This window comes from Callospermophilus lateralis, chromosome 1 (assembly GCF_048772815.1).
Source record: "Callospermophilus lateralis isolate mCalLat2 chromosome 1, mCalLat2.hap1, whole genome shotgun sequence".
NCBI classification, from domain to species: Eukaryota; Metazoa; Chordata; class Mammalia; order Rodentia; family Sciuridae; genus Callospermophilus; species Callospermophilus lateralis.
Window position 1 is genome coordinate 44,254,846 of NC_135305.1, and position 144,179 is coordinate 44,399,024.

Here is a 144,179-nt window from a genome sequence, read left to right on the forward strand (position 1 = left end):
TGCCACTCCATTTATGGCTGCCAGGAAGCAGAGAAAAGAAGGGGGAAAGGGTGGCAGGGAAGATTCATCTTTCCAGGGCATATCCCCAGTGATCCTCCTTCCCCACCCAGTCAGTCCATTTAAGCCAGCATAGACTGATTACAGCTCTGGCAATCCAGTCATTTCACCTCTGAATATTCCTGTATTAACAGGAGCTTCTTAGGGACAGCTCATATCTCAACCATAACAATGAGTTACTGACTTCAGGTTTTGATTTTTTTCTAAGATCTCTTTATGATCTATTATAAAAATTAATACGTGTCTTGAAATTTTTGTTATCTTACCCTATTGCATCCACACTTTTCTGTATATATTAATTGGCATACTTATGCCAGGGATTTTAAGTAGTGAATTGCTAATTAAGGCATCTGGATTGTTTGTGGTTGCACATTTATAAACTTTTTATTGTGACTTGCGTGTGTTTTTTATTTATTTATTTTTTAATGAGTCACATTTTTCTTCTTCTTTGCATGTCTAGTAGTTTTTGTTTGTATACTACATATCCTAGGTAATTATGTCCTGGACATCTTAGATTTATTGTTTAATCTTACTCTAAAGAGAGTTGAATTTTGTTCTAGCAAGCAATTAATTACAACTGATTAAATAGATCTCTTAAAAGTTTGTCTGTAGGCTTTTTTGTAATAGGTTTATTTCAGTTTTGTCCTTAGCTTTAGGGTACAGACATTAATTCTTATACACAGTAATCTCTCTTAAGGCATGGGTTAGTTTATATTTCTCTGAATGGTTGAGGATTTGACCAAATACCTCTAACTTGTTGGAATCTTTCATTCTAAATTGTCTCCCTCATCTCATAGTTGTTGAAATTTCTACTCACCTCTTTAAGACTTCTAGCTATTCCTTTCTGAGAGGTTTCCTCAAGTATTATCCTGAAGTCCTGATCAGTCTGATCAGTCTAGGATTCAGCCACAGTTTTAAGTTTTATGCATTCATATATTGGGAAAGCACCTGTGTTTCTCTCCATTCTCAGGAATTCCTATCAATTTCCACTGGTCTAGCATCTGCATATTCCAATCTCTGAGTCTTCATCACAATAAGTCTTACGTGTTCTATCAGAATACTTTACCCTAAACACTGTATGAACTAAGGAATTTCCTCAGTGAAAAAACGCATGGATACATACATTTCCTGCTGTCCAGTATGATATTATTCTTTTTTCCATCTTGCCTAATTTTAGTTGCTCACTAGCATCTTCCAATGTGTACTTGTATATGTAAATGTATATACTACTTTTTAGATATACTCATATCAGAAAAAGGATTATTGGGATGTAAGCTATTTCACTGTTATCAGAAATGGAATTCTTGAAATTAAATTTTTATTTTAGTTTTTTATCATATAGAATAAAACCTTTATTATTTTTAATTTAGCAAAAAATGAGTTAATCTTCAGAGATCTGAGTGAATTATTTTTAAGCAAATAAACTAGTGAAAGTACATTAAAAATAATCAGGAAAATATAATTATTGCAAGAAATTTATTATATTAATCCTACATTTATCATTTGTGTTCAATGCCTTATATTAATGAATATATAGCTTATTTTATTTGGCTCTTCATGTAACCTTTCAGGATGTATGTTAATCTCTCTAATTTATAGATAACAAAGGAGGATCATGAAATTATTCTACTTCCCTGACATCATTGATTGGGTTGCAGAACCATGACCTCAACTTTGTTTCATAATTCCAAATCCAATTTATAATTTCTAATATCAAGAACTAAAATAAACTCTCATCAACTAGTTTGTTAACCCTATTTAAAGCAAAACAAGAACATGACTATTAAGATGGAGACAAAGACTATACTGAGTTGAAAAAAAATGGGTAAAGATGGATAAAAGCAGGGTGTATTACTTTTGTGAATTTTCTTTTCCTCTGTTCAAACAGGAAGCCTCATTTAGTCTTAAAGAACTTCAGCCTCATTCTGGACTTGATTTTTGGTTGAAGTTTTTTTCTAGATTTTGGGATATAAAGTATTTAGAGATTGAAAACGTCTTGTTCTTTTTTCTTTTCAATCTTTATGAAGCCCTAAAATCTCTCTTATTTTTAAACTTCATAAAGTTGAAAAGTATGAAAAAATTTAGGACTTTTGTGCAGATATTTTTTGTCTCTCTATCTTGAGTCCTTCCATACACTTCCATTTGTGTAGTGTTTTTCCTCATTTGTGCTGCTATAGCAAAGTACCTGAGATTAACAGAAAAAAAAATTATTGGCTCATAGTTCTGGAGGCTGGGAATTCCAGGATTAAGGAGCTGTCATCCCACAAGGGCCTTCTTGCTGTGTCCATACCATGGTAGAAGGCAGAAGGGCAAGCTGTGGCAAGGGTGGGAGTGGCAAGGGAAAGCAAGAATATACAAAATGGGCTCATACTCATCTGTTTATAAGGAACTCACTCCTGAGATAATTAAACCACTCTATTCATAATAGCATTAGTCCATTTATGATAGTGAAGCCCCCGTGACCTAATCATTCCTCATTCCTTCTAGCACATGCTTTTAGTTGCGGGGTGTGGTGGGGCACATTCCAACCGTAGCATGTAAGCAGCACTAGCCAGGGAAATCTAGGCATCCTAGAAAGATCTATGCTACTGTAGTACTTCCCTCATCAAACTAAGCTTCCACCTTCATGCAGCCCTCTAGGGAGTCAAGGACTTTTAACATGGTGCCCTCTAGTTCATTGAGATCCTTAAGTTGCCTTAGAGCATCTGTAATATAGAAATTATTTTCAAAATAACTCTGAGGAATTATATTATTTTCTTCCTCATATTCTCATTCATTAAATCGATTTACAAGAAATGTGTAACAATTGTATTCTATTTGCTATGTTTTCCGTTTTTGAAACATATTTCTTTAAAAATATGCTATAGTAGCATTTAATGGTTTTGCTGTTACTTTAAATGAAATATTTTAAATCATCAGTTTTAATTACTAACATGAAAAATATGTAGAGACATAATAATATTATGTTTAAAAAACTCACTGGCATCTCTAATAATTGTTAAGAATCAAAAGGAGGCAAAGGTTTAAGAATCACTACTCTAAACTTTAAAAATTAGAATTTACTTGCTAAAGTAAGATATAGTTTCTCTCTTCAGAAAACATGCATCGGAGAAAAGCAGACCAAGACAGAAAGAAATCTGTGGAGACCTATAATAAAAGCCCATATAAACACATACACCAACACAGAAACATTAATGAGTATAGTTTTAAAAGGCATTTCAAAACAAAACTGATTTATCAGTGTTGAAAACTATGCCTATAGGCAATGCTTCACCTCAGTTACATTCTTCAATAATCCAGGTATTATTACTGCAGTACTGAGATCTGCTGAGGCAGTCTCCCATAAATTATGTTAAACAGAGCTTAGTGCAGTTCAAATTTTTGACCAAGCCTTAATGATTTGTCATGTAATGGATTTTATATTTCCTTTTCCTCCTGTTTTGTTTTCGCATGATTTAAGGAAAGCATGTGTGACTTTAGGACTATTTACAAATTATTTTTAATGTATAAAATCTTATATTTTGAATATAAACTGACAACCATATTCTTAGATAATATGTTAAAAGCTCTAATTTCTGACCTTCTCTTATTGTTCTTCTAAAGGAGAATGATTGTTGTTTCATTGATGTGGAAGGCAGAATAGTGTTCCACTCCTCCAAAAATGTTCATCTTCTAATCCCTGAAGCCTAGGAATGTGATACCTTCTATAATAAAATGAACTTTACAAATGTGATAAGTATTAAGGAGTGTGGAAATCTGGATAATCTTTGTGGTCCCAAGGTAGTCATAGGAATCATGAAAAGTAGAAATGTTTGCTAATTGGGGGTCTGAAAAAGAGCTGTGAGAATGGATTCAGGATCAGAATGATGCTACATTGCTGAGTTTGGAGAAGAGAAAGGGAACTCTGAGTCAAGGGATGCAGTCTTTAGAATCTTCTAGGAGATTGAAAAGGCTCAAGATTCTTCCCTACAGCCTCCAAAAAGAATATGACTTGCTGACACCTTATTTTAAGTTTGTGAGACTTAGCAGACTTCAGACCAAAGAACCATAAGATGATAAATTTGTGTGTTTTTAAGCTGTTAATTCTGTGATAATTTGCTATGGCAACAGTAGAGAAATAAGTTACAAGCTCAGTATTTTCAATAAAAGCATTAGTCCAGGTGTATGTTAAAAAATTTCAAATTTATAATTGTTATTTGAAAATATAAAAGATGAATATGTATGATATGAAGGATGTTTAATAAACTTCATGTTATGTTGAAGAGAAAGAATTTGTTTAGCCATTCATTATTTTACCTTGTTTATATTAAAGAAAAAATTCTAAATTATAACATTATATTAGTACTAAGAAGTTCTTAAGACACATGTATTTCAATTTAATAATATTCTGAAAATGTGTATAGGCTTTTTAACACTGTCTTCACAGTATGCAAAAAAAATGAACACAAATAATTTCTGTAGAAGAGAACTTAATTCCAGCATAAGTGGGTCTAATTTTGATGAAAAACTTTTAGCTTTATTTAAAACAATGAAAAGGTATTGGTAATTATAACTTTGATACTCCATAGATTATTTACTTTAACATGTCTGAAGCTTAACTTATCTTTGCTATTGCAAAATATTCCGATATTTTATCAATTCTTTTTAATATATAGTATTTTCTGGATTTTGGTTACCAATGTAAAAAACCTGCACATCATTTGTAATTCTCTCTCTCTTAAATATCATTTCCAGTTAATTAATGGTCTTTTCAGTTCTATATCCTATGTATTAGTCTATAACAAACAACAATGGAACTTGTAGAGTTAAACTGTTTTAATCTAAACACAATTAAGAAAGTTAACTATTTTTCATACTTAATTCTGTAATTATAAAATTTGTGCCTCTAGAAGAATTAGGGTTTTTTGAAATATTATAGTCAGTTATTATAAATATATTTGCATACTGAATTTCTGATACTGATATGCTGATATTGTCATGCAGAGGTATTATGTTTAAAACCATAGTAACCATCCAATTTGAGGTGTCCACATATATGAGACAACAGTATTAAGTCAAGATTAAATCATGGCTATCATGATTCAAATGATGAGTCATAAAATCCAAGTGATATGAAGAAGGGGAAGAATATAGATTTTGGGCATAAGACAGATAGGAAATAAATTAGTAATTGGAATGGGGGTCCTAAAGAGATTATTGACAATGTTGTAGTGAAAGAAGTTGAACAAGTAAGCAGGAAAAATAAAAGGTAAACTCAGGAATAAATATTTCTATTTCAAAAATAGGAATGTTTGGATTAGTGATTAGGAATGTAAGTGTTTCAGGTGATGATAAAGTATTAAGTGTGACTATAAAAATGTATAAATGAGTTTGATGGGAGCAGATAGATACTTATGAGTGTGTTATATAGTGGAAGTTAGAAAATGTCAGGGAAAATTATTAAATATGTTTAACATATTTGAAACTATTTAAATTATCTATTCATCCACTGAACATTTCTCAGGTGCACAGATTCTACCTATATACATGTAGATAATTCAGCAGTTAGAATTTTAATCAGTCAATTTAGATTATCTATTATCAAGTCATATATAAAAATGACACTAAAAATAAGATTCAGCAAAGTACACTTGTGAGGAAAACATTCCTGTTCACTATTGGGCATAATCTGTTTACCTAGTTTTATTTTTGATATTTGCTTTCATCAATATCCTAAATTTGGCTTTGGCATGAATGAATTAAGGAAACATTCAAGACAACTTCAACTATTCATGTACACATTTAACACAAGTGTATTAAGCAGTTTTGATACCTCAGGCAATATACAAATAGTGTGATAAAAATAAGTTTTCATTAGGAACCTATAATTTACATCAGGTAGGAGACATCTGGCGTCTTTTGGCATACACAGATGATTGATAAATTTTGGATTTTATGTAGATGAAATATTCTAAAGAAGCACAGAAAATGGAATATATAATTGGAGATTTTAGAGCAAGTTTTAGATAATAGGTTAACATTTCATTTAACATATTTCAGTGATTGAGTAGAAAATTTACATATAGATAAAAAAGTGTTGGCAGGTAATACAACTTCATAAGAGAAAAATCAGCTTCATGCCTGTCCTGATACCCAGCATTTAGGATTTCAGATAGATGCTTCAGAGTCTCTAGGAGAAAGTCTCCATCCTAGAATAATCTGACCTTGAGTGGTCAGGATGGGCATTAGGGCTCTCCAGAGAAACAGGTTCAATAGAATGTGTGTGTGTGTGTGTGTGTGTGTGTGTGTGTGTGTATGTGTGTGTGTGAGTTTAGAGAGACAAAGTCAGACAGAGAGAGATTGATTGATTGATTTTAAGGTATTGCTTACATGATTGTGGAAGGTTTGGGATTCTGGAATCTGATGGAGTAGACCAGTAGGCTGGAAACTTGAAGTTTAAATCCAAAGGCAATTATTGGGTAGCATTCTTTCATTGCTCCTTTCTCAGTGGGTTGGGGGGCAGTTTTTGTTCTATTAAGTCCCTCAATTGATTGGGTTGGGTTTACCCATATTATATGGGGTAATCCGTTTTACTCAAAACCACCAATTTAAATGTTAATTTTACCCCCAGACAACTAGGAAACATCTGGAATGATGTAGTATGAAATATCTAGTGCCATGACCCTGACAAGTTGACATAAAATTAGCCTTCACAGGACTGAGGCTGAAAACACTGAATAAAATCACATTAAGATATCTTCATGCTAACTCAAGGTATGAATTTATCTTTCTGCTTCTTTTAACTCACCTACTAACACTCTTAAAACAGCCAAGTAAAAACCTATGGTTTTGTCCCTCTAATATACTGCGATTTTATGTGTGCATCCATGAACACTTATGTATGTATATATGTGTGTGTGTTCATGTACAGAATGTGGGTTTCTATTAGAATTGGGAATTTAGATTTTATAGCCCTCAAATTCTCCCTAGAAGGAGGGAAATGGGAATAAATAATGTAGAATATTAAATACTTTATTTTCTTAGATAAAATCTATCTGGAACTTTAGCTTTTTTTTTTTTTTTTTTGTGAAATCTGTATGAAGTTGCTAATAGGTAGGGGATGGGGCAAGTTTTAGGAAAAGAGAAGGAAAAGCAATTTATCAGCCAGACATGCTAGCCCACTCCTGTAAACCCACCAACTTGGGAAGCAGAGGAGGGAGGATGGCAAGTTTGTGGCCAGTCTTAGCAACTTAGTGAGATACTTAGCAACTTAATGAGAATGTATCTTTTTTTAAAATTAATTTTTATTGTAGGTTGTTCAAAACATTACATAGTTCTTGATATATCATAGAGAATGTATCTTGAAATAAAAAATAAAAAGGACTGGGATGTAGTTCAGTGGTAAAGCCCCCCTGGGTACAATCCCTAGTACCAAAGGCAAGAAAGAAGAAGAAGGAAAGTAATTTATCTACAAGATTGGCATTATGTTTTGTAGACAGAAATTCAGTTACTACTTATGTACCTCAGAGTTCTGCCTGATGGGTTATACCCCAAAGATCTGACCAGATAAGAAACCAATACCATTTAATTAATCATTGAAAGCATCCAATATCCCTCCTCAGATACACTGCTTCTGATGAGTGCTTTAAAAAATGTAGTTTATTTTTTTTCCTTTTTTTAATTGGTTGTTCAAAACATTGCAAAGCTCTTGACATATCATATTTCATACTTTAGATTCAAGTGGGTTATGAACTACCATTTTTAAAAAATGTAGTTTAGATTTGTGTCTGAAATAATTTTTTTTTTTAAACTCAGCTTTCAATTTGAAGAGAAGCAGACCAGACCAGGCCAGTCAGGTATGGGTTCTGACACAGGAATGGTTACAAAAGCTGAATGAAGTGAACAGGAGTCACACCATCTAAATGAGTAAGGCTGTCCACTCATTCACACAGTCATTGAAGTCTATATCTGACCAATTAGAGATTGGGGGAAAAATATGTAACTGAACAGTTGTGAGAGAGGAATTTAAGAAGAGTGAGAAATGAAGAAAGACAAGATGATTTTTTTTTCTGTGTGACATTCTAATAAGAGTGGGCATGGGATATCTGTCCATATGGACAGAAACATTGGAAATTTATGAGAGTTTTTTCCTTTTCAACCACCATTTCTTCTGAATTTTTAAGTATTTTTGGTAGCCACAAACAGCATTAAGAAAATTGTGGCTTGACAAACTTAATCTGGCCTCTTACATTATATATATGTGCATATATATATATATATATATATATATATATATATGTATATATATAATGTAATATGTAATATTGACAGTCAATTTCAAATCCCATACAGACAGGTCTCATTGAGCAATCTCCCACCCAACATTACAATGTCTTTTCTCAGAATCTCAAATTAGGATAGTAGTAGAAGAAAGCAGGAGAGGAAATCAATATAAGATGGTAATGGTTAGTGCAACTATAGCTATAGTAACAGTTATTGGTTCTGAAAGTAGGTAACTATTTATTTCCTTCTTTTAGAACTTTTAAAGCAAACAGGAAATATACACTAAAATAATTGATTACATTGATATCCTATAAATGATCACTACTGTGTTATGAGTATGAAATCAAATTCATGCTGAGTTTCACTTTATAATTCATCAAATAAAATGAGGACCTGTTCCAACTTCTCTCATCCTCCATCATGGGATTATACCAAACACAAAATCCTTCTATTCCAAATATAATTGCAAAATGAAAATGATGGAGCAACTATGTAAATGATCAAATGATATCATAGATATAATAGATTTAGAGAGGCAATCCTACTTAATGTATTTTTGTTGCATGAAAAAGTTGATAATATCTTCAATGCTTGCCTACTTTGCAGCTTGAAATTATTTGGGCTTGGCCATATAATATTATTTTAAAATCCTTAAGTAAATAATATTATTTTTAAAGTGCGTAACAGTTTACTGAGAACTAAATCATTATGTCATTTTAATTTATTCTTATGTTCCAGAACTTGCTGATTACAAATGTATACTTTTTATTAAAAGCCTGGATTTTTATATAGATTCAATGCTTCAAACATATTATATAATTAGGAGCAATGATATCCTGGTAAATTATAGAGTTAAAGCAGTAGAGAATGCTGTGTGAAGGTAGATAGCTTAGGTGGTAGGATTATCTAATAAAAAACCTACTTCATTATTAATATACAGAATATTTATAATTTGACTCTTACAACATGATAATTTCAATTATGTGAGATGAAAATGCTTCTAACATTATTCTAAATATTACATTAAAATGTAGCTTGACAAAATTGAGGGATGTTTTAAAATTAAGAAGTAGAAATTATGTTAAATAAGAATTTTTTTTCTTCAGAGTCAAATTTCTACATGCAAAATTTTAATGAGTCAAATGATCATATGCATTTATAAATAATTAATGTAGCATATTACATTTCACTACAAGTCCAGGTCACAGGGAAAAGCTGCCTTATTTCTCTTTAAATGCTTATTTTAATTTATCCCATAACTTTGGTACATGAGGAAAGACTGTCCATTCTGTCTGTCTCTCTCTCTCTATTAAATATTTTATCTCCCCTTGGCCACTTATTGAATAGTGCCATACTTTCCCATGGTCACAAGCATTATAGAAGACTTATATATTAATTGAGATCTTAATTTATTGTCTCAGGATTGACATCTTAGAAAGTGTATTTTTAAGAATATATGAATTTAGAAGTGGAAGGGCCTGTGAAATAAATGGAATACTTAGAAGAGACTTATTTACCAATGAAGCGCAAAAGACCTTGTCACTTGATTCAATGATACATTGAATCAATATAAGTGATTCTTCTATTAAACAGTTAAATTTCAAAGAATGTTGAGGTCTGTTAACAAAAATATGTAACTTATTCTGATCATTTCCCTTAAATATGCAATAATAAAATATCAAAAATAGCGATGCAAGAAATAGCCATCTAATTGACCAGTTTTTTATATTTTTAATGAAAGATAAGCTTTCATTAAAAATAACCAGAAGTCAAGCTTTCCATTTAAGTTATTACTGCAGTATTGAGTGAGGAATATGGTAACAACATTTATGTGCAGCAACATGTAATAAGTCATTTGATTTAGGGGGGAATTTTATGTAATTTAGCAAGAAAAATTTAAAAATACAGTCCTTATTAATAGGCATCACTAAAATTTACTTTTATGATATGAAATGTGTTTCCAAATACTAGGAAGTTTATTTGTAAAGGTAACTCTAAACTATTCAGATCCAAAGAGAAATAAATACGCTCAATAATACCAGACGTATTCCTATATTAAGTCAATTCCATATTTCCTTTAGAACTATTTTAATATATGGGCTCTTCTCAATACTTTATCATAATTTACAGTAGATATTACAAAGTTTTAAGTCATTACAATAGTCTCAGGGTGCTGGTGTTGTAGCTTAGTGGTAGAGTGCTTGCCTTTCATGTGTGGGGCCCTGGGTTGGATCCTCAGAACCACATACAAATAATTAAATAAATGAATAATGAAGATTTTAAAAAATTAGTCTCAGATTTTATGTATTAAAAAGCTGAGTCAAATCTAACATCAATATTTTGACTTCTCATCCACTTAATTCTTCGCCCCTAGTCTCTGTCAAACTTTCAGAGCAGCAGAGGATAAGAAGGAAAACAAAAAAGCACACTCTGATGTTTTTCTGTTCCGTTTTCTCCCCACTTTCCTCTTGCTTCACCTCTTCCTCCATTTCTCAAGTTCCTCCAGACTTGACAAGAAGAAGCAGTAAATGGTATACCAAGGCATGTGGTATTTTACCTCACCAATGTTCATTTTCTCTCTTCTGCCATATCTGTCATTCATCTCTTTTATCTGTTTAATTCAGTATGTCTAAGTGTTTTTTCTGGAAATCCTCCACTGGAAACCACACTTATTACCCCTTACACCTTCCCCTCACATCCTGTCTTCTGCCATTATACTACTGAATTTCTTCACCTTATTAATGAGATATTTTTCAACATCTCAATCACTTATATTGAGATACTTAAATGTCCCCTTGGCCTATGGAAAGGTGACCCCTTACTCTAACCGGAAATTCAATGGAAATGTGTGACTTCCTCCTATTTTGCAGCCTCTTGTTTATATCCTGTGCTTGCAGAGGCTGTCCTGGCTAGTTTTCACTTCTAGTGGTGTCAGTACCATCAGTCAGAGATCACTGATGATATGCTTATAGTTCAGTAAATTGGATGCATTACTCATTGCAGTAAGAACACTCACCCTGGAGAATAGCAGAACATGGCAGAAACATCCGTTTGACAGGACCTAATGAACTTAGGCTTTGGGTCAGTAATTTAGGAATGAGCCTAAATTTGGAGTAGTGCTAGTAGAACAGGATAGCAATTCTCTGATTCATCAATAAATCTAATCTATAGGGAGAGTAGATTAAAATGGGAGTAAAACTATAATTGCTAAAAAAGTTATAGTCACTGACTTGGATTGAGAAAGGAAGATGTTTGGTATTTTTTGCATGTTACTCAGTTATCTTGTTTTCATCTCACTTTATCAGGGTCAGAGCGAACTTGTTTCATGTGAGACTGCTCGTGTCCTATAGAAGAACAGGGCCTGGCTCTGAGTTCAGATTCTTATGTGTAACTTGCTCTGAGTATCATATCAATTTCTGGATGTCAGAGCTATTTTTTTGTTTGTTTCCTTGATTTTTTATTTCTTTCTTGGAGATTCCTATGTAAGGTTAGGCACCAGAATCTATCATTGTTCAGTCCCATTGCAGGTCCTGCATGAATGCTTACCACCATCTCGTGATAGCAGTAGAGGTATGGAGCCTCTGTTTGAGGGACATCCAGCAGCCTCTTCTCCAGTGACTGAGGAGCAAGGCCTGAGTTCTGTTCTGTATTCTGGGCCACTCAATCTCTTTTACAGAGTTATTTGGTTTTCTCTTCTGTAGAAAGAAGACAGATGGGAATTTTACAATATTTTGTCCCTATTGGCCCATCCTATAGGCATTTGTCTATCCCCTGTTTAGAAATGGGATAATCAATCATTTTTGGTTTGGAAACCTCAGTTTAGAAACTCTGAAATATAAAGCTCCTATTCAACTGTTGTATATGTGAAGTTTGCCCCCCTTTACCTAAACGCATGCATATATATATGCCGCAGTCTGGCTGGGCACAAAATCACGAGCCACTCACAGCTTTGTAGATTCAAACAGCAATTATTTATTCCCGATCTCACACCGATCCTCTACAAACACGTTCTGGGGATACACGTTCTCTGCCCAAATCCACCTCCTCTGCCTCCCAATAACTCTCTGAATCCCCGGAGAACTCAAGGGGAACTCAGGCAGCAGGATACACCCTATTCCCAGCAGAGTACACCTTACATGCAATGTCACTGCAAAATGTCTAAGGCAAGTTCATTTTACCCCATTTAAGCAACATGGGGTAGCTGGCAAGGAAATTGTCATACCTACTTGGCTAATGGCTCTCAGTATATATATATATATATATATATATATATATATATATATATATATAGTAAATTTACCTTAGAAAGCCAGCTTGTCTTTGATTTTTAAAATAGTCATTAATATTATCAAATAATATAGGAGATATTTATTTTAAGGGAAAAACATTTAGAAGATTATTTGCTATTCATACCACTAAGAATAAAAACAAGGCGGCTGCTCATTAAATATCAATGGCAGTTCTAAAATTAGTATGCAGTGCACATAGGTGCTCTTCACCTAGAAAAACTGGCAGATAGAAGTGCAATAATGATTTTTTAATGCCAATATTGCTGAGCATTTAGAAGGGGAGGAATGTGAGAATTTTTAATTCACGCTAATATTGTAATCTAAATACCTAAGCAAACCATGGTGATATTTTCACTCATATGCAGGAAAAGACTTGAGAAATGCACACTGTAATGACTACATTGTGGAACATAGAAATTCCTAAATCAATTATTTATCTCAGGATGGCCAGATCCATACAAATTGATTGAGCCATATCATTGCTTATAAATGAGGATAATAACATTGAAATATGGTGCTTTCTCTCAATATAGAAGTGAATGAAAAGCTGATTTCAAAATGAAATTGGCAGTAATAAGATGTGAAATTCAAATTGTCATTAAAATAATAATGTATCTAAAACAAGAAAAGACCAAATTTAGTCTTGTTATTTCAGTCCAGTTATTCTCTTCTGAATTTAATTAATTTGAGAAATGTTTGTCTTTATTAAAACTTGGAGGGTTTTATAACATAGTGTTCAATATGTCCACAAAGTGCTTAAATCAACTTGTAAGGGAAATTTTTTTAGTCTAGGATTATAAAACTCATTCGAAAAAAAAAAGTGCCTTATGTATACAAAGGAAGAAATTTGATTAAATCAGAAGTCAATCTCAATTTAGATTATTAATTTTTCCTTTATTAAGATAACTAACAAGTTCTAAATCTTAGTATGTGTTCCTAATAAAAGGCAACTCAGATGGATATATGTACTTGGCTTTAGGGACCTCAGTGAGCTCTCCTGGCAATACAGTGCCCCTATGATATGAAACATGGGTTAACACTGCCAGACTGCACCCACAAGCAAGGTACAGGGTTGAGATTCATTTTTAGATTCTTCCCAAACAATTGAGAATCTTTTGCCTTTTCTCCATTTTACATTGGAGTCAGCTCTAGGGGTATATCAAAGCCTTTTATAAAGGCCTATGATCTAGAATCTAACACTCTGTGTTTCCCTTTGTTTTATCTATTTTATAAATGAATCCAGGGAAATCCCATTTCCTCTAGGATAAGAAAACAAATTATGACTAATAAACTAATAGGTGACTTCAATATCTATTTCTGCCTTTTCTTTATTATAAAATTCCCTGAATTTCAACTGGGCATGTTGTCATCAGGAAAAAGAAAGACTATGTTTTGGGGTCTCTTTGGAGTCACTATTTTACCAAGTTATGACCAAAGATACATGAATAGATGTGATGTGAAAAACTTGCATATTGTACCATTAGAAGGAAGGCTTTGCCCTCGATAAAGTACAATTTTCAGAAAGATAAAATATCATAGCACTCAAGCAACTAGAAAATGAACACATGCCAAAAAAATGTTTAACATATTAATTAATAAGGGAATAAGCAAGATGTTATGACAGGTTCAAAGACCATCTGAAAATTAAGTATTTCATAGGTAATTTAACAAAGAAAATGTTAGAATGAGATTACAGGGTTAGACATAAAAGAGTATGATCGCTAACAGGAATGTACATTAGCAAATTAGCAAGCACCTTCACTAAGTCTGGGACTGTTGAATTAATAATAGTGGTGAGGTTAAATAAGTAAATTCTCCAATGCTTGCATAGATTTTGCCACCCTATGACATGGAATAGATTTGATGTCCAAATTTTTTCTCTGTTACTGTTTCAGGTAATTATTCTGTCATATTCTAGTTCTCTTTTTATGAAATGTGCTTATTATACCAGGTACTGAAACAAACATCTTGACCCTTTAGCTATGCCTTAACAATGACAGAAAAAAATGAGTTCCAGAGGGCTGTGTGTTCTCAGGATCAATAAGCATATATAATTTCTTGAAAGACCCTATAGCATTTTATGAAGATAAGGCAGTGGTGTGTTTTGAGTGTTCAGAGTTATTTTCAGCTAAATCTGTATCCTAACTAGCAGAATTTTCTACCACAAGTCTACGCTAAGAAAATTCTAACTTTTTTTTGCTTAACAGTTGACCAAGAGGCATCAAGAAAACATATGTTGTGTCCTAGAAAGTTCGCAACTCTTGTTCCATTGTGATGTTAGACTGCTGCTTGAGATACTTTGGAAGACAGGCCATAGGCTAACTGAATTCATGAAACTTGGGTTGTTTTAAAATGTAATAGTATTGGTTTAGGCCAGTTTCTCCTTTCACAAAAGACCTGCAATTTAGAGAGGAGACTGTTGAACCACCACACAAAGAAAAGACCACCGACTCCAACTTTAAATCAAATTAAAGCAAACCTGTAATGTGTACACAAAGCAAGCTGGTCACCAGCGACTGTCTCTCCGGAACCCAGGCTAGAGATCAGTACCCCAGCTCTCCAGTAACAAGGTTTTGTAGCAAAAAAAAGTTTCAAAGGGGGGATGTCTTGAGAACTTACAGATAACAGGATTTTTTAAAAAAATATATTTATTTTTCAGTTGAACACAATATCTTCATTTTATTTATTTTGACAAGCATAATACAAAGGCAGACATTAATGATCTACATGGCATGATATTTCAAGGAAGGGAATAAATTTAGATCCCAATATCAGAATTTATGAGGCACCGTTGAGGTTTCAGAGAAGGTTGTCATCTGGTCAGGGGGAGCCAGGATGTTTGAGGCACCACAAGGTTTTAGAAAGGGTTGTTATCTGGTCAAAGAGAGCCAGGCATGGGTGAGTTCAGAGCATGGGCAGAATTTCCAAACAAGTTTAGAAATCTCAGTAATTTATAGTAAAACTGAAATTCATAGGTAATTTAACAAAGAAAATGCCAGAATGAGATAATGGAGAAACTGGCATAAACCAATACTATTATATTTTAAAACAACCTAAGTTTCATGAATTCAGTTAACTTGTGACCTGTCTTGCAAAGTATCTCAAGCAGCAGTCAAATATCACAATCATGACTTTGTGATGAGATGGCTGCCAATCTTAAAATGGAATTAGGCTGGGTTCATAAGAAACCAAGCCAGAGTTACCTACCTTGAAAATACAGAAGGAAAGGAATACAGTTTTGCCATAGGAGGCTATTGCCGCCCACAGCCTGCCATCAGTTTAAGGGATAAAACCAGAAGTTGGGGTCCCTGAAAGGTGAAAATTATGAAGAAAAATTAGAAACAAATGAAATTAAAATAGCAATACAAAGAGGCTCTGAAAGAGTCAAGACCTGACCATTGCCAATCCTCCATACTAGACTAGAGGGCAGCTTCAGATTCTTACGTGAGAGGGGAATACATGTTTATCTTGTTTAAACCCCTATATTTTGTGGTATCTTTCTTTTTTAAGATAATCCCAATTCTACCTAAATAATGCAAATATTCTTTCAAATATGGTGTGTATTCCCCAAGTCCTTCAGGTTTTCAACTTATTATCCAAAAGTTTGGAGTCCTGAAAATCAAAAACATTAATGCCCTAGAGAAAAGTAGGGCTTTAATTTTGCTGTCTCCCTCAGGCAAGGAGTGCTGCCAGTTCTTTGAAGAAAGGGTGTTAGGAACTGTGTATGTGTGTATATGCATGTTTGCTTCAATAAATATCCCAGAATAATATTCTGCCTTAGAGAAAAGTCTTTTCAAACTTCTTTAAATTCAATTCTGAGAGCAATCTGCCTTATTGTTTTGCCTCTTCTACATAGAATGCTATATCATAAATGGAACATTTCTCTTAACTGCTTTATTTACTTTCACCATATCCCAAGCATGCATCTTGTTGGTTCAAATATTCCCCAATTTTATTACATTGCTCTGGCATTTCAAACTTTCATTCTTGTAAAACTCTTTTGTACCCCTTTTCAATATCTTTAAGCATCCCATGCCTCTCTTCTTCACGTGCACTTCATGAAGAACATTTAAGTATAGTAGATATGATTCTCACTACCCTATTCATAACCTGCCATGAGTAAGCTATGCTATTAAGGGACCAAATATATTCGTGACTTTCCACAATGTCAGAATTTATTAAATAATAAGAAATTTGTGGGCAACTCTATTTGGTACTGTGGCATTTTACTGAATATTCACAGGTTACCTGATAGGCTTTAGCAGGGCAATCTGAAGTTCTTTTATTCCAATCATAATTTCTAATATCTATAACACTCAAGTCACACATCAGAGTTCACACAATGATATATAAAGACTACGAAAGGGTTAACATCAAGGTATAGGATGCTGAGCCAAGAGCACAGGCAGAGAGATATGAATGCAGAGTCACAGAGTCACTGTAGATGGTCAGATAAGAATTTTAACAAAACAGTTCTGCAAGATTTGTAACTATTGACCAGGTGACAGGGTCAAGTGCTGCCATGCCTAGTCTTGTGTGTGGGGGTCCTCCTTTTATGGGTCTTAGGTGAGGGGGGTTGCATCTGGTGAGGTTGATAAACTCCTGTGTCTGTTATCCCTGATATGATTTGGAATGTTCACGGTGTCCAGGTTGACTCCTTGGCACTTGTCCTTAAAATGGAGTAACTCATGGAAAGATACAGCTGTACAAAATGGAATAACTCAGATTTGGGCATAGCCTGAAAACTGCTGTCCTATATACATCATGGAGTAACTCTGAGCAGGGCACAACCTCCTCCCAATCATCTTTAACACATCTGAAATATCAACCAGCCTTTTATAGATTGGTTTCCTTAGTAAAGGTATACCTTCCCTTAGCCAAATCAAAGTAAGTATCCATGATTTAAATATAAATTCTTCTCACTTTCCCTGAACAATGTCCATCAGTTATTCCTTCTTTACAATATCCACTATTTTTAATTAGATTAATTTTAACTATTTAAGTATGACTTTTAAAAAAATCCTCCTGTAATGCCACATTTCCTTCTACCAACGAACTTAATTCTTGTTTTCCAACAGCACAAATTCCAAAACTGCAGGATGCATTTGTTCACTTGGCATACACTCATCATCCTACTGTGTCTTGAAGCAGTGTTTCTGAATTGCTATATCTCCTGGGTATGCCTCAAGTGACCCACCTCCTCCAGTCAAAATAAAATAAAAATGAAAGTTCTCATCTTTCATTTTCATTCCTAAAACACTCTCATTGGTTTTTTTTGAATATTTATTTTTTAGTTGTAATTGGACACAATAACTTTATTTATTTGTTTATTTTTATGTGGCACTGAGGATCAAACCCAGGCCCTCGCACGTGCTAGGTGAGTGCTCTACTGCCGAGTCACAACCTCAGCCCCTCTTGTGGGCTTTTTTTTTTTTTTTAATTTTATTTTTTGTAGTTGTACAGAATGACTTTATTTGTTTATTTTTATGTGATGCTGAGGATCAAACCCAGTGCCTCATGCATTCTAGGCAGGCACTCTACCACTGAGCAACAGCCCCAGCCCCCTCTTGTTGACTTTTATAGTTGTGCTTTCACTTGTTGTTTTCCTCTGAAAGCTTTCATTTTTTTTCTTCTCAGTCCCTTTTCTGTGGATGGGAATAGGGAATTTCCTCAAAGTTCTTATAACCTCTCTCTATTGACTCTTTGTCATGAGCCATTTCTACAGACTTAGTCTGAAGCACAGTCAGACTTAATCAAATCTTTTGATAATGCTCATCACACTTAAGACACATGTACTAATTCTATGTCCTGAGTCTACACCCAAGGGTTCCAGATGCTCACCCATGACATGTCTTAAGACTGAGTCACTGGAACTTGATCCGGGCCAGAGGAGTCTGGTAAAGGGGGTGCAACAGTGGCAGAGGTCTCCATCTATCTTTCTGGATCCTGTTAATCCTACCAGCCCCCAAAAGTTTGGGCTTTTAAGTCCCAGTTCAATTGTGCTTGCAGCTGATAACTTGGGTGAGCCCTGGGGTATACACCTGTGTGTGGACTCTTACGTCACTAACTTAAGTCTAGCTAAGTTCTGCAGTTTATCTAACTTTGCAGTTAATATTACATTATGGGCATATTACTTATAGTCTTTTATCCAACACACACACTAATTGATATAATCAAGTCAATAATCCTATGATATTTCTGGTACTCATGTCACTCTTTATAGGTGTTATGTATATAAATCATCTAAGTTCTATTATTGTTAGTTGACTCTCCATTCCACTCCTATGAGCTCCTGTCCATCTGCCTAATCAATATACCTAGGAGACCTTATAGACGTCTAAATTTAACAAGAATAGTACAATAGACAGATGATTCCTTGTAAATTTTGCATGGACCAAACATATTAGTCAATTATATTTATCTGAATCAGAACTAAAAATAAGTCTGCTTGGCATTTACTTTTGTTTGAATATGAGGTATCCCCCAAAAGCTTCTATTAATGCAGGAACATTTAGGAGTGCAATGATTAGATTGGGAAAACTAGAACCTAATCAGTCCATTCAACTTTAAATGGACTGCCTGGGTTGTAACTGTAGATAGGTAGGGCATGGCTGGAGGAGGTGGTTCACTCATGGCATGACCTTGAAGGATTGTTTTTCTTGTGGTCCCTTCCTCCATTTCTTTGCTTACTAACTCCACCTTGAGCCGAGCAGTTTTTCACTGCTGTATTTTCAACGTGATGTGCTGCCTCACCTTGCACTCAAAGCAAGGGAATAAGCTGTGTATAGACTGACCCCTTTGAAACCATGAGCCCCAAACAACCTTTTTCTCCTCCAACTTGTCTTTTTCTGGTGTTTTGGTCACAGTGATAAAAAAAAATGTGACTCAAAAAGAAACTGATAGTAAGAACTGGGATCACCGGTATGACTAATCTGATCATGTGGTTCAGAAGACTTTGGAACTTGTTTTGAAAAGTTTAGAGATGCATGAAAAGTTTTAGAATATTGTAAGCAGAGTTTAATAGGCAACTCGGGTGAGAGCTTAGAAAACCAGAATGCCCATAGGAATGTACACTATGCTTATGAGGTTTCAGAAAGAACTGAGGACTCTACTGGGAATTAGACTAGACACCTTTGTGATATATTCTGGAAACATTTTGCCCATGTCTGAGATTTTATGTGAGACTGAATTTAAAAGTGATGGACTAATTAATCTGCTGGAGGAAATTTTAAGGTACATATCATTCAGTCAGTTGCATGGATATTGTTGACAGCTTTTAGCCAGGTTTACTGTGAGTATCGAGATGAAAAAACAGAGCTAAAGAATTTAAAGAATTTACAGTTTGTTCAGCTTGAGGAGATTTTAGTCCATAAAGAAATGTTAAATCCTTTGCCCAGCGATAATAGGAAAGATTGCCCAAGGGCATCTCATAGATTTGGAAGACTACAGGCTCCAGGAGAAGAGATGTGGGCAATCCTGCTCACACAGGAGGCCTAGAAAGTTATTTCACCACACGGAGGCAGGCATTCAGAAGCTGCTGCTGCCATGATTTCAAGGGGGTCACCTACTGTTTAAGCTGGCAACGCACCTTGGCATCTTCCATATGGTGCTTATTCTGCATGAAAACAGGATGTTAAAGTGAAGGGGTCATGGAGGCTTCCACTGAAATTTCAAAGGAAGGATTGAGAGGCCAGGCAAAATGTATCAGGGTTAGAGTCCCTATAGCCTGTCCCCCAAAAGGGCAATGTATGAAGCTCTGAAAGTAAATCCCAAGCTGGGATAGAGACCCAAGAAATTAAAAGATGCAATTGTATCCACTGCTGTGAAAAGCAGAGTCAGCCAGGCTAAAAGGGAGCACAGCCACACAGCAACCAGCAAGATCAAAGGGGAGGGGCTTTGCAAATTCTTTGGAAATCATATCTAGTCACCAAGTGCGCTAGATACTGTATGTGGAGTTGTGGGACCTGTTTTTTCAGCTGGGGTTTGGTCTTGCTTTCATCCCATCCCTTTTTCCTATTCCCTTATTTCTCCCTTTTTGGGATGAACTAAATGGAGTTTGCATTGTAAAATGGGTATGAGCTTTTCGTGGTGAGGAATGGAATGTTGTGGTTTGAATATGAGGTGTGTCCCCAAAGCTCCTATCAATGCAGAGATATTTAGAAGTGAAATGATTAGATTATGAGAGCTGTAACCTAATCTGTCCACCCTGGTTTGAATTGACTGACTGGATGGTAACTCTAGGCAGAAGGGACATGGGGTGGAGAAAGTGGATCATTGGGATCATGTCCTGGAAGTGTGCATCTTCCCTGTTAAACTTTCCTCACTCTTTCCCTCAGCTTTCTGACCTAGCCAAGAGCTGAGTAGCTTTCTTCCCCTCACCCTTCCCCCATGATGTGTTGGACTCCGAGCAATGGAGTTGGCTGCCTATGGGTTGAGACCTCTGAAATTACGAGCCTCCCTTACCCACCCCACCCCACCCCCCAAAAAAACCCTTTTACTCCTCTATGTTATTTTTATTGGGTATTTTGGTCACAGCAATGCAGAAGCTCACTAAAACAACATTCTACTTATTCAAACCAATAATTTATTAACAATTTGAATTTGTGGAATGTCATCAAAACAACATAAATTCAACAGAAAAAATATAATGTTTTTCTTTAGCCATGGAATATTCAACTGGTCCAAAAAACTTTATGCATCTCTACATTTGACAGATTTCTGGTTTGACGGATTTTCACATACAATTCTACCGGAAAGGGTGTTGAAAGAAACTACTTTTCCTTGAAAAGAAACAGAATGTAGAGAACTTTATCTGTCCCACTGTTAACAGAGCTTTACAAGGGAAATTTTTCCATTTCACTGTTTGAAGAGCTTATTGGGTTTCTTACTTTAGATAATTACTCCTTCAAATAAATTTTGCCCACTAATTTCCTTTGGGACTGAACTTGCCCACTTGTCATTCAGTGTACTCCTGGAGAGTAACTTGTTTTGTGTTTTCTGACATTGATTGCAGTTGTTAGGTCTGAAATGAAATAAAGATAGGCTTTCCCTAGAGATTTCATTTATTTAAATTCCCACTATTGGCATTTTTACTCCTTTAGTAATCTGGCCACATTTTCATACATTTAGTTGTTTTCTAAATTACTATAACTTGTTCTCTGCTAAATTTTAGAAACTTTTTTTATGGTTGTTTAGAAAAGGAGCATCATTTTTAAAATTCACTCTCCTAAATAGAAATTATTATTTCTCAATGGTGTCTTTTCTAGCGTATTTCAGAGATTTAGGCTATTTGTTCATATGTAGTTGAAGAATACTTGCCTTCTTTTGTTTATTTTATAATTAAAACAGTCTCAATTTTAAAAAAAAAAACTTGCAGTGATACCATTAACGTGTGACTTTATTTAAAAGGCTATAAATTGATGTCGTTTAGATATGAACAAAAAAGGCCTATTGAACAAAATATAATTTGCAAATTTTATGATGTAAATAATTAAATACTTTAGACATTTAAAAAACAACAAAACTGCTAAAATGATATTCGTTTTATAAGCAGTGATATAACTGACTATAAATACATTAAAATAAGCTCAAGCAGAGAATGTGATAAGTACTTTAATGTGAGTAGTATTCTTCTGCATTAGCACTTTTTCCTGGTAACAAACCATAGGTCCTGGCTTGGAAACTTAGGTATTTTATCCTTAAAAAATATGATGTACACACATACATGTGAATAGTCTGACAGAAGCTAGATCAGGACCAGAACTTAAGCCAGTTTTATTCATTCCATACTTCCTTATTTAGGCTGTAAAGAATATATAATTTTTCCTCCTACAAAATTGCATAGGTTACAGTAGGAGTTTTAAAAAGGCATTCATAGTGGAAGTAATGGAACTTGTGCCTGGGCTCAAATTATGGACTCCTATTAACAAGACTTATCTGACTACTACTGTTGCTAAATATCCAAACTATGAAAGCAGCAACTACAAATTCAGACTTCAGGTGTCTGAGGTCCAGAAAGCCGTGTATGTAGCCTAGACTGGAGAGTGAATCTGAGCAGAGAGTCACTCGGGATGCCAAGAGGTGTGCAGAAAATCTAAAGAAGGATAAAGACATAATATACACCAAGAAAATACGAAGCAGAAGTCACAGGGACTGTGAGGATATTTAGCAAAAAAACTTTAAGAGAGGAAAAAATACAATAAAATTATTTTAGTGATAAATTTTTGGTATAAAAATATCAGTATAAAAGTGAATTCTGTAAATAATGATATGGGTGTATTTAAGGGAAGAAAAATATTTGGGCTCTAGTTTGTCTGTAGAATCCTGCAAGGGGTCGTCAACGGTCATTGCTGGCCAGTTACTGAATGATAACAATTTATATCTGGGACAGATGGGCAAAGTGTGTTCCCTCCATATTGCAGAATAAAGTCCTGCTTCCTTATGCCAAAAAAAAAAAAAGAAAAAGAAAAGAAAAGAAAAAGAAAAAAAGAAGAAAGAAAGAAAAGAAAAAGAAAGAAAGAAAAGGAAAAAAAGAAAACAAAGATGAGTCACCTATGTAGCTTTATCACAGAAGGAGAAAAACAAACCACATAGTAGCAAATTGATACTATATCCTTTGTACCCTAGAAGGGGTAGCAATTCATTTCGTTAGTAACCAATTCTTTCTACAGTAGGTGCTCATTTTTCTTTCCTATAGGGAATCAAATAGCTACTGTATTTCAACTCACAAAACTGATGTACAGTGGCTGTTTTAAAAACAGCCATATATTAAAATATATCACATTAAAAGACTCATTTTACAATATAGGAGTTATGGAAATTGTGCATGATAATGGGATGTATGTGTTCTGTCACCTACTGTATCTAAAAAAAGTTAGTAGCATCCTGTCATAATGCAATAGAACATCCTGAAGAAGATGCAATCTGGATGCCAATTTGAGATGATACCTGTGAGGATGTGTTGTCATCTGTCATGGAACCACTTTAAATTGATAATAATTAAGCATTCTGTGATTATATCAATACATAACATTATATCAAATATAGCAAGGAGTAGAAGCAAAAATGACCTCAATTATCATCACTCTCAATGAACCTTATGGGAATTTTCTTACCCCCTCAACTTTAGTGGTTTTGCTTCCATAAAGGGAGATACTTCCCTCAGGAAACAAGCCATAAACTTTAAGCTAATGCTGCTTCCATGCTCTTCTTGTTTTTCTTTCCAAATGGTCAGCAACTGTAAAGCAGGCTTATTATTCTGGCAAGGGTAATTGAATTTCATCTTCAGATCAAGATAGAACTGCTGTTACATAATGAGGATGGGGGAAGGGGAGGGGTACTTACCTGATAAACTCACAGATTTTCCTTGAACAACTTAAATTTTGATTGGGATTATGCTAATTTTGTAGATCAAATTAAGAAAAATTGATGTCTTCTTCTTTTGTGGAGATCTTTAATTTCTGAGTTTGGAAGTATTCAGGACATATATCATGCACACATTTTGTTAGATTTGTACCTAAATACTTTTAGGTGATATTATAGATAGTTTTGGTGATTAATTTTAAATTTTAGTATATTTATTTCTGTTCTATATGATTGACTTTACTTTGTTATAAATTAATTATTGCTTTTATTCTGTTTGGCATTCTCTGAACTTCTTGAACTTGTGGTTTGATATCTGTCATTAATGCAAAGTAAAATGTTTTAGTTTGATCATCATTTCTTTTTCCAATTCCTCCTTTTATGTCTTTTTTCTGAATTTCAAACATGATTATATTATATGATTTTATATTGCCCAAAGCTCTTAGAAATGCAGTTTTGTTTGATTGTTTGCACTTTTGGTACTTCTCTCTTTTTATTTTAGTTTGGATAATAGCTATTTACAATTACCCCCTTTTCAGCATTCTTCATTTGTGATGTTAAGTTCATGGTTTTTTAGTTTAATAAATTCAATTTTTGTAATTTTCATATTTCTCCTGAAATAACCTATCTCATTTGGTGTCCTGTTTACATTTTCAAATAGAAACTTTAATGTCTGAATCATAGTTATGATACATTTCTTGTGGATAATCATGTCAAAAACAAAATAGTTGGTAATAATTTTTTATTTCTTTAGACATGGTTATTTTGTTGTTTTTAAATATGCCTTCTAAATATTTGTTGACAGCCAGACTTGTTGAAATTCTATTAAATCAGGAGATACTGATTTAAATAATTTTATCCTTGAAGATGAGCATTCTCTTTCTTCTTCTCGGTCTTAGTATTTTTAATATTTTAGATTTTACATTTATGTGCTATCTACCAACACTTGCCTACTTAAGTATCTATTTACCCACCTAACCAATATTTACTTACAGATCAGCATCTGCACAGTTAGTACTGTCCTCAGGAACAAGCTATAATTATTGAAGACATTCAGTAAAAATGAAAGAAGTTAAATGCACAACATCTTATTCAAGGATCTTATATTCTGTTTAGACAAACAGATATAGAGGAAATAATTTCAAAATATTTACACAATTATCTGCCACTATCTTTAGATCAATAACAAATTCTGAAAAGAAAGAAATGAGGGCAAGCTGGATTATTGATAAATATCCTCATCTTCATCTTGTAGATATTATAGTGTTTGGAAGGAAAGATAATTCAGTTTTTGAAGAGAAAAGACCTGCAAATTAATAGATAAGGAGTCAGGAAAACAATGCCCAGAAATCTACACATCTTAAGGACATTTCCAAATAAATCACAGTGAAGAATTCAGGAAATCCCATATGGCAATTTGGAACTTAGTGAGAAAAGTGAGAGGGACATGAATGTTCTGGAAACATATTACTTGATAACTTCTCCTCCATTATATAGAGGGTTTTCTTTTTGAAAAATAAAATGTGTTTTTCATAGGTGTTTAGGATCTCCATGTGATGCAGAGTGTTTCACTTTAGATACTATGGCTTTTTCTCATTTAACTCATTTCTGGCTTTTCAGGCTCAGTGCCTCTGCAAAATTATGCTATTTCCTTTTAGTGATTCAGAACAATTTCCATGCTTTTTACTATGACTTTTTTTTTTTTATCTCTGTAGTGTAATGTTGCATATGGGTCTTTCTTTTCAAGTTGCAGTCATATAGTCAGGTTTGGTTGCATTTAAAAAATTAACACTATATCTTTTATGATTGTCAATGAAATGATTTAATACTTACAAATAAGTGTTCTACAGATTTGTTAAGATTTATGAGACCTCTTAAAATATCTACAATGAAATGTATAATACCTGATATATTTAAAAGCATGTGTTACTTATATTTTGGCAGTTTGTTGGTCATTTCCACATTTTAAATATACTTTATGTATTTTCAAAATAGCTATGAGTACTACTTCGTTTATGCTTCATTTTATAGCTGAGGAAATGGACACAAAGAAGGAAAAGGGGATTATTTAAATGGTATGTGGTAGAGTGCAAGTTCATGTGATTAATCTTTAGTCTTCATGGACACCAGAATTAGGAGACAGAAGCTTCTATTAAGTGGAGAGATGTAAAATCCAATGATAATGTGGGCCTCCATTGCTGCTTTGTGAATGTTAGGTCATTGGGGTCAACATATTCCCAAACATTCTCATATAAGGGAGCAAAGAAAATCTTTCTATAAACCACATTCCTAGAACACTGTCCAAATAGTCTATAAAATTATTTCTAAATTTCTACATGTTGATTACTAAATACCTTTTCATAGACTGTAATACTTCTTATCAAGGGACTACCCAAACTCAAAGTGGATTTCAGTTTAGGAAATTTCAGAGCTCAAATAGTTGAACAGTTAACAATAATTTTGTTTTTTAAAATAATAAAAAAAACTTGAAAATCATAGAAAAAAGTGAATGGAATGCTCTTTATTTTTTATTATTAAATTTTATTTTTTCTTTAGATATGCATGACAATAGAATATATTTTGCCATACATGATGACAAGTTTCACTGGTCATGTAATCATATATGAACATAGGAAAGTTATGTCCAATTCATTCTACTGTCTTATTCCCATCCCCTCTCCCTTCCTTTAATTCCTCTTTGTCTAATTCAATGAACTTCTCTTCTCCTCATTCCACCTTATTGTGTGTTAGCATCTGCATATCAGAAAGAACATTTATCCTTGTTTTATTTGGGGGGGATGAGATTAGCTTGTTTCACTCAACATGATGATCTCCAATTTCACGCATGTACCAGCAAATGCCATAATTTCAATTTTTATGGCTGAGTAATAATCCATTGTGTATATATACACCACATTTTCTTTATCCATTCTTCTGTTGAAGGGTACCTACATTAGTTCCATAGCTTAACTATTATAAATTGAGCTGCTATAAACCTGATGTGCCTGCATCATTTTTTAGTATGCTGATTTTACTTCCTTTGGTGTATACAGAGGCATATGACAACTGGGTCAAATGGTGGTTCCATTCCAAGTTTTCTGAGGAATTTCCACACTGCTTCCCATATTCTTGCAATTCTATAAGCAATTTGTTAGTAAAACTTTCTTCCCACATCCTCACCAACAATTATTTTTACTTTTTTCTTGATAATTGCCATTCTGACTAGACTGAGATGAAATATCAGTGTAGTTTTAGTTTGCCTTTCTCTAATCGCTGGAGATGTTGAACATTTTTCACATATGTGTTGGCCATTTGTATTTCTTCTTCTGTGAAGCGCCTGTCCTGTTCCTTTGTCATGCTCTTTAAAAGGGTTCACTTGTACATTGCTGGTGGGACTGCAAATTGGTGCGGCCAATTTGGAAAGCAGTATGGAGATTTCTTGGAAAGCTCGGAATGGAACCACCATTTGATCCAGCTATTCCCCTACTCGGTCTATTCCCTAAAGACCTAAAAAGAGCATACTATAGGGACACTGCTACATCCATGTTCATAGCAGCACAATTCACAATAGCAAGACTGTGGAACCAACCTAGATGCCCTTCAATAGATGAATGGATAAAAAAAATGTGGCATTAATAGAGTATTACTCTGCATTAAAAAATGACAAAATCATAGAATTTGCAGGGAAATGGATAGCATTAGAGCAGATTATGCTAAGTGAAGCTAGCCAATCCCTTAAAAACAAATGCCAAATGTCTTCTTTGATATAAGGAGAGTAACTAAGAACAGAGTAGGGACGAAGAGCATGAGAAGAAGATTAACATTAAACAGAGATGAGAGGTGGGAGGGAAAGGGAGAGAGAAGGGAAATTGCATGGAAATGGAAGGAGACCCTCAGGGGTATACAAAATTACATACAAGAGGAAGTGAGGGGAAAGGGGAAAAATATAAGGGGGAGAAATGAATTACAGTAGAGGAGGTAGAGAGGGAAGAGGGGAGGGGAGGGGGGAGGGGGGATAGTAGAGGATAGGAAAGGCAGCAGAATACAACAGACACTAGTATGGCAATATGTAAATCAATGGATGTGCAACTGATGTGATTCTGCAATCTGTATATGGGGTAAAAATGGGAGTTCATATCCCACTTGAATCCAGTGTGAAATATGATATATCAAGAACTATGTAATGTTTTGAACAACCAACAATAAAAATTAATTTAAAAAAAACTTATTTACCTCTTAAAAATCGGTTTCCTCATATTTGAAATATAGATAAGGAAGATGAAATGTTACATATAAAAATCTTCAAACCTAGAAGAAAGTTAGCATTCAATAAATGCTAGTTCTTATAGTCATATAACTCAAACTATCTATATAAAATTATATCTTTGATCAAGAAAGGACTTAAAATAAATAATCTTTGGAAAGAAAAATTTTAATAAAAATTTAAAAACAGAAAAAAAAACAACAAAAAAATATCATGTATAGACAAAAACCACCCAAGGATTTATGAGGAGTGGAAGATGACAAACTTTTTTTTTTTATAAAGATATAGATAGAAAAGGTCTGTTTCAATAAAACTATTAGAAAAACAAATGACATTCTAGTTCTAGCCTTGATTACCTTTGTTGTAGGGATATACAATGTTTTGGCTTTCTGTTTAATATTGATTAAATGTCCCAGACTTTTGAAATTATACATTGCTTTTTGAGGTATGTCTAGTATAGTTTACCATATTTTTTCCTAGCACAGTCAGTATGTCTAATTACGTCCCCCGCCCCCCCCCCCATACAATTTGTTTTGTGAAGGGGATTAAGCTTTAATATACACAAACTATCATATACATAAGCTACTTAATTATATCTTATTCAACAGTTTATATAAACTATTTCAAAAAGGAGCACAGAGAAAAATAAAGTATAATAGAGAGTATTATAGTTTTTGCTACTTCCCAAGATCCAAAATTAGAGTATTTAATTAATCCTGATTTTCTTTACCTAAAGTTCAATTTCATTGCTTGCATTATGCTTTGATTTTGATGAAGGAAATTAGATACACACAGATCTTCAAAACTGTTGAAATGATGCATGTATCAGACATGAAAGAAGCTTACAGAGTTTAGGGTCATTTATAGGGAATAGTAGAAACCCTTCTTAATCAAGAGCCACAAACTATTTTTTTTCTTTCTCTCTTTCTTCTCTCTCCCTCCCTCCCTCTCTCTCTCTCTCTCTCTCTCTCACATACACACACACACACACACACACACACACACACACACACACAATTAGAAAAGACATGAAATCACATTGAAAAATTACTTTATCAATAGTTTACTAAAATGGTCTGTTCTTGAAATCTCATGATTTTAAAATATAGTTAGAATTTAATTATAGAATAATATGTCAATTACTTATGGTCTGAACAAATGTTATTAAAATGCCCTTTCTTTTAATTGCTAATGAAATTAATGATCATGTTGACTTGTATTTTAATAGTTTCTCATAGAATTATTTGCAGCCTAAGAAACAATATTATAACTGACATTAATTTGTACTGTTACATTTATTTGCCAGTCTCAAAATAAAGTTGCTAAACAACAATTCAGAATACAAGGAATTTAAAATATATATATTCTATCCTAAAAATTTTAACAACTACGTTATACTGAAATGTTTCTATTAATTTTGTGTTGCTTGTTTGTTTGTTTTGTAACTGACAGCTAAAAATTATGATAGAATTCATTGAAATCCTAGATTACCAAAACTATTTGTTTTCAAATAATTTTTATAGGAAAAATAATGAGACAATATTTTACACATAATCAACTATGTTTATTTATTCATTACTCCTCTGAGTCAGTATTAGTATTCTGCAGAGCTCTGGAACAATATTGAATAGTGGTCACAGAGATATTTTAGATCTACTTTGTTCTTTAAAGATTTTGCTTTTGTTACATAGCCCATTTCCTGAGGGACAAGGCGATATTGGCAGAACAGCAAAAAAGGAAATTGTGTTGAAGGAGCACAGAAAGTGATGGCACTCTTTGGGGACAGACTGAAAGAAAATGTTGAGCTTAATTACAGTTGACTTAGGACCAGGAAGAAGAAGGGTTAGACTAAATATTTGCTATTGATTTCTGAGTCATATGAACTTTTCAATGGCTTTTCAATGGTACAAAAGTTAGTTCTACATCAAAAGCACTTTAACATTCACAAAGCAAGTCAGGAATTACCATTAAAAAAAAGTTTAAAGTAGTGTTTTTAGACCCATGGAAATTAAAAAAAAAAAAACATGGAAATATCATACTGTAGCATTTTGTATGAAGATTTCAAAACATGGAAGAATGACATAATTATTATCACAAATAGTGAACCTTATATTACATTTCTAAGTATGATATCTGTTAAATGTTTAGAAAAATGCCTATGCAATCAATTATGTTAATGAAAGAACATTCTGAAAGTAATTCTAAAAGTCTTGGGAAATCACAAGGAAATTGGATAGTGTGGTGAAGAGCCCAGTTTAGAAGGTGGTATGACTTTGAGAAGTCATGTGAGGGCAGTCACCTTAATTTGGGCAGCTGAACAATCAGTTAACTAAATCAATGGTAGATGTGTGTCTCTGCTTCAGTCTTCCATTCTTTGCCAATCACAGTCACATAAATCAGAGATTTTTAAACTAGGCTGTCATACATGAAGCTTTCAAATCTAGTGATTGTTGCTTTAATTATTTAATTTCTGAAATTAGAAACTTGTATTATGTTGGGTTGATAGTATCTAAAAATATTGCATTGTATCTATCTTTCCTTATAAATCTTATTATTTATTTATTTATTTATTTATTTTTAAATTTTAGATAGGTTCTTGCTATGTTGCCCAGTCTGATCTCTAACTCCCATGCTACAGTGATCCTCCTATCTCAGCCTTTCAAGAAGCTAGGATAATAGGTGAGTGCCACTGCACCTGCCTTTCTTAAGGGCTTTTTTTCCTTCTTTTTTTGGAGGGGGTGATAACTGGAACTGAGGATTGAATTCAGGGGCACTGGACTACTGAGCCACATCCCCAGCTCTATTTTGTATTTTATTTAGAGACAGGGTCTCACTGAGTTGCTTAGTGTCTCACCTTTGCTGAGGTTGGCTTTGAACTCGCAATCTTCCTGGCTCAGCCTCCCAAGCTGCTGGATTGTATGCATGAGCTACTGTGCCTAGCTTCCTAAGTGTCTAAAACAATATTATTATTAAACAGTAAAATTTCAACCTGAAAATAAATGTCCTCTCTATAGATAATATTTTTTCCTAAACAAAATGGAATTTTAATGAATCATTTTCAGTACCAACTACTAGTTAAAACACCTGTGTACCCCAAAACTCACAATTAAGAAATCTCAAGACATTTCTTTCAGATCAGAATTTTTAAAGATTAAGTTTTCTGTGTAAGTCCCTTATTCTGTCCATGATCCCATTTCCCACCCTCTGAGGCTATTTTTGTTTAGACAAAGTCACTATCTCTACATTAGAGTATTTCTTTCCTATCCATACTTTTTTATACTCCTGAAATGTATTTTAACATAAACAATTGTGACATTTTAATTATTTAATTATTTTAATTAAAACATTTTAATTATTTTTAAACTTAGCATAAATGTGATTATGCTGTATCATTCTTTAGCTTAATGCTTTTCCTTCATATTTTAGTAATTCATAAATAACTTCTGATGGCAATAGAGTACATTACACATTATGTAAAAGACCATTTCCACAATGTTTTTACCCATCTGTTACCTATTGTTTTGATTCCATTTAGCATCAACTATATTAACAAATTACAATTATGTTTACTTATTATGATGCAATGATAAACCACACATATTTACAAAATTCGTTTGTTTCAGAATAATCATAGGGATATACCTTTTACAAATTCGTCTACATATTGACAAATTTCTCTCCAAAATAGCTGGACTATTATGTAATTCCCATATTTGTGTATGAAACTTTGTTTTTTTTCTAAAACAAACCTAACAAATATTTAGTAATATTTTTGTCATTAAATTTCAATGTATGTGCAATAGTATGTTTCTGTACTTAATCACGAGAGAGGCTGAGCTTCACCTTAAATGAGGTCACTAAATAATTCTTGAAGATAAAATATTATTAATAATTCTATTTAATTTGTCAATCAAATAAAATAATAGAGAATATTTATACTTGTCATATTTTTAAAATATTGGCCATAATAGGAAAGTAAGATTTACTGTTGTTTAGAAATAGATAAAAGTGCTATAACGTGGAGTGCTTTTGTTTGGGTCTGGAATTTGCCTTAAAGGTTCATGCATGTGGTAAAGGCTGAAGACTTGGTCTCCAGAATGGTGTGACTGGGAAGTTCTGGAACCTTTCAGAGGTGGAGCTTAGTGGGAAGTCTTCCAGTTGTTGAAGATGTGTACTTGAAGGGGATGTTGGAGCCTCAGTTCCTTTCTCTTTCTCTTCTGCTTTCTGGTGATGAAGTGAGCAGCTTTTCTCGGTACGTCATGTTCTCCCTGACATGAGGTGCTGCCTCACCACAGGCACAAAGGCAGTGGGATCCATTCATCATGGACTGGAACCTCCCAAAATGTGAGTCAAAAGAAAATTTTTATCTTTATAAGTTGATTATCTTAGGTTATGGTTACAGTGATAAAAAGTTGGTTAACACAGGGTTATTATTGCTTAGACCATAGAAAAACACTTTTCAAAAATATATTGGCCAAAAGAGTTTCTTTGTGAAATGAAAACATATCCAAATAGACCTATGAATATAGCAGAATTTAGAGTAATATAAATTTGACATTTCAAATCATTGAAATATAATTTGCTATTCACAAACTGATAGTGAACCAATTTGCTTAATAGATTATAAAATACAAAAAAAAATTATTTTACAGCAAAAATTTCTGAATACACTAAATTTCTAAGTAAAAATTTACTCACAGAGATACCAAAAAACTATATTAGAAAAATGTTCTGATTTTTCTTACATAGAAAAATTGTTACCCACTTAAATCAAATGTATGAAATATGATATGTCATGAGCTTTGTAATGTTTTGAACAACCAATAAAAAAAAGAAAAAAAAAGAAAAATTGTTTTCTGTATTAGAAATATAAATATGAATGAAAATATAAATATGAATCATATTTTTTCAAAATAATAACAAAGAGAATCCAGAAAGTATAAAACAAAAAGCTTAAATTTACCTCTGAAAAATTTAACAATGAGCAGGGACAAACTAACATTAAACATTGGAAACATCTAGACATAAAATGATTAATACACACAATAAAAAAGGATTGCCACTGACAATAGATTATTAAGTAAAAGAATTGCACAAGTAATTCACAGAGGAAGAAATGACAATGGAATAGCTTATGAATATATAAACAATACAAAATGGCTTTAGTAATGAGTAAAATGAAATTAAAATAATAATAACCCCTGATAATTTGCTCACCAGGCTGTAATTCTTAAAATGTTAATATGACATTAACATTAAAGATTAATATAATGAAAATTATATTAATATGTTGTATAAGACAGATTATGACTTTTTAAACCTTAAATGTGATGTTAAAAATGCAACTATTTTATTTCCTACAGAAATTTGCATTTAAATAAATAGATCTGTAGATAGTCTTAATTATATCTTTCACTGTAATAATAAAATATTGGATGATAGTTCAATTCTATTATGAAAATAGCCTATTGATTGATGGGGTATACATCCAATGTAAGTAGATGTTGAATATGATGTAGCTGTTAAAATTACAAATTTGATCATTTTTAGTGATTTATAAACAGTTTGAAAATAATTTCACCAAATAAATCAAATACGATTGATAGCAATAGTTATTTCTGAGAAAGAATTGGAATTATGGGTAAGACATGATGAGGGAGATTTTGACCTTATTGTGAATATTAAATACTTATAATAATTTATACTGTTAGTCATGACTGTATTGTGATAAATGTGAATTAAAATAAATTTGAGCTTCAAAACTGTCATCTTAAATTATTCATGAATAACAGATAAAAAGTGATATTATCTTATAACTCTCATTTTTTGAACATTATATAATCTATTAATGTTTCTTATGAGAACAAAGTATTGGAACTGATAACTTTTATGCATTAATTTTGGCTTTTCATTTTGAGATAATTGTAGATTTACGAGCAGTAGAACATGTATGTCCTTCATTCCCAATGATAATGTTTGCATAGCTGGTGACACATTAACTTTATATCAAGAAGAGGTATACAGACATTTTATAGTAAGTATTGTGCTTAAAGTTCTTTCCAGTGTGTAACTTTAGACTAGAAATAGAAGTATTTAGCTTTAAATCTTAGCTGCAGATAGGGATCTTTATATGTGTTCAAGCATTACAGGAAGATCTATGAAAATAATGCATTTTAAGCCAATACTGAGCAAATTTTTCAATTGTACATCACTATTAATATTGAAAATATGTAAAATGCATGTGTTCTACAGTTCTAATGATAGCGAAATTAAAAACATAAAATAGAAATGAAAAATCATAACGAGTAAATTAAAATATTTAGACAATATTGCTTACTTGTTAATTATATTAAATACCATTTGGATTTTACTAAAAATGCTTTGTACTTTTGAATATGTTGATGATATTTGAAAATACTATTTTATTCCTTTGAATCATAACAGTTTGAATGTTCTAAATTTTAAAAGTTTCAATATATGTTCCAAGGACTATCAGAATTAGAAATGGGAAAAATATCTGCCAAAAAACAAAAGCACTACATTTTGGTGTGTTTGGATGTGTGTGCAGGTGAGCACTTAATTACCACAGGAAACATTTGAACATATTTAAAAATAGAGTGATGAAAGTTGAAGAGAAAGGAAAAAGAGGAGCAAATTGACAGAATAAAGTCCCAGAGAATATAGCAGGAAGGAAATTTCATATAAAGGAGCCACGAATAGGAGGTTCACTTCTTTGAAACAGAAGGAAGGAGAATTTGATGAACAGATAAATGCAGATATTCTGTGAATACCTCTTTAGACAAAGTTTCTCTTTTTATATGAGATAAAAACAGATGCTGATTTTGATGAGAATTAAATCTAATCTATACTTTGTCTTGTTTCAATGGAAACTGTTTATAGTTTTAATAAGCCAGGTGCTTATTACTTATTGTATTACAATTGTTTATTTCTTCTCAGCTCTAATAAATGCAATTGTTTTATATTTTAAAAACACTAGTGTCTGCATAGAACTTGAAGTTTTCACACTGCAAGGCAAAGTTTTCATCCTCCACCCCTGCATAGTATACTTCTATTTACTGCATTTGTCACAAGTTAGGTTCCTTGAAAACAGATGCTTAGAAGCCAACGTCTGTGAGAAGAAGGGGGAGAAGCAGGGTTGTGCAAAGAGAGAATTTCAAGAGTTATACAGGCTCAAAAAACCTCAGCCAACTCCAAAGGGAGCTCTGAAGCCAGAACGCTCATCTTAGCAAACTTCTGGGGCAGAGATGGTCAGGCTTAATGTCCCTTTTTCATTCCATCTAGGATACCCTGGGAAGGATGTGACTTGTACCAGGCCTGTCATTTTGGTTGAAACTAATGGAATTGATTCTTTAAAGCATAGAGAGAGAACAGATCCACAGACTACAAATTGCTAACCAAAAGATGTTTTCTATATATTGAATATGTCTAGCCAGCCTCTATCAATTGCATCTCCTAGCTAAATATTAAAACCAGTTTTTGCCTTCCTTAAGTATAGTCTCCTCCCTTCCCCTTACCTTCCAATGCCCAAAAACAAATATGAAAAATTGATTTTTTAAGTTCAAGAAAAGGGTATTTTCTAATAACCCAGAGATCATTTTTTACTCATTGATTAAGTAATCGATGTCAGTGATATCAACAAATTTGGACAGAAAATTTAAGATCAGAATGACTCCTGTGCCTACAGAATCAGATACTCTTTGAGTGAACTCAGGGCATGTGTGTATTGCAAAAGTTCTCAGCATGTTAGAAACGACTAACAAATTTCTCTCTGAAGTCCAGGAGAAAAAATAAATTCTGAAAGGTGTGACAAGGAATGACGATTGGAATAGTTGCTGCATGTGAAGGAGGGAATATGGATGGCATGGACAATGAATACAATATGAAAATAAAAAGACTGCAAAGCAACACAGTCTGCACCAGACCAGAGGTGACTTGATCAGGCAAATGTCAGAAACAAGACTTGGATGTAAAGGTGAATGAAGCTCTTAAGGAGGAATTTGCATCTGTATTCCCCTTGATAATCTCGACACCCTTGCACATGTCAGAGGATCAATAAATATTTCCTAGGACAAATGCTTTGAAAGTAGAACACATAACTAAATTCCTGCAGAAGCGGAACAAGCACTGATTGCACTCGCTGGTGACTGTTCCAGGTACGTGGCAGAGCCCATCTGCTCTACCAGATGCCCAGTGGTTGATTGGACAACAAATGTGTGGGAGGCAAAAGGCTTCTCTTTCCAAAAAGGCCCCCAGGAATGAGGCCAAGGCAACTGTGCCAGGACCACTCCTAACCTCCGTCAATAGCCTCATAATCATATTGAGCTTCCCTAATTTAACAAGAAACTTCCACAAATATGTCTGGAGAGGACTCAACTGCATTTTGTGGCTTAAAATAAGCAAACTGCGTGTTTCTGATACAAGTAAAATCATAAAATGTATGATCTGCAAGTCTCTGTTGCTTATGTTTGCTATGCCTTCCTTTAAGCACAGAAGAGAAATCTCTGAGGACACTTAATTGCACAATTTTTTAAATTTACCCTTAATTTTCAATAAATTAAATGACAGTAATTTATACATCATTATAGTTCAAATGCTTTATTTAGCTCTGATTATACAGGGAGAAGAAACTCGAAAATAACAATTTAATGAATTAAGCTGATTTAATATTTCTAATTCTTGGCTTACTCTTAGCAAGCTTTGAAGCATGATTATGTAATCATTGCCTTAAATTTTATTTTTCCTACATCAACATAGGCTGGATGTCATGATAGAATATGTAACCCACGTTTCATATTTTGCTATATTAATACATGGTAATACATTAATCTTAAAACATCTTTTTTTACATACAGTAATTTTTCCTCTTTCCCTAGCTAAATATTCCCTGAGCTCAATCTTCTCTCCAGAGTATCTGTGGAAGTTTCTTGTTAAATTAGGGAAGCTCAATATGATTATGAGTTTGCTCTTTTCTTCTCTCAGATTTTATTTTTTCCTTTCTTCTACTCCAATGTGTTCTCTCTCTCATACACACACACACACACACACACACACACAGTTAATTTATTTTTATTTATTTATTTGGTATCATGTATTGAATCCATTAGCCACTGAACTCTATCCCTAGCCCTTTTTATTTTTTATGTTGAGACAGGGTTTCACTAAGTTGCGTAGGGCCTCGCTAAGTTGCTGAGGCTAGTTTCAAACTTGTGATCCTCCTGCCTCAGCCTCCTGAGTTGCTAAGATTATAGGTGTGCACCAGCTCTCCAGGCAGACATAATTATTTCACTACTGCTAGTATACAGTAGATGGAATACCAATTGTTTTAATTCCAGGAAATAGCTTATTCATAATATTGGATGCATACACCCCCAGTACTATGGTATCTAAGGCTTTGTTTGAATCCATCAAGTTTTCTCAATAAATCCAGAAGCAAACATTATTGTCCTTTTGTCAGAGATGAGGAAAATGGAGCCTAAAGTGTTTCAGGGATGGGCCTGGATCCACATAGCTGCAAATCTGCCAGATTCCAAAACATGTTCCATCAGGTGCCTCTGCTGCTTCCTTGTCTGGGAAATATTAAGTATTTTTAGAGGGAGGAAGGATATAGAGGCAATATTTCTGTCTTGCAACAGGTTGATATATACAAGTGCCTCTCTGTGTGAAGTCTGCCCAGTTCTACCTAACACCCAAACAGCACTTTAGAAATGGCCAACGATAAAGCCAGCCCTGTAGTTTTCAGGTAATGACACCTTGTCAACACAACCTAGTATTTGAGGGAAAATTCATTGTAAGATGGAATCCAATAGAAGCTTTGAATGTGAATGGAGAAAATTTTATAAGATGACAAGACACATTTATCTAAACATAAAATGGCAGAAAATGTTGGCTTTGTTTTCTATTTGTTATACAAGTCAAACACTGTGCATCTTGAACATGAGAACCAGAGAGATTCAGGGCAGGTTATTAACTTACCTTGATTTCTCATTAAAAAAAAAAATAAAGTGATTCCTTAAGCCAAAGAGAAAATCACATTTTTGAAATATAACTACTACCCATGAAAAGGTATTCACTTACTACACTTTTTTTTTCAACGTTCTAAATTTAGACAGTTGAATTTCTCTTGTAACTTCTTGCACTAAAACTGCTTCATAAGAGAAATGAGTCTTAACTATAAGATTTATTTCAGAATAAGGTTGAATGAAGAATAAAAACATATATAGGGTTGAACACAAACTATGATATTAAATACCAGTTTATCTTGGGAAATAAGATTGTGTGAATTATAATGTATAAAATGGGAATAATAGCTACAGTCTTATCAAGGATTGGGACAAATTAAATCATATACTATATAAAAGAGCTCGGCATTTTAAACAGCACTGGTACCACTTATTGATATATACTGAAAGTGACATATGGCATTTATAGAATTTATTAAAAATTATAGAACTTAGGTTCAGGCTTTGTATCCTAATTAAACATATATCTAATTCTAATTACACCCCCAGATTTTGGCTGATATAAATACACAAACCTCTGGAAATTGTTCAGATGTATACACTCAGTCTTCTTTAGTAAGACTTTGTGCTTACCTTCCTTGATCATGCTGTGATTCAAATCTCTGTGGACAAATGCAAGAGAGTCTTGTGAATGAGCATTGATTTGTAAGATGAGGTTATTACAGGGGCTTTAAGCAGGGAGGCGGGTCTTTAAAACAAGAAGAGGATACTGCCACTGGCAAGGTAGGCCCAAGTGACTTGGGTTTAAGATTCTTTGCTTTGTCTGTTTCCAACCCTTTCAGTTATGAGGATCTCAATCTCTTCTAAGCAATGTCCTAACCTTTATGTGAAAGAACTGATGAGGCTGCAAAGTCAACTTCTGTTATAATTTCGCAAACCACTCAATTAAAATTTGTGTCTGACTTTAATTAAGACCAAGCCTGTGGCTATCAGGAACAAGGACTTGTTTTAAGACTGTCACAGAATTTCTGCAGTCATTTTACTCTAATTTGAGTTGAGAGCATAAAGAGCTGAGCTCGTTGTTTTAACCCTGTAAGTAATGCAGTACACTCCTTAGGGTCATCCTGACTGCAGTTAACAGTTGAATGAAGCAGTGAGTTGGTCCCCCAAGGAACTTGCTTCATCACCATAAAGCATGGATGATAATGTAATTAATCATGGTGCTACTACACGATGTGGATTTGTAGCATCCCCTCTACATAGTACATCCTCTCTGGGTACTATGTTCCTGACCAAGAACATGACCAAACCCATTCCAAACCTCTTTTTTTTTTGAGTCTCTATTCCTGCTACCCACGTTTTTCTCAGCCAGTTGAAGGCCAATGAGGAGACATGTACTTCATCAGTTACCTCAACAACAACAACAACAACAAATTAACATCGAAGAACTGCTAACTAGAGATTGAAAAAATCAAAAAGGCAAAAGGAAGCACTGCAGTATTGTGCAGGTAGTAACTGCAAAAAGTACCTGTAAGCTTAGAGTTTAGCAACCAAGGAAAGAGACTAAAATTATTCAAAATTGGGAGCAAGAACAAGAGACTCTCCAGAGAGGATGTTCACATATATGAAGAAGAGGCACTGGCTGAGAGGCGCTGGGACCCCTGATGGAGGTGTCATGAGCCTCAGGAGTTCTGGAAAACCTACAAACTGGTATGGAATGCTGCTGCTGGAACTATCATTTTGCCACCTCCAGGGTGAATAACAAGCATCCCTGAACAAATTCCTTGTATCTACCCTCTACTTCGTACATTCAAATTACATCTATATTGTTATTTTTCAAATCTTCTAAAAATAATTTTACTTTTGTTAGGAGGAAAATGATATTTTCTTTTTCTTTTTGCATCAAGTAAAATCTATTATACTTTTTTTTAAAATAAGAGAATGGATGACTCAACACCTCCATGCTTGACCTCAGCAACTTCTCTTATCTTACCTTCCAATAGAATATATACCAGTACCCAGTCATTATGCTCTCTGCCATTATTATTATTATTATTATTAAACCCAGGGCCTTGTGCCTGTGAGGCAGGCACTATATCCCCAGTCCCATTAGTTTGTTTTGCTGTTATTTTAAGATTCCTGATGCATAGAATACCACCTCTATTAGTCTTATTCAGATATTTTTTGTCAAGGCCTAGATCTGTTTTTTAACTATATATTATATATATGGTAAGAATGGCAAGATATAATAATATGATAAAAATTTTATTTCACTGTTGTTTTTGCCCCAATTCTTATTTTTTTCTAGTTTATTAGTATTTACTAATCCAAGAGAAAATATTAAGTGGCACCACTTTGTTCAGTTCTCTCTACGAGTCTGAACTCATTGTGGGAGACGGTGCAGTGAGCTGGATGGTCTGGGTGAGCTGACTGATAATACCCTGTGGGTAAATTAAGATTCAGAGGAGAAGAATATGTGGGAGGAACTACACAAACTAAACCACAGGCACAAGAGCTCCCCGTCATGTCAAGTGTGCTGTGCTCACAAGGGTGATTCTGAAGCAGCAAACTATTGAGAGAAGACTTTTGGTATGTCTCCATGGTAATAATAGAGTTTGGGCTTTATGGATAAAGCACCTGAGTCTAAGCCAAGAAGTAAGGAGTGACAGAGGAAAAGGAAAAGGGTATAATGCCCTGCACACATCTGTGTATTCTTCCCACTATATTTTGAACTGGATTAAATAGGATAATTAGTAATGAAAAAGATAGAGCTGTCAGAGATCTTTTATTCCTTATATTGAAACACTGGAATACTACTATTTATTTACTGTTTATCTTTTTTTAAAAAAATATTTTTTCATAGTAATGCACAGTGTATAGTAAATTTTGGTATGTTTGGCTATATTTTTAGGCGCACTGCAGATGCAATGAATAGACTCCATGGGCCCTCATTTCTGATGCGGATCCCTATTTTGTTTAAGCATGTGGGAGGATAAATAACTTGCCATGCATTTAGTGTGACTCCATATACTAATTATTGTAATTGGAGAAATTTCATTTTATCACTATAATTTTTGCTTCAATTCTGGAAAATGGCATTTTGCTTTTATTTGACAAATAAAATCTATGAATTCTTGATGAGGTACATATGGAAGTTCATCAAAAGTTTATTCCTTCATGGCCATATTTGGTGCAAACTAAAACTGCCAACAAGTCATTTACAGAACATTCCTTATGAACAGGAATAAAACCACAGACTTTGAGTCACGGAGAAGTACATTTTTATCGACTGTATTTCAGATAATGGCAAGGTTATGACACTGTTGACAGAGCTGCTTCACACATCTGTTAAAATTGCTGCATGCTGCTGGATGTTAATAAACAAGTATTTTAACTTCAATGATGCCACGATTTAAAATATTTCAGCTTGTGCTTTGTTTTTGCCATTTTTCTTAAATGAAGTTATTATTTTTATATGTAAGATCATTATTTCTTTAGTATTTCACACAGTTTCCTCATTTAAAGTAAATTTTACTTTTAATCACTGAAGTTTTAATAATAATATTTACTTATTTGGATCTATGTAGAGGAATTTTTTACATGACCAAATCTATGTGGTACAATCAAGATACTAATATTTTTATCTTAAAAACAAAACAAAAAATATTGCTATAAGGCAAATAAAAATAAAATTAAAATGTCAAGGTAGCATTTTCTATAATATACCTTTGTATACTGTGATGCTTTAGTATACTAAATAGGAAACAAACCTTTAAAAAGTAGGCTATTATTTGTATTTTGTTCTAACCACTTACAGAATTCAGTTTCTCTGTATTGATTCAAGTTTCTATCTGGAATCATATTCCCTTTGCCTGAAGACTTCTTTAGTATTTCTTTTCATATCTACTAGCAATGAATTTTCTCAGCTATTGTCCGAAAAATTTCTTTATGTCACTTTCATTTTGTAAAGATATTTCCACTTAGCTAGAAAATTTTGTTGTGGCAGTTCCCCTTGTCCCCAATTAAGTACCCTCAATAAGTCATTCCACTGACTTCTGATTTGTTTAGTTTCCCTAAGAGGTCTATTACAATTCATCTCTTTATTCTTATATATGTAATGTGTCTGTTTTAGTCTGTTTTGTGTTGCTATAATAGAGTAGTGCCAACTGGGTAATTGACAAAGAATGTAATGTAATCTATTTTCTCACAATTACGGAGGTCAGGAAGTGTGAGACAAGACCACAGAATCTGGTATCTTGGTCAGGTCCTTCTTATTATGTTCTCATCTGACAGAAGGCAGCAGGTCAAAAAGGGGTGACAGAAGAGCAGAGGAGAGTGAATCCACTCTTCCAAATCCTTTTCATAACTCTTAATCCATTCCGGAATGCAAAGCCCTTTTGACCTAAACACCTCTATCAGGTACCATCCTTGACACTGCTACTTTGTGGATTAGGATTCCAACAGGTAGATTTTGGAGGAGGATAAAGACATTCAATCCCTAGTAGTGTTCTTTTGTTTCCTCTGACTGCATTTAAGATCCTCTCTCTATTGGGGGGTTCAGCAATTGGAAAATATGTCTATATGTATTTAAAATTCATCTTATTTAGAATATTTGGTCTTCTTGGATCCTTGATTTTTACTGTTTTAGAAATTTTAAGGCATTACTTTTTCATTTTTCATACATAGTTTTGTCTTGTTCTTTATACTTTGTCCTTCTGACATTCCAATTTAATGTGTATTAATCTGCTAGCAATTTTCCTACAGTTCTTTTTTTTCCATTATGTTTCAGTTTGCATTATTTCTGCTGACCTACTTAAAGTAATTATTTCCTTAGTTATCCTCAATATATCTGTCTTATGGTTTCTATTTCTTGAAATATCTGTTTGAACATCTACTCTTTCCTCTACATCACTTAACAAAGAAACCATAGTTTGTTTAAAATATCGAACAGTTCAAACATTTGGATTATCTCTGATTCTGACTTTTGTTTATTTCTTTGTTCTTTGATAAAGTTGTATTTTTTATATTAGCTGTCTCATAACTTTTTATTGATTGCTAGGTAGAATAATATTTGTTCTTGGATGTGAGCATGATTGTTCCTTTGTCTGGCTAATAATTGTATGTGGTCAAGTCACTCCATTAAGTAGAGGTATAATTTAGCTTTGTTGCTTCGTTGAGGACTTTTAATGCACCAAAACTTTGAATTCCCTTCACAGTAATCTACTATGGTTGTGTGCTTATTAATATAGGGATTAAAACTCATGGCAGTTTTTCTGTGTGTTAATACGCTATTCCAAGCCATCAGTTATTCTAGCACACCTATATCAAAGAAAGAATCTCTCACTACTCTGCTTTTCTACTTGATGTTTGCTAGTTGGATGGTAAAGAGCAAGGCTGCTATTTCTGCTTTCGATGCAGGCTCACAATTAGACAAACCTTGTTACTGGAACTTGGTGTGATGCTTCCTCAGCTCTTAAGACCCTCTTTTCTTTTGCAGTCAAACTACCTTTTATCTTGGACAGGTTTTGTGCATGAAGTGTGTTCTGCCTCTCTCCCATTGGTAGACCCTACATGATATTGCTATGGGCTCCTGGCAACCCTGGATTGCTTTCTGCTTTTCCCCAAAGGTTTTATTCTTTTACTAGAAGGTAAGTAATAATGAAACTTTCTCATGCTGTGACTTCTTCTGAAAGTGTTCATCAAATTCATATGTTGAAATCCTAGCCTTCAAGATGATGGTAGTAGGAGGTGAAACTTTTTTGGATCTTCCCTCATGAATGGTATTAGTGTCTTCATAAAATAGAACCAAAGAACCTCTGATTTCTTCTGCGAGAATACAGCAAGAAGGCAAACTCTATAAACCAGGAAGTGTGCTTTTACCACAGATACTGCTTGCACTTTGATTTTTAGAATTCCCAGACTTCATAAATGTAGAAAATATATTTCTGTTGTTTATAAGCTATATCATTAAAGGCATATTGCTATAGCAGAAAGAATGGTCTGTAAGAATTAGAATGTATCCTGTCCATCCTCCAGAAGCTCAAGGTATTTGCTCTGCATCTGAGAAGGACCCGGGTAATAGTGTGATGTGGCAGCTCATTCCTTCTTATGTTTCTGCGTAACCACAGAAGCTGTTGTCTGGTCTCCATTTTCCCTACAATCTTTCTTGTGGGCAACTTATAGAGGTCAATAGAAAAGATCCTGCAAGTAAGTATGACATCCTCTTGGCTTGAATCCCCCAGGGGTTCTAAGCTACCCTGTGTTTTACACTTGTCTTTTATCAATTAGTTACAATTTCATCTATGTCTTTCTTTACTTATGTGGAATCTCCTACCTCTACAATCATGCTCTGCCCCAGCTGTTTCTTTTTTGTAGAGATTATTTCTCCTTGAATTCTAGGGTACTTTATTACCTAGTAAGTCCTATGCATTTGGAAAAATATGCTTTGTGCTTTATTCAGCTTTTTCTCATTATAGTTTATTCTGTTTATCCTTGCATATTTCTAAAATGGAGGCATAAGATAATTTCAATAGATTGAATTTTAAGGGTATTGACCTTGTCAATGATTAAGATCAATCATCAATGTTATAATCAAATAATATACTGGTATCAAGGGACATGCTGAGCTCTAAATCATATAACCTAACCATATCTTGTATAATTAACCTTTCCTTTCATGATTTGAATATAGTTATCTATAGCTGTATCTTAAGTCAAAAAATGGTATAATAAAGGCACGTTGTATAGAACTTTAAAAATTTTCTGTTTTTCATAAACTCCTTTAATTTGGGGCTGAATTTAGATGTATCTCTGAGAATGGACACCACCACATTCAGTGAATGCAAAGATCTTTGACATGAGTGATACAATTTCTATTTTCCTGTTATTTTTTTCTTTTTAAATTTTTATGTGGTGCTGAGGATCGAACCCAGTGCCTCATGCGTGGTAGGCGAGTGCTCTATCTCTGAGCCACAACCCCAGCCCTTGTTATCTTTTTCTATTTCTTAATTTACATCTTTTCTAGGAAGATAGCTCCTCTAGTTAGTAGAAGAAAGGAAGAAGGCAGTGGCTGGATTAAGGTGAATTAAGCTCCATATGGGCTTCAGGCATCATGCACAAAATGTTTTATGACTAAACAAGATTTCTCAATACTCTTTCACTGAAGTGGAAGCACATGAAGAATACTTAGGATAATAATAGAAATAATAACCAAAATATGTATGTTAAGCATTTTGTAAAGATTATTTCTTTGAACACTGATAAACTTATTATAGAACTACTACTAATTATAACATGATATATGTTTCTGTTGGTGGCTCCATTTCCTCCATGCCAAAGTTGACATGACACTGCCTTGCAGTCATCCTTAGTCAGGATTCACATTATCTAGTTCTCATAGGCATCCATATGAACATCCCAAAAGATGTTCCGCTTTTCCAGGAAGTTCCTCTCAGGCAGTCTTAGATCTCCATGAGTATCTTAGAGACTGGCTTTCTATCACTTCCTAAATATTTCACTGCCTTTTAAGGGTTTGACTGAGATCATCTTCAGTGACATTATACAATATATTCAAGCTTTTTAAACTTGGAAAATTAGGCATAATATTATCCAGAATCTCCCCCCTATAAGCCACTCACTCTCCATTTCTGGGGATTGAACTCAAAGTCTTGCACATGCTAGACATAGCTTTACCACTGTGCGTTCCCAGCTTTCACCCAGGATCTTAAAAGAGGTAACCTGTTCATCCTTTCTGATAGAAACAGGCTGGTTTCCTCTGCATAAATAAAAATGTGTAGATTTCTGGGACACAAAGTCCTGATGATTCCCCAAGGATTAGGATGGAGATCCAGAGAGAGTGAGCAGATTTTTATTTATTTATTTTTGCATGATGAGTAGACCTTGAAAATAATATGACTTGTTTATATACTTACTAGGAAAGTTCACAACCAATATTACGGGGTAAAATGGGGTGAAATGGGAATCAAGGCATGCTCAAGTTTATGTGGCACTTTAGTGTCTCACCTGGAAATAAAACTCTATCTTCTTTTCCTTGAAGATGTTTCCTATAGAAAGAGTTTGCATTGTGGGCCTCAGGCAAAAGGTCATCCTGGCTATACATATTTCAATTGCCATTTTCATCTCAGACTAGTGACTTGGTGATTTATTTGTTTGTAACTTAGAAAGTTTCATTTCCAAAAGATAATATTTTGAATTTATTTAAAAAATTATCCCTTTATAGAATTATATCATTTGAGTTTATCCCTGTACTACTTAAAAACATTGATGTGAAATCACAAAGTTACAGCCAATATTTCTATCATTTTCCTCTAAGATTATCTCTAGGGGAAAATCACAAGTATATAAATGTCAAAGTTATCTTCCATGCACAGAAACATTTTGAGCACTTATAATGTTTTGGTAAGTAACCTTTCTAATTTTTATTAGGGGAAATATAAAAAGGAAAATCTAGTATGTGTGCAGTAGAAACAAAATATCAGATTCGTTTTTCATATCATACTTGACATAAATAGAATATGTGTTGCAGACATTTAAATGGACATTTGAGGAGCTTTTATTTACACTTTTATGACAAGAAATATGATTAAGAACAGACAACATACACAGTATATTAAAATGAGAAGACTTCTCATACCAGGTGATGTGTTTTATAGAAAATTCTTGAACTGAATAATTTCTAAGCAAGCTATTCAGTAATAGTTAGCTAAAAATTCTAACCTTAAAATTAATTGGATTAGTTCAAGGTACAAGCTGAAAATTTTTAAATTTCAAAGAGTCATTATACATGTATTTTAATGACACAATACTTGAGTAGCTGACAATGATGATATGCAAAATTTTGAGATTATATTTTTAATATGTTATTGGCAGTAAAATCAGGTGAGTTTTTGTTCTTGAATTTGAAGTCATACGAATTCATAAATTAAATATATATGTATATCTGAAAATGTCTTAGGAAATTATTATAAGCAGCAAATTATTTCAAGTCTACCTATATGTTTTCTCTTAATACTTAACAATTAGATAAACTTTTGCAACTTTGCGTAATACACACACACACACACACACACATATATATATATATATATATATATATACATATGCATGTATACTATATATAGTATACATGCATATGCAAGATGACATGATTGAAGCTCAGCCAGAAATATCCAAAGCTCATATATATTATTAATTTATTATTCATTTTTCTAATTCTTCAGAGTATTTTATGTTTATTCAAAAGTCTGTATTTCTTGAAAATAAATGAACTAAAAAAGAGCAATTTATCATTAATATGGCAATAAGTCTTATCTTTTTAGAATCTCTGTAAATAAGGCATCCATGAACAAGACAAAAAATAAGAAATAAAAAATATCAACTTGATGAAAATATTCATCTAAATAAGAATCTGTTTAAAAATAATAAATATGGTGCATTAATGTTTTTAAGTTACAGAAGAATGAATATGACCTTGAACAACATATAAATTTGAGGATTCTTGTGTGATTCTCACTTGTGGAGTACACATGTAATCTCCGTCGTCACATGTACTTAAACAGATACATCCACATATACACATTATGCTCCATAGGTATCCTTCTTTGCTCTAGTCATTTTAAAAATGTAAATCTGACATTCCTCAAGAAAACATCAAAGTGGAAAATTTCACTCATAATACACTTAAAAAGAAAAAACCTCTTCCTCCTTCTCTTTTTACTCCTTTATTTCTTTACCTCCTTCTCCCCCCACCACTCTCTTCCTTTTTCATCCTTCATCCATCAAGTGACCACAAGTAGTGCCCCGGAGATTCATTTCCCCTCCCCTTTACTTTCTTCTCCCTTCTTTTTAAAGTTTGGTATATTTTCTTTTTTTCATGAATTTTCTATTTTCTTTATAGAAAATTAGTTTATATGTTTTTAGTTTTTTCCATAACTCTTTATCTTATTGTTCAGTGAATGAACAGCAAGTAAATTACCAGAAACAAAATTCTCCCAATGCCATATGTGAGGATGAGGGTGGTGAGGAGGTTGTGAAGGAATATTCAGCAGTTTTCTCTGGGCATGTCTGCATAACCATCCATATATAAATCCAGAAATATATAATGGTATCTCTCTATTTTAATTCATTGTTAATATTAACAGGGCAATACTGTATAATTTTTCAAAATACTATGTCAAATACAATTATCTTGAATAACACTAAGCTCCTAATGGTATAACATTTCTCAATGGATTGTTAGTATGCCTTATGCAAGAACAGAGATTAAAATATACTAGAAGAGAAAAGATTGGGGTTATAGATTTAAATTTTATTAAAAACTTTTTGTATAGTAAGAGGTTTAAGGCACACCACTTAGTTGAAAATGGTGTCTAAATGAAATAGAGGCCACATATTTGTTTTAAAATATATTCATTTTAAAGTCTTGAATTAGGTGTAATTTACTTGGGAAAATACCATAATAATCCAGAAAATACATTTGGAAGGCAGATTAGTGTTGACCTATCATAATACTTGTCACTAGAGAGCAGCAGTACCTCTAGAGAGACCTTATCTCCTAGAAGTTAAAAGATGGTGACACTTTCCTTTGTGCATTTAATTTGTTTATATAAAAATGATCTACTGTGTAATTTTAACATCCAGTGGTACTTTTTATTTACCAGTGTGAGATTTTAAACTATTTATGGAGCAAGTGTTAATAATCATACTTTCAACTATTTAAAGGGTGGACAGTTTGATTTTAGTTCTTCACTTACAATAATTTGGCACTGCATATAACTGCAAGCATATTTATCCAAAGATCAGCTTTAATTTATGTTTTAAAGATATTTAGAAGGTACTACTGACCTTAAAAAGCTAGTAGGTTTCCTCTTCTTTGAGAGAGAATTATGTCTTTACATCTCTCAAAATTTAATTATTTCAATGCATTGAAATTTTAACCTGAAATTTTATAAAGATATAGTAGAAGTGAATAGATACCTTGGCACTTATTTTTGTAAATATGAGTCATGAAATGCAACATATGAAAGCAAGCAAAATATAATAAAAAGGTAATTGAATTATGTGAGTGATTAAGTTCAGGACAGAGCTATGGGTGCAGCTCTAGCATCTGATGGCCTGAGTTTATTCGGGGAACAATGAGGAAATAACAGTTCCCATTTCATAATGTCCTGAAGATTCCAAGATACAATTCTCCCTGATAGTTTATACTTCCAAAGAGAGAAGTCTGGGGCCAGAGGTGGGTGCCGCAGGATGAGGGTGTGTCTTGCTTTTTTTTATAGATCTCAGATTTCTCTCCTCCCCACTTCCTCTTTCTATCCAGTGTGCCTTCTCAAAGAATAGCCCCAGGGGTAATTGCTTCTGTTGGAAAGTGTGATCCTTCTCCTCCTTCCCTGGTGTTAGCAACCTGTTGGGGTGTGGGGTGGAAGAGGGTGTTAACAACCCATTTCCTTTACTTTTATAATTAGCCCTCATCTTTCCAACTCCATCACTTATTATCAAGCTGACTACCTGTCCTTTGCCCCTGTCTCACTATTACTATTATTATTTTCTGAATTAATTCAAATTTACTCCTGGCTAATGAAAAGCTGATTTCCTTTTTATTGTTTTTTTTTCCTTTTAAAGGTGCTTTATTTATTTTTCTAAGGTGGTCTCTTTTTTTAGTGGGGTAAAACAACCCAGAGATTTTATAGAAAGCATTATGGTAAGAGAATTTTACTCTCCATGTGGAGAAACACTTTTGAAGACCATCTATGTTGCTATATTTTGTGTGTGCTGAAACTGAATATATTAATTATTATTGTCCATCTCTTGTTCAGTAAAGTCTCAGTTTAATTAATGTTGATTAACTAAGGCTCACAATATTTTTCTTGTGTGCTTAGGAAATAAATAACAAGACACTTTACCTAAATAGCTCTTATCAAAAGCAAAAAGTAAAGAAAATAAAACGAATGTAGCATAGCTGCTCTTGTGTCCCAGCCTGAGGTACCAGAGAGTAGGATGGCCTGGACTATTACTGGCACACTCACTATCAACAGGGAGCAGGATATCCTGTGCACTCAGCTTGGTGGTCAGGTGGTGAACAATGGAGACTGCTGTGTCCCTTCTGCTTTTACTGGAGTTTACTTTAACCCATTATGTCCCATTGTCCTATGTATAGAATACCTATAAAAACTTAAAGTGAGCAATTGTATAAGTATCCTCTAAAAATGCTTAGGCTTTTTTTTTAGAGTTATAATGGGGTATACCCATGATGTCCAATAAGACTTTTATGATCACTTTAATTTGGGCCCACAAAGACTAGGTTATTTTCTTTTACTATTCATAACTTAAAAACCTTGAGCCACAGGGCAACAAGCAAGGGCTCTTGTCAGTTACTATTTATAATCAAACCACATTCCCCAAATCTTCGTGTTCAGGGATGTTGTGCAGTGAGTGTAAATAAAGAGGAGAGAAGATGTTGAACATTAAATATGGATCACCCCTATTTCTGTTCTGGTACACAGACTCTTCCTGTCTAATGGAAACATACTCTTATTGAATATCAAAAAAGCTATAGTTAATCAACATTTACTTGATAGAAGCATTAGAGTACCTTTCAATTCTGACTCATTTAATCCTCATGAGCAGGAGAGCATTCCATTTCAATTTCAGATTGAAAGTCAGGGAGATGAAATAACTTGCCCAAATGTCCTGAGGACAGTGGTGTTCTCAATTAGACCATGTTGTTATTCTTTTGTGTTTTTTAGATTAAATATATTTTAACTGATACATGAAAACACAGAATTGTATTAATGTATGTATTAATAATTTGTTACACCAAGCCTTATGTAAGGTAACTAAACATATCTATTGTTTAAACATTTATCATTTCTGTATACTGAAAATATTCAAAATCTGTCTTCTAGCTTACTAGAATAAACAGTACATGAATTGCTATTTGTAATCACCCTACCGTGCAACAGTATTGCAAAACTATGAGCTCCTAACTATAACATAATATACCCATTGATCAACCTTTCCCCATCTCTCCTTTTTTGCTACTAGCTCCAACCATTAGTAATCATTATTCTACACTCAATTTCTATAAGATTAACTTTTTAAAATATTCTGTTTGAATGAAATCATGCAATACTTATCTTTCTGGGCCTGGATTTTTTCTCATAATGTGATGATCTCCAGTTCTCCAGGGCTAAATCATGTTGCAACCACACCATGGTTTAGCCCACAGAACAAAAGTCTTGGTACAGAAGGTCATTCCTTTATCAACAGCTTTGCTGGGCACAGAGAAATTTAGTTTGTTCTGTAGCACCTCTTTTGTAGATTTAAGGGCTTGATTTGTGATTGCTAAACAACATCCTTTTGCACAATTTTTGCAACTGCTAATGATGTATTAGAAAAGATAAACAGAGATGATTAATTCTTTTAAATTACATGTATCAATAGAAACATATGCTTCAATTCCTAAAACGTCCTTTTAATTCAGCATTTTGTTCATTTATTCATCTTTAGGGAAGCCGAATACTTTAAAATGACAAACGATATAAGGGTATTAAAAGTCCCACAGAACTTGTAGTTAGAAATCACTTGTACAAATTCCAAAACTATTCTTTGTATTATTTATTCTAAAATAAAATTTCTGTATTATTATTAGTTTATAAGGTTAATAAATTAAACAGAATTTATATAATGAATTATTGGAATTCTCTTCTATTGCTCTATCCTACTTGGCTCTAAATATAGAAAATATAAATACTTTATTATGCATACCAAATAGAGAAAAAGCAAACATGCACATAAGGGATTTTGCTACATATTTGTTATTCTCAAGTGTGCGTATTCTTCTTAATAATTTATCTAGAGTGTTGGGCATAGCAATCTGCTTCATTTATTTTATTGATTGCTTACATTTAAATTTTAATGGTAGATTATAATTTATTTAGGATATCTAGCTGATATTTATTTTTGTTTTTTCAATTTATTTATTTTTTTTAGTGGGGAGGGGAGTGGGGAAATACTGAAGCCAGAATTAGACAGATTGTCTGTATAGACTGGTAAATCAAGTCAGGTTGGATAAAGGAGACCAATTTGAGTCCAGGAAGTTGGAGACTTCCAACTTTCAGTCCCCTGGGGGATTGAAATGCTAATGCCTTCAGAGCCCTTTTTCTACTCTTATCAAGATAACCTGCTCTGCTCCAACCTGCAGCTAAGGTAATCTGTTCCTGGAATTTTCCCTTCCTACAGGGAGTTATGAAAAGTTACTTAATGTGTCCTGGGCAGCTCCATTTGGCCCTTCCCCTGGTCCTGCTTCTCACCTTTTGGCCGTCCCACCTAGCTAGCATCTCCTGGGCTTAGTCACATTCACAGGAAGAAGAGAGGAAGAGAGCAGGAGAACAAAGGAAGCCTAAGACACATTTTAAAAGGCAGAACACCCTCACTTCTTGGGATACCAGGATACCAGCTATAGCTCCCTTTTCCCTCCCGGGAGATGTCTATCTTACCCCTTTTTCAATAAACCCTGCTTTATATATGCTGTCCTCCACGTGCTTCAGTAATATTATACTTCAACATGTGAGGAAGCAGGACTTGTCACCCATAACCAGCGGTATCAATACCAGATATCAGAGGCATATAGCCACTAAATCACATCCCCAGTTCCATTTTGTCTTTTATTTAGAGACAGGGTCTCACTGAGTTGCTTAGTGCCTTGCTTTTGCTGAGGCTGACTTTGAATTTATGCTCTTCCTGCCTCAGCCTCCTTAGCCACTGGGATTACAGGCATGTGCCACTGTCCCTGGCTTGTTGTTATTTTTGTTTTTGTTGTTGATGCATTAAATGCAATGATGACAAAGCTGGTGGGAAGACCCTTGGGGAAAATTGGGTGAACTTGAATATGGAGAAGTATTGGGCAAAATATATGCTTTTAAAATTTAGAGGGCTATTGCCCTAGTGTCCTCTTTAAAAACTTTCAAAAACGTATACTACAAACAAAAACATGAAACTGACTATACCCAATAGGTCCCAAAGTGTAGTGAACACAGAAACACATAGATCTCCAATTTTACAACAGAAATAAAAATATATCATGTTCATTTTACTTTGCATTGCTTTAATTATGAAGTGAACATTCAGATTCTTCCTGATCATTTTTTCTTGTTTTGTTTTCTCCTTTCACACAGACCATATTATTTTTTTATAACTTGTTTCTTTACTAATGTTATTTCAATTTTCTTAAAAATTGTGCATGCTCTTTTCTAAATTAAGAAACTTATCATGTTTTCTACAATAAGTGCTACACATTTTTTTTCCAAACTTGTTTTTTTTTTAAGTTATTTGTTTCTATTTAAAAGAATTTTGGTTGTCATTGATGTTAAGATGTCAGATTTCTTTTATTTTTGGCTTCTAGAAATATTAGGCAAACATAGAAAAAATTTCCTCACTCAAAGATTTTTTTTTTAAAAATATATTTAATACCTATTGTGTTTTGGAACTTTAGTGTGATTTGTGGGCGCAGTTTCTAAATTGGTGGTAAATTCTCACATAAAGCACATTCAAATGTATAATCAGTCTAGCATATGTAGTTTTCACCGTTGGCATTTTGTTATAATTTTGGAAGCAAGAAATTGGTGAATAGCTTTCATTGTAGTCTAATATGGAAAAAACTTACCAAACAAAAAGTATTATTTCCCTTAATTTTTTTGGCTTCAATTCTAAACTGCTGCTTCCCTTATCTTTTCATATCCCTTTAACTCACTTGTTAAAATTCACATTTCATTTCCAAATACTAAGCTTACTATTGATGTCTTACTGCTTGTTGATAAATAATAGTTGGAAATTTGACTCAGCTAAGGAGCACTATACAGAGGTAATGCTGGACCAGTGGTAACCAGCTGTTACATCATGAGAAAAGGCATCAAGTTAAGTGACGCTCCAGCCTGGAATTCTAGATTTGTGAGAATTCAAGATCATTTTCAAGATTACTTTCATTTTACTTATTTAAGAACAAATTGTGAAACCTAGAGAAATATGAAAACATTACTGAGGAAATTACCTTTATAATTATCTGCAAATTTTATATATATATGGAAATAAAAAACATATCTATATGAATACAATTTAGGGAACACTAATATATAGACTGTCATACCTCCCCACATAGTCACCAGGAAGAATAATGCTGTTCAGTCCTGTAATCCATTGTATTGAATTATATTGAATTATGTAACTAATAATTTTCTCTTGTATTTTTTTTTTGTTTGTTTATTTAGTTTTGGAGCTTCCAAAATTCAACTTTTGGTTCTCTAGTATTAATCCTCTAAATTTTTCATTCTCTCTCTCTCTCTTTCTCCTCTCTCCTTTTCCCTGCATTGTCATTTTTTAGTACATTATCTTAATTAATTATCTTAATTAATCTCCTTTTTTTAAAAAAAAAAATTGATTATGTTTTCATTTCCAAGGGACAGTTTTTATTGCTGAATGTTTTCAAATAAACTATTGTTCTTTTTACATTGATGCAATATTTTGTCAGAATATTGAAAGTTCTATTTTCTGGTTTTGCTCTCCATTTTCTTCCTTCAGTCATCTCTATCCCCATGTATGAGCCTTTCCTCAGTTGTCCAATAATTTGCTTGAGTGAGGGCAAATTCCAATAAAATATAAGAGGCTTAATTCTCCCTGGTGAAAATAAGATACCCATTCCCTGCCCCACCCTTGCTGCATTTACTTTGGAAAATTGTCATTGCAAGTGATTCCTCTTACTTTTTTTTTTCTCCTTTTCCTTCCTTTCTTCCTTTCTTTCTTTCTTTCTTTCTTTCTTTTTTTTTTTTTTTGTACTGAGGATTGAACTCAGGGGCACTCAATGACTGAGCCACATGTCCAGCCTTATTTTGTATTTCATTTAGAGATAGGGTCTCACTGGGTTGCTTAGAGCCTCACTATTGCTGAGACTGGCTTTGAACTTGTATTCTTTCTGCCTTGGCCTCCCACTGCTGGGATTACAGGCATGCCCACTGTCCCCTAGCTTCTTCTGTTGTAAAGAAAAACAAAGACAGAAGCAACCAAGGTGCAGGGGCAAAGTCAAAGGGGGCTGCTGCTCTGAGCTGCCAGCTTTATTTATATCTATAGGTTACATTAGGTCATTGACATCATAGTACATATTGCTCATCGTATAAGTTACTGTTCTATGGGCAGGTTTAGGTGAAGAGACACACTGGTGTTGTCTAAGAGAGTTCTTTTATTCCCTGAAGCTGAGTGTTTGAGATTAAGGTTAAGGCTGATAAGACTCTAGCACAGAGCCTCCTCTCAAAGGACATTACCATAACAGCTAGGCATTGGGCATGTATTAGTCATTTTACTAGTTCCAGGGAGAAACTGTAGAATATTCCAAATGTGGATAAGAGGGTGCCTGATACACTCCAGGAGTTTGCTCACCAGAGGAACACTGTCTTGTACAAATCTACAGCCAGAATCCTTACACTCTGACTTTTTGAAATGCCTGTAAAACATTTTAAAAGGCAAATAAGCTTTTATTGTATTCCTTTGTGCTACCTTTATGCATCTCTTTAAATGATAATCTTCAAGAATGATAGTGCCCCTTTAGCTCTTGCTTTTAAAGAGTAGTCTCCTAACTTGAGCAGATACCTGCTTCAAGTTTCAAAGCCTCCTTCCTGTCACAAAGACATAGAAGTTTATTTTTCCTTTGAATAAATTAGCACTGGTGTCACTCTTTGCAAAGGGAGTTAGAATGAGCTCTGTATGACAGATGGGGCTGCCAAATTCTCTTCGTTGCAGATATCTGTTTATCCTGGACAAGTCATCTAAATATTTTTCAGATAAAAAAGTAAAGACTTAGAGGTATTTAAATGAGTTTTCCATGTTCAAGACTACTAACAATGGGCAAAAGGAGGGCATTGCATCTGAATAAGTTTCACAAGCATTATTTGTAGGTTATGCACCATTGTAGCTATCTAATTAGACATCTATGAATTAAGATAAATATTTTTTACCTATTTGTTGAACGATGTTTGCCATGACTTAGATAAAATAATTTTTTAAAAGAGTGCTGAAAGGCTGATCAGATTACAAAGAGTAATTTTATGGTGTCTTGCCCAGTTTTGCGTTTCCCTGACTTGGTTTGTTGATTGCATGCTCTGAACCTTCCTTAGTCCCTGCCCCATAGTTTCAGAATCTACAGATTCTGCTGTAAAGAAAACTCACACCCTGAAGCCTATTGTATATCAATACATATTATCAGAGATGATGCTTTTCCCATTTGGGGAGCTAAGGACAAGTTTATAGGCTCTCTTGTATAAAATATAGCAACAGACTCAAAACAAGGAACACTTTCTGGAGCAGGAAGCCCAGCCCCCAAGGACTTAGGCTGTTCAGGTGCCACCTATGCTGTTTTTTATATGAATATAATTTAGAGGATTTGGTGCCAATAGTAATTAAAAAATTATAACTGTGAAAATGAGTCTGGGTCCCCAAATTCTCAATTCATAAATGAGTAAAAGTTCTGGTTACTAAGATATATGAGAGAAAAATCACATTTTTACAGATAATTTAAGGTACTGATATGAATAAAGGAGTCTTTATTAGAATCTACCCACTTATTTTGGTACTTATGTTACAAATGGGTCATGACTTAGAAAAATTAAAAGCTAGCATTTATGTGGTTGCAAAGGTCATAAGAGTGAAACAAAATAGACAATGGAATAATCCTTCAAAAGATAAGGTAGATGTGCCATCTTTTGAGGTATCTAAAAGATTAGGGATCATAGCAGAGGGGTTTGATGGGTTGCATGAGATGGAAATAACTTTGTCATTCTTCTTTTAAGGAATTATAAGTTCTTATATTTCTCCCTCAAGTTGCTACTAACTTCCAATGTTTTAAAAATGAGTTTCATTAATTAACATGTTGAAAATATTAAAAGCTGAGTGCTATCACTCATTTTAACCAATTCATATGTAATTTAATTTATTTTTTTTTAAATAAAAGCTTCTGTTTTCCTATATTATTTTATAATTTCTTTTAGCAATTTCAAATTTTCACGTTTACTTGTATAAATTGCCTTAGCATCTTAGTTTATTTAAAATGAAGTCAATCAATCAGGTTTTGAATCCTTCCTGGTATGTATTTACTATGGCATGCATATATTAGTTTAGTGACAGGTAGATGATCTTAACCATAAAGACTACCAAGAATACATTTTATTTATAAGAACCTCTTATAACCCTGCATAGGTAGATGTTGCATATAAGTGATATATATGTAGATAGTCTGTTTGGATTTATAGCATAAATATCACAACTATGTATTTCTCTTCGGTCAGCAAGTGCAGATTGAATGAGGCTTATTTAATATTTGAAGAACATAAGCCAGGAACCAGAAGAAATGTGAGCTTAAATATTTCAATTTGTCATTCACAAGAAGATGTTTATGTAAGTGGTATGGATAAAATATGTCATCAACACCTTCCTGAACAAAATCTGTGATTATACCTTAGTGTATTACACAAATGTGTTGATAAATGTATTGAAAGTACATTTGGTTATTTAAAAATGTATTTTAGTTATTTTTAAAATAACAAATTTTTCTGCCTCTCTCTTTTCCAGATTGAGTACCAAAGATATGATTTGAAGAGAAAAAACACAAAGCATTGAACTTTTATGTAATATATGATATATTTTCAACAGAGAATAACAAACCAACAAAAATTATTCATATATCAAATATAAAAGTAAGTTTATTGGAGTTAAAAAAAATTCCTGTGGGTAAAATTTTCCATTGACTAATGTAAAAAGCAATTCTGGCCAAATGTCCTTACCTTCTATTATATCTTTATCCTGACATTTCACTATTTATATTGCTTTTACTCTTGGAAATATTGAGCAAACATTGCTGACACTGCAGAGTTTATCTGTGTATAGCATTCATTATTGTAGTCCAAGTTGACTTCCCTTACTTCAATAATGAAGTTTGCTGCAGTCAGTGGAATAGCTTGATTGGTTTATAGAAGAGACAACTGTGTTTGAGGCAAGGTTTATATGTTGGCTAGAAAATGTTACTGAGAAATTGGTCAGGCCAGATAGGAGTGTGCTAGTTTAAACTAATAGGACACAAACATAATTTATTTTTTAAAAATGAGGATTATAATAAGGGATGGATAAGAGTATTTGTTCTCAGCACCCCTCTCCCCCCAAAGAAGAGAAGAAGATAAAGAAGAAGATGAAAGAAAAGGAGCAGGAGGGGGGAAAAGTAACAAAAGTAACTAAATTGAATTTCCCATTGGCAGTCTGAATTAAAAAAAAAGAATTATGCTGATAAAACAACAAATCTGCATTAATTACACTGTAAGAAACAACTCATCCACAAAACATATGCAGTTAGTTTAATCCACAGTGGTATTTTTCCTCATCTGAATTCATGTAGGGTTGTGGTTTTCTACAGTGTAGTCAACATTAACATCATCTGGGAAATTATTAGAAATGACAATTGTTGACTCCATGTTAGACTTACTTTTAAGACATTCTGGAGTGGGTCCCATAATCTGTGATTGGTCTAGCTCTTCATGTGATTCTAAAGCACTCTCAGGTTTGAGGAAACTGCTGTAGGATTGCACTTTTACAATTAAACAAAGTACATAATTTTATGCTTGTTATTGTTGTTTTTTTAATTTTTAATATGTTAAACTATACCTATATACATTTAAAAAATTTCCATTATATGTATATACATATTATTTATATGTATGTATACATGATGATATATATTATCCAAAAATGTCTATTTGTTCTCTCTTTTTGATTCTGAAAAATGGATAATATATAAATATATCACGTATACATATATGACATGTATATATGTATACATATATAATATATATATGGATATGGATAATATGTAAATATATAGTTATAAATATCATGTATTATATATGTGTATATAATATATATGGATAATATATAAATATATTATGTATACATATATAATATAGCCTATGTAATATCTCTACATATCTATATATACATATAAATATAATATAGCTCATGATTCAAATCCTTATTTCTAAGAACAAAATCTTTGTGATTGTTCCTCAAAATTAAGTAAATGGCAAAACAACTTTTTTCATTGTTAGAGATCCTAATGAACTTTCTGTAAGTAAAATTGTCAATTACTTTGGGAATCTAATTGATTAGATTATAATTATTTTGCTGAAGGACTTATTAGGATATTTTTGCAGGAAACTTTCTCTTTACAAAGAAAACAGAAACCAAAGGTTGAATAATTCCCAAACATTAGGAGCATTTACCCTAATGAACTAAAAAATCACCTCTATTTTATGACAAACAATCTTGAGAGAACAATATTCATTCCATGATTTGCACTTTTTCTTCTGAAGGTTATTCCACATGACTGTGCCCATTTTCTCTTGTATCAGTTTTTAGCCTCTAAGGCATTTTTTACTTTGCCTTCTTTTAGGTAAATATAAGCAATTTATCCTTCAAGTACCTGAGCACCTTTCACTATCTGACTAGCTCCTAGTAATCCATTTAATGTATAACCAGACTTTTTGTCTGTTCTCTCTTTTTGATTCTGAAAATAGAATTTTTTGCCAGACCTAAACATTTATAAAGCTTCATTTTTATAGTGGGAAGACACTCTATTTATATTCCTGGTGTCGTTTTTCAATGTTCTTAACTCAGTTTATAAATTTCACCTGGCTATAAGATTTTCTTAAGCCTGCAGTTTCTTTAGAATAATAATAACGAACAAAACAATATTATTATATTTTTTTAAAATTTTAAGTCTATATTCAAACAAATAAACAATAAATCTGTACTGTCTCAATTTAAATATTTCACTGATATGATTCAGAAATTCTTTTAATCTGAAGAATGCAAAAGAAGACAGCTTATATCTATCCTGCCATTAGCCCATTATCTATATTTGACAGATTCTGCTTCATCTAGGAGAGAACAAATAGCTCTCTTCAGAAACTACTCTTGATCCATCTATTTTCTTATAGCATGTTCTACTTACCCACTCACACTTAGAATTGCTAAGGCAAACCAATCCGATAGTTTCTTCTTTTCATGGTTCAGCCTAGTTTCTTTTGATTTTATCTTGGTGGCCTGAGGGTCATATGCAATAAGGTTTTTATGTAATAACTAACTGTACTGTCAATGGAAGTTTCATATTTTAATTTAGAGTCTTTTGATTCTTTTCTCCACCCATTTTTTTAATTCTAACTTGATATTATCTTTTATTTTATTATTGGAACTTTCCACAAAATTTTTACCTTCATCTCTTCAGCTCAAGTGTCCAGACTTTTAAAATGTGAACTACCAGTCATATCATACGTAAGGAGCCATGTTCTTTGATAACATTCTATTCGTTCTTTAAACTTGAAATCCTTGACAAATTAGTCAAGTACTTTTTGTCCCAAATGTAATAGACAACTATACAAAAAGAATAGTAATTATTTTGATGGTGCAAAACAATATTCTTTGTCATTATGTCACTGCATGTTGTAAATTTCTCAAGAGGTTGTTTATTCATAATAGATTCCTTTATTGAATTTTAATTGAAAATTAAAATTTACACTTTATAAACCTTCATTTTTTATAAAAAATGTTTGGTTTTATAAGTTTTATATTTGCAGAACTTTGGAAACTACCCAGTGCTTTGAAAACTACTTCCCATCATGTATTCATAATATGTCTCTTTGTGGAAAGTTAGCATATACATTTTATATAAGTCTCACATTTAATTATTTATTAAGTGTAACTCTGTGTCAAAATGCTTCCAAAATACAAAGTGCACTGGTGATTTGTGGAACATTATAAAATCTTATATAAACTGTGTGTGTTGTGTGTGTGTTCATATGTGTGTCTCTGTTATTTTTATAAATATGCATATGATTTCTACAGAACTATAAGTAGTGTTTTCTCACATACTTATAGAATTCTTTATCAGGGATTATATTGGTGATAGATCTTTTATTAGGGCAAAGGAACAAAATGTGTTTATTAAAAGTGCTTTCTTCTTTCATCATTGGTGGACTCATATGGTCCAGTAGAGGTGACTCAGAATTCATGAAAAGTATTCAAAGTATATATTGGGGCCAGAAGGATAATTTTAGGCATGGATTATTTATGAATTACTATTGCAGTAAAAAAATTCTTTCTGTGATAGAAATATAGGATCCTGCTACTAAGTAAAACAAAGCAATATTCTTGATGAGTTGTTATGCCCTTAAGAATTTCACAACTTAAGACATTTTGAGATAATTGTAGATTCACATGCTGTTTATGAAATATAGATCTCGTTTACTCTTAAACTCCTTTTTTCCCAATAGTATTATCTCATATACCCCTGACATACCTACAGTGCAGTATGATAACCAAGTAATTGACACCAATACTTATCTTCAAAGTTAATTGTATTTGTAAATTTCACATGTGCTTGTGAGTTTCTGTGTGTATGCGTGCATATTTACTTCCATGTCAATTATTGTCACATATCCAAATGTACATGACCACCAGCAAAATGAAGGTAGAAGCAATTCCAGCACCAGAATTCTTCTTACTACCCTTTTATGTTCATAGACACCTCCCTCTATGCCACATTTCTCAAACCACTGACAACCACTAATTTGTTCTCTATTTTTAGATTTTTGTTATTTTAAAACTACAACGTATGTGGAATCCTGCATTATGTGAGTTTTGATTGACTTTTGTTTTCCTGTTCAGTGCAATTTCCTTGGGATTCATCCATGATTTTACTGCTGAGCAGTACTATTCCATAGAATGGATATGTCACATTTTGTTTGACAGTTTGCCCTTTGAAGGACCTTGGGGTTTACTACAAATAAAGCTGTTACAAATATTTCTGTTCAAGAATTTTTCATTTTGCTGAAATACATGCAGTTGTTTATTTATTTATTTTTAGTAGTGTAGTTTCTGGGTCATATGGTAAGACCTAGAAAGTATTAAGACCCAGAAATATTTAATATTTCTTAAGACTCATAAATATTCAATATTGTCAAAAATTTTTACACTCTTTTTAAGCATAGTTGTTCAATTTTACATTCCTATCAATAATATATTAGTGAACCTGTGTATGCTAACCAATATTTGGTTTAAAGCCATTTTTTTATTTAAGTTATCCTGATATGTGTATATGTCTCATTGTGGTTTTGATTTGCACTCCTTGTGGCTAATGATGTTGATTGAGCAACTTTTCATGTACTTATTTGCTTTCTTCCATCTTTTTTGATGACACGTATGATGGTGTCTTTTGCCTACTTTCTAATTAGTTTGTTGTATTTACTATCGACTTTTGACAGTTTAGCCTCCCACCACCTTAATTTTCTTCCCTGGTGCTGTGTGGACGTTCAGCTCCCTTTTGTGTCCCAGTGATACTAAGGGGGTAGAGTAGCAGAGTGCCAGCCATCTCTGCTTGATATTGCCCCATTCCATCTCTTTGATTCCAGTCAGAGTGGAGGCTCTGTTCTTCACTGGGCCCCACCGTCATGTATGACAGGTCATGAACTGGAGTGATAACTAGCCCTGCTTTGCTTCATCTTTTTTCCAATTCTTTCACTGATGGGTATGTGTGTAGGTCAGCTTCCCCACTGGTTCCTGCTGATACTAGAATGTGAAATGCTGACTAGCAGAGATCCTCACTGCCTGTTCCGTTTCCATGATGCTAGGTGGGAATGGAGGCTCATCTCAGGGGTTGCTGCTGGCACTCTCCTAATGAAGTACTAATACCACTGCATGATTCCTCCAAGATGGGAAGGAAGATTTGCTTCCTACTTAGAATCTGACACAACTTAGCAGGGAATCAAAATTTCTCTTATTGCTTCTGCAGTGAGAGAGAGCTATGTTCACAATCAGTTTCCTGCTAATCCTTGCTGAAAAAAGAAAGAGGTAGAAGTGGGAAGGTAAAGACAGGAGCTGCAGGTGGTCAATTTTTTTTTTTTTTTTTTTTTTTTGGTACTGGCTAGAGTTGGGCATGTTTTGCTAAGATTTTCTGCTGCTGCTACATCATCCTTTTTCTTTAGTAGAAGGAACAGGCTTCCCATGTTAACTTTTGTAGTATTTTGTTTTTGTCTATGCCTATCCATGGTTCTTAGTTGGAGGCTTCAGCAGCACTGTCTTGACTCTATGAATTGTAATTTACTGCCATGTCATTCTTCAAGTCCTAAGGTCCCCTGGCAACCTGGTTCCTTCCATCACTCAGAGTCTTCTATAATTGTTTCTTGTGCTTTTTCTAGGACATTTTAATCAAGAGAAGGAGGCCTAGGGCTATTCCATCTTAGCCAAAACTGAAAATCCACAATAATTTTGTTTTCACACATGGCAATTTTCAAGGCTATAATAAATGAAAAAGATTTCCATGTAAGGTATATGTAATATTTCATTGGAAAGTTAACATTTTTCCTCTGATCTTCCTGACAATGTATGCCTTTGGAAAAATATTGACTAGATTGTAACTTGTTCTTAACGGAATTCAACATGCATTTCATTGCTCAAAATAATATAGTATATATAGTTCTAGCTCCCACTCTGACAATTCAAATGCATATTAATGCTCTGGTGCTGGTTTAGGTTGCTTTTTCCCTAAGGAAATTCTCATTCATGTATAGTAGTTTAGCTCTTCTTCCCTTACTTACAAATATGTGCTACATAAATATTTAAATAAGGGAAATATTTTAAATAATTTTGAATCAAAACTTATGCAAAATACCATAGCTTGGATATAGCATTGTTAACGGTGTAAAAATCAAGTAGCGAATGGTACTGTATTTCTTCAGGGCTTTCAGTTATTCTGGGACAGATTTCCAAGTTATGTTGCATTTAGGGTGTCCTCATTATCATAAGTTTATAGGTTATTGGAAAGACTGGAATATTAAATACTTTAAAAGAAGTGAGTTTCAATGTTTTAAAGCTAACCTCCACCAAAAACATCTTATGGAAGTTTTCAGGAAAGTTTTAATTATTTATGGAAATTTCTTAGAAAGCAGTATAATATAGGTCATAAATATAAATAATTTACCTTGTTTTTTTGTTTATATGTCCTTTTAAGTATTTATTTATAAACAACTGTGTAAGCACCATGTACTCCATGCAGTAGAACACAATGCAGTAGGCACTGATAGATTCCAAATGAAGTAAGGTGCAAAATCAAATGAGACAAAATTTTTGACCGCAGAGAATTCAGATTGCATTGTGAAATATTTTTATGTACAAAAATACAGTCATAGTAGAATTTCATAGTAACTAAAAAAATAGTACTTAAAAATCCTAAGGCGATAGAATAAACGCAGTGTGCCTGCGTTTATGGAATTAATAAAGCTTGAGAGAAGAGGTAGAGCTTTTAAGAAATAGAGTTTCCAGGCAAAACAGGAAAAAAAAGAGCATTTCAAGTGAATGGGAGAAAAGTGACTAAAACATGAGGTTGAAGCAAAGTGTTCCAGGGCTGTTGATGAAATTGGGCTGGAAATGTATTTTGGACTAGGTCATTTTGGCCTTATACACAGTTCTGAGAAAAGCAACTGCTAATTGTTTCAAAGTGAGGATAAATTAAGTTCCATAAAGCATGATAAAGCAGTAAGTGTTCACTGCAAAAATATCAGGACTAGATATCAGGACTAGAATACCTCAAATTCATAACCTTAATGAATAGCAGAATATATTTTCAAAATAATTATTTTCTCAAGACTTTTGAATCTTATAGAATATATATTATTCAGGGATTCTGCAGAAATAGGAGCATATGCTTTGAATAAAAGATAATAGGAAATCACTAATCTAATTAAATCCCCTCATTTTTTCCAAAGAGGACATCAAGCTTAAAATCATACCACTAATTAGGAGGAAGCCCAGTTCTTCTGACTCCTATTCTCTCATAAAAGCTCCTCAGTGAAGACCTAATCAAGTAAATGTGTTAGTGCCACTTTGAAATGACACAGACTAATAGAGAATATTATTTTAGGAAAATAAGAATGGAGAAGAGAATAAAGGGCATGAGTAGATAAAATCATCCTGTGAGCAAACAAAACAAGAATCAAAACCTACCATAATGAATGTAATTTCTAAAACTTATTTTGGTTTTATGAAACATGATTATGTACAAAATTATAAGAACTTTATTCAGACAAAGATGAAAATTCTCAAATTAAAAATGTGTTTTTGTTTTATAATAGAAAATGAAAATAGTGGTTTGGTTTCAGACATACTTTTAAGATTTTGAAATAATTTTAGATTTATAGAGAAGTCTTTATGAATAGTGCACAAATAGTGCATAGTTTCCCCTAAGGTTAACATCTTATGTAACTATGATACATTTATCAAATCTAAGAAAGTGACATTAATACAATACCTTTATCTAAAATACCAACTTTCTTATGGTTTCCCCAGTTACTTTATAAACAACTTTGTCTGTCCTAAGTATGTGGTATTTGGTTATGACCTCTATTGGTCTATTCTTGTTTATTTGTAATCCTATACTCATTACAAGTAATAATGGTACAAATTATACCCTGATTTTAGGATTGATGATGTATTCAGAGTTTTTTAATGGAGTAATGAATTTTGAGAGAGAATAGGTGAAGTGTCCTTGTCACTGCTTCCAGTGGGAATCCCATGAAATCAACATGGCTTCCACTGGAGATGTGCTATGGCTTGAATGACACCAGTAATCCCTGTGGAAGATCCAAAGTTAGAGGGATGACTGAAGATGAAGGAACTAATACTGAAAACCGAATGCATGTGTTTATGCATGCTCATTTGTTGAAAGGTTATACCTAAATTCATATATTATTTGGAGTCAAGGTTTTGGGGAGAAACTTTGGTTTAGATGAGGTTGTCAGGTGGTATCTCCGTGATGGCATTGGTGGAGGGAAAAGGACCAGAATTAGGACACTCTGGCCCCTCACCAGGTTAGGTCTCCTGCCATGTTGTGACACAGCAAGAAGGCCCTCACCAGATGCCATCCTCTTGGACTTTCTGGCCTCTAGACTCATGAAGCAAATAAATTCCTATTGGTCATAAATAGAATACAGAAGGAGACAAGGTGTGAACAATGATCAATGCTTGTTAGAATGGAGTCACTGAGACCAGTTTACACTCAGTTCCTACAGGGAGGAGTATCAAAGAGTTTGTGGGCATGCATTAAATCGCTAGATTAATAAGTATATTGGAGGAAACAATATGAGTAGACCCATATATGTTTGTTTTTAGCTTCATGCATTGATTTTGCTGTTTTTTATAATTAAAATTTGTTCTTGTTAGTCATAAATGATGATAGAATGTATTTTGATATATTACACAAATATGGAATATAGTTCCTCATTCTTCTGGTTGTACATGATGTAGAATTACATTGGCAGTGTAATCATATATGGACATAGGAAAGTAATGTCTGATTAATTCTACTATCTTTCCTATTTCCATTCCCCCTCCCTTCCCTTCATTTCCCTTCACTCTTCCCTACTGAACCCCCTTTATTGTGAATTAGCAACTGTATATTAGAGAGAACATTTGACCTTTGATTTTTGGGGATTGGTTTATTTCACTTAGCATGATAGTCTCCAGTTTCATCCATTTACCAGCAAATGCCGTAATCCCATTCCTCTTTATGGCTGAATATTCCATTGTGTATATATACTACATTTTCTTTATCTATTTATCTGTTGAAGAGCACCTAGGCTGGTTCCATAGTTTAGCTATTGCCAATTAAACTTCTATAAACATTGTTGTGGCTGCTTCACTCTAATGTGCTGATTTTAAGTCCTTTGGGTATAAATGGAGGAGTGGGATAACCGGGTCAAATGGTGGTTCCATTCCAACATTTCTGAGGAATCTTGATACTGCTTTCCAGAGTAGTTTTTTTTGCAGTCGCACTAGAAATTTATGAGTGTATCTTTTTCCCCACATCTTTACCAAAACTTATGGCTATTCATATTCTTAATAATTTCATGCATTGATTTTAATTGTTGTTCAATGAATCATTACTGAAGCAATTATTACTGTTGTTTTATAGTGATTTCTATTCCCCTCATTCCTTCTACATTTATTGTTTGACTTTTTTTCATAAGGAGGATTTGTCCATTCTCCCATATTTACTTATTCAATTATTTGTTTATATTAGCCTAGACTCAGGGTGCTTATTTTATTCTTTGTGCTACTATCCAATACTTCCATCATTTATTTTTTGTACAAATTGTTTCAGCTTTAACTATGGAGAATCATATTCTATTGTCCCCTGTGCCCTTCTGCAGCCCACCTCCATTTTTTTTAAGTATTCCCTCACTTTCTGGGAATAGAAGTTGTTACAGACTTCTCTTTTATTTTTTTCTATACCATATCTAAAATCTTTATGAATTTATAGTCTATTTATTAGAGCATTATACTTTAATATGATGGTACTAGGCATGCTCATTGCTACCTGAGCATGACATTTTTGAGGACTTTTCAGCAGATAGAGACAGGAAATGTATGTCTATATACAAATATATGTGTCCACATATAACCTACATATTTCTTTACATATTTCTTTTCTCTCTGTGTCCATATACATATTCCCAGTCTCATTCCCGTATACATATTCTATACTTCACTGCCTGTTTCAATCTCATAGTGCCTGTAAGAGTTGTTAAAATGTTTAGCCATTTCCATGAAATCATATCATTTTAAGAAATCCTAATTTTCTACATCATTGTGGAAATGTGGCACATACAAATATCTCTTCACTGACTTTCTTTCTTTTATAATTTGTCTCTGTATAGTCTGAAAATCCTCTGAGGGCACAGCACCCTCGTATGCAAGCACACAGTTTATAGGAAAGTTTAGGTATATGAAATTCAGTTAAGAAGAAGAAAAAGAATGATAGGAGAAGATTAAGAGCTATAAGGGGGAAAGCTGAGATCATACTAGGTCCTAATGGCTTTTAAAGCAATGTCACTCTTACTATTAAAGAAGACTCAGGAGGCATTTCAACAGATGGGGAATGTGATCTGAGTCATTTCTTTTTAATGAATGGCACCAGCTGCCATGTTAGGTGGCTGTTATAGTAACCTAGGTGAGAGATGGCAGTGCCTGGACCAGGAAAGTTAACCAGAGGAACCAGTAACAGAGACAAAACTATGGAACTGAGAGAGAACTGAAAATTGTTAGAGTTGACTGAACAGAATAGTTCACTATGTGGGAGGAAGTGAAGGAGAAATTAAAAAAAAATAGAGAGAATAATGTAAGGGATATAAACGTAGGCTACACGAAAAATCTCAATGCCTGCACATAGATAGGTTGTGAAAAGGAAGAATTGAGAAGGAAAATATAGGGTAAATTTTGCTACAAGAAGACTAAAATTAGGCAGGAAAAATTTCAGCAGGACTACCATTTTGTAAAAGCTGCACATTTTAATTAAAATTGATGGACACTCCTGCTCACTAACATGGCTCCAGTCAGGCCCATCTGTCAGGGTGGCTTGCCTGCCATCTAAAAGAACTATGCCAGATTCACAGGCCACAGGTGTCAGTCCAAAATAGTTTTAAAGTTTGCTTTGAGTAGGTAGAAATATTCCAGAAATAGTAAAGTTTTCTCTGTAACATTCCGCAGTGAGTTTGGTAAAACTATAATTCTAAGAAAAATTTTAACCATGTATATACAGTTTAGTTCTGAACTGTTTCAATCTCTCAGGACATGTAGGAATTGCTAAAAGGTCTTAACTGTCTCAACTAAACCATATAATTTAAAAAAATACTAGTTTTCATATCATTGTGTAATATGTAATGCACAAATATCTTTATTTTATGTTTCTTTTCTTATTTGTCTCTGATGGTCTTACATTATTTAAGTCCCCTGGCTTTCATCAGGAACAAGTAAAAATTTCAAAAAGCCCTCCTTCCAGTCATTAAATATATTTTTAGCTATTAAATATTGATTATGTTCCATTTTTAGAGAATTCTCTAATAACAACTGGCAGCTAATTACAAGAATTACATGGCGTTTTGGTTAATCTGATGATTAACAATAACTGAGATGTTTTGGCATGTGTAATGTATTACAATGTTATGTAAACCATATTTATGACCCTATCTTTTCTATCATGTTCACTGGAAAGAGGTTTAACTCATGTACCTTTCTGAATTACCCACCAGGTACATCTACTGTTCTCATATTTCTTTCTGGACTATTGTCAAGTCAGTATGGTTCCCTGCTAATTCCTTCTGTTATGATATGGTTGAAACTACTCAGGACTCAAAGGCAAAATGATGTAGAGGCAAATTTATTTACTTTTAGTAAACCATATTTTTGCTCCCCCCAAAGGAATCAACAGTTAGAAATATATCAATAATCTTTCTGAAGACCTAGGGTTAAATGGATGACTACAAATGAAGGGGCAAGACTTAAAACTGAATGGTAGGAGTGTGCAGTTAAAGAATACCACTCCTACCCCAAGGAGTTATCACTACGCACAGATTCCTGTGGATACAACTTAGTTTCTAGTCTTACCTTGGTTCTCTGTCTCCATGTTTCCTTTTCTGTTTTCATCCTTCTCTGCCACCCAAAAGATCCTCTCTCTCTCTTCTCTTCTCTTCTCTTCTCTTCTCTTCTCTCTCTCTCTCTCTCTCTCTCTCTCTCTCTCTCTCTTTCTCTCTATCTCTCTCTCTCTCCCTCGCTCTCTAGGATCCACCTTAGGTTTCCAATAGGGAAATCCATGGGATGAGATTCCCTTGGCTGAAAAGTTTTCATACTTAAGTTTATGAGTTTAAAAAAAAAAAAAAAAAAGATACTGTGGCAATGCCCAACTTGACCAGCAGGTCATGTCCAGCAGAATATGCCAAGTTGTGATCTGAAATTCCATGACTATTATCCTTAATGATTTTTCTGGTTTGAAGTGAAAATATTATATCTTTATTACTTGTGCAATATTATTTTTATTGTGAGTTATTTCTGGAATTCATACTTACTGAGAACTAATAAAGGATAAATAAAAATCTTAGAAGTAATACAGTGTAAATTTATATTAAAGATGCAAATTTGTTTTTCCTACATGGACATAGCCTCCAAAAACCTCATTTTATATTTTAGTTTTTACAGAACAGTTTCATGTCTCTCTATGTCCCCATAAATTCATTGCAATTAAATGCCAAGTTATAGAACTATTTTCTACTAGTGGCAATATTTATTCACACAAAGATAAAGCACAAATTTGATATTAAAGGTTTGCATAAGCTGGTACAGCTCAAATTTTGTGTTACTTCTCAATTATTACTTAAAAGTTAAATAGCAAAAACATGCCCTCCAGTAATATGACATTCACAGTGTTTGTTTAGGGAAGACAGAAATCAGTCTTACATTATCAGCTTTGTTTCAAAGTGCTTAATATGGAACTGTCTGGTCAACTATTTCAAGGTGGTTCTACAAGGTGTATTTAGAGACACTTGTAAACTGCTACATCTAATCTAAGACAATAAAATTATGTTTTTTTGACATTTTGCTATCTAAATAGTAGGTTAAATATGTGTCCCTTCTTTTTTCAATGAACATTTGTAAGGAGATAATGTATCAAAAAAAGATCTCAGATTAATTTAAAAATCTTATCTAAGAACATTTGATTATTATTCTGAATGTTTTTAATCATTTTTCTTTATGTTTATTTTAAGAAAAAGACAAATTTTAAAGACTTATAGTTCAATATTTCCAAAAAAGTTAATACACGTGCTATAGTGGTAGTATAATTACTTGGATAATATAAAAACTATTTAATATAAATCCCTTTTAAAAATATGGTTACAACAGTTTGGAATTTTTTTTTTATAATTTTACATATATATTTATATATGTCCATATATGTGTAAATAGAAAATTTATGTATTATGTTGTATATATATATATATATATATATATATATATATGTATATGTATGTACATAATCAAATATGTATATGTACACACAAACACACATGAATATGGTAAACACACATTTATCATATTGTACACATTTCTTTAAGTTTCCATTTTAATAATCTTTAATAGTGAAGGCTCATTAGTACATATTAATCTCAAACTTTTTAATTGCAAAATAATATTAAGCTGCATGAATATAATCCACCTATTTAATCTCTTCTCTTACTGAAAACATTTAGTTATTTGCAAATTTCTCTTTTCCTTCTGTCTTGTGTGTTTATCTCAAAATGAAATTGTTGGATTTATGAATATTTAATTTAAAACGTATTTCAAATTGCCCTAAAATTTTTGTCCAAATTGAAAGCCTCTCCTTGTGTCTCTGCTTTTATTGGTCTTTAGTATTATTAGACTTTAAAAGTCTTTCAATGTAATGTGTGAAAATATTATGATTTGTTGATTTTATTCTGATGATATAGTTATGTCCTTCTTCTCTTTATATATTATTTATGATTAATAGTCTGTAAATTTTTTGGTCTTTAACATATTTTCTACTAAAATTTTTAAACAATCTTTGTAAATTATTAGTCTGATAACTTACGATACGAATATATTCTTTGATTTTATAACACAAATGTATTTCTCTCTTGGCTGTCTTAAATGTATTTTGTTTTATTAGTTTTAAATATGAATATACTGAAATGTATAAAAATATTTTTCCTTAAGTCTTTTAAAAAGATCTTTAAGAGGGCCTCTTCTCCATTCATGTAAATATTTTTTTCTCAATTAAAAAATTCTTTCTTATCACACTAATTGGGAATAAGTTTGGAAGCTAATGAGGATTTGTAATAGAATCCTTACCCAATCTAACATGCTTTAAAAGGTCATTCCTAGCACTTTTGTCAGATATAGTTTAGTGAAAGGAGTATGGTCTACACAAGATTAATTTGGAAAGTGTCTTATCAGACCACTGAGTACAGATTGCCAAGTAGGGTTTTGGAAAACCGGAAGCAAATTGGGGATGTGTGATACAAATGCCTTGTGATTGTAGGTTCTCAAGATAGATAACATAAAAATACCAAAATTGCAACACTCACTTATGCTGGTGGTTCTATTAAGTGGTATTTAAAAAAATTATGGAATACTGGAGTTATAATGTTCATGATCTTTGATAAGTAATCCTTCCTAGAAATTAATCAAAACAAATAATTAAGAATATTTTTAAAAAATAAGGTACAGGCACTTATCTTGCCTTTGCATCATTAAATGTTTTACTAGATCATACAAAATAGCATCGAATAGGAAGGAAATTAAGACCCAACAAATGAAAGGAGTTAAAAGTTATTGTTAATGAATAAACAGCATATAGCGATTGCTCTGTTAGAATACAATCTATTGATGAGTCTCTTGTCTCTCCAGCATCACCTCCTTTTCGTTTGAATTATCGCTATCAGCCTACATATATGATGTAATTATCTCTCATATTTAAAAAAAAGACTCTTTAAGCCGTTTCATCTTTTTAGCAACAAATCTATTTCTATAATCCCTTTATGACAAACCTGTTTGAAAGAGCTCTTTATTGACTCTTCTTTTCCCTTTCTCTCTGAAATAGCTCTGTTTTTATGTGTCATAATAAAGTGACATTGCAACAAACCTGGTAGTCTTATAAATTGTGCATACAAAGACAGACTGAACAGAATTCTTCAACAAGATTCTTTATTCTGACCATTGTGATTAATGTTTTTCTGTGTATTGAATATTTAGCAAGTAAAACAAGTGCTATCATTAGAAGGTTGAAAGATCCCACACACTGTTCTCTCCCACTAATTGTTTTTTTTTTTTTTTCCATTACAGATCTTTGGGCAAATTATCAGTAGACTGTTGCCAGAACACCTGAACTGTTATCAAGTGTGAAAAGTAAACTGGTCCCATACAGTTATTCAATAATATAAGATTATCAAAATTAGTGAAATACATGTTCTGAACAACAGACAGGATAAAAGACAATTAAGAAATGGTATCAATGTTCAGGAAACTCATAATTCTACTGAAAAAAACTGAAGAAAGAAATCCTTTAATTTTTTGAGTAATCATCATCAAAATAGTGTATTAGTCAAATATCATTTGTTGACAAATCAAGCCCTTACATACATGAGTCCCTGACTGAGTTATTTCTACTTCATTAGAGAAAAAAAGTAAATTTCTCTGTCAATAGCATTGTTTAAATGATGTTTTTACAATTCCTAAAATATGGAGAGACAAGGAGACAAATAGTATCTACAAATATACTATTATAAATTCCCAGCACTATAAAATTACTTTCATATTATTTTTATTTATAAATTAAAATTTTTCTTTGTTTATGTATACAGATTTATGAATCCACTCTTGTTTTCACATGAGTGTGTTATGAACTTCTTATGCTGAAACTCTATGTGACTATATTTGGATATAGGGCTTTTAGGAGGTTATTGAAATTAAATCTGTCTGAAAGAGTGGGGTTAAAAGTATATAAAGTTAAAAAGAGTTTTTAAAAAATTGCTTTTAGAAGCAAAGGAAAGGAATTTTAAATTTCACCCTACAAACCAATGTATTCCATCTCACTCCCAGCCCCTCAAAGCTATCTCACGTATCTACTATCTCACGTCTACTCCTAGAAATTATTAACAGAAACTTTTTAGTAATCTAAGTATTTTAAGTAACCAAGTTACTTAGGACATAAACTCTTAGAAATAAACTTGAATTATTGTTTGTTTTCCTTAGGTGGTTCAGGGTTGTAATAAGCTAGGAGGACTGGATATCTTAACATTAGCTTGACATATGAAGAGAAAAGTTACTAATCATATAAAGTAGGCAGAGTCTTAGATTTCTTTGATTTCAATATACAAAATATTGCATCATGGTTTAAGTGGGTTACTAAAAGCCCCTTAAAATTGCACTTTGTGTAATCATATAGAATATTATTGGAAACATTATAAGATGATAAAAATTTCTGGAGCAAAACAACTTGAAAAGCCTCATGCAATGTGCTAATAGTTGCAATCTTGACTATAGATTAATTGATTTTCATAATTAGTGTTTGGATGGGCCTGGTCATAGTCTGCTAATATAAGATTTTTATGTACAAAATTTCACAGTGACTGGAAATGTCTCTCATAGGTCCAGCACCATACAATCTTCTTCAACCTGTGAGGTCATTTGAGGCTGGTGCTATGGTTTGAGGATAATTTGTCCCCCAGAGGTTCATGTGGTGTTGAGATGATGTTACTGTTGAGATGTGGGGCCTCCTGGAAGATAATCAGGTCATGTGTGTTCCATGCTCATGAGCAAATTAATGTTGTACTTCAGGGTGGGCCATGACTTGTGGGATTGAACTAATTCTCCAAGAGTGAGCTGTTACAAATATGAGAACCTGGTCCCTCCTGGGGCTTTTGCTTCCTTGTTCACATTCATCTTTCATGCATCTCATGTGTATGACCTTTTACTTTTTTTCTGCATCCTCATCTGAGGGCCCTCACCAGGAGGATGTTGGCACACTATGTGTACTATTTAGTCATTGAAATCATGAGCCAAATAATAGACCTTTTTACATTATAAAGTAAAGTAAATGCCAGCCTCAGGCATTCTGTTATATAACACAAAACAGCCTAATACAAGTGGCATCTCTGTTCTGTCACAGCCATCTCTATTCACTGAACAACATAATGTCTCTGCCAAGGGTATCATAGAGGCTTCCAAACTAGCAGACTTAGAAGGCACTAACCTGGCATCATGGTCACAGTGTGCTGAATCCATGAGGCTACATTGGTTTGCCAAAAAGTCTACAAAACACCTCTCTTCACGACTTTGGTTAATACTTTGACACGGAGGAAAACGTACTACTGTTTATGCCTCATTGTCTCACAGAGCTTCTTATAGAAATTCCCCTTTTATATTTAGTCAACATTTTAATTTCACCATGAGGTTCAGCAAAAAAAAGATATCTCTGAGAGAGATTCCACACTGCTTTCTATTCTGAATTCCCATTCTATGCCTAGGCGTCCTTTTGTGTTGCTGCTCATTTATCCAGCCTAAAAACCTTGATATCATTCAATCCTTGCAGGATTTCCTACTCCATTAAACAAGAATATGTGTGTGAGTTCCCATTAGATTTAAGATATGACTCACTAAGTTTGCCTTGAGAACATACTTCACATGATGGAGCAAAGAGAGGAATTAGTGTGAACACATTTAAGGGTAGACATAATAAAATCACAATACAAAGTTGTAAACTAACTAGAAAAATATTGTACTTCTTCATTTTTAATGAAATTATGAGTAAAATTGTATATGCAATGTACATATCCAGGTTATCCTAATGTCTTTACATATGAAAATTTTACAGTATATTAATGTTTGATGTACATGTATTTTAAGAAAAAATATTTTAAATAATTTCTATATATATTATCAAGATAGGTTATTGTCTTTAAAAGGTTTATGAAATACAGTAATTCATTATATAGTGACATTGGAAATATATCAAATAATTTTTGTAAACTAAAACTTGCTGAGCATGGAAGTTATCAAGAGATGAAGGAGGAAATGGACAAATTTTTGAAAAAAAATTTTTGTTTATTTGTCCAGTGTCTCCTGAATTGCATAAATGTTCTGAATTTAACTTTACCTATAGATCCATGCAACACAAGAATGTTAAAACTGTGCTAAAATATTGAGAAACATGTCAAATATTAAAACAACAAAAAAATCAGACATGGATGAAGGACAAAAAAAAAAAAAAAATACAAGGGAAAAAACACAGCTCATGGTAGCTACTGTTGGGAACCACTGGAATGTCAGGAATGTTCCAGAAATCCCCAAACACTGAAGCAGCAGGAAAGCGAGGTGGAAGACATTCAGGATCATGCACAAACCTATCTTCATAAGTAACAGTAGGCCATCACAGTGAAATCCCGAAGAAGTCCCTCAGATGCCCTGCACAGGTCACCACCATGTCCATGACAGGGTATTCTAGAGAGACCAGTCAAGGAAATAAGAAATTTTAGTTCCTGATTAAGTGCAAACAAGAGAAAATTTTTGAGAAAAACCAACAACATAAAAGAGAAACAATTGACAATTATAAATGTTAACATATAAATACAAATATAAGATTAAATATAGAATACTCTATGAAAGATTGAAGAAAACATAGCATTCAAGAAAAAAAAATAGCTAAAAACTTGTTTCCCCTGTGGTACTGGGGCTAGCATTTTTGTAATCATGAAAGATGTCCTCCCCAAAAGACTGAATAGCTAAATTGCTAAATCTTTAGTGACCTGGAAAATTGGATCAGACAATTGTCCCTGAACATGTCAAGACTTTTAAATATAATAGAGAAATGTTAAGAAAAATAGAATGTACATCCAAAAATCCTAATATTTATTTAACAGAATTACAGATGGGGCGATATGAGTAAATAAAAGGGGAAGAGAAATAAACTAGAAAAAAAGTTGCTAATATTAATGAAACACATTTTCCAATACAAAAGCCCATTAACATTAGGCAAGATGCACAACTATTTACATTTATGGCAGATCATAGTGACTTTTTAATACCAAGGATGAAATTAAAATTATTATAACTTCCAAGAAGAAAACAAATCCCAAAGTGATCTACTAATTAACATTGTTGGTGCATCTGCCCTTTTCAATAATACAACAATTTTTAGGAAGGTGTTTAGAAAAAAAAATCAATTTGAATCTAGATTTATATACTGCATCAAAATAACTCAGTAGGATAAGAAAATAAAATTATTTTCAGGTGTGCAAACAATCAGAAAGATTATCATCATTTGATATTCTCTTAAGGAATAATTTAGCAGATGCTTCAAGTGAAACCAAAAATCAATTAAAGAAAAATAGAGATTCAAGAAACTATGGCAAGGAAGAAACAACATAAAGCACATCAGTTTCAAATAACTGTTAATAATTCCTATTAAAAATAACAATAACGGAAATGTACTGTTATGTTTTATTCTGATCTATGAACGTGCTGAAAAGATTAATAGCTTTGTTAATCCATTTTTCTTTTGATTTCTTAAAATGTCATTACTTAAGCAAAGGATCTTCTACTTGTGTGTTGGGTAAATATGAATAAAAATAAAGTTTCTTCTCCATTCAGAAAAACATTTCATGAAGTCAGAATAAATAAAAGCAATTTTGTATTTGAATCCACAGCAGAATGTGTTGGGTAACCGGCATTTGCTAATTGACTTTTTTCAAAGAAAAATCGACTTCTCAATCTTTAAGACTGGAAGCATCTTGCAGTGGTGGGTCTGTGATGAAACTTGGCTCCTGGGCTTCCAGACACTGAGAGGTAGGTGCCTTCTTCCTTCATGATACTCTTTGCAAGAGCTCTTCCTTGAGACAGCCATGACTGGAATCTAAAGCTGGTCAGATTTATTTAGGTTTTGAAAAGATTTACATACATTTCAAAGAGACAGAGAAAGAACTTCTAAGTTTTTTTTTTGTTGTTGTTGTTGTTGTTGTTGTTGTTTTTAAAAACTAGTACTCAGGGAAAAGAAGGTCAAGAGAGGAGTAAAACTCTTATTTTCAATAGGGAGAGTTAAGCTCTTATTTTTAGTTCATATTTTAAATAGAATTCATAGATTCCAATATATCTTTTTTTAGTATCTTTGATTTCTATATTCTCTGATATTTCAGTTTTCATCTCCCCTTCAACTCAAGTATTGTTTCAAAAATGTTGAATTTAACTAATATTATAGTCTATAAAATGAAATGTTGTCTATGCACGCTTATTAAATCATAGATATATTCAGTAATAATATTGTATTCCTATAGTAGAGAAATAATTTTGCTTTTAATATTTCTTCATGTTTTCTTTTTCACATATCATGTAGGATCTGGGCCTTTTTCTACTGTTCTCATTCTATTAATTTAGTGGACTTATGGCATGGATTCATTCTTTCATGATTTAATAACATTTAATTTCATTTATCTTTAGTTCTGAATTTAAAGTTTAATGCTCACCACCATGGAAATATCATCTACAACTTTATTTATTAAGTAGTGCTTTTTTATTTTTATTCTTTAATGATGAACTGAATTCTTCTTGAGTGGTGAGAATATTTGTTTCCTTTATAATGTGATCAAACTACGTGAATAACTTTTGAAAAACTATCAGTCTAGATAATCCTTCATATAGTGTCATGTCTTCGACACAGCTAAGAGGAATCTGGTGTGAGCATATTCTACCAAAGGTATATAAACAACTTGTTTTCTGAATAGTAAACTAATGTTAGAACAAAAGGAATCTCTGAGCATGTTAATTTAATCCTGTAAGAGGAAATACTTTGATCTAGTCTAAAAAGATGATCCTCCTGTGTATACTGCACCTCCCTGTGATTTCAGCTTTTTTTTTCTCTTTCTCTAAATGAGAAACTCATTCAAGTTTTTTAAAACGAACCCCATCCCCCACTAAAGTACCATGGTGTATGTGTGTGTGTGTGTGTGTGTGTGTGTGTGTGTGTGTGTCTTTGCTCTCTGAAAGGATAGTATATTCCATTTACTCATTAGCTCACAGTGATCTGGCTTAATTGGGCTTCTTTCCCATTAGTTCATTGAAGCTACATTGGTAATGTCATCAATAACCTTTAAAATTCTGGATCTAATTATTTAATAATGCTGACCATGCCTTCTGCCCAAACACTCCCTTGGCAGAGATTGCAACAGTTTCTTCTGCAATTTTAACTCTTCCCCTTTAGTTTTCTGGTTCTTCTTTCTCCAATCATCCTCCCAATGTTTTTTTAAATTAATTTTTATGTGTTTTAATTAGTTATACATGACAGTAGAATGCACTTATATACTTTGATATATCATACATAGATGGGATATAATTTCTCATTTTTCTGAGTACACATATTGTAGAATCATACTGGTTATACAGTCACATATATACATAAAGTAATAATGTCTGTTTTTTTTCCTTCAAAATTTCATCTCATAACGCACATAATGCCATAATCAACCCCTCATAAAAAGATGTTGGTAGAATATGATAGTAAAGTAAAATTACTAATGGAAAATGTTTTAAGCATTTATAGTATTACCACATACTAGCTATGAGATGAGAGCTCAAAAGACTTATTTACAAGAACAATGATACAAAATGTAATGAAAAGCAAAACTAATCATTCATTATTATGAAAATGGGTAAACAAAAATAGTATGCACATATGAAGGTGTGATATAATTAAAATGAGTGAACTTGATACATATACTACTCAGCCAATACAAGACAAGAGGATTGCAACTGGCCTCCGTAAAAGCAAGGCACTAAGCAACTCAGTGAGACCCTGTCTCTAAATAGAATAAAAAATATGGCTGAGGATATGGGCTCAGAGGTTGAGTGACCCTGAGTTCAACCCCTGGTACTCCCTACTCTTCCCCACAAAACCACAGGTCTTGGTATAAATTTAAACAGATATAAAGTAATCATAGGATAGATGAACATAAAATTCATGATAGTGGTTACTTCCAATGGAAAGTAGAATGATTATTGATAAATGATAACAAGGAAACTAGTTTTATTATTATGTTTTATTTGCATTTAAACAGAATTAAGCAATATTGTGGAATTTAACATTCCTTAATTCCAATTAAGATATTGGACAGGAGAATGCTGTATGAGTCACTATACTCTTAAATGGTAAAACTTTTGCACTTAAAAAACAGTATATCATTCGGATAAAATAAACGCATGATATTTGTCTGTGAAAGGCATGGAAAAAAATGAGTGGAGGCAGAAGTGAGATGTGGAGCTAGGGGTAAAACACTTTTTAGAATGACAATTTCTATTGCATGTTTTCATGACTTTTGAAACACCCAGTAGAAAGAGAGAGAGAGAAAAAAAGTGATGATTGGAGCACAGAGAGGACAATGATAAAATCTCAAAGGACCCAAAGAGAAGGCAAGGGGAAGAAATGATGTTCAGACAGTAAAAACTTGGCCAATGTCGCTGAATGAATGAGTAAATGGACCATGAAATGCTCTTCAGCAGCAGCCCCTGTTGGCATTCCTTATTTAATTACCTTTTCAACTCTCCAACTTGGAGCATATATCTTGTGCTCACAAGTTCATCATGGACTTTCTTTTAAAGCAGAAAATATTCCCATCTTCTTGTAATAGGTAATTAAGGCTTTATAGTTCATTTTAAGCCATTAGTTTATATATTTCTTAAACAGATTGCAGGTACTTCTCTAGGCAGTGAAGAAACTACAGTGAAAAATGCCGGCTAACTATCTAATATAATGTAGGTGATGTAAGCAATGTAACAAGAACTACACCGTGCTCAGATGATGGGTGTGATGTGTTACCTGGAACAATTAGGAAAACCCTCTTAAAAAGGTGATGCTTGAAAAGTCTTGAATGAAATGAAGGAGAGATGCTATTTTTTTTTTTTTTGGAGAACTTGCTTGAGCAATTTCTTTGGAAAAGTATAAAGATCCATTTTAATCTTCACATATCCATGTAAGGATGGCATTATTAGGTCTCAGTTCTTGTTCCTCACTAATTGCCCATGCTATTCTCTGTCCTTTCCTAGTTTAATTCTTTTATTTTCAAAATTTAAAATCATTATCTTTTCAAATTCAAATTCTTTAGTTAAGTTGTATAGCTGTATATATATATATATATATATATATATATATATATATATATATATATATTTCACATTAAATTTGCCCAAGAGATTAAGTCATTTTATTCTGAAGTCATTCTTTAGCACAGCAAAGTAATCTTCAACTATAATTTGTTTGATTATCTATTCTCTGTTTTTTCCCCTTATATCAAAGGAGTCTTCTTTTCTGGCAATAACAAAATTTGCACTTGTGCCTGGATTCAGTTCTTTCTAAGATCCTTATGAGATTCTTCTACCATAGGTCATCTCCTCTTCTCCTTTCTCCACTTTCAGTTTGTATTCATCATATGACCTGTGTGTATTATGTACACCATCTCGAGAACCTTTCAGCACAGTTTATCACTTGCACGCAAAAGGTGATAATCTTATTTTTTTCATGTCTTTACCCCATTCAAGTCATCCCATTTTGACTTCTAAAATATTTTTATGAAATTTATAGTGATTTTCTAGTTACCAAACCTGGAATATTAACAATCACTTTATTATTTGATGATCACAGCTTTTGACAGTATTGATTTTTTTTTTCTTGAGACTCCGTCGTCTCTTACCTCCTGTCAAACCAGCGCTTTTGTTATATTTCCCCTTCTGTTTCTCTATACTATATTTGTTTTAACTTCCTTTGCATGTTTCCTTTTCTTCATCTCAGCCAAATGGTGGTTTTCCCAAAGTTTTCCTTTTGTTCCTTCTCCTCCTCACGTGGAAACTTCCCTAAGGAAACATATTTAATTCCATGACTATAATGACTACCAGAGTGATAGGCAATGTAAAGTGACTCTACTGAACACTGTGACAGCAGCTTAAAATATTTTTGAGTCCTATGATCAAGTGAGTATAACAGGTAAAAATGAAAACGACTCCCTACAGTCTTTCCAAACAAACCTACATACCTCATTAGTGATTGATATTTTTCTACAACTAGATTTTTAAATAGTCACTTGATTATTCTAGATTTCTCTATTTCGAATTTCAACAACCCCAAGTCCAAATGATACTAAATTATACTGATTTCTACACAATTTTTAAATCTTTTCACTCTTCTCAGATAACATCTGTAATGCTCTAACTCACCTAGAATTTAGTAATAAATTTATAGTAGGTCTTTCAGTGTCTCTTCTACTTTTTTTTTTTTTTTTTTTTTTTGGTACTAGGGATTGAACCCAGGGGTGCTTAACTACCAAGCCACATCCCCAGCCCTTTTTTTATATTTTTTTTCTTAGAGATCGGGTCTTACACTGATTTGCCTAAGGCGTCACCAAGTTGATGAAGCTGGCTTTGAACACATGATCCTCCTGCTTCAGCCTCCTGAGCCTCTGGGATTACAGATGTGTGCCACTGTGGCCAGTAGGCTATCTTCTAGTTTTTGCTACAAAGCTTCCAGAGTGATTTTTATAAAACAAAACTGACAATATCAGTTGCAAACAATGTTGCTCAACTCTCAGTATTTTCTTCAGGTTAAGAAATCTGAGTTGTTAGTAACCTATACAAGTTCCCCCATTGATTACATTTACTGCCAATCTTTTCAATCTCTATTCTTTTGCACCTTAAAAATCCATTCGTCATACTGAGTATGATTGGATATGTCGTATTTGCTATTTCTCTGTCTTTAAATATGATGATATAGCTACACAGAATTTCTTACCCTCATATTTGTTTGTTGTTTTAGTCAGTTTTATGCAGGTATAACAAAATAATCACAGCTGGTAATTTATAAGGAATAAAAATGTATTTGTTTCAGAATTCTGAAGGCTGGGAACTCCAAAATTAAGTCACCAAGGCACCGGCAGATTAGGGCACCATTTCTCTCCTTTCAAGATTGGGCCTTATAGCAGCATCTTCCAGAGGGGAGAAAGGGTATATGATCACATGGCAGAGAAGCATAAGAGAGAGAACTCATTTCTGTAAGCCTTTTTTTATGGCAGCATTAGTCCATTCAGGAAGGTTGTACCCTCATAACCTTATCACATCTCAAAAGGGCCCACCTGCCCACACCATTGCATTGGGATAAAGTTTCTGAACATGAATTTGAGGGACACTTTTGTGTGTTAGTGCCACTTTGAAATGACATAGGCTGTAATAGCTTCTGGATATATCCTACTCATACTTTAACACAAAGTGTGAAAACATTTTGTCTACGAAGACTTGCCTGATATCCATCTGCTTCCATTTCTCACACAATTGTTTGGGTTATGAATAACTATCTTGCTGTTCCATGATGCTTTGGAGAAACCATCATCAGAGCATTCGTTGCATGATATTCTTTTGTTGTTGTTGCTAATGTTTCTGTTCTACTAGATGCTAAGCTGCTAAAGGCAGGAAAATATCTTTTTAAAAATATTTAATTTTGAAGTAACATTAGGCTTATAGAAAAATTACAAAATAGTTCACCCGTGTTTACATATTTGTTTTGGTGAGAAAATTTATAAAGATGGAATAGTGCTAACATGTCTCATCTGGGTGAGCTGCTAAAGGAAAAAGGTTCTGACAATGCCTAGGAAAGCTCATTTTAAGAGTTGACTGGAAAAATTAGAAAACATTGAGTATGCATATGGATAAATCTTATGTATCTGTATTATACCTATACATCTATCTTTCATCTATATCTACCTATCTATCATAAATCTACTACTGACATCTTGAAGCTGAGAACTTGGAAGATAAATAAGTCTGTTATTCATTTTCATAGGTAACAGTGAATAAGAATACAGAAATTTCTGATTCTGGCCCTTATTTGGTAAAGGTTTTTTTTTCTTCTTCCTACAAATAGTGTTTAAATCATAAAGGAACAAGGAATTGACAATAGAGCAAGAGAGGTTACTCCACAAGTGAACCCAATATAAGCATTTATCATAAGGATTGCCAAACATTTTTTTCTGTAAAAAAACCTTAGTGGTAAATATTTGGGGCTGTGGGCATTACTGTGTTCAAATAAAGCTTTATTTGCAAAAATGGATAGATAATTGGATTTGGCCAAAGGGGGCAGTTTGATAACTCTTTATTTCAAATGAACAAATTATATATGAGAATAAATAATTTCTAAAGTGCTCAATAATTTCAAGAAAACAGGTTGATAGTGGAAGCACTTAAAGTTCAAATGTTCTGTTTCTTCATTCATTAGCTGCCATTTTTCACCAAAGAAATAAAGACAAATCAATCATATATGAGCCATAGAGTGTCTATAATAATTTAAGTGACACTGAAGAATCTTAAAAGCTATAAAGAATACATTTCATAAAATGATGTTATTCTTTCAAGCAGACTTCATTTTGTCAATGATTACATAAAAGCAACTGAAATTTTTACAAATTTCACTTTTTACAAATTTCACCTAATTTCACTTGGTATCTAGCACTTAACTAGGATGAAAGGACCAGAAAGACAGAGTTTTTGGTCTATAAACACTCTTTGTGTATGTACATGTTCATATTTGATCTTTAACCCTTCAGCTAATAAGACATTGCCATAAAATTATATATTCAGAAGAATAAAAAGAAACAATAGCTTGAATGCCTGTCACTACTGGCAAAGATAAAAATTGCTAATCAATTTTTTGTCTCTGTTATAAAAATACCCAACATGAACAATTTAAAGAAAAAAAGATTTATTTTGTCACATGTTTTCAGAGGTTTCAGTCTGTGGTTGGCCAGCTCCATTGCTTTGGGACTGATGTGAGGTACAATATTATAATAGGCCATGGTGGAGGAAAGCCACTAAGCTCATGGCAGCCAGGAAGCAGAGAAGGGAAAGGAGAAAGAAGGGGAAAGAGAGAGAGGATAGCGACAAGATATAGTCAATCCCCAGGGGCACCTCCTTTCCTTAGTGCCCTACTTCCTTTGAATATGTCCTACCTGATTACAGTTTCTACCACCTCCCAGAACTCCATTCAACTATCAATGGATACATCCAGTGATTAGGTCAGAGCCTTCACAATCCAACCACTTTTCCTAAAGTTTCACCTCTGAACATTGTTGTACTGGGTACAAAGGCTTCATCACAGAGGTCTTTGGGGGCCACTTGATATCCAAACATAACACCAACCAACAAGAACCAAAGTAGCTGGTTTTTGGTGATATTAAAAAATTCTAATTTGTGTATGGGATTTGGGAGGAGAAACTATTACATAGCAAAGATAAAGCTAACCTCAAAATCTTTTTCTATTCTAATGACACTGAAAATACTAGTACAATCATATATCATTTTGGTCTTAGATAACCAAATTTATAACATGGAAAAAGTGAATAAAGTAGAATTATCCCTTAGGGGAAGTTCTATAATTGTGCATACACACACACACATACATATTTGGTACTAAAAATTCAACCTAGGAGCACTTAACCACTGAGCCAATCCCTTTTTTAATTTGAGACAAATTTGTACAAATTTCAGTTGTTTAAGGCTTCACTAATTTTCTGAGGCTGGTTTCATGTTTCGATCCTCCTGCTTCAGCCTCCTGAGTTGCTGGGATTACATGTGTGTGCCACTGCATCCAGTCAACGACAGATATATATTCTAAAAATATGTAGAATTGGAAAATTACATGACTTATTGAATTAACTATTGAAAAATCCAGATTTAATTATTCCAAAGAATAATTAAGCTGGTCATTAACCAGTTGAGCATATTATTTTCTAAAGTTTACTCTTTAGTTCCATATAGAAATAGTTGTGAAAATTGATTGGGAGGCTTGGCCATATAAATGCAAACACCAATGAGTAGAACTCTTCAGTGAAGTCAACAATAAAGGCACAGTTAGTAACAAGACTACCTTGGATGAATATGGAGAAGTCTCTAAAAGCAAAAATATGTTTATATCTATATCTATTAAATTAGTGTCAAATACTTTTAAATGGCTTGATATAGTTGAGAGTAAGGTATTTTGTTTTGCTTTGTTTCAATTTTATACCATAAAAACATCATGCTGCTATGACATGGATAAATATAGTTTTCAACTGATAACCGTGTCTAGGAAGTGACATTTCTATCAACACGCATTAAAACACCCCTTGATTGATAAGAGCCAGCAGAGAGAATGCAATCACTGACAGCACAGCCAGGAGGGGAACATTCATTATCATAGAGAGACAGAGCTGTGGGGTTGTGCAGCCATTTATTCTAATTAATGCTTTCTAGCATTTGTGGGAGGAAGCTGCCCTCCCTAGTAATAACAATGATGAGTACATAAGGAGGGCTTTAGATTGATTAAAATAAACATCTACACAAATTATAAACAATGAATAATATCAGACTGAAATAAAGTCCACAGCCCATGGCAATCAGACATAGTGAATGAGTCACATGAGACCTCTCAAAAGAAGATAAGGAAATATGGGATCAGAATGGCATAAAAATAAGGAATTTTGTTAATCACATTTGATTACATTTCCACCAGTTTCTTAGAAAGGCATAGGAAATATCACTCATTAAATCAGGAAAGGTATCAAATAAATAAGAAAGCACAGAAGGAAGGAAGGGAGGGAAAGAAAGAAAGAAGCATAACACAACCTAAGTACATCCAAATAATATAACAGTGAGCATCTACTAAAGCGTCAGAGGCCAGACACTTCCAATACTATATTCCAAACCATAAAAGTAATGGAAAACTTTAAAATAAATTGTATGAAAACAATATAAGATTTATAATCAAACCAGACAAAGAAAGTACCAAAACCCCACCCAATTTATAGATTAGTCTCATTATAATTGTTTACAAAACATTTTTTTCTTCGGTTTCCCATGTATGGGGTAGTTGTGAAAAATCCTAAAGAAAACAGAAACAAACCAAATTAATTATATTTTTTAAATAAAACAATACATTTTGCCTAAATAAAAAAGGATATCAATAAAATCCAATTGTCGATTTCTCAAAAAATGATTAATGAAATAAGAATGGTAGGATACTTTTGCACACCCAAACACACATATGTAACTACCCAAAGGAGAAATACTAGGGGTACTCCCACTAAGACTGAGGAAAGAACAATATACAGTCTCCTCTGCTATTGAACATTTTCTGAGATATTAGCTGCTATTTATACAGAGAAATCAGTAGAATGCATAATAAGTAGCAAATGAGTAAAATCAGCTATATTAGCAGATGATAAGGTAAAATACCCCAAATCCCCATGACAAACTCAAATAGACAAAAAGGAATTTAGCACTGAATCATGATCTAAAATTAAACCTAAAAAACATCAATAAAGGAGCAAATTACTACCATTCATTGCTGGTAAGAATGTAAAGGATGTCAGAATGTAAAGGTGCTGTGGTGCTCACCTGTAATCCCAGCGGTTCAGGAGATGGAGGTAGGAGAATCACGAGTTCAAAGCCAGTCTCAGCAACAGTGAGGCGCTAAGCAACTCTGTGAGACCCTGTCTCTAAATAAAATTAAAAATAGGGTTGGAAATATGGCTTAGTGGTCAAGTGCCCCTGAGTTCAATCCCCAATACTCATCCACTCCACCCCCCCAAAAAATGTAAAGGATTCAACTATTTTGGAAAGCAGCTTTATAGTTTCTTACAAAGATAAATATAAATTTAGCATATGATTCAAGAATAATACTGTTAGTTGTTTTTTCAGGTGAACTGTAAACTTACATACCACTAAGAAAGCCTATATGAGAACATAAAACACTGATTTGAAAAAGTAGAAATAACTGATAGGTTCTTCAATAGGAAAATGAGTTAACAAACTATACTAAATACAGATAATAAATTGTTATTCATTGATAATAAAACACTGAGCAGTTGATTCAGGAAGCAGTATGAATGAATCTCAAATATATTTTGTAAGAGTAAAATCCTAGACAAAGAGGCTACCCATATTGTATCATTCCATTTTTAAAGTGTTTTGGAATAGACAAAACCAATAGAAACAGAAAGCAGATCAATAGTTGTAGAAATTGTAGAGAAGAATGGTTGTCAATTTTAGGGTGGAGGAAATGTTCTCTATGAGGCTGGGTTACAAAGCTTCATACATTTGGCAGATCTGTTGAAATATATATTACAAAAGAGTTATAATACATGTGCAAACTAAAAACAACCACATAAAATCTACCTGGGTATCAAGGGATTTGGGAATGGAATGCAGAATTTAAAAAAAAATGAATCAAACTTGTACTACAAACATATGATGTAATCACACTGCGGTGGTTGGGATCAAAAAGTAGCTGACCTAATTAACTTGATAAAATGATTTTTGACTGCAAACTGTAAGCCTCAATGCTAAAGCAACTACAAAAGCTGTACAGTTGGCACATTTGTTTCTCAATGGGATATGGGTTAACAATTCTGAACTGTTTTACAAGCATACTGGGATTAAGCAAATATGTAAATGATTCAGGAATGGTGGGAGCCAGGTTTCTTCAGTCAGAGAGAGAAGTGACAGGTAAGCAAGAAGGAAGATTAGAATAAAATCTGTGGTATTGGATTACAGTCAGAGACATCAGTATGCAATTAGGTTAATGTCTAGGAACAGAAATGATTTTATGCGCATATATATAGGGGTTGGTATCTGCCACGGGGGCCTAGAAGCAATGAAACCTGAGTGTCAATAAGGAAAGCCAGTGCCCACATTTTAGTTTCTAACAGACTTTCTCCAATAAAATATACCAAATCTTTAGACAAATGGCTGATTCCAGGTTAGGGTCAGAAAAGTAAAAGTAAGTCTGAATTCCACAAGTTTACATAGAAAATTTATGTAACTCATGCCAACAAAGGAAGAAAATGCTTAGAAAAAATAAAGAGGCCAGCTTGAAGAGCTTTTCAGTAGCGCAAGGTGGGGCAATTTTACCATGGAAATGAATAATGATGATAATGGATCATAACATGATGAATTAAAATGGATAAGTTAATTCACACAGCCAATTAAAAATATAAACTATGGGGCAAGAAGGGAACAGGGTGTAAAGAGAATAACTAAAAATGTAGAAGTCATACACTAAAATGGATATTGAAAGCACTGGCTAAAAGCTACAGATAGAACAGGATATTCACACAGTGTTTGAATACTGGCCCACAGGTTCCATGTTAGTTACAATGGAGAAACTGCCTTTATAATGGAGAAAGTAGGTGAATTGCACTTTAACTGAGTAAGCTTAATATCACCAACAAAAAGATAAAAGTGTCATCATGTAGTATGGTTGTAAGGGAAGACAACCCAAAACTAGGAAATGGGTTTGGTTTAAAGTGAATTCAAGAAATGAAAAAAAGAAACAAAACAAAACAAAACAACAACAACAACAACAACAAAACATAAACAATACAGGATTCAAAGTTTCCCATTAAAATTTCAATTGATGTTCTTGAGACAATTGGAAGAGTTTTGAAAAAAGCCTGCATAGTAAGATATAATTGCTATCAATGTTACATTTCTTGAGTATGGTAATTATATTGAGCTTAGTCTTATGTAGAGGAATAGCAATGTTTATAGGAGATGAATGCTAAAATATGTAGGGGTTGTCCTAATTGTCCAGAAGAATATATCCCTCTCTCCAAACCTAAAACAGATAAAAAGCGAGAGGTATAGAGAACTATAGAAATGGATAAATATAAAGCACTTGTGGCAAATTTTTAATGACTGATTAACCTACGTGAAGATATGTGGATGTTGATTATGCCACTTTTGCTATTCTTTCAACTTTTCTTTAGATATGGAGTGTTTCCAAAAGAATATTTTATGGGAATAAGAGATTATTCATTTGAGTTTTTCTACATTTTTGAGCAATAGAAATTCCTTCCAAGAAACTAAGAAACTCTCAGAAGGAGTCTAACAGAGAAGCAACTGTAATAACTTCTCTGGGTTGAATCATGTGTTCCATGCAAATTTACACTTGTCCTTTCACCTATTATCTCTAAGGAACCCTTCAGTTTTGGACCTTGATTTAAACAAAAAAAAAAAAAAGACAGTCTCATTTTATAACGCAGTTTAAAGTGGCAATGAAACATGCACTCTTTTTAGATTTTTTCAACAGTGTTTTAAAAATGAAAACATTTTGACACTTAAAGAGATGTATTCCAACTTTGGGGAAGTAGTCATTTAAAACACCACTGATTACTTGGAACCTAATGTATGAGTGGGAACCTTTTCATTATTTTGCATGGCTAGCACATGAATCCAATAGTAATCTGAAAAAGTTTGTTATTAAATTTTTATAAGGAAGCACTAGGATAGCATATTAATAATTAATGACAGAGCCAGATTCAACCAATATCTATTTCTTTTAAATCCTTTTCTCTTGCCAACGTATACAAAGAAATTGTAATTTTTTTTCTACCTATCAGGATGGAGGGTTAGATAATGTGATTTATCATTTGAAAAATCAGTTATATTAATCAGGGATGGAATTAAACTCGTTTCTTTCCACTATATCCACCAAATTCCTCTTGAAACATTTTGTCTCCTAAGGTTATGCCCATATATATAGAAATCATGGAAGTGTTTGAATATGAGACTCTACAATCAAGTAGTTTTGAATTGGTCTTCAGCAGCTATTACTAAGACATTGCACATATTAATTAAGTACCAGGTGATGTTGTGATATGTGTACATACTAATATTTCTATTAGGTTTAATATGTCCACTTCTTTAAACATCTATCATTTACTCAGAGTGAAAACTTTAAAAATCTTTTCTTTTTCCTTTAGAAATGTACAGCACTTTTCCATTATCTATGGTCCCCTACTGTGCAATACCACATCAGAACTCCTTGCTCCTGTCTAACTTAGTATCACTGCAACTTTTTCCCATCCCTCCCTGACCTCCTTAGTACTTCAGATAGTTGGTATTTATATCTTTAATGCTATTTAATTCCCTAGGAAAAATGAACTTTCAAAATGCATTAATAAGTCTAGTGAGATGAGATATTTTAACTAAAGCTGAAGATCATTTTTGTTTTCTATCTTAACCAACTCACTCAATATAGCAAAGCAATTTCTAAACAACAAAACAGAGGCCATATAACTACTCAAAGGAACTGTTTCCAGGGTACATGCTGGTGCAGCACTGAAAAATATTGATCTTTGAGAGCAAATGGAACTACACATTGATCTTGGAAGAAAAAAGGATGAGAACCATAAAAACAGGTGAAACAGAGTCTTACCAATAAAGAAGAGCACATCCTACTGACAGAATTGAAGAAAGACTGAAAGTGTAAAAGTACAGGAAGATTTTTAGAGAGAAACTGCCAGACAGTCATAAATTAAACATATGAGCCAAAGTCATCAGTTAATCATAAAGCAAGAGGGTTTTGAAAAAAGCTCTGAAATAGCGAAAAGCAATAAATCTGGTTGATTTTAGTTTCAGCTAAGCCTTTAAATAGTAAGGATTTCAGAAATCACTAAATCCCAGAGTCTCAATATTTGTGTGTATAAAATAGAGCCGTGATAACGTTACAGTCACAGAACACCGCAAAGATTCACGGGGGAGTTGGTGAGACCACACATATTTTGAGTCTGCTCCAAAAGTAATTCATTCTTAGGCAGCATCAGACTTGGGATCCATTGAACCAAACAATCGTTAAGGTCCAAATAGCCAGCATACTTCTTAAGAAATGTTCAATAAGAAAATTAGAGAATCATGGAAAATCCCAAACCACAAAGAACAACTGAATGTGATAGTCATTCTTAACTGAAAATAGATAAAACTCAACTGTGGATATGCCTATGTGGCATCTGTGTGAACCAGTCTCCCCTCACACAAACACACTTATTATCTAATCCTGTAGACAGTATTCTTGAATCCTTCCTCTCTCATTCCACTCACCTCATTACCACCAAACCTACATAGAATCAGTAACCAAGTCTTGCTAATTCTATCTGCTTATCTCTTGAATATTCTCTGGCCTCAAAACTAATGTCCAGATCATCAATGACAGTTTCAAGTTTGGACTAGTGTAAAAATCCTCTGTTTCTTTTCTCGACCTACAATCTCACACCTCTAATTCATTCTCTGTACTAACAAATAGTGATCTTTGCAATTTTCAAAAGCTGTCCTTAAAACCTTTTAGTAACTCCCAACTTTCTACAGAGTTGCCCTCAGGCCAGCATTTTCAATTTGTGAGAAATGACCCATTAATGTGTCAGGAAATCAATTCACTTACCCCAAACCAACATTTTTAGTGAAACAAAATGGAATGGAATAAACCAAAAAGAACAAGATATAATATATCTGAAAACATATTTTGTAGAAAGATGAAATATGTTGTGACATTTTAGTTTTTATGAGTTCATGCTTGTTTAAAATACTATGAATTGTGTTGAAGCAACGTTTGAAAAACATTTCTGTGGATTATATAGAATCCTTCACAATCTTGCCTTTGATTTTGTTTATACCATAAAACCTGAAAGTTTCACCCTACTTTATCTGAATGACTAATCAATACTCTTCCACAGGTTGGGTCTTTCTACATATTTCTGTTCTAAAACATTTCCCCTCATTTTCCACATCAAATTGGAAAACTCCTACTCATCTTTTAACAAGTGGATCAAATCTCATTTTCCCTGTGAGCTTTTGTAGGCACTCTGCACGTGATCCTCAATGACCCCATCTCCCACCAATTGTTTTTAACTGGTCTAAAATAGTTTGCTGATGCAAAACTCTTTGTTCTCTGCGTTTGCTCTTCAGTTGTATGAAGTAGATAAATATTTAGATGGCTATTCTTCAATAATTTTAAACTAGTTAAACTACTGATTAGACTTTCAAACAAATTCCCTAGTAATTTATTGAATAAGTAACACAACCTCTAGCTTTCTGGGTTTTGTTGGTTGCATGTTTAGTTTAGTTTAGTTTTTGTTTTTTGGACATCAGATATATTTTCTTGGCAGATTACCTAATGTAAATGTGCTAAGTTAAACCTATGGGAGATCATGATGTCTCTGAACTAATTTGTTTGAAACCAAGCCTGGAAAACAACGCCTCAATGGCCAGATATTTAATAGTCTGGCTAGAGTCATGTGCCTGTTAAAGCATATTAGGAGAATATCTCTGAAAATCTTTTTACCAAACAATATATTTCCGATATAATTAAATTTACTCAGGAGCATCTCTAATAATAATAATCTAATAAGCTATTAATTTTTTTAAAAAGGAAAGTTAATTATAGTTATTCAGTGTAGCAAAGGTTTTGTTACTGATAAAGTCAAGGAGAGCTGAAGTTTGACGTTAAGATTAAAAAGTACCTGACTACCTTGGGTCACGAATGTCAGAATACAGCAACTCCTTTGAGTGTAATTAAAGAAAAATCTAACTGATATTATACTGTCAAAGGCCAAATTATTTTAAAGTGTATATATATATATATATATATATATATATATATATATATATATATATTATATATATTATAAAACTTATTTTATAGTTTTTACATTATTTACACTATTTTACATTATTTATTTATTACATGAATTTCATAATTATAAATATATTTAAAGTATATATACTTTAAAATAATTTAAAATATATGTAGTATATATACATATATATGTAAAATAATCTAAAATAAATATATACATATTTAAAATAAATAAAATTATTTTAAAGCATGTATAATAGGTGCTATATTACTAAAAACTATAATTAATATAGCTTGACTGTTAGAAGTGAATCACATTTTACAAATTAATTTGCTACCTATATGTACTAGTAATGTTGAATATAAAATTCCAACGGGTATATTTCAAGAGAAGGAGTTTCTGTTAATTAGAATATATTATCAGTGGAAATAACATGGTTTAAAGTTCACACAACAAAAGGACACACACACACACACACACACACACTTCCTTGAAGAGATTTTTTCAGCTATTGAAACCTGTAAGGACATCAAACAGTTACATATTGGTTTCTGAAGCATTATGTAGTGCTCTTAATGTCAGCAGAGAAGGACTTTCAAATTGGGTGATTCTCTCCTTACTTTTGAATAAGTCTTTAACAGTTTAAGTGCCAAAATACCAAAATGGCTATGGATGCTTCAGTTCTATGTGCATAATTAGAAGTTTCCAAGAAATCTTTCCCTGTATCTTGATAGACTGTAAGATCAAGTTTGTATAAAAACATCAGAGGCTATCATAAGAAGTGATTAATGAAAAAATTCCTTTAGAGAAAATTGTTACTTCTATCATAGCATCTATTCTTCTTTAGGGAAACAAAGAAGGTAGAGCAGTTTATGGGAAATACTGAGTTTAGGTGCCCAACTCTTAACAGAAATGAATGGGCAGTGGCTGGGACCTCAAGAGTCAGAGGAAGTACTATTTTCTTTGGTGGTGGAGTCAGAGAATGAGGACTACTGCCCTGAATTCCACAAATGTGATTAACACCAAAATTTCCAGATCCAGAAAATCTCTCCACACAAGTAGAACAGAAAGAAAGCAACTTTAATATTGAATAAGCTTTAAACCTGAATATGAGGCACAACACAGGCAGTCTACTAAAAAAAACGAACAAACAAAAAAACAAAAACAACCCCCCCCCAAAAAAACTACATGAAAAATCTCAAAAGAGGTTGCAAAGATAGAATGAAACCCTAAAATATTACCCTTTAATATAGCTAAGAAGAAATTATTCATTATATATATGTTCTTAAGAAAAACACTAACCAGTCTTCAATCAAAAGAACTTGGTTGTATCATAAAGTTACTTGTAATTGGATTGACCATCAGTTCTAGCTACCAGATTTTAATTAAATAATAATAAAACTTCTCTGTCTTTGGCATGGGAAGACTTGCAACTCAGTGTTAGGTGGCCACCAAAAGTAGGCTTCTATGCTGTTATTGGGAGATAGAATGCTATGTACCTGATGGCTACATTTCAAGAAGATGGCTTTAAGGTCCTTGAGAAAGTTATTTTGCATTTTAAAAATATTTACATGTATGTTAATAAAACAAAGAAATTGTGATTAAAACTTTTTAAAGAAAGAGTTAAAAAAAAAAAAAAAAGACGAGAGGTGTCTCCTGTTTTACACCAAGGACAATTAAGCTTTTTCTTTTTTAGATTTGTATTGATCCTTACAATGAGAACTGTCCTGCTTGCCTAAATTCTGTGGGGACAAGGGATGAGTGACTAGATGTGTCCATAGAAGAGAAGTCCAGATGGGAATGGCTGTTGGTATGTCTCATCCCATTGGGTCTTGTTGTAAGTGTAGAGAGAGAAGACTTAAGCAGAAAAAGCCTGAGGGGATCTCACTTGAGTTGAATGACTGTGGAAGGATCTCCCAAAGGAACAAAATTAAAGGTGCTTTCTGTCCACCTCAGGAAGTATTGGAGGGAAGGCCAACCAAGAAATATGTGAGGACATAACAGTACTTCATTGGCATACAGAGTGGCTTCTTCCTCCTACCAGGTCCATCCAGGAAGGATGCTTGCAAGGTCCAAGATTGAGAATATAGGTATATGTGACACAAACTGTGCCCTTGTCTTTTTCCTCAATAGACTTTGAACCTGACCAGGCATGCATGAGCTCTAATAAATGGTGATCAGGTGTGAGGGAGAGGATAAAAAGTTCACACCTCCCTGCTACAGCTCCCAATAAGCATGGCCTGAAAGGAGGGAGGGATTACTGCTCAGGTAGATAGAAAACTCCTGGAGCACACAGGGGGCTCTTTGCATATATGTTTAATTTATTTTCCTGATTATAAATTTGACCCATTTTTATTATATAAAGAAAGAATAAGCAGGGGGTTGAGGATAGTAATAATTACTTCTTATCCTTCTATAATACAACATTTATCCCATACAATAATTTTTATATAATAAATTTTTATCATATTATTGTCCAACTATATATTCCACTGTTCTTTATTAAGGATACGGACTAATATGAGTAAGTGCCTTGGGAATTTCAAATTGTGTTTGACAGTTTAATAGGTTTATAAATTTGAGTGATTTATTTAATTTCTCTTTTCTTCAATTTTCTTATAAAGTGGGATAATAAAACCCACATAATCATGTTGCTGTAAAGATTTACATGAGTTAATACAGATAAAAGATTTATCACAGAGTCTAATACATATAATCCAAATTAAAAGTTAGTATTATTAACAGATCATGAGAATTTTTCTACCTACTTGAACACAGATTATGTGATGTAATTAAATAGGAACTATTAAAAATGAGAAGTGTTGACCACTTTCAACATCCCCAAATATGAATTCATTGTAAGTTCCAAATTTTTCCTTTAAAAAATCATGGCTATAATTTTTATACTGCTAAATATTCTTATATACACATCTTGAGTTTATCCCTGTATTCCTTTGGATAATTTATTATTTCTATGTCAATTAATAAAGACTTTTCCCCAAATAAAAAAGAAACTGTAATATTTTCATCAGACACTGCTACTCACATGATGTAGGTTTTCTATAGGCTTCTCAAATAACCAAATGAAGAACAAACAATAAAACAATTTGTATAGAACCTCATTTTCTACAAATTTGCTACCATTTAACAACTAAAAATTTCCCTTTTAAGAATATTTTGAGTAACTAAATGCAATATTGGCCTTACTGTAAAGCTTGTAATTCTGTTTACAGAAAGGAAAGGAGGTTTGGTTTTGCTCCATTACAGGATTAACAGCTTCCATAATGCTTAGCAAATTGTTCTTGCTATAGGTAAGCTTGAACATCTTAAAATAAAAATGATTACCTAGTACAGAAGTTCCCACACTTTTATTATTAGTAGTAGTAGTATCACTTTGGGATCTTTTAAGCATTTTAAAAACTCAGCTCTTCCTCCTTCTCCCCAGACCAATGGAATCCTAATCTACCCTCCAAACAATTAAGTCATAATCTCTAGATTCAGGAAATGAGACAGAGATATTCATATGTTCCTCATTTATTTTTATTGAAACATTACAGCTTATCACAGGCAAGTTTAGAAACTACCAACGGCTTGGCATATGGTTCAAGTTTCTGGCTTATACTAGCAGTAAGAGCAAGTACTCTGCATTAATTTTAACACTCCATCAAGCAGTGTTAAACCTTTATTTGCATGCCTACTAAATCTGCTGTTGAGAGAAATTTATCTTCAAAAATCCCAGTGTGCGTATTTATTATACTTCTACCATTTCTCTATCAAGTGGCAGGAGTGTATTTATCTGTCATGGAAATAACCACATCTGAAAAGATATACAAATAGCATATTTACAACCATTTAGCCTCATGTTATGGTATTGCATAAATAAACCCAGGAGAACAGTAAGCAGTCCAGCTTATAAGGTTTCCAAATCTGACATAGGAATACTCTAAAAATATTGAAATTTTGCATCTATTAAGACTTCAATTATTTTTGCTTTTTAATTTTGTTCTTGGTGCTGGGGTTTGAACCTAGGCCCTTGTGCATGCTGAGGAAATGCCATACCATTGAGCTACATTCTCAACCCCAAATTATGTTTTTAATAAAAAGAAACTGTTAGAGTCTGTAAACAAGTCAGGATGGCGCCTGGCATTTTGCCAGAGAAATGCTAGGGTCTGTAAACAAGTCAAGATGGCGCCTGGCAAAATGCCAGAGGGAGTGGTTTGTGAAGTAACGCCAGTGAGCCATTAAGTGTGGAGATTCCTTATTGGTTGACTGCTGTATCTAGTTTATGTAAATTAAGATAAGATGTGTGGAATGCATATATACCCATCCAGCGGCTCCCACTCCTGGTGTATCAATCTACACAAGTTCCTCGTCACCCCCCCCCCCCCCCCCCCGGTTATTTTGCCCAGCCAGCTGGGCTGTGGCAGATGGTGGCCCATTACGGGAAGCCCCAGGACACTTGGGGATAAGTGACGAAAAAGAAAAAAAAAAAGCTGCCTGTCCCCAGATAGGACGGGAGCAAATCTACTCCTCCCTAGGCAGATAGGGCGAGAGGAAAAATGGCCATTTTGAGAAAATGGAGAAGATCGATACAGTATGTTTGTGTCTTGTTTTGTCTTGAAATGTTGTATTGTCTTTGTTACGAAAAATATGGAAGGAGTGTTAAGTAAATTGATAAGGGAAGAAGGCACCCCAGTGAAACCAAGAATAGTTAGGGCATGTGGTGATGGAAGCCCAGGAACTCTAGTCAGAAAGAAAAAGAAAGTTCAGAAGAAGAAGGATTATCAGAAAAAAAGTTGCAGTTGTCTTGGTATTGTGGCATTTTGTATCCTCCCCTTCTGCTTGTAGCAGATTATTTAAGGTGTTTGTGTAAAAACCACTATGGTCATTATTTAAATTAAACAAAAGGGGGAAATGTTAGAGTCTGTAAACAAGTCAAGATGGTGCCTGGCAAAATGCCAGAGGGAGTGGTTTGTGAAGTAACACCAGTGAGCCATTAAGTGTGGAGGTTCCTTATTGGTTGACTGCTGTATCTAGTTTATGTAAATTAAGGTAAGCTGTGTGGAATGCATATATACCCATCCAGTCCTACAATAAACGGCTCCCACTCCTGCTGTATCAATGTACACAAGTTGCTTGTCATCCCCCCCCCGCCCTGTTATTCTGCTGCAGCCGGACTGCGGCAAGAAACCAAGCTGATTTCATCATCATTTTTATAACACCTCTTTTTCTTAATTCTCATTAAATCTTAAATTTAAAAAACACCCATCTTCAAAACAAAATGTTTTTCTCTTATTTTCTTATTCCATAAATACGTTCTTGGCTTAATAGATACCTCAAAGGAATATGAAATAAAAGGGCATAGACAATGATGCTTATTTATTTAGACAGGAAATATTTTCTGAGAATCCTCTTCTTCCATTTTCTGGGTGCAGTTTTATTTCCTTCCAAGATCTGCACAGGGGAAAGAGAAAAGTAAGGAGAGATAGTACTACTGTGACCTGGCTGTACTTCTTGCTCCCTAGTTTGACAGATGCCAAAGCTGACTTCCCTGAGGAGGTCTAGAAAATGTTTTAAGCCAACACTCTGCCTTTCAAAGCACTATCATTTGTTCTTCAGAGGTTCCCTCTGGGCTCTCTCTTCAGTTCTGGTGATCTGCTTCTGTGACTCTTTTCTCAACCACATGCAACTCTCCTCTTTGTATGGAAGGCTCCAGACTATTACTAAGGGTCCTAAGAGCTGAGAGTCACAAGGACTACACACCAATTCTCTTCCACATGGATGTGTTTAGTTCATGAGAAACATATCCTACACATGAGCAAACTCCTGGAATCTCAGTCAATATCATCACAGTCTCAGTCTCAACTCTCCCATCATAAATGCTAGTCAGTCAAACCATGTCATGCTTTCTGAGCTTCCATCCTGGGTACACCCAAGGCCTCATCCCTTGATGTGGAGGAAAGGAACAATTTCTACAGATTCTTTCTTTTGTAAATTTTATGTATGCAGGTAAATGATTTTCACAGTCACTTAGATAACATTTTCTCATGCTGTAATGAGTCCAATTCTCACATCCTGTCTATTCTGTTTATATGCTGTCTCCCCAAAGCCTTTAAAAAAAAACAATAAAAAGCAAACCTACATAATTATATAGCATATACAAGAATAAAACACTTATGTGACAAAGCCCACTGAGATTTGATTGGTCTCTGCTCTTGAGGTCAGGAAGGTAGATATATAATAAAAAGATATAAGAGCTATAAAAGATAATGTGCAATGTATTCAGGAAGTAGAAATGAAAGAATAGAGAATTCTTAAGAGAAGTCAAGAAATCAGAAAAAAATTCAGTGTAGAGATAATATTCGAATTGAACATGATTTCCTTGGTAGGGTTCATCTCCCAATTGTTGAAAATACGTTCTCCCTTCCTACTGCTCTCAATCACAAACTGCTGAATGGATCTACTTATGGTAATAGCTGCTGCTATGTCAAGACAAGTTCAATTAACATGCCATTTCAAGATAGAAAAACTCCTGCAATCACTTACTTTTAACCATTCTTTTTATAACACTGTGTAATGGAAGTGTAACTATCACACATGGATAGCAAAGAAATGAGTCCCCGCTGTCAGACAGTTATTTGGAAATCAAAAACTACAATATCACATCTAAAAATAATCCTTTATGTCTCATTTAATTGCCCACTTAGCATTTCATTAAAATATATCTATTTAGCATTGTTAACATGATTGTCATATTTTCTGATCCTTTAAAAGGCGAAAGTTAACTATCTGGGCATTAAGTATTAACAAAAATAAGAGATAATTTGTGGTTGCCAATTAGGTGATTTTTCATATGTATGTAACTGTAATAACAATAGTAACTAACACTTACTGAAAGGTACTCTGGGCCAGGCATTAGGCTAAGAGATTTAAATGCATGAAATCCTCTAATTTTTACATGACCTTAGGAATCGAGTTATTAGAAATACTCTCCGTTATGCAGATTAACAGATAGAAGCCCAGAAGCACTGTCATATCCCAAGGTCAGAGTCAATAAATAAAGACCTAGGTTCCAGCACAGACAGCATAAATACAATGTCATGTTCTAAATCACAACTTATTGTTCTCTCTTATTTTCAGTTATAGTATATCCATTGCTATTCAACCTAGAAATTTTGCCTAATTTAAATGTTAGATCTGTATCCTATACATTCATTTGCATATCATTGTTACTTATTATGGAATTGGATTTGGAATTCTTTTGTAAATTGTTAGTAATACACTATCTACCCTTGTGTTCCACAGACTATGAATCCCTTGGTTTTAGAAAAAAAAATATAACCTATATATTGCTTTATGATATACGCCAAGAAGTAAAATCCTAATTTTTTTAAAGTCACTATTCTTCGTTAAAAGCACACAAAACACCACTTGCATCAGTTACAAATTTATGAAGGATGTTGAAGAGATGAGTGAATGAATGAATGAATGAATGAATGAACATAGGCAGGAACAAAACACTATGCTATAGGGTCAGTTAGCATAGCTAGTCCATAAGTTTTTGAAAAACTGTATTTGTGGGGGTGTTATGATATTTTAACAATTACAGGTAATCTTAAATTTCTTTTGAATCACTTTTGCAAAGGAAGTTTACTCATTTTAGAGGAAATAAATGCAGGCATAATATATAATTCCTTTTTTCTGTATTCAAAGAATAAATTTTCCACCTTCTAGGATGCAAACTATCAACAGGATAATAGTTGCCCCTACAACAAGAAAATAACCATAACATATATTAATATTAACACGAGCAGAATATTAAAATCAAAACAAAAACACAGTTGAAGCGGGTGAAGAGATAAGAAATTTCATGTCAAGTAAGGTTTTTCCCTGCAGTGGTTAAATTGTTCCTAGATCATATGATTGATTCTCTTTTACTTGGAAGAATTTTACTATGCCCAAAGGGAGAACTGTAAGATTATTGCTCTTACTAAAATCAAAACATCAGGATTGAAAATCCTACCCACTGGCAAAATAAATATTTTAATCGACTATATATCCATATCACTGATGCTGCAGTAAGTTGTCATTGATAACACAGCTATTTAAAACTTTAATATTAGCACTACTCATGGCTTAGCATTTCAAATTAGACAACTAAGGATCCCTGTTTCCTGTTTCATTAAATACAAATTTGATTCCAGAAAATATATCACTATTGTTTTACAATTCTAAACATATTTAGGTCAGGGTGTAACATTATTAGGTGTAAATTTTATTGTTTCTTATTTCTCTTATGTGTTCTGTAAGAATAGTACATTATGACGATGACTACAAAGATTTGGCATATGTTTGTACATCTCTAAAAGAAATTATTTTTGCCTTGGTGTGTTACTTCTATGAAGATATAAGATACATTCATTTGTTTTTTCAGTATCAACAAAGTAAATAACTAAAAAGAATTACATGGAAAAAGCCAGAATAGGATTCTGTTGCAAGATATACAAAATTTTAAATAAGAGTGATCTTCCAAAATATTTATTAATAATTCCTTCATTTTTGCAGTTTGGTCTTATACCTTCGTTCCTATTGAGCAAACACAGCTGCAAGAGCAGACAGCAATAGCAGCTGCTGTCTACTAAAGATAAAAAATGAAGATAAAACACCTCTGAAGTAATAAAATCAATGAAAAAAGAAGTTTTGACTTACAGTTCAAATTTAACTCTCCTTGACACATACAGGCACGGAAATGCCATTTAAAAATGATAATTGTGGATATCCAAGGATAATCAGAGATTTTTAGCTAACGCTTTTAAAAGAAACCTCCTCCTGCTTCTTTGTTCTGGCAAGCACCTCATGTGAGAGGAATTGTGCCTGGTTCCAGCTGCTATCCACTTCTGCTCCACCCCTGGCTGGCATTACAACTGAAAGAATCAGGGAAGAAAAGCCCCTGACCATTATTGAGCCCCTAGGGCACACAGCCTAAGAAGGACTGGAGAGAAACTGTCCGGTGCCAGCTGCTTTCTGCCATTGGTCTCTCTTGTGAACACTTAAACTGAAAGGAAATTTTCCCAGCTCCCACCATGCCATATCCTGCTAGGTCACTGACAGGCTCTACAACGAAAGAATGAGGGTGAGAAAAGCCTCTGGCCTTTGTCCCATCCCAAAGTGTGCACAGTACAGGGAGGTCTGAGGTCTTATTCCTGGGTAGGCAACTACAGTAGCAGCAGAGAGGAGTAATACAACTTTTGTTAAATGGGGCCCCTGATATTGGTCACCCCTACACCTTGTCTGGTCACACATCACTTACAACATCAGGTGTGAGCATGACAGACAGGTGGCTGTGATTCTCAACCCTATTTCTTCCCATGAAGCACCCTTTATATGTACAAGAGTCTAATCAGAGAACAAGTGCTACCAATCCCTCATAACTATTGCATCAGCCAGTATCAGAGTCCTAGTTCAGTAACAGAGGCAATAACAACATAGCCTGAGGAAATCCCTACTAATAGGGACCACCAGTTCCATTGTGGGATTAACCACAAATGGCGCACCACAGACCCACAGGTGTCTGCTAATACTGTTAGAGAGTTCAGACTATTGAGCAACCTACAGTTGTCTCTCCAACTCTAGTGTGGTATATACTGGGCCCAAACTCACCAATCATAGCCAACAAAACTATGGAGAATTTATATTCCCCAGTTGGAAATGAACTCAACATTGCAGAACAAACTAATACCTGAAGATGCATCCAGGAAAGAAAACTTTTATAGGAAGGCCATTCCATAAAAGTGGTGGAGATATACATTTAACCAGATGCATAAATATCAATAGAGGAAGTAATATGAAAAGGGAATATGAGGTGGGTGCAGTGGCACATGCCTGTACTTTCAGTAGCTCAGGAAGCTGAGGCAGGTAGATAGTTTGTGCAAAGCCAGCAAAAGCAAGGTGCTAAGCAGTTCAACAAGACCTGTCTCTAAATAAAAATGGAAAATAGGGCTGGGGATGTGGCTCAGTGGATGAGTATCTCTGAGTTCAATCCCTGGTACCATCCCCCCCTCCAAGAAAAGGGGTGGGAGAGGGAATATGACACTTCCTAAAAATCATAACTCTCTAGTGACAGATTCCAAAGATGTTAAAGTGGTTGAAATGCCTCATAAAAGTGCAAAAGAATAATTATTTTGAAGAGCTTAATGAAATCCAAGAAAATACAGATTAACAGTTAAATAAAATTAAGAAGAAAATTCAGAATATCAATAGGGATTTCAGCAAAAAAAGGTTTTCAAAAAGTACTGATCAGAAATTTTAAAAATGAAAAACTCAGTATTTCAGGTAAGAAAATCAGTTGAAAACCCGAAAAACAGACTAGATCTAGTGGAAGAATGAATATTGAAGGCAGATCTTTCAAAATATCATGTTTACGAAGAAGTAAAGAATGAAATAAAAAAAGAACAAATAGAGCATATATGTGTTCACATAATTAGCATACTTGAAGGAGAGGAAATAAGATTAAGGGCAGAGAAAAAAATGTCCCAAAAACAATAGCACAAAACTTCCACAGTCTTGGGGAAAATAGGTATAGCCAAGTATAGTATTCTTATAGAACCCCAAAGAGTTATGACCAGAAAAGATCCTCACTACAAAATATTATAGTCAAAAATACAAGTAAAAGAAAGAATTTTGAAATCCACAAGAGGAAAGCATCTAGTTACATTGAAGAGAAATTCATTAGACTAACAGCAGATTTTTTTTTTTTTTTTTTTTTTTTTTTTTTTTTTTAGTAGAAACTCCACAGGACAGTGAGGCATTGAGTGGTGATATATTTCAAGTCCTGAAAGAAAATTCCTGCCAAACTAGACTGCTATACTGAGCAAGGCTATTTTTCAGAATCAAAGCAGAAATAAAGCTATTTTAGATAAGCAAAAATTAAGGAAATTCATGATCACAAGACTAGCCTTAAAAAAGATGCTTTAGGGAGTACTATACCCAGAAGTATAAGAAAGACAACTACTATTATGATAACATTTGAAAGTGTAAGTCCCATTAAAAGAGTAAATATATAAATGACAAATAGAACAGAATCAAACATTGTCAATACAGGAATCTATCATGCCACAAAATTAGTAAGAGAGGAAGAAATGAGCCAAAAATATTCCAAATAATTAAAAGAAAAAAAAATAAGATAATAGGGCTTAAGTGCATACCTTTCAATAATGATTCTGAATATAAATGGCCTATATATCAAATTACAAAATACAGAATGACTAGCTGAATTGATGAAAAAAGGGACCCATAATATGTTTCCCATAAGAAACTAAACTGACTAATAAGATATGCATGGACTGAAAGTGAAAAAATGTAAAATTATATTCCAATGAAATGGAATTTGAAAATAATAGTGCCTATATTATACCCAATAAAAATAGACATTAAGACAAAAGCAATAAAATTAAACTTAGAAGATATATATATATGTCTCAAAGGATCCATTCATCAACAAGATATACCAATTGTAAATCTATTTTCACCAAATATATGAACACACAGTTTTATAAAACAGACCTAAATGGAGAGAAAGGCTGGAGTACAAAGTAGTGGGGACTTTCAATACCCCACTTTCATCAACAGATTACCTAGACCAACAAACAAACAAACAAAGCAATAAAAACACCGAAGTAAAACTTAATGATAGAGCAAATGGACTTAACAAAACTTAAAAAAAATTCCAGTCAGCAGATACCGAATACACATTCTTTTCATCAGCACCAAATAATTCCTAACTGATATAAAAATCAAAATCACATACTGTGTCTTTTTTATTCACAATGAAATAAAAGTAGAAATCAACAGCTAGAGAAACTTTAGAAATTATACAAATACACGGAGGCTGAAAAATATACTTTTAAAAGACTAGTGGATCAGCAGGGAGGTCAGAACTCAATTCTTTGAGAGGAATAGAGAAAAAGTAGTAGTACTAAAAGGGAAGTTAATTCAAATAAATAACCTAATATTGCATATGAAGGCCTTGGAAAATCAAGAGCAACTCACTATCAAAATTAATAGATGGAAAGAAATAATAAATATCAGGGCAGAAATAAATGAAGTAGAGACCAAAAGAACAATACAGTGGATCAATATTAAAGAGTTGGTTCTTGGACAAACTTAAACAAAATTGACACATTTTTATCTAGACTGAGGAAGAAAGAAAAATCCCCATCCCAAATAAAGATGGAAAAAGAAACATCACAAGTAATACCACAGAAATTCAAAGGGTATATGCATATAGCTTAATTTGGTCAACTGTATTCCCCATTTCTTCTCTTTCTCCATGCTTCTCCCTTCTCCTGAATCCCCTACCTCTCCTGTTTTTAATATCCCTTCTATTTTTTTGTGAAATCTTTTTCTCTTTTTAATTCATTTTTCCTCTATAGCCTCTGCATATAAAGGAGTATTGAAATAAAATACGCAGATGTCATTATTTTAAACTTTTTTTTTCATATATTTATTGGCCATTCAATCATTGACTTTCTAAGTTTGACTTATTTCATTTGGCACAATGTTCTCCTGTTCCATCCCTTTACCAGCAAAGACAGGATTTTGATCTTGATGGCTGTGTAAAACCCCATTGTGTATGTGTCTATATATGGCACATAGGCTGGTCCAATGACTTGGCTATTGTGAATGGTGTTGCTATAAACATTTAAATGCATGCATTAACAGTATGCTGATTTCAGGTTTTTTGTATAAGAAAGGAGGAGTAGAATAACTGAGTAATCTAGTCTTTCATTCCTGCTCTTTTGAGGACTCTCTATACTTATTTCTGCAGAGATTGTATTAGTTTACAATCTTAACAACAATGTATAAATGTTCTTTTCTTTGCACATCCTTGCCAGAATTTATTATTACTTACATTCATGATATTTGCCACTCTAATGGGGGTGAGATAAAATCTCAATGTGGTTTTGATTGTATTTCCTTAATCAATAATTATTTAAAACTTTGTTTTATATACTTATTGGCCATTTGTATTTTTTCTTTTGAACAATTTTTGTGTAGTTCTTTTAATCATTTATTTATTGGATTTATTATGTTTTTTCCTGATTTTAAGATTTTTGATATCTTTATATATCCTAGATGATAATTTTCTGTCACAAGAGTAAATAGCAAAGATTATCTCCCATTCTTTAGACTGTTTTTAAACTGTTTCCTTTGCTGTGTAGGAAGGAGCTTTTTATTTTAATGCCATTCACTTATTAATTCTTGATTTTATTTTTTTGGGAGGTGTCTTATTAAGAAAGTTGATGCCTGTATATTGAAGTTTTGATGCTAGGTTTTCTCCTATTAGTTGCACAATTTCTGATCTAATCCTGGGTCTTTCATCCACTATGAGTTTATTTTTGTTCATGATTATAGGTAGAGGTATACTTTCATTCTTCCACAAATAACTATCCAGTTTTCCTGGAATAATTTTTAAAAAAGGCTCTCTTTTTTCTACTTCGTGTTTTTGGAAATTTTTCAAAGATGAGGTAACCATAACTGTATGGGTTTCTCTGTCCGATGTGAATCTTATTTTTATGTATAAACATAATGCCCTAATGGAAAAAATGTAAAGAAGCATTTAAAAATATTAAATATTGAACTTAGAACCCTATCTCTCATCTCAAATCAACTCAAATGGGTCAAAGACATATCGAAAACCTGAGACTCTGATACTACCAGAGAATAACAAGGGAAGCACTTCACGATACTGGAATAGTCAATTATTTTCTGGATAGAATTCCCAAGTACAAGAAACAAAAGCAAAAATCAGCATATGAGATTACACCAAGTTAAAAAGCTTCTGCAAAGCAAAGAAAACAATCAAGAGTGAAAATCTGCTATCCAAAAAAAAAAAAAAAAAAGAAAATATTTGTCAGCTGCTGCTTTGACAAAGCATTAGTTATGCAGGATAAATAAATAACTCAAACCACAGCCATTACCACAACAAAAAACAAATAACAGTTTAACAGTTGTTAAAGTGAACAAAAGATCTGAATAAAACATTTCTCAAAAGGAGAACTACAAATGGCATGTGTGTGTGTGTGTGTGTGTGTGTGTGTGTATGAATGAAAAAATTTTTAATATCATTAGCCATCAGAGAAATGCAGAGAAAAGCTATAATGAGATACCATCACACCTCAGTTAGACTGGCTATTATCAAAAGAAAAAGACAAATCCAAACACCAAATTACAACAAAAGCTGATGAATTTGTGAGGAAAAAAAAAAAAAAAACGATCCCTAAACACTAGCACAGCCACTATGGAACATAGTATCAAGGTTACACAAAAGTCTAAAAATAAAACTACCTATGATCTATTTATCTCATTCCTGGGTATAAATCCAAAGGTAATGATGTCAGCGTACAAAGGAAATATCTGCATGCCCATGTTTAGTGAGGCACTATTCAGAATAGCTAAGATATTGAATTAGCCTAGTCCCCATAACTAGGCTAATTCAATATCTTAGCTATTCTGAATAGATGGTATATATTCATAATGGAGTATTATTCATCCATAAAGAAGATTAGAATCTTGCAATCCATTAGCAACAAAATGGAGAAACATGAGGATATTATGTTAAACGAAATAACCCACAAACACACAACAACAACAACACAAAACCAAGTACTGCATGTTCTCTTTCATATAGAAACTTAAAATAATGGAAGAAAGAAAACAAAAAGTCAACCTAGCACGAATATAGAAAGAGATTACTAGGCAACGGGCAGGGTGCTGGGGAGGGGCAGGTAAAATAGTGAGTGGACATGATCCATGCATGAGGTGTGCGAGTATGAAGTATCACCATGAATCTCTTCATTTGTACAATTTGTATGTGTTAATAATAATTTAAAAACTCACAAAAAATCTCATATTTTCATCTCAGCTTTGATAATTCTGTCATCTATTGTTTTGAAAAATAAAATATGAACAATTTCTTGAAGGCCACATTGAACATCAGCAAAACATTGTGTTTTGGGAATAGCATTCTGGAGAAACACCAAGTTAAAACATGCCATTTACATCATTACATGCTTGAATAAACACTTTTTTTTTGTCTTCAGAAAAGCATCTTTCAGGTGTTATGTTACTAGAGCAAGTCAATGTCTATTAACCTTTATTGATGCAACTATTATGAAATCATGAAGCTCTACTTTTTGTGGGAAAGACAGGGGATTTCCACCAATGAATTAAATTAGTTTTACATAGGCCAGCAGCTAATGAATATACTTTTCTGTTTGCTGAAGATGTAAGAATGAGCCAGTGTGTGAAATGTGCAACTTTAACCAGGACATTTCAATTGAAAAGATGTTGAAATATAAGAGCAGAAATTAGTATCCTTCTGCTAGCATGGGTACTATTGAATATGCTCTATACTTCAATGATGTAGTAAAGAGCTGGTTACCTAAATCTACTCGACTCTTTCTCCAATAAGCTGACACATACTTGAACTTGTCTAACTCAATCCAAATTCAAATACCTACCCCTCACCACATTGCAGAGGCACCAGAGATAGAATAGAAAATAATGTTTATTTCTAGAATAGAACTGGGCACAGCTGTTCCAGTTAGAATTTTCTGCAAGAATATAAAATGAACTATACATAAAGGGACAGGCAGGATTTAACTGTTATGCCCAACAAATTCATATCTGGCTGACAGCCTATAACAGTCACTTTACAGATTCTAGAAAATGACATTTCAAGTTGAATCAGCCAAAATGTCAACAGAATTTTAAATTACCACAAGCAAGAGGAAAAATAAAAAAGAAAGTATAGAAATACAAAAATTGTATTGAAGAAAGACAACTACTGTTATAGAATTCTTTATCTTGATGCATTCCTTTCTAAATTTAACAAGTAAACTGATATATGGTGGCATATTTTAGAAGGATCAGTAATGACAAAATTCAACAAGTTCATTCTATTAGGTGATCCAAGAGTCTGATGCATATAGGCATCAACAATCAACTTGCAAAAGTGAGAAATACTGATAAGCAAACTACTAAATGGTATATCTTCATAACTGAATCAGAAAAATATGTATTATTTTGATGTTTTTCCTGTGAACTTGCCTATAAAAATCCATATATCTGGCATTTAGACACAATGAGTCATTTCACTGTATTAAGAGCATAAAGCAGTCTTTTCCACTAACAGGGCTGTGTGAGTGTGTAGGTGAGGGAATGTCAGATAATTCCAGACTGTCACTACTGACATTTAACGCTTTTTAATAATATAGAAATTCTTATTGAAACATATGTTCTTAATAAATTTAACTGAAATAGCATTTATTCAGAAATCTCAATCAACATACAGATTAAAATTTGAGATCACTGAAAAACATCTAAGCAGTCAAACTTGTATCTTTAGCATAGTTCATACAGAGCATTATTATTCCTTACAAAAGATTGATGACTATATTCTCAAATTTACAGTAAATTAAAAATTCAGGTCTACTTTTAAATTTTCTTAAAAATTTTTAAAAAGACAACTTACACTGTAAAAACTAAGAATAAAGACATAGAAAATCAAACCAGTAACTGTTAATTAAAAAGTATTAGGTCATTGTGGTATACCATTGTTCTTTTTCAATACCTCATTAGTCCTTGAGAGTCTATTTATGTAGAAAAGAATATGTTTAGATTTAAGAGTATAGATTTACTGTTGATGTAGTCATTCATGTATGTAGCAATCTTTTCTTGAGAGACCACTGTATGTCAGTCATTTAGAAAGGGCTAGAACAACACAATGATTAAACCTCTACAAAGCAGATGCATATTGTATAGGACCCAACAGTTGAGTAAGAAATTATCATAGATTTCCACTACCCTTGAAAAACAGAAGTCAAACTTCTCAATGGGTTATTTAGAAAGTAAACTCTCAGAATAGGAAACTGCTTCTGGTTCATGATTCCAATTCAACCTTTTAAGGTTTATTCTCTGTTTGTTACACTTCTATTACTACTGACACTAACATGTGACAACCACGGAATGATTCCAAAATACAACTCTGGCTCAAGTAGACACAAGTGATAACTCACTCAATCTCTCCGTAACTCATAAATTATTCTTTGTTTTAGTGATGCTGGAGATCAAACCAAGACCTTGTCCATGTCAGATTATTACAGTGAGTTTCACATCTAGTCTTAAATTGGAATATTAAAAGTCATTTTTAAATACTAATAGAATTTACTTGCATAATAATGATAAATACACAGAAATATTTTGACCATGAGGTACATGTTTGTGGCAGCAGAAATTCAGTGGAGTAAAAGTCTCATTAGATCTTATGCCCCTGCTCAAATTGCTGAAACTAAACAAAATTGCTCAACATGATCATATAAGTACTCTTTTTTTTTTTAAAGAGAGAGGGAGAGAGAGGGAGAGAGAGAGAGAGAATTTTAATATTTATTTTTTAGTATTTGGTGGACACAACATCTTTGTCTGTAGGTGGTGCTGAGGATCGAACCTGGGCTGCACGCATGCCATGCGAGCACGCTACTGCTTGAGCCACATCCCTAGCCCCCATATAAGTACTCTTGATATTGATCAAAGGTATACAAAATATTGAGGATTTATTTTGAAACATTTACAGAATCTTAGATTAAAAACCACTGGAGGGGCTGGGGATGTGGCTCAAGCGGTAGCACGCTCACCTGGCATGTGTGTGGCCAGGGTTCAATCCTCAGCACCACATACAAACAAAGATATTGTGTTCGCCAAAAACTAAAAAATATAAATATTAAAAAAATTCTCTCTCTCAAAACAAAAAACAAAAAACACTGGAAGTCTATTGTCATTTGATCCAGGGCTACTCCCACACACAGTTAATCTCTTTCAGAGCATAGTTCATGTACATGGATCAGAAGGCTCATTGTTGTCAAGATGGCAATACTCATCAAATTTATCTACAGACTAAATGCAATGGATATAAAACTCTAATTAGCTTTGTTACAGAAATTAACACATGGCTCTTAAAATTTATATGAAATTGCAAAGATCCAGAATATTCATAAAATCTTGAAAAAGAACAAAATTTAAAGACTTAACACTTTTTTATTTCTGAAAAGTCCAAATTTAATATTTATTGGGTTAGATTAAGGCTCAGAGATACAAATAAAAGGAATGAAAAATCTTTTCAATAAAATAATAGAAAAATTTCCAAATTTAAAGAATAAAATGAAAATGAAATATGAAGTCTTACAGGACCCCAAATATACAAATTACAACAGATCCACATCAAGGTACATTATTATGAAAATGACTAACATATAGAATAAGGATAAAATGCTAAAGACTGTCATGGAAAAATGACAGGTAACATTTAGAGGGAAAACAATCTGAACTTCAGCTGATCTTTCAAGCTAGACTCTCAAAGATAGGAGGTCTTCGAATAATATATACCAAGCTCTGAAAGAAAATGGATACCAGCCAAGAATAATATACCTAGCAGTCATGGAAATATACATATAGATCAATGAAACAGAATTGAGAATCAATTAATTAACCCTTGTTTCTGGGATCAATTAGTTTTTAACAAGGATATTAAGACAATTGAACTGGGAAAAAAGTAATGTTTTCAAAAAATTGATATTTTGACAACTAGATATCCACCTGTGAAAGAATAAAGTTATACAACATCTTATACCTTATGTAAGAATAAACTGAAAAATAAAGCCATATGTTAATAGAAAGATATGTACATGGATATTCAGAGCAACATTACTTATAATAACTCCAAATTGAAATAATCCAAGTTTCCAAATGAATGCACAAAATTTGATATATCATACAGTAAAACACATGCTATTTCACAATTATAAAAATAATGGGCTACTGATACCTGCTACAATGTGAAGGAGAATCAAAACATTATGCTAATTGAAATAAATCTGATACAAAAGCTTCATATTTTATGATTCTATTTATATGAAATGTTCAGCAAATGCAAATCTATGCAAAGAATAGATCAGTAACTGCTTATCATTGGGGATGGGAACAGGGATAGGCCACAATAGCCAGAAGAGATAATTTTTTGGATGTGTTAATGTTCTCAATGTGGATTGTGGAGATGATTGTACAACCCTGTTAGTAACATAATTGAATGTTATGCATAAAATGGGTGAATATTTTATGGTACATAACTTAGTCCCTAAAAAGCTGCTTAGAAAGCTTTATTCTCAATCTTCCATAATTAATATTTTTCCCAGAGCTTGAAGGCCCATATTAATCCAATTTCTATTAGTTGTGGTACTCTTCTAGCCCCAGAGTGTTTCAGGAACTTTGTTGCTTTGTTTCTTAGCTCCTGTCCACTCTCTACATAAGAATTATCACTGTAAAATCTGTTAAACCTCTTTGAAAAATGATTATTAAGAGAAAGCTTTTATTTTTTTACAAGTTGACTTGGGGATTTCCTTCTTAGTTTGGATTTACAGTTTGAAACACATGCTGCTTCTTTAACTGATGGATACCATGAATAATTTCACCTCCAGATGGTACCCAGAGCCCAATACACAAGAATTAGCTTTTCCCTCAGCCAAGCCCAAGTTAAATAGGAAAAGATGAATTGTATTTGGTAGAAGCTTTCTTCCACAATGATGCGGACATTCAAATGAAGAGTTATAATCAGATTAGAAAGGGAAATGGGCATAGAACTTAAGAGGAAGGATCTGAATAGGACTTTCCCAACAGTTGATCATATGATGGGGTCATGAAGATCAAGTTGACAGTTGATAACCATTGTCAAATGGAAAATAGTATTCTATGCAAAGGAGAGCACATGTATAAATGATTATCAGAGCTTCCTTCCTTAACAGCAAGTTATTCTATAATTATTTGTAATAAATCAATGAATTTAGAGAACTGAAACATTTAATGTAGCTAGAATATGAGGTATAATTGAAAGATTAATGGAAAATAAAGATTAATGGGGTCTTGAATATCTTATTAAAATAAAGATTTTATTCTTTAATTAATGTTCAAAATATATGGGGTTTTGATGTTTGCTTTCTTATAAACAGATAAAAGAAATTAGTTTTTATTATTAAAGGATCAGTTTAGGGGTTGAATGAAGAAATGTTGGTATAGGGAGAAACATGACAAACTGAAGCTTGCTGCTCTATAAAGTACTTAGAAGCACTCCATATTACTGTGACCCCAATTAAACAAATAGCAGAATTAATGAAAAGGCATATAGACAATAGCCACTATTTTTTTGAAAAAAGATATAATGAATTTAGAATGCATTAAGCCAAAGTATCTATAATATAGTTCAGATATTTTCATAATTTTCCATGAACAGAATGTCTCTTTTTATAATCTTAAAATATCACATGCATAGGCTAGGAATATGGCTTGATGGTAGAGCACTTGCCTAGCATGCATGACAACCTGGATTAGATCCTCAGTACCTCAATTTTTTTCCTCACAGGAATTAACAAAAAAGTGTTACTAGTTATTTATTTCAATTTCAAAATATAAAAGAATACATACACAGACATATACATACATGAACATGTAAAATAATATATGATTTGGAAAATACAGAAATAAGAGTAAAAAATATGTGAGTGAACTAACTATAGTTAATGATAATGTATATTAGAAAATTGGTAAGATACTTTAAATATTTTCATCACAAAATGATAAGTGAGGCTATATAAATGTTAACAAATTATAAATATTCTTTTGCAGTTTGACTCTGCAAGACACAGAATCTCTGTTTCTGAATGATATTATAGTTGATGTGTAATAATCATTATGTTTTAGTATATTTGATCTCTTATATTTCTATCCTCCAAGAGTTTATAAAATATTACATGAATCCAGGAATAGAGGGATCCTTTAGACAGAATAAGTCAAATCCCCTTCTGAATTAATTTTCTAGTTTCATGGAAGCCATGTTAATGTTCATTAACATTACAGGGTGGACATTTGCCTTTGATATACATTCAGAGGTCAAATTGCTGGATATATTGCATGGCTGTGGTATTTTTGCTTATTTTGATATTCACATAATGTTTTTCATAATATCTGAAGTAAATTACATGCCCACCCACAGTTTACAAGGATTTACTTTTTCCATATCTTTGCCATACTTCTTTTCTTTTTGAGAATAGATATTTAGGGCACAATGAGGTGTGAGGTGGTATTTCTATGTGGTTTTGATTTGTATTTCTCTATATTTATGTTGAACACTTCTATGTATACTTGTTGACCCTCTTTATTACTACTTTAGAACATATCTATTCAGGTACTTTTATATATTTGGGTCATTTGGATATTTTGGATATTGAGTTTATGTATTTCTTATATATTTTGCATATTAACTTCTTATGAGATATGTGACTTGTAAATATTTTCTCCCATTCCATAGGTTGCCTTTTCACTGTTAAACCATTTTTCTTGCTGTGAATAAGCTTTTTAGTTTGATGTAGTTCCACTTACTTTTTATTTTTTTATCTATGCTTTTGGGGGATTATCATTGACATGACCAAAGACAGGGAAATTTTTGTCTATGTTCTTTTCTAGTTTTATGGTTTCAATTATTATGTTTAGGTCTTGAATCAATTTTGAGTTAAATTGTGTGTATGGTGTGAAATGGGGATCCAATTAATTCTTTTGCATATGAATATCTAGTTATCTCAGCACCATTTACTAAACAGATTATCTTTTCCTCATTAAACTTTGTTGGGGCCCTTGTCAAAGATTAGCTAGCCAGATAGGCATGATTTTTATCCTGATCTCTGTTGTCTTTCCCATTGGTCTGTGTCTTATTTTATGCCAAAATCATATTTTTTGATTACTACAGCTCTGTAATTTAGTTTGAAATCAGGAAACATAATGCTTCATCCTTTGTTTTGACTCACAATTGCTTTGGGTATTCAGGGCCTTTTATTAGAATGTTAGGATTGTTTTTTTCTATTTCTATAAAAGAAATACCATTGACATTTTTATATGGGTTGCACTGAATCTGTGGAAGACCTTGGGTGGTATGGCACTTTAATAATATTAATTTTTGCAATCCATGAACATCAGATATCTCTCCATATATTTATTTCTTCTTAAATTTATTTTACTGGTTTATTCACAGTCACTAAGATGTGAAATCAATCCATATATCTTCTAACAGATGACTTGATAAAGAAAATGTCATATATTTATATAATAAAATATCTAATCACAAATAAAAGGGAAATTCTGCCATTTGTGCAGCACGTATAAACCTGGAGGACAATATCCTAAACTAAATAAGCCAGACATAAATAGACAGATAAAATATAATCTCATTTATATGTGGAATCTACAAAAGTTGAATTCATAGAAGTGGAGAGTGAAATAGTGGTTGTCTGGAGCTGGGGGAAGAAAGGGAAATAGAAAAAAGTTGGTCCAAGGATATAAACTTTTAGTATTAAGATGAATAACTTTGTTGGATCTAAAGTGCAGCATGATGACTATAGTTAATAATAGTGTATTATACACTCGAAATTTGCTAATAGATCTTGAACATTCTGAGCACACACAGACACACGTACATACGGGTAATTATGTAAGGTGTTGAATATGCTAATAAGTTTGTGGTAATTTACAACACATATGTGAGTCATATACACTCAAGTCATACATGAATTTATCATGTTGTACACCTTAAATATGTCCAAGTTAAGTTTGTTGATTATACCTCAGTAAAACCTGAAGACAAAATTATTTACAGGGTGGCCAAAGACTATTGTCTGCTTGTCAGTTTTTACAACAGTCATTTATTCTCCTCTTCTTCTTCTTCTTCTTCTTCTTCATGTTGGGGATCAAACTGAGGGCTTCATGCATGCTACATTAGTGCTTTACCACTGAACTACAGACCTGGCCCTGACACTGCCTTTAAATCACATGATGGCAACAGGAGTATTCATATGCTTTGAACGCTGTTGTCTTAAAGATGAACTTAATTTAAGACTCCATGTATAAGAGATTCTTCTTTCCTTCTTATGGTTCTACTTAGAAAGTATCATAAATGTAATATGGTCCCAGTTGAGTGTAGGGATACCTTATGTACCTTAACATAAGTCTTTCTATTGTTACAGAATCTTCACCTTTGCTAGCATTATCTCAATTTTTTGACGAATGCAAAGCCACCATCTTCCAAAACCACAGCATTAATCAAAATGTGATAAGATGATGGTTGATTCAATGCATTAACTAGTCTATGGTATTGAAAATGTTTAGAGTACATAGCTATTGAATAGTACACTCCTTGAGGCAAGGCAGCTGGTTGGCAGTTAGCATATGCGTGGCATGTAGAAAGCCTACCCTGAAGATAGACTAACAGGCTGGCCATCATGCAATTTATGTATAAAAGCATACTGCATATTTTTTTTGCTAGGTAAATCAATTCTTTATACACAAATTCAATGTATTATTTCAATAATCTCTGTATAGAAATTTAAATACAGCTTTTGAAAAGTAGCTGTTATAAAATGAGACTAAAGTTTATTTTTTTTCCTTTTCTTTATCTGCAGATTTTTTAGATGAAGACAAAATTCTGTAAAGTAAATTTATATAGTTGGGTTACTTCTTAAAACCAGGATGAAATAGGCTTTTTTCCATAGAGGTGAAGTGCTAGAAAACATAAAACACTCCTCTATATGTGAGACTCTAATCTTCTAATAAAATTTCTGACTTTATGTTAAAAAAGATCCTCAGTGCCTTTCTGGCACACTTGGACTGTGAATGAAGTGTCATGGGTAGTTATTTCAGTTATTTTAGAATAGTTATCATCCAAGTATGATTTTTAATGTTCTCAGCATCACACTATACATTTGTATTATGCTCACTCTCCTTTCAGCTTTCTTTTAATCTTTTTTTTTTTTTACTTTTTGTCTACTTAAGTCTTTAAGTTTATGTGCAAAATATTTATTAGATATCTTCTTGTCTGATAGGGCACTTCAGATAGGGCACTTATGATAGGCACTTTGTTTGAAGTTCAAAGCAATGCTTCTGGATTTGGATTATCAGCAGATGAACTGTTCTTAGCTTCTAGCAAAGAAGTCCTGCAACAGGGTTGCTCGAACAGGAACGTGCTGTCTGCATTGTGCCTTTGCTTTTTATTGACTATTTCATTATGTATGAGGACATGTTCCACCTTTGTTAACCAGTCTGCTTACTCTTGCTAAATATCACATTCGTAAAAGGCTTTTGGAATTGAAAACAACCTAATGCTCTGCTGAGATTTGTGACTGTCATCCTTTGCTTAGAATTGCTCATAGATTGTGCAACAGTAGCAACGATAGATCTATAATAGCTGTCAGCCAGGATGGTCATTAAGCTCTGTCTGCAGTCAAGATTCCTGTGCCAGATGGCACCTCAGGAACACTAGACAGAGCATTTGAAGCTGCCAAGATTCGTACTGTGCCCTTTAACTTAGGGCTGGTGGAAAAATAAAATTAAGCAAAAATGCCTCTGAGGCAAGGCATCCTAAAACTCCTAGCACTAGCTTTCTATCCCTAGGCTTTTTTGTTCATATACAAAGATAAATCAGTCTTTGTATTTAGAACCGTGCATTGCTTACTACTATTAAATCACATACAACAGTACTTGATTTTCTGAAATGTATTTCTTACAGTGACATGGTAATGTACAGATGGTGATTTCTTTTTTTGTATCATATTTAGAAATTTTTCAACCAATATTTCTGATTAACATATATATTTTACTTTTCTTTTATGTTTTTATTTCTACAAATTGTATGAGGCATGGAATTTCCATCTAATCTTTCAGCAAGATGTTAATAATTTGGGGGCCATTTATTACATATCTAATTTTTATGCTTTTGGAATTCCATATTTAGGATACTAAATTTCCCTATGTATTGGAGCAATTTCTGGAGTATCAATCTTGAATTGGAGTGTAGTATGTCTTTTTTCATACTATTGTCACGCTGTTTTAGTTACTTCCTTCTTGAAATACATTTTAAAAGGAAATAGAAAAAAATCTGTCTCTTTTATTTAATAATAATTTGGACTTTATCTACCTCTGAATTCTTCCCGATACATTTTTTTCACATTTGTTTTATCAAGTTCTTTAAGAAAATAGCCTACTGGTATTGTGCTAGATACTAAGATAACGTGCATGTTGATATTGTGATATTGGAAGGAAACAATTTTCTAACAGAGAAGATAATTATTTTACAAATTGTATTTAAATTGTAGTATCCTGAAAACGTAATTTTTTAAAAAAGTTATGAATTATTTCTTAGTTACAATAGTAGAACATATTTGTTTCACAACACTTAAAGTAGTAAAAATACCATAATGGAAATCTAAATGAGGGGAAGTTCACTTCTACCCATACACATAGGTGATAGTATCACTGGCTCTATAGTACAGAATCCTTGAGGAGATGCTACTTCAAACTTAGGACTGCTTAGAATTTTCTACAGGGCATTTGAGAAGGCAGGATTTTGTAATCATGGAGAAATAAATTGTGGAGTTAAGATAATTTTGAGGGTAAGGAAGATGAGTTAAATTAAGGAAAAACTGGGTGACAATGTCCTTGTACAGGGAGGGTTGCAATTCTTTTGAGATTGAACAAATTAACAGATGAATTAATTACTTTTATCCTTCAATTTATTTTTAAAATTTCCACAAAACCTCTTCACCTGGGTTTTTCATGGGTGTCGATCATGGAGATAACAAAGGACTAGCATTTCTCAGTCGCGGCCTAGTGTTTCAGAGTATTCCATGTCCCGTTGGGACTAGGAAAGGAGAGAAACACTGAAGCTTATAAGGCCACACACTCACGTATAGAGAAGTGTTCAAAGGGACAATTCAATAACATGGAGATAGTGGTAGGTAGATGGGGTTCAACTTCTAATTTTCCTCACATTTAGAAAAGAACTTGTAGAAGCTGGTGAGATAGGGATTTCTAGAGTGGACAGTTGGGAGAGTCCAAAAGGGTAGAGAGGTGATTCAGAGGAGCACTGTGGTTAGTTGCTGGGTTAGATAAATAGAAGACTGACTATTTGACATTTGGAGAGACTATGTATGCTAATAGACTAGGATGTCATGAAGTTGCTAATTGTCCATTAGAATAATTGTCCATTAGAATAATTGATAATTTTATTCCACGAGGAGAATCTGACAAGGAATTATTATGATGTATAGAATTGCCAGAACTCATTTTTCTTGGTTGCCTAAAGAAAATCATCCTTTTTATCCCTCCTTATGTTAACTTTCTAAATTCTGAAGGAACTAGCCTTGGAGGCAGGAACAAGTGAAGGTTCACCTTGCTTCCTGAGGATGAAGTGCTGAACTCTGGAAAGGAGTTATTTTCTATTCTTCTCTAAGGATTTCACTATGAAGTCAAAGACAAACAACTGAAAATGTATCCAGTTTTATTTAATCCGAATTCTGAAGATCTTTTAATTATGAATGGGAGGGAGGGAGGAAAATGGCAACTGGTATTGTTGCTTTTGCTTGAAAATTTACTGTACCATAAAAATGCTTTATTTTTTCTCATTTTTAGAGTCCTGTATTATGTATTAAGATGAACCATGGAAGTAAGCAAGGGAGAAATAAAATAGGCTATCTATGAGTTAGCCCTTTGAGTCATTCTCTATACATGCTGTAGGAAATAACTATTGAGTATTTTAATCCAAGGTCAAATTTTGGACAATATGATTTTGGGACAAAGGGAATTAGTTTCAACTTTTAACTCTGCCTTTTGTGCTATGGTAAATTACAGGAGTCCTAGATACACAATGCCGCCATTTGGGAAAGGAAGTTATTTTCTATTTCTCATTTTTTTCCTGCAGTAATTCAGCCCATATAATACCCAAGACCAGAAAATCAACCTAGAATAACTCTGATAAAATACTTGGTTTATATTCTTATTTCTTCAGTAGGGCAGTGGATATGGACACCATGGATATTCAGACCCTGCTGACTGTTGCCAGGCACACAGTATTTAATGGTGACAATTTGAAAAATGACAAGAGCTTTTAGACTTATTTGCTTAAATTCTCTGTATTTATAATGTCTAGGAGACATATGATACTGTGGGAAAGCAAATGATTCTTTTATTTTCTCATCATGATCAAAATTTTTTCAAAAATTCAGTCATTGCTATCTCTCTCACACAGAAACACGCTATTAGGCTTATTCTTTTTAAGAATGTGGAAGTATGGTAATTCTCTTCCATCAAGCACCATCCAATATGTTAATTGTGCACTCCTTATTCTTATACTTAGTTAAAATATTTCTCTAACATATTAACATTAAAATATACTTCAGTTTCTTAGATTCATTATCAGAAAAAATAATGATAATGATCAATATATGATTTTGTATACTTATATATGTATGATATTATATATATGTATATATATATACATACTATATATATATGTACTACATATATATACACAAGTATATACATATATATACACCACTGTACCATACACCACCATAGTACACTGTACATATATATATATATGTACTTGTGTATATATATGTAGTACATATATATATACAAGTGTATATACATATATATATACACAGTATATGCATATATATATATATATATATATATATATATATACACACACACACATACATTAAAATTGAAATGTTTGGCAAATATGATTGTCAAGATATTTGCCTTACCTTTTCACAAATCAAAAAAATCTGTGGTTGTTGCTCTGAAATTTATTTAATTTAATATTAAAATCAAGGAAAGAAACAACATTCTTCTCATTATGCAATGCTCAATGATGTTTTACAAATCTGAAACTTTAGCTTTTTGTTCACTTGCCATATGAATTAAACATTTACAAGAATAAAATGAGCTTAATGCTTAGGAAAAGGTCAATAAATTCTCCATGAGAAATAGAAGGCATCATTTTATTTTATTTTTTCATAGCTCTATAATTCACCACTTAAGCAATGCAGATAGAATACTGACACATCAAGGTGGAACAAAGTCAAGAGCAATCCACTAATCTCCTTATAATATGAACTCTCTCAATTCTAAACTTATTGATAGGATTTAGGCCATTTCATAACAATTTTGATCAAGTGTTCTTATAGTCATTAAAGGATTTTCTGTTCTTATCATTCCATAATTGAAAAATCTGCCCTTGTAGTTCACTTGTTGGTAAAATTCTTAATTAATCACAATTACTAACAACTAAAGTTGTAACTTCATCTTTGAATTAAAAAGTTACACTGGACTAATGGTTGCAATTATAAAACTCAGATTTGGAAGATGAATATAAAAGTATTTCTCCTTAGCAATGATGGCTGACATTGAGATACCAAAAAAGTAAAATTATTTAATTTCTTTTTCATATTGGTGATTGAAGCCAGGGCCTAGCACATACTAAGAAATTACATTGCCACTGAGCTATGTTCCTGGGCTGAATTTTGTTTTTTCCTAAAGAGAAATGTTGAGAAAAATTAATGTTTGAAACCTTTGTTAATAGACTAATGAATTGTTTTGGTATTTGAATTTTAAAGTTAGTAGAATAAACTGATGAGTGGAAACGTAAAAAAATAGTTGAGCTTCTGTTTAACACAGAATTGGAATCAAAATAAAGCAGCTAAAATTGTTAAAACTTCAGGATATTATCCCTCCAAAAATCTTCATAATATTGATTCATAGGAAGCATATACCTCCTCTGTTAGAGTTTGCAACATTGTGCTATTACAAGAGTATGGTAATAACCAGATCTTTTCATTTAACTGATTACAAAATATTGACAACTAGTACTATTTCTTTCTTTTTGATACTATCCAGATTCATTAAAACATCATTTAGCATATAAAATTATGTTAATGAAACTATTGACAAAAATTGATGATTTGATGAGAAGCTCTCAATAATATGATAGCTGCAAGTTACCCTCATAGATCAAGCTTCCTACGTAAGTCCTTGACAAGATATAACCATAACGGAGATGAGATGTTTAAAGAATTCAAATAAATGGCTTTTTGAGAAGATAAACATATTTGGAAAATGTCTTGTGGCAAAAAGACATTTTGTTTCAGAGACAGTATGATTTACCAGTAGTATGATAGAAAATCATGGTTAAAATGATTTAGGTTATATTATGACATAATGCCAAAAATTTCCAAAAGAACAAATATTATTGAGGATAAGTTATAGTTTCTTGTTTTTCCAAAGATACTACATTTAATGATCTAGTGTCCTCTTTGAACTTACTGTTATTGATGCTAAAAGTAACTAATATCAAGAAAATCCTTAAAACTGAAGATTAAAAAAAATTGTATGGATTAGATTGGAGTTAAAACATTCAACTAGAGAGAATTTCTGAAGAGCATTGTACAAATAGCAGTGAGACAATATTGAATAAGTCAACATATGAGATAACTATCACAAGCATTCTAGGTTGCTTTGATTCAGTTAAATCATATATTTGGCACCTTGCTGGTTTATAAATACTGTTCTTAATTTTTCTTTTTTTCATGTGATACTAAGGATTGAACACAATGACACTTTATCATTCAAATATATTCGCAAACTTTTGTATTTTTTGCTTTGAGACAGAGTCTGGCTAAGTGGCCTGGGATGGCCTGGAATTTGCAATTCTCTTAAAAAAATCATCATAATAAGGCCATGAGAATAATGGAAAATAAGAAAGGATACCATCAGAAGGCACGAAATTTGGGAATATTTCTGCATGATTAAAAATAAATGGGACATTATTTGTGGGAAAAGCCAAGGAAACCACATCAAGAAATAAGATAAATGGGCTCTAACTGTGGCTACTGTGGACATAGAGTTAGCGCATACCTGGACTGTACCAGCTCTAGATTTATGTCTTTGTTTATTTGTTTCTTAAACTTTAAATTTTTCGTTATTTTTATTTTTGGCCTGTCAGGAGTGGTGAATAAATTCTGGGTCTTGAATTGTCCTGTGTCAGAGGCAATGTCTTTCTTGTGAGCTCTTGGTGGGAAGGTAGCAATTTAAGACCATCCAGTTGTTATAGTGTCACCCTGTTCAATAGGAGGTTCTGTGTCAGCCACGGAGCTATTCATTTCTTGATTTTAAGGTTCAGATGCCAGTTGCTTGGGTGTAGAAAGTTATGGGCACAAACTTATAATAATGATCAGGCTGCTCATACTCATGACCTTGGTTTTGCTTACTTTTGAAGAAACTTTCTCACAATAAATCCTTTTGATGTTTATATCTATATAAGAGACCTGCTGAGCTTTTTGGGGGTCTTTACCTCCCTTCCAAGGAGTAGTCAAGCACTGAGACTCAGTTTTTTTCTTTATTTGTGTATCTTTATGTCTTTTCTTCATTCCCTCATTGCCTGGTCCAAGAACCTGAATTAACGGCCATGCGGGTTGCAGCATTGACCAAAATAAGTGTAGTGGAATTTATGATATGTTGTTTAAATTTTGAAACATAACTAGTGTGCAGCTGGCATGATCCATTTGACACATGGTAGAATCATTTAAAGGGATTATTTGGAACTTTCTCAAAGGTCAGATTCTTCACATGGACCTTGACAGGTACAAGTCAGACTCAGTATACTCCTGTATATACAAAAGAAATGGGCTTGACTAGATTGGCTCCTGAAATGTTTCTTGAACCTCTAGTGCTTGTCTGAATTCACTGTTTCTTTCTACATCCTATCTTTTGTCTTTAAATAAAAGCCACATGTAAATAAACTGTCAAGTCCAGCTCCATGTTGGAACAATGGGGAGAATTTAAAACTTAATGGATGCAGGGATCTCAAACCCAAGATTCTGACTTTAATTGTTTTGAGGTGTGGTCTGGATCTTTGGTCAGAAGCCTCAATGGTGATCCTAATATGGTACTCAGACCTGGGAAACATTATCTGAACTGACATGAGGAGTGTCCATAAGGAGAATGGTCAAAGTAATTAGTGAAAACAATTAGAAGGGCATTTGCAACACAAGGGATATCAGGCTCTTTCCTGTCCAGGCCTATATGAAAAGCAGAAAAATGGTGAGTCTCTGGATCAGGTTAGGGGGCAAATTTTTCCTTTGTTGTTGTTGTTGTTTTTTTGTTTGTTTTATAGAATATACCATTGACCACAAGTCTTGTTCTTGGATATTATCAGTAGATGAATAACTAAGTGCTATAGAAAATTGTGTGACTGGGATCTGTTTCACTGTTGTATTCATGAAGGATGAATGGGAAAGGCCATTCATATCTTGGGAAAGCTTCATCAAGGCAGTGCACAGCATATTAAGACCAGAGAGGTAGATACAATTAAAGAGATAGTCTGTATCATTTCTTATTCTAATCAATACCTCAATAAATAATATTTTGCTTAAAAATTCTAGGTATCAATTTTGTTCAATTAGATGGGTCCCCCAGTTTAGTGGAAGGCACCAAAGATTGTACTCAGAGCTCTCTAAGATCACAGCATGCTTCAGGCATGTTTCTTTTTCTTATTTTCTGCTGTGCAGTTTTTCTTTTTCCACATAAATTTAAGTAGGAGTATACACAGTAGATTTCAGCAAATTTCTAATACTTATCTGCTTTGCAGAGATTAGACCATATATTGTCTGGAGCATATTTACTATTTCTTAAAAATAATAACTAACTGAAAACATAACCATTTCCAATTATTTTTCAAGACATAAGGATAATCAAAGATAGATGTGTCTGCTTTATATTCAAAGAATTTTCCATTTAGTAATAAATATTTCTTTAAAAAATATTTCACAGAACATGGCTATTTTTCCCCCTGGGATGAATAATAGCTACATTCTTTAGTATTAAAAACATTGCTTTTTTTTCCCTTTATGAAGCAACAATATATCTAAATAAACATACTCTAGATTAAGTAGATTCTAGCAACAAACAAGAAGAAACACAATAAACTGTCTTTATAGATGTTTGTCTTCCAGATATTAATATTTTTTACCTTGAAATATTATATTTTAATAAAGTAAAAAAAGCAAAAATTATTTTAAGCATAAAAATTGTATCTTTACATACGGAAGTAGTCAATAACTAATCAGACTTCACTGGGGAAAAATTATGCTTTTTAAGAATAGGATGTCTTGAGGCTGGGGTTGTGGCTCAGTGGTAGAGCACTTGCCTAGCATGTGTGAGGCACTGGGTCCAATTCTGAGTACTGCATATAAATAAATGAATAAAATAAAGGTCCATCAACGTTTAAAAAGTAGGATATTTTAGTTAATTTAATTTATCGTTATTATTGTTGTTGTTGTTATCCTTATTATTACTTACTATTCAATACTATCTGGGCTGAGATAAACCTTCACTACCAAACAGCTCTCACCTAATTTTGTAGACATAAGTGTGTGGGAGAGTATTTAGTTATACATCTAGTTACAAAGGAAAATCTATGAGCATTAATTAGGTATACTTCTGTATTTATAGCCTAAAGCAAGCTTGGTGAAATCAGGAATTGATTTCTGTCATTGCCTATTGGATGACATTTATAATTTGCTACTACTTAGTACATCTTTAAACACATACTTCTCACCTTTGTAATTAGACTTTAAAATCTTGAACACGTGACATGCTCACATGCCATAAATACCTAGAACACTGCCAACCTAATTATACTTATAGTCAGAAGTTGTCTTATAATAGTTGGAGTCAAGGTAAGAGGTCACAGAATTTTAGTCGTGGTAAAGACCTTGAGAAACAGTTTTGTTCATATGCCTGCCTTTGGGGTGCTTAATTGTTCTTGTTTGGGGGCAGGTTAAATCTGAGCTTAGGTGTATGTTTATTCTAAAAAAATTAATATTTTCTATTTTTTTTTTTTTTTACCTGGAGACTTATAGTATTTCCTGTCTTACCAGGCAAATCATCCTGATTAGACCCTGTACTCTGCCTTCCATCACTTATTGCACCTCCAGGACACCAGCTCCTATTCTAAATTCTCCTCTATTAAGATACACACCATCCATGGACCATCTTCTTGGTGCTCTGGATGAATCCAGAAAATGAATGTACATGAGTAATACTCAAAATATTTAATAACTATTATAGCACAAACACAATCTTATCAGAATGCAACACTAGACAAATAGGAGCCAGCTAATTTAATTGATAGGTCTATGTGAAGGCATACCAACTAGCTGTCAGTCCTGAAATAAAAATTCCTTCTTTTTTTCTCTTAAAAATACACCACAATTTAGGCCTACCCTAAATCCAGGATAATCTCAAACCTTACACCTTTAACTTAATTATATTTGTAAATTTCCTAATTTAAAAAAAAACAAAGGTCACATTTATGGATACTGGGAATAATGACTTGGAAATTTATTTTTATGAAAGATAATTGGACCTATTACAAAGACAAAAATATATGCCAGAAGCTTTTCACAACCCTCTTCCTAAATTTTAACATTATGTTGTAAGGTGAATATTGTTCTTCCTGTTTTCCATACGAGAACACTAAAAGCTTAAAGACAGTGAGCATCCATCAAAATAGTAACTTAAAAATCTAGAATTAGAACTTAATTCTCCAACTGAAAGTTTAAGCTTTGTCTTTTATACCAGGCACAAAAACTGAGCAATAAATAATAGAATCAGGCTAATCTCATGATAAGTTGATAAGCAGACAGGCGCACATTATTTTCTTTTTTTTTCCCCTCCACTATGGGTCGATTCCAAAGATATATTGAATCTGATTATACACTGCAGAACTGTCTCCCCACACCTGCTTTAGCCTCCTCTTCATTTTCGGAGACTCAGCTGTCATTCTCAAACCCTTCTGACCACATGCTTCTTTAAAATATCTCAGTGTTACTGATTGTTGGTTTCTTCTCATCTTTTACTTGACATGACAAATGTAAATACAGTACTTTTAGTCTGTAGAATATACCTAGTGATTTTAAAACGTAAGACGGGTAAGCATTTTCTAAGTAATGGAAATACTTGACATAAATATATGAACGCAGGGTTGAACCCATTAAAAGTAAAATATACATGATAAAGGAGAATAATTTTAAAAGACTCCCAGGTAGCAATTCATTTTCTTTACACAACCATGTTTAATTTATAAATAAAAAGAAAAGCCAATAAGAGAAAGTACTAAATTTTTGTTCCTTTGGAGTTCTCTAAGTCCTCTGAAGGAACTGTTTGGTTATAAAATATGAGCACAGGCAGTTGCCCACATAAATGATCTTTTGGATATTTAAGTATGCATCATTTTTGGGAAAGTATATTTTCTTTTTGAAATGATATTTTATAATACAATATTTATGCTACAAAAATATATTAAAGCCAGGCACAGTGGGACATGAGGCTAAGGTAGGACGCTTGTAAGTAAGAGGCCAGCATGGACAATTTAGCTAGTATCCATCTCAAAAATAAAAAATAAAAAAAAATTAAAAAATTAAATATATGGGGATGTAACACAGTGGTAGAGTACTCTTGTGTTCAGTTCTCAGTTTTATATATATATATATAATAAAAATAAAATATGCACATAAATTTTAAGACATTTTATATATCCTGAAATAGATTAAGTTATGAAACTTCAACAGTCCTGATTGAGTTCTAGATAGCAAAGAATTATGTGGTAACAAATAAGTATCTTACTCTGTAAGCCTCATAAAATGTATTTACATCTATTGAATGTTAGGTACTTATATCTATTATATCTGAATGAAATCAAAATAGGTAACTGATCTCAGGCAACCCAGGCATATCTTATTTTATTCTGTAGGAAAAAAACACACATAAACTTCAAACATTCTTCCTTTTTTCCAACTATATTTGATAGTCCTATTTTTTTTTCAAATGGTTGTGATGTTCATGCAGAGAGAAACAGAAATCAGAGAGAAATAGCATTCTGACAAGTGTAATATTGGATACAAATGCTAGGGTATTTGTTCCTATTATTTTTATCTCCACATGGTGCCTCTCTTCAGTCTTATACACACAGACTACACATCAGCAAATGCACATTGCACATACACACACACACACACAGTAGAACTGATGAAAGGTGAGTCTTATGTCATTATGATCTAACCTCTGAGTGCAGTATGCTTCATTTTCTCCTCCTCCTTGTTTCGTGCTTCTTCTTCCCCTTGTTTATAATGTTAAACCTGAACGAGAAACACCATCAGTGTATTCAGGACAGAGTTCCATTTATGTTTGAGTATTACATATTGAAAGAAGTGAAGCATAAACCTTTTAATCTAAAGAAAATATCTTTGTGCTTGATATTGGTGCAATTGGTTTTCTTTAGAAAGGAGGTTTGGATGAGTATGAATTAAAAATCCTTAGAACAAAAGACATTAATAGGCAGTAATGCTTCATGTTTTATAAATAATGTACAAGGCAGGAGTTTAGTTGTTTTTCTCAGTTTAACCATATCAAATGGTGGAACACACTATTTCTCATATGATAAAACAGTGTATGCCTTTTGTATATTCTGTGAAAGACCAAGACTTATAGACTATGAAAATAATTTTAAAATTTGTACATTGATCTTAGATGGCAGCAGATAATAAGGTAAAGTCCACAAGTAGATTTGAAAGCTGAATGTTGGACAAGAAATAGGAGGAAAATAGGTCACGCAATGTTCATTAAGAAAGCCAGTCCTTTAAATAAATGTACAAAGGATATTTTACAGGTTTGCAGTACAGTTCTTCTTTTACTATATTTTTTGAAATAATTAAAATACTACTGTGGTTTTGGCTCAAGATTAAGATTGCTTTTTGAGGCTCATTGCCAGAATGTAATATCACATTAATTTGACAACAAACTCATAATCCCATCCATAGTTCAAACTGGAACAAGTTAGTTGAGAATCAATCCAACAAAGTAACATCTAACTGAAACAGGAACTCCCAAGCCAGTCATGAGATAACACTTATTAAGTAAATCAGACAGAGGGAGAACAACCTATCAGGTAGGAAACATTGCAACACAATTGTTGCAGAATCATCACCTGGACTTTACAGATCTAGGCCAACTGAACAAGCCCTTTAAATATAATCTAAAATGTTAATATTATGCCTCATTGTTTATTGATTCTCCTGCAGTTTGAAGAGCCAAAACAAATGAGAGGAAAATCAAAGAGTGTTTTAAAAGATCAGAGCAGACACTTTCACTGAATATCAGAAAATAAGACTCTCTTATTGAATACAAATTAAGGAAATACTGTGGCACTTGAAGCCTTTCCTCCTGCAGGTTATAATGACTGCTTTTCTTTTAGGTTGGCAAAGTATTGCCTTTCTTTCTTGCTAGATTGCAGTCCACACTTCTATTTATGCCAAGTTTATATTCTTTGTTCACATCATGGCACTAAAAAGAAGATGATTTCCTAACAGAGATAAATATTGTTTTCACCAAGTGAATTAAAACTGCAACGTACAAACATACAAAACAATCAGCATTGCCAAAATAAAAAGGTGAAATAAACAAGGAGAGAAATCATTCAATTTTTGCATTTTTTTTACAAAGCTCTTCGGAGTTCCTCTTTTACAAGCTGCTGGGTAAAGCCATAAAAAATTAGAACCACTCTTCCTAATATCCCTGTTGTCTCCTACAGTGCATTTTGCCTAGAACAAAACTTGAATGTGTCTTTCAATATTATAATAGATAATAACAAAAGCAGTATCAATCCTGGACTCCAGTAACTTACATCTAAAATCTTAGATATAGGTCGATTATATTTTGTTAGTATTTCCTGAAAAAACAATACATAAACTGTGTCCACTATTTGAACTTTCAGAAATGGAGTTGAATAGGAAATTTCCAGGGGAATTTGCTTCATTGGAACACATTTGCACACCATATTCTGTCAGTTAGTTGTTGAGAGCCACAGCCGAAGGGGCTCCAGCAAACTTTCAGACTGCCAGCTGATGATTGGCTCACAGCGGCCCCAGCAACACCTAGCTGATTGGCTCCTCTGTGGAGATGCTCATTGAGCTGTTTCCCTGCCCTTTCAGACTACCAGCTGATGATTGGCTCACAGCGGCCCCAGCAACATCTAGCTGATTGGCTCCTCTGCGGTGATGCTCATTGGGCTGTTTCCCTGCCCTTTCAGACCACGGAGCTACTCATTGGGGGACTTTTTTGGCTCCGCCCATGCAACCCAGCCAATCGGCCTCAAGAGCAGGAGGATTGTGGGAAGAAGAGGTTGTGGGGGTGTGTGGCTTGTGGGAAGCCGGTGGTGGCAGTTGGGCTCTGAGGGTTTTTTCCTGAGGAGCTGTTTTGTTTATCTTGTGTGGTTCTAAAAATAAAGTTAGTTTCTTTTGACAAGTGGCTCCTGAATTGTGCCCAGCCAGACTGCGGCATTTGGTGGCCCGTACGGGGAGCGACTGAGGGTAAGTAAACCGCTCGCCCCTGAGGGCAGGGTGAGAGGATGGGGAGCCATTTTAAGATTCCTCTTTTGTTTTGCTTCATTTTTGTTTTAAGTTGCCTGTCCCTGGAGATGAGTGAGACGGAAGAAAAACCGCTCACTTCTGAGGAAAACCTATTTACGTCTGAGGAACAGATAGGGAGAAAGGACAGATGCACATATAAGGAGGATAGAAAGGCTATAATGAATTTTTGTTGTTCCATTTTTATTTCATTCTGTCTCGGTTTTGTTTGGCGTCATCTTGTTGGGTTGTATTATAGTAGAAATATGGGATCAGAAATTAGTAAAAAACAAACTGAAAGAGTGTTAAGTAAATTGTTAGAGGAAGAAGGCATTCCAGTAAAATCAAGAGCAGTCAGGGCATACGTTGATACAATGCAAAAATGTAGCCCATGGCTTTTTAAGGAGGAGTTGTTATATATATCACAATGGAACCATCATGGTGAAGATTTAAAAAGAATAGAAAAGAACAGCCCAGGAACTCTGCCAGTTGGCACATTGGCATTGTGGGCGTTAGTATCTGGTTTTCTTAGTCCAAAGCCTTCAATTCAGACAAAGGTAGAGGAAGGAGAAGACATATTGATTCAAGTAAATGAGGAGGTCTCTCAAGTTAGTCAGAAAGAGGAAAAGATTCAAGTAAAAGAGAAGGTCTTTCGAACTAATCAGACAGAGAAAGAAAGTTTAGAGCAGAAAAAGCCATCAGGGGGAAAGTTACAAAAGGAGACTGCTACTAAAACCTTTCTATCACCAGAGGGCTTAAGTGTCCAACCAACAGCACCACCTCTACAGGAGACTGCTACTAACACCTTTCTATCACCAGAGGGCGTAAGTGTCCAACTGACAAGGCCACGTCCATATGCTGAGAGGCCCCCAACCCCCGCAGTGGATAGTTCAGATCCTGAGACAGGATCTCAAGTATTAACATGCCCTGTATTTGAGGTAGGAGGGCAGCGAATTTACCATACTTTAAATTTCAAAACAGTGAAGCAGCTAAAAGAGGCTGTAATAACCTATGGTCCTCAAGCACCCTTCACTGTAAGCTTGGTCGAATCCATTACCAACTTGAACATGACGCCAGCAGATTGGGCTAATATGTGTAAAGCTGTGCTAAATGGAGGACAATACCTGTTATGGAAGGTTGCCAATGAGGAATTTTGCAAGGAGACGGCTAGGCGAAATGCAGCAGCTGGTTATCCTCAGAGAAATCTAGATATGTTGTTAGGAAAGGGACCTTATGAGGGTCAGCACCAACAAATTGCATATGATCCTGGTGTATATTTACAAATTGCTGTAGATGCAGTTAAGGCATGGAAGACTTTACAAGGACATGGAGGTTTACAAGGTCAATTATCTAAGATAATACAAGGAGCTAATGAATCTTATGCTGAATTTGTAGATAGGCTTATTCAAACAGCCACCAGAGTTTTTGGGAATACAGAACAAGCAATGCCATTAATAAAACAACTGGCTTATGACCAAGCGAATCGTTGGTGCAGAGATATCATTAGACCATGGAAACATGAAGATTTAAACACATATATTAAATTATGTAGAGACATTAATGAACAAGAGCAAGTCATGGCAGCTGCAGTAAAACAGGCTTTAGATGCCAGAGACATTAATGAACAAGGGAAAATTGTGGCAGCTGCAGTAAAACAGGCTTTAGATGCCAGAGACATTAATGAACAAGGGCAAATTGTGGCAGCTGCAGTAAAACAGGCTTTAGATTCCAGGCCAAGAACATGCTACAATTGTGAACAAACAGGACATTTTAAAAGGAATTGCCCCATAGGAGGAGGGTTTAACAAAACTAGGTATCAAAGGAGTAGAATACCGGGTATTTGCCCACGATGCCGTAGAGGGAGACATTGGGCTAATGAATGCCGTTCTCAAACCACCATAGAGGGTACTCCATTATCAAAAAACGAACAAGGACCAAGTGTTTATCCACGATATCATGGAGAAAGGCATTGGGCTCCATTGCCAAAAAATGGACAGGGGGGCCCAATGCTCCGGGGCCCAAAACCACAAATATACGGAGCACTGGAGGAACCCAGCAACCCCATCAGGGTAGTGCCCAGGACACATTGTCCATCAGATCCCTCATCAGACAAACCAGAGGGAGCGCAGGGTTGGACATCTGCGCCTCCGCCAGATCAGTACTAACTCCAGAGATGGGAGTTCAAATCATTCCCACAGGGGTGAAAGGACCTCTTCCCAAAGGAACAGTAGGCTTATTATTGGGACGCAGCTCTTCTACTCTAAAAGGGCTTATGATAAGTCCTGGGGTAATTGATCCCGATTATGAAGGTGAAATAAAAATTATAGCCAGTTCTCCAAATGGTATATCAGTAATTTCACCAGGAGATAGAATAGCACAGTTACTAATAATACCAAGCCTACATGATAAATTTTCCAGTCGTGCTATAGAAAGAGGTTCCAAGGGATTAGGCTCCACAGGTGTAGATTGGGCTATGCTGTCTTTAAATTTAGATTCTCGCCCCATGCTAAAACTAAATATTCAAGGACATGAATTTAATGGGCTACTGGATACAGGTGCAGACCTTAGCATCATCTCTCGTCAAGAATGGCCAAAACATTGGCCATTACAACAAGCCACTCAAACGCTTCGAGGCCTAGGAGTGGCGACTAATCCCCATAGAAGTGCAATGGTATTAGATTGGAAGGATCCTGAAGGATGTGAAGGAACTATACAGCCATATGTATTGGATCATCTTCCTATAAATTTATGGGGACGAGATGTCCTAGATCAATTAGGTTTGACATTAACAAATAACATCAACCAAAATGCACCCACTATTATGACTAGACAAGGTTTTAGGAAAGGAAAAAGATTGGGAAAACAAGAACAAGGTATAGCAGCACCAATACAAATAGATCAAGGAATAGACAGACATGGGTTGGATTTTCAGAAAGGGCCACTGAGACAATAAAAATTACTTGGAAATCAGAAAGACCAGTATGGGTTCCTCAGTGGCCCCTGACTAAAGAAAAGATACTAGCAGCCCATGATCTGGTCAAACAACAATTAGCAGAAGGACATATACAACCTTCTGTATCTCCCCATAATACTCCCATTTTTGTCATCAAAAAGAAATCTGGTAAATGGAGATTATTGCAAGATTTAAGAGCCATTAATAATGAGATGGTTATTATGGGACCTGCTCAATCGGGGATTCCTCAATTGTCTGCTTTGCCAAAAACTTGGTATGTTTTAGTTATAGATATTAAAGATTGTTTTTTTTCAATTCCAATTCATCCTGAGGATAGTCCACGTTTTGCATTTACTATCCCTGCACTGAATCATGAAGGTCCTGATCAGAGATATGAATGGAAAGTACTCCCTCAAGGGATGGCTAACAGCCCAACGATGTGTCAAATTTATGTTAACAAAGCAATCCAGCCACTTAGAAATCAAAATCCTGAACTACAAATATTTCACTATATGGATGATGTATTATTAGCACACAAAGCTAAAAACACATTGCTAGACTGTTATGCCACACTTACAAACTTATTAAAAAATTATAATCTAGAGATAGCAATAGATAAAGTACAATTAAATTTTCCAATTAATTATTTAGGAGTTCTATTATCCTCAACCATGGTCCGTCCACCAAAAATTCAAATACGAGTAGATCAACTCAAATCACTTAATGACTTTCAAAAGTTATTAGGAGACATAAATTGGATAAGGCCTTATCTAGGTATACCAACAGGAGAGTTGGGACCTTTATTTGATATCCTAAAAGGTCCATCAGATCCAAATTCACCCCGAATGTTAACGCCTGAATCAAGAAAGGCATTAAAAATCATTGAAACATATATGGAAAATATGCATTTGGATAGAATTGATATAAGTTTGCCTTTATTATTTATTGTACTACCAACAAAAAATATTCCTACAGGAGTATTTTGGCAAGAAGGCCCATTATTATGGATACATTTATCTTATTCTCCTAACACTATTCTTACTAGGTATCCTGAGGCTGTAGGACAATTAATACTCAAAGGAATAAAAGCAGCAAAGGGAGTGTTTGGAATTTCTCCCAATAAAATTATTACTCCATATACTATGAATCAAATTGATGAGTTAGCTAATGAGTTAAATACTTGGGCAATAATCATGTGCAAATCTAATGTTTCATTTGATAACCACTTACCATCTAATCCTTTATTGTCTTTTTGGTCATCGCATCCTGTAATTTTTCCAAAAATGACAAGAAAAACACCTATCGGGAATGCTCCAAATATATTCACTGATGGATCAAATAATGGTACAGCAGCAATAGTTACACCTGATCAAACTTTTACATTTTTAGTACCCAAACAATCAGCTCAAAATGTAGAGCTTAAGGCAGTATTACAGGCTTTTGTGATGTTTAAAAATTCTGTATTTAATTTATTTTCCGATAGTCAGTATATAGTTAATGCTATAGTATCCCTTGAAGATGCTGGTAGGATTTCCCCTTCCTCTACTATTTTCTCTTTGTTTTCCACTATACAAAGTCTAATCTGGGACAGAAAAGATCCATTCTTTATAGGACATATCAGGGCACATACAGGATTGCCTGGAGCCCTTAGTTTGGGCAATGATTTAGCAGATAAAACTACACATGACATACATATTTTCTCTACACTAGAAGCAGCTATAAATTTTCATAAAAAGTTCCATGTCAATGCTAATACTTTACAAAAGCGTTTTAAAATAACTAAGGAACAAGCTAGACAAATAATAAAACAATGTCAAAATTGTGTGACCTTTTTACCACAAGTTAATCTTGGAGTCAATCCTAAAGGATTGATACCTAACCATATTTGGCAGATGGACGTCACACATTTGCCAGAATTTGGAAAATTAAAATATTTGCATGTTACAGTTGATACTTCTTCTGGATTTTTGATGGGCTCCCTTCATGCCGGAGAAAAAACTAAAGATGTTATAGCTCATTGCTTACAAAATTTTGCCACTGTGGGCGTTCCAAAACAGTTAAAAACAGATAATGCCCCTGGTTATACTTCTACCGCTTTTAAACAATTTTGCTCATCATTTGGCATTACTCATATAACAGGAATCCCATACAATCCACAGGGACAAGGCATAGTTGAAAGAGCTCATCAAACTATTAAAATGTACTTATTAAAGCAAAAAGAAGGAATTGGGAAGGGGTATATATTCCCCAAAGATAAACTTAAAATAACCCTTTTTACTCTAAACTTTTTAAATTTGGATTCATCAGGGCTTAGTGCTGCGGAAAGGCATATGTGTCCAAAAAATGTATATAAGCCCAAGGTACTTTGGAAGGATATTCTAACAGGACAATGGAAAGGTCCTGACCCAGTAATTGTCTGGAGTCGGGGGTCTGTTTGTGTGTTTCCACAGGGAGAACAGCAGCCGATTTGGATTCCAGAGAGATTAACTAAGGTCCTGACCCAGTGATTGTCTGGAGTCGGGGGTCTGTTTATGTGTTTCCACAGGTCTACAGACCAAAAAGAAGATGTGATATCCAGAACTCCAGTTTGGTTATTCTTACATCTGCGACAGAACCAGAATGCTTTTTTCAATATCTATTTTATTATTGCCCTTTCCCATATTTTTTTTTTTGAGCTCATACAGACCTAGGTTAATGTTTTGCTGATCAGTTCTATTTTTTGACTATAGAGTTTTTAAACATTGCAATGGAGATTTCACCTGTAAAAAGTTATAAGGCCTTTACTATTATGTTATGTGTCGTATGTATTATGTGTGCACACTTGTGTTTTGTGTTTGAATGTACGTATGTCCATATGTCATATATGATGAGCGCTCATGAAAAAATGGATCCAAATAATTTTTTTTATTCACGTGATTTAAATGGTTTAATTTAAATTGGGTAAACAGCTGTTGAAGATTGTTTTAAAATGTGAACAAAAAAGGAGGTTAACAGATCTGTTTGTTTACTTTCACCTTTCCTTTTCATTATATTTAATAATTCTCTTAAAGATAATGTAAATAGTTAAGAAAATTGTTTTCTTTTAATGCCTTCTGGAACGTTACATAATTTTTTCTTCAGCCATTATTGCCAAAATTCCTATCTTCATCCCAGTGCCGGTGAAGACAATGTAAATTGTTAAGAAAATTGTTTTCTTTTGTCCTTTCTGGAATGTTACATAATTTTTTCTTTAGCCATTATTGCCAGAATTCCTATCTTCAGTGAAGACAATGTAAATTGTTAAGAAAATTGTTTTCTTTTAGTGCCTTCTGGAATGTTATATAATGTTATATAATTTTTCTTTAGCCATTATTGTCAGAATTCCTATCTTCATCCCAGTGCATGAAGACAAAGATAAAACCAATCTACAGCTTCTGCAATAGCCATCACTGAACTGCTTGCAGAACTTGCCTGGACTACGTATCACTTATATGCATTGTGAACTCACTTGTATGCATTGTGAACTATCTGTTGGTGCAGCAACTTCTGGTAGTGTTGGGGTATTTATGCTGATGGTGTCATCGGTGGTACAATTTTTCCGAAAGGAGCCGTCAGCTGGCTTGGTGTATCTTCCTCCCTTCTGTTTGTCATGATCGTTCAGCTAAAATTTGGGGGCCAACAGAGGTGAGGCAAAGAACCTCACCCCCCCGCTGGTACGAAGACCTCTACACAGGTATGGCTGTATACTGGACTGGTAGTCAATGACGGGTAAGATCCAATTACTATGGTACCAACCTAAGACAGGAGGCTGATGCCTTGAGGTCAGCTCATCCAATAACGGGTAAGGACCATATGTACTATTGGACAACCTAAGGCAGACACGGTCCCTAAGCCACATGCTTCTTGATTAAACAGAGAGGGGGAGATGTTGAGAGCCACAGCCGAAGGGGCTCCAGCAAACTTTCAGACTGCCAGCTGATGATTGGCTCACAGCGGCCCCAGCAACACCTAGCTGATTGGCTCCTCTGTGGAGATGCTCATTGAGCTGTTTCCCTGCCCTTTCAGACTACCAGCTGATGATTGGCTCACAGCGGCCCCAGCAACATCTAGCTGATTGGCTCCTCTGCGGTGATGCTCATTGGGCTGTTTCCCTGCCCTTTCAGACCACGGAGCTACTCATTGGGGGACTTTTTTGGCTCCGCCCATGCAACCCAGCCAATCGGCCTCAAGAGCAGGAGGATTGTGGGAAGAAGAGGTTGTGGGGGTGTGTGGCTTGTGGGAAGCCGGTGGTGGCAGTTGGGCTCTGAGGGTTTTTTCCTGAGGAGCTGTTTTGTTTATCTTGTGTGGTTCTAAAAATAAAGTTAGTTTCTTTTGACAAGTGGCTCCTGAATTGTGCCCAGCCAGACTGCGGCAGTTAGTAATCCTTTGTGAAGCATTTTCCTAAAATATAAAAATAGATAGAAACTGAAACTAAGCCTATTATATCTTGATTTGCAAGTGACATGACTTTAACAATTAATTGCCAAGTATTTTATTTAAATCGTGTTTTTATATAAGCTGAACATTGAAGTGGTAGTTTTTGAACTCCATATAGTAAGTGCTCACAAAGTTTCTTGAGCAGTTTCTCATGTGTAATTTTTCATTCCTTTGATCTTTTGTTTGCAATGAATCAAGTACCTGCTAGGCCCTAAGATAACCTGCAAAAAGAGTGTGATAAACTTGTTCTTTACTTCAAAGAATTTAGTTGAGCAGAGATGACAATAAATGATAGCAATATGGCAAACATTTGATATGCTGGAAGTGGGAAGAGACCCCAAGGTGGGATCTGAAACTTTGAATCCCTTTTACAGGCCACTATTGAGAATCTCACAGAAAATATATGGACAAAAGTTGTAGTAAATATACAAATAAGCAGAAAAACAGACTGGTTCTGCTTAAGACTTTGACTTAGAAAAACCTCTAGACCCTGGAAAGACTACACCACTACAGAACTTCTGTTTCTCTGGCTAGTGCCCAGCTTAAGGCTAAGAATTGAAGTATGCAAGATATTCCCTTTGGCCTTTTTTTAAAAAAAAAACAAAAACAAACAAAAAAAAACATGCAATTAGACTTTAGCCCTTTATATTTTATCATGTTAGTGAGTACAGATCTGTCCAAGAAGAACACGACACATAGTTCAACTGCAAGGATACATACAGGAGTGTTTTGCCCCATGTCTTGCATAGAGGTGTTCTTTGGCTTTCACCCGAGATGCTAGCACTCTAAGGAAGAAGTATCAATCTCAGTTGGCTTATTCTAAATGCACGATGGAAGGAAATGTCATGATAGACAAACAGATCCCAATAATCTGTGTCTTCCTAGGTCTTCTCATTGCTTTAAGTTTCTAGCAAAACACTCCAGGTCTCTTAGTAGACCAAGGCAGATCATGGTACCTGAGCAATCCAGAAAATTAGTCCTATTTGAGACAAAACAATGGAGGACTGAGATAAAGGAGAGGCCAGTTTCTTATAGGCTAACAGATTATAATAGAGATAGTAGAAAATAAAATGGTGGCTTGAATAGGGAGGGAGGGTTAAGGTGATCTCCTGGAGAAGTTAGTAAAGGCATCACCTAAGATGAGTATATATCCTAGTATGTAATAACTGCCCAATTTTATCCATATGCATTCTTTCAAAACTAAAGTTTACAAACCAATAATAAAGCCCACAGTAACTTTATATGGATGGTATTTATTTATTGCATTATCTTTCACTTGAATAAACTATCACTAATTTGCATTTTTTTCTATGTCCCATGACAATGATGGTGAGTGCTGATTTATGTAGATGCCCACTTTCCTAATCCTACTTCAGCAATATTACGAATGAGACTGTAAGACTACCAGAAACACTTGCCCCATACTCTTATCCTGCCACATGAATATTAAGATGAAATGAGGGATGGATTGAAGAAGTCAGAATTGGAATTAGAAAATCTCAGTTCAAGCTTCTATCCTTATAGATTTGGAATTTGGGAAAATTATATCATTCTTCTGTCAAACTCTATTTTCAGAAGATATGATCCTTTTTCACAAAGTTGTCATGATTTTTATGTAAAAGAAACTTTAATAAAAATTTACGTTAGCATAAGCTGCTTTATTAATAATAGAATAGAATTAAAGATGTCACTTTCTTCTGAGTTCATTTCTGAAATTATGTATATAAAGTTAATGAAAATTTTGTAACTTAGATGCAAGATGAAATTAAGCAAAGGGATTTGGAGATAGCTGGATAAGATTATAAATAACTCTGACTAAGAGTTGTTTACTAAAATATTAAACACATTCTATACTACTAAAATGTGAGAGGTTTTTTATTCTAATGTTTGCATGCATCTCTTCCCATGTTTTTGCTTTCAATTTATCTGTCATTGAATTTGAAGAGTTTTTCACGGAGAACATATGGTTTGGTAACCCTCCACACACTTTGTCAATCTGCCTTTTAATTGGTATATTTAAACCATTTAGATTTTAGGCAATTATTGATGTGTTAGAACTTAAGCCTGGCATTTTATTAAAAAAATTTTTTTCTGCTTTTTCTGTTTTACTTCTTTTTCTTTGGCAAGAAAGAGCATGACGTTTTGTAGGAATCCATCTTGATTTATTTATAGCATGTTTTTAATATGTGCTTTTGATGTTTTGATATTGATTTCTTCTTTTGACATTACAACTTATATGTGTGTGTGAGAAAGAGATATTGAGAGAGAGAGAGAGAGAGAGAGAGAGAGAGAGAGAGAGAGAGAGATAGATTACATTTTTACCTTTTAAAATTTGGCAAATATCAGGTTTTATTATAATTTTTGCTTTAATTATCAAGTATAATGTCGAGAACTAACTCATAAGAACAGTTTGCTTTATTTACTTATATTTTTGTGCTTTCTTGTTTGTTTTTTCTTTGCTCCTTGAGTGTCCAAACCTTCTTTTATCATTTTCTTTCTCCTTAAATATCTTTGGCTATTTTTTCAAGCTTTTAATTTTTTTTTCTTAGTTGTTGATAGATCTTTATTTTATTTATTTATACTTTGTGCTGAGAACAGAACCCATGCCTCATATATGCCAGGCAAGTGCGATACTGCTGAGCCACAGTCCTAGCCCCTATTTTTTCAAGCTTTGTTGTGATAAAATTGAAAGATAAAAAATGTATGTATTTAAGATATACCAAAAGCCTTGATACACACACACACACACACACACACACACAAACACATACACAAATGTTTATTACAATCGAGAAAATTAACATTTCCATCACTACAGTCATTTTATTTTATTTTTTGTAAGAGTACCCAAGATCTACTCTCTTGGCAAATTGCAATTGTAAAATACAGTATTGTTAACTATAGACATCCTATTACAAATTAAATCTCAAGACCTTATTCATTCTACATATCTGAAACTGTAGCCTTTGACTAATATCCCTGATTTTCTATACCCACCCTGGTCCTGCTAAGTCTTATGAGTTGAATTGTTTTAGATCATACTTATAATTGAAAATGTGGTATTTATCTTTGTGTGCTTTCATCTAAAAATTCTCCAATTTTACCCTTATTATCACAAATGACTTAATTTCTTTATTTTTTAAGACAGAATTGTATTGCATATGTGCTATACAATATATTTCTGTTGGTTTGGGTCATTCTAAGACATGTGGCTTTGACTTTGTCAATAGGCATGTTATCAGTATAAGAAACTATTCTTGGACTTGATATAAATTGAATAGTAGTCTATGAAATTTGGGTCACTGGTGAAGGACCTCTGAGACTCTGAATGATCACTGAAATGAACTATCTTTTTCAGTTCTTTAAGTTCTTTCTGTGGCTCGAGATATAATGGGCTAGTGAGAAAAACAGTTATGAAAGAGAAATAGTGTTGAAACATTTGTAATCAAGCAAATGAACCCAGGAAGAGCTCACTATCTTATATGGTTTATTCTGACCCAGGTTTAAAAAAGATAGGATATAATTAAAGATGGCTCCAATTGGAACAAAAATATGATTTTTTTTCTAGATAATGCTGAATCCCAAGCAATATTTCCATTTTTCTTATAGTAATGCTTTTGAAAGCAAATGGCATTATTAGCAATGTTAACTCCTAATGTATTTGTAAATATCGTGCTTTTTTCTGACTTTGCATCTGACTCATATGTTTTTAGTTTTCTGAATGCTAACATATGGCCTTTCACTATTTGAGTATTTCTAATTTAAGGTAATTGGGTACTATGAATACTAGATACATCTAATTAATAGCTTTCTGAAAAGTTTTATCTTATGATTTCATCAGTACTGTTGATTAAAGATAGGGAAACTATTTTGTATCTAATTTCCTTTATATTCATTTATACAAAGGAAAAAACTTTGTTTTCAAGTATGGTTCCTTTGTTCTGTTTCTAGTGAACTCTCAGAGATCTTTGTGACTTTTAGTATTGCTAGCAATCAATGAATTCAATTAACAATTTTGAAAGATGAGGGTTTTTTTTTTTAGAAGCCAGAATTTAGTAATATTGAAGGCCCTTTATAACACTTCAAACCATTTGCAATTTACCAAAATGATTTGTGGTACTGACATGTTATCTCATAGATTGAACAGTTCTTTTTTTTTCTTTTTCTTTTTTCTTAATGGCTATGTTATTTCTAACTGCAAAAGTCAGGCTGTTTTCAATTCCAAGCAATTTTCTTTCTAAATATTTTTTTTTCATTAAGTTCTTTAAAAAACTATTCTCTGACAACTTCCAAACAAAAGCTATTTTATATTCCATCTAGGTCACTGGTTTCTAAGAGTGATGAAAATCATTTAGCTCTAAGGCTTATAATAGATTACTGAAAGCATTTTTAATATTTATCTATTTTTCTTACAAAGTTATTATACACTTTAGACATCAAACAATCATGACCCAGAAGCTGATGTGATTCAGGGAAAAAATACAAATTTGTTAATGATGTGAAGAAGATCAAACTGACATATTTAGACCTCAAATGGAAGTTGCAATTAGCATTATATTAAGCAGTAAAATTCTGGGGTTGCTATAGCTCAAGGAAAAATTATTACTGAGAAAAGGTAACTCTTAAATGTATAGATATAGATAAAAATAGAGGTAGATATACACAAATGTATTTGTGATATTATTCGGTTTGAAAAAGGAAGGAAATTTACCATTTATGATAACATGGATGAACCCAGAATACATTATACTAAATAAAATAAGCCAGTCTCTGAATGACAAATACTTTATGATTCAACTTATTTAAGGCATCTAAAATAATAAAACTCATACAAACTGAATAAAATGGTGCTTTCCAGGAACTAGGAGGAACAGGAATGGGTCATTTTTGCTCTATGGATATAAGTTTCAGTTACAAAAGATGGATGAATTCTAGAGCTTTAATGTTCAACACAGTGCCCTAGAGTTATTACTTTTCATTCACTTGAACATTCTTAAAAAATCCTTAAAAGGAATAGATCACATGTTAAGCATTCTTTACCACATATACACACACACCATAAAAAGGATAAGAAAAAACTTTTGAAGAAAATAGATGTTTATTAGCTTTATTGTGATATTATCATGACCGCATATATATGTCCATTTCTATCAAATTATATACATTAAAAGTCTAATTTTTATACATGAATCATAAAGCTATTAAAATGATTTTAATTGTACTAATATTTTTCTTTTTAACAGAAAGCACAAAAAGTTTTTAAAATTTTCAATAAGTAAAACTTATTCCCAAATGCTACTTTGATAACAAACTACAGAATATATGTATATATATACTGTAGTTTGTTTTATATATATATAAATGTGCATGTGAGATATATATATATATATCTCATGTGCATGTGAGATATATATATATATGTGTGCATGTGAGATATATATATATATATATATATATATATATATATATATATATATATATATCTCCTTTCTACATGACTGCACTTTAGCTCTAAGATTGTTAATTTCTGTATATTTTTGTTTAAGTAAAAAATGATTTCTTTATTTTGGCCTGAAGGAATTTAATATTGTAAGGATAACAGTAAATATTGCAATTGGTCAACTTCAGATTAGATGTTTTTAGTATTGTTCTGAAAATTGTTCTTGGCCATCATTTGCATTTTTCCTGTGTGCTTTTTGCAGTAAACCAACATAGCTTCTGGCTTCCCAAATTTCTCACCTCTTGCTCTTTTAAATAATTCTAGAAAATGAGATATAGTATTGCTAGGAAGCAATGCACTCTAATGCTGTGGAATTGTCGTGAGGGTATTCACTTTGTCTGAAATGATTTTCTGCCTTTCTCATCCTCAGAATAATGCCTAAGGGACTTTTATTTACTTTTATGAAATGAATTTCAAATGCAATTCTTGTACAATTGAATAATACACAGTATTTATGAGTACATGCATAATTCATTTTTTTTGCATTCTGTACAATGATGCCTATGAGGAAAAAAATCACAAAATTTGGCTGCTTTAAATTGTGACTCTTAATAATGAAAAATCAGATCTACTAAGAGAGGCATAGAAGACAGAAATCTTTGTGTGTCAAAGATAGTCTTCAGATAATATATAATCATTATTGTCATCATCATCACAGTATCCAACATTAGAATTTAAGCACTTTGTGGAAAGAAGGATTTGAATAAGAATCCTCAGGTCTAACTGTCCCAGCTCTTTTAGTTCTGCCTA